The 117,251-nt window shown below is 40.4% G+C and overlaps 1 protein-coding gene across 1 annotated transcript; it reads right to left on the bottom strand.

The window, feature by feature from the left end:
• Nucleotides 1–20,239: 20,239 nt before the first annotated feature.
• morc2 (MORC family CW-type zinc finger 2) lies at nt 20,240–112,035 on the bottom strand. Its single transcript, XM_072587959.1, has 26 exons — nt 111,537–112,035; nt 93,704–93,757; nt 79,498–79,532; nt 77,119–77,187; nt 75,637–75,727; nt 70,061–70,169; nt 69,447–69,606; nt 67,957–68,068; nt 66,865–66,990; nt 65,374–65,453; nt 63,852–63,934; nt 62,963–63,048; nt 53,813–53,953; nt 52,129–52,283; nt 50,410–50,538; nt 41,672–41,777; nt 41,204–41,315; nt 39,408–39,482; nt 31,154–31,519; nt 29,998–30,156; nt 28,951–29,005; nt 28,532–28,673; nt 26,266–26,460; nt 25,146–25,239; nt 24,338–24,526; nt 20,240–20,505 (listed from the first exon to the last, which is right to left on the bottom strand). Exons 1-26 carry the CDS (start codon nt 111,602–111,604, stop codon nt 20,437–20,439), a joined length of 3,060 nt encoding a protein of 1,019 aa, XP_072444060.1. The 5' UTR covers nt 111,605–112,035; the 3' UTR covers nt 20,240–20,436.
• Nucleotides 112,036–117,251: the final 5,216 nt, after the last annotated feature.

Below are 117,251 nucleotides of genomic sequence, written 5' to 3'. Positions count from 1 at the left end.
AGTGTGTTGGTGGGTTTGTGGGCTACCATGACACTAAGGGGTCTGAGTAGTCTGCCAGTCATTTCTGAGATGTCTTTGATATAGGGGAGAATGGCTAGGCTTTCTGGACGTGTTTTGTCTGCTTGTTTGGGTTTGTTGCTGAGAAATTTGCGGACTGTGTTCATTGGGTACGCATTCATGGTAGCCCACAAACTCACCAACACACTAAAACAGCAGCTAATGAACCTGAAAGACCCTATACAGACAACAAGTAAAACTAATGTCATTTACAAAATACTGTGCAAGGACTGTAACAAACAGGCAGAAAACTAGCCACCAGGATACGTGAACATCAATGAGCTACAAAATGACATGACCCTCTCTCACTAATATCCTTAAATACAGTTGAGGAAGGACACCACTTTGACTGGGACAACACATCCATCCTAGGACAAGCCACACAGAGACACGCATGAGAATTCCTAGACGCATGGCATTACAACCGGAACTCTATCAGCAAACACATTGACATCTACTGCTCTGCCCTCATCAATCTTCTTTGTTACTTCTTCAAAAAACTCAATCAAGTTTGTGAGAATGATTTCCCACACACAAAGCCATGTTGACTATCCCTAATCAGTCCTTGCCTTTCCAAATACATGTACATCCTGTCCCTCAGGATTCCCTCCAACAACTTGCCCACCACCGTGGTCAGGCTCACCAGTCTATAGTTCCCTGGCTTGTCTTTACCGTCCTTCTTAAACAGTGGCACCAAGTTTGCCAACCTCCAGTCTTCCGGCACCTCACCTGTGACTATCGGTGATACAAATATCTCAACAAGAGGCCCAGCAATCACTTCTCTATCTTCCCACAGAGTTCTCGGGTACACCTGATTAGGTCCTGGGGATTTACCCACTTTTAACCATTTCAATATATCCAGCACTTCCTCCTCTAAATCTGGACATTTTGCAAGATGTCACCATCTATTTCCCTACAATCTATATCTTCCATGTCCTTTTCCACAGTAAATACTGACGCAAAATATTCATTTAGTATGTCCCCCATTTTCTGTGGCTCCACACAAAGGCCGCCTTGCTGATCTTTGAGGGGCCCTATTCTCTCCCTAGTTACCCTTTTGTCCTTAATATATTTGTAAAAACCCTTTGGATTCTCCTTAATTCTATTTGCCAATGCTATCTCATGTCCCCGTTTTGCCCTCCTGATTTCCCTCTTAAGTATACTCCTACTTTCTTTATACTCTTCTAAGGATTCACTCAATCTATCCTGTCTATACCTGACATATGCTTCCTTCTTTTTCTTAATCAAACCCTCAATTCCTTTAGTCATCCAGCATTCTCTATACCTACCAGCCTTCCCTTTCATCCTGACAGGAATATACTTTCTCTGGATTCTTGTTATCTCATTTCTGTAGGCTTCCCATTTTCAAGCTGTCCCTTTACCTGTGAACATCTGCCTCCAATCAGTTTTCAAAAGTTCTTGCCTAATACCGTCAAAATTGGCCTTTCTCCAATTTAGAACTTCAACTTTTAGATCTGGTCTATCCTTTTCCATCACTATTTTAAAACGAATAGAATTATGGTTGCTGGCCCCAAAGTGCTCCCCCACTGACACCTAGTCCCAAAGTGTTCCCCTACTAATACTTCAGTCACTTGCTCTATCTTATTTCCCAAGAGTAGGTCAAGGTTTCCTCCTTCTCAAGTTGGTACATTTAGATGTTGATAAAGAAAATTTTCTTGAACACACTTAACAAATTCCTCACCATCCAAAGCTTTAACACTATGACAGTCCCAGTTAATGTTTGGAAACTTAAAACCCCCTACTATTACAACCCCATTATTGTTATTACATAGATCCAATATCTCTCTACATACTTGCTCCTCGATTACACTCTGACTATTGGAGGGCCTATAGTATAATCCCATCAAGGTGGTCATCCCTTTCTTATTTCTAATTTCTACCCTTGTAGTTTCAGTGGATGATCTCAGAAATATCTCTCTAATTATGGTCATAATGTTTTCCTTAATCAAAAATGACACTCCTCCTCTCTTGCTTTCATTTCTATCCTTTGCCTGGCATCTAAAATCCAGAACATTGAGCTGCCAAACCTGTCCTTCCTTCAGCCATGTTTCTATAGTAGCTAAAACTCCCAATCCCACATTTACGTACAGATTATGAGTTCATCAGCATTACCTGTAAGATCCCTCACATTGAAATAAATGCAGTTTAATTGTTCAGTGTCACCTTGTTTTCTGACTTGTTCTTGTTTGTCTTTTCTAATTAATTTGCTCTTTTCTGATTCAGAACCATCCTCAACAGCCTTTCTAGTTTACTGCTACAAAGAGAACGTCCAAACACCACCCTCCCTCTAATAGTTTAAAGGCTCCTGAAATAGAAATAGCAAATTCCTTTGCCAGGATGTTGGTCCCTCTCCAAATCCATCCTTTTTGAATCGGTCTTTTCTGCCCCAGAAGAGATCTCAGTGATCCAAAAATCTGAATCCTGGCACGTAACACCATCTCTTCAGCCAATGATTTATCTGCCTTGTCTTTTTATTCCTACTCCCATTAGAATGTGATATTGGGAGTTAACCAAAGATTACCTTTTGAGGTTTTGCCTTCTAATCTTCTACATAATTCTTATAATCACCCTGCAAAGCCATAACCCTTTCTCTAACTGTGTTGTTCCTGCCAATATGTACAACAACTTTTGGCTTCTCACTCTCCACCTTTGATAATATGCTTCAACCGTTTTTAAAACATCCTTAACCCTGGAACCAGGAAGGCAATATATTATCCTAGATTCATGCTCACAGCTGCAGAATCTCCTGTGCGTGCCCTGACAGGACAGTCCCGATAACAATTATTCTTTTAAACCCTAACAAACCCTGCTTAACATAAGATTCACTCACAGTGCCCAAGATCTTCTGCCACATCTGTTTTCCTCTGAGAGACTATCTCTTTCAACAGTACCCAAAATGGAATTTCTGTTTGATAGAGGAATAGCCACAGGAGACCACTAAACTACCTTCTTACCTTTCCTGACAGTTATCCATCTATCTGACTGATCCTGCTGTGTGACCACCTCTCTAAGTCTACTAACCATCACACTCTATCTCTTAAATGCCTTTAGTGACATTAAACCTGAAAAGTTCTTAAAAGCACCTTATATTTAAAGCAAAATCTACCTTTCCTTATCCACGGATTTTAATCTTAAGCATGTAAATGTATTTAAAAAAAGCATTTAAAATTTTTTAAATTATGCACTTAGCTGAAACTCTCATCAGCTGAAAAAACAGCCTCTTCCTTAAGTCCTCTACCAGTCAGCTTTCAAATCTTGGGTAAACAGAAACAAAATCTCTTTCTGGAGCCGTTGAACACATGGACAGGCCCCGCCCACAAGCTCAAAAACAATCTCTCCTCCTTTGTGTTTTTTTTGCATTTCTTTTTAACTATAAAAGTTTCAAACAGATAAAAGACCCTCTCCAGACTGACACTTGTCAAACGTGTGGAGGCATCTCCTACAAACTCAGTGTGGGAAAAAAAGTCCTTCATTGCATCTTTTTCTCTTTGTTTTTTTTGGACTATGAAAGTTCCAAAAAAATCATTTAAAATAAAAAAAATATGCTTCTAATATATAATAACTGTAAGAAAACTACAAATAAAGACTGCAACTCAGGGGCAGCTGCAAGATCCACGCTACCTGGTTCACGATATTTTTTAACATTATTATATGTTTCTAACGAATTGCATTAGGTGCTCCTACTTGACATCATTATACTTGATGTGAAGATGCCAGTGTTGGACTGAGGTGGACGAAGTCAAAAATCACTATAAGCCAGATTATAGTCCAATGGGTTGATTTGAAAACACAAGCTTTTGGAGCCCCCACTCCTTCCTCAGGCAGCTAGCAATGAAAGTTTGCGGTTTTAAATAAACCTGTTGGACAAAAACCAGGTGTTGTGTGATTGTTGATATCATTACACTTTAAATTGTACATTGCTAAAAGCTGGAATGTTTAAGCAGATACCTCAGGCAGGGAATTGAGGGATACAGACCACATGCAGGAAGATGGGATTAATTTAGACTGGCATCATGGTGCAGATGTGGTGGATCAAAGGGCCTGCCCCTGTGTTGTACTGTTCTATGTCAAGCTAGGTTGAGCATTTTGTAATTTACTAATGGTGTCCTGCTATTTCAGACTGAAAGAAGAGACTTGAGTATCTGAAAAAGATCTTGCTGAGTAAAGAATGAATCATAAAGCTGCTATTTATGTTTTCATTTTGTTTTACACATACATATTTGTGGCTTGGTTGTTTTCTCCCTTTGTGTAATACACCTTTGTTTTTGTATTATAAGGACATGACAGTGACTGAGTGGCATATTAACTAGCGGTAGAAATTAAATTTATAATCTGTCAAGCCAGGTTTCACTCTGCGATCTGACTCGTTCAGTGTAAATACCAGCTGGGACCATAACACTCTCCAGAGATGCTGCTGACCTTCTGAGTTTCTGCAGCACTGTTTTTCATTCAAATTTTTGGCAATATGTTTTTTTTATTTACATGATGTACATGCTTGGATTTGACAGGGAGTATACAACTGCGCTACACAAACACAAGTAGAACAATTTTGACCAAAGGGTGAGAATTGGAAAGCTTTCCAATCAAATCTGGAATCAGTTGGGGCTGTCTGGCGCTGTCCCATGTTCGCCTGTTGCATTGAACATTTTCTGAGTCTATCAGAAAGGATACCGGCACATAGGGTGCAAGAGGGACAACAATCTCGGGAAGTGGAGGTACGCAGGTCCAAGCCTTCCTATAGTTGGATGTCATCACTGCCTTCTACTTTGAACCACTGTTGCTACACAGATTGAAAAACATCTGTGACCAGACCTTGGGAGCCATAGTAAAACATGGCAAAAGCAAGGATATATTCTTTGTGAACTGGGTTGACTGAAGTTTCACTCCTTCACGGTCAGGTCTTGTTGTTATAGTAAAACAAAAATTTGGTGGATGGGAACTGTTTTGTGGAAGAACCTGGCCATCTGTGCTGTCACACAGGCCCATTTCTCACTTCTATTCCATTGTCACCTCAGCCATATTTTGCATTATCTGGAAGTAAAATATGGATCACGTTCACATGGACGTGCTCTTGATAACAGGAAAAACATCTTGACAACTTCTTGATGACAGGAAAAACATAAACCCAACGTCACCTTTTGTCTTATGGTTATCTTTGTGTGCAGTAGTATCTGGCTGTATATAGACTCTTGTTAAAGTGTTGCTATATATTTAAATTTTATCTCTAACAAGGGATGAGTCAGGCATGTTGTCATGGAATGGTTCATTCATTTGAACCATACTATAACACATATCCTTATTGGTAAAGTTTATGCTGAAAATCCCCTTTGGCCACTCATCCATCATGTAGTTGTCATTCAAACAAAATCCTGAATGCCCTATGGGAAATTGAGATGGTAGATGCTGTGTTAGAGTCATTTGGCAGAATGCCTCATTGCCAGACTTTCAAAAATGCACCAAAGTGTAGCTTGGTTGATGACCCAACCCTTTATATCCTTCCTGTCTGATTAGTCTCACTATTACACTCATTGCCCTCGAGGTGGTTCTGGTGGGGGAAAGAAAGTTATCCACTTTCTCCTGTCTTTGCGAAGGAAATCTGACAAAACAATACTTTTGTCACTCTTCCTCCTGAGCAGCTCTGTGACATACCACTCTATTTGGTGGGCTGCTCCCAGAGTTGCACACTGAGAAAAACATTGTCTGTGGCTGGAAGATCATAAATGTGATGAAAGATGCTCTCAAGTTTGCCAAAAATGTGCTGATCTTCCAGTGCAAAGAATTGTCTAGGACAATGTATTAACATCCATGAAACTTTAGGGTAAATGCCTCTGAGGTGATTGGGGAAATATCAGCATCTAAGCCATAGTACAACGAAGGGAATGGAAATTTTGTTTGCTAGATGCCTCACATGAAATTCTTATTGTGAAAACCAAGTGTATTGGAAATTGTATTCATGAATCTTAAATTGAAAATGCTGTATGAAGAAAACTTGGTTCTATTTCACTTCCTGTAATATGCAATTTGGAATGTAGTTGTTCCTATAAATCTTTAGAACAAAATATCTTTCTGGAAAATAATACAAGGCAAAGATGATAGCACTTGGGTGCAGGTATCAAGGGCTGACCATTACTGTTTATAATTGCCTTTTCATTAAATGTGGTTTTAAATATTTAATCTGGAAGTTGGTTAAATCAGTTGGCTGGACAGCTGGTTTGCGACAGACTAATACCAACGGTGTGGTTTCAGTCCCCACATTGGTTATGATCAACATGAGGTCCCGCCTTCGAGACCTCACTTAAGGTGTAGCGTTCCTCAGATTAAAGTTACCAGCAGTCATCTCTAATGAGAGAGTAGCCCTCTGGGACTATGGCAATTTACTTTCACATACTTAAATTTGAAGTCACGTTAAATACCTGCATTGTAATTCAGCAAATCATACAAGAAATAATTGATGCAAAATGTTACTGCCATTAATGTTGCTTATGTGTCATTTTCTTTGCACATTCTGCATGAAATTCTCATAATCCACTGACCATGGGAGTAACTGAAAGCAGAATCCATTACCAACTGTTTTAAACATGTTGCTTCACCCCAACAGAAAACAGTTGCTTTTGTCACAATTGAGAAGCACACGGTGAACTTTCGAGTTTTTAAATTATTGCCACCCTTGGCAAACAAGCCATGACTTTGAATTGTGCAGCTTCATAGGACTGAGACCAAGAAAGACACTCATGCAAGTAGGTTCCTGAAAGTAGGCCAGGGTGGGAGTTGCCAGCCCAGGGATGAACAACCAAAAATATTGCCATGGTTTCCAGGTATGTGCGATTGCAAAGAGTTTGTACAAAACACAATTGAGAGTAGTGTGGATGCATGCTTGGTTGGCAAGTAGTTAACCACATCCACAAAGTCTTTTCCACTGTAGCTGAAGAAAGGTTAGCAGCTTGACTCTTATTCTTGAATTTAAATCATGTGGGTGTCCCCAAACCCTCAAGGAATGCAATAGCACAAAAATGTACTTCACCAACACTAAGGCAATTAGGGATGGACTATAAATGCCGACCTAACCAACATTGCCCCCACCCCATGAAATATTTTTTAAAAATGCACTTGTGGAGTTAAAATAAGAGCGGGTGGAGGAAATGGGAAGGATATGCAGGCGAAGTTTGAAAAAGTGGGATGGGAGGCACCTTTTGTGAAGCATAAATACCCTCTTGAGACAGGCAGGGTGAATGGCCAATTGTTCTATAAATTCCGTAGACTTTCTGATACTTTCGGCAAACAGGCAAGGTGGACTGAAGGGTGTGAAATTCAGGTTTTTTTTGTGTTCCTGTCATTTTTAAACTTGTGGTTTTATTAAGATTGATGAATTCAGCATTCTAGACAATCAAATTATTTTGAATTAAAATAATTCTGAATTGAAACAGTAAATTTATTACAGTTTAGATGGATGGTAAAGCTCCCTCATTGAATGGCTAATCTCACAGCACCTCCTACTGTCCATTGTCATGTTTTCAATTTCCTTACATAAGTCTCCTTCTAAATTCAATGATAATTTGGGACCAGTTTGTGGATCAGGCCTAATAGGTACGAAGTTAACATTATTGTAAATTTTTTCTATGTACGGGTCCAAATCTTGTAATACTTTGCACATAATGCATAATCTTGCATAATGATAATGTTAAATATCTACGTTTTGAAATGAGTTCAATGTGAAACAAGAGTGATGAATTTGAATCAGAGAAATTATGAAAGTATGAGGCATGATTGTACATGGGCTACGGACAGTCTTTAAGGCCTATTACACTGAAAAATCTTTGAACCGGTCAGCCTCATTTCAGTAGTAGATTCTGGTATTTTTCCAATCATAAAAGATGTGATCAATGGATATTTGCATAAAAATGATAGGGCATAACATGAATTTGTGATTGAAAAATTATGTTTGATAAATGGAGTTTTTGAGGATGTAACTAACTAACTTGATAAAGGTGTCAATGAATATTTAGATTTTCAGAAGGCTCAAAGTTTGTGAGAAGATTTGTAGCTCGGGTGCTCATTGTTGTGGTTCTGTTCGCCGAGCTGGGAAGTTGTGTTGTAGACGTTTCATCCCCTGTCTAGGTGACACCCTCAGTGCTTGGGAGCCTCCTGTGAAGCGCTTCTGTGCTGTCTCCTCCGGCATTTATAGTGGTTTGTCTCTGCCGATTCCGGTTGTCAGTTCCAGCTGTCCGCTGCAGTGGCCGGTATATTGGGTCCAGGTCGATGTGTTTGTTGATAGAATCTGTGGATGAGTGCCATGCCTCTAGGAATTCCCTGGCTGTTCTCTGTTTGGCTTGCCCTATAATAGTAGCGTTGTCCCAGTCAAACTCATTTTGCCTGTCATGTGGCTACTAAGGATAGCTGGTCGTGTCGTTTCGTGGCTAGTTGGTGTTCATGGATACGGATCGTTAGCTGTCTTCCTGTTTGTCCTATGTAGTGTTTTGTGCAGTCCTTGAATGGGATTTTATACACTACGTTGGTTTTGCTCATGCTGGGTATCGGTCCTTTGTCCTGGTGAGTTGTTGTCTGAGAGTGGCTGTTGGTTTGTGTGCTGTTATGAGTCCTAGTGGTCATGGTAGTCTGGCTGTCAGTTCAGAAATGTTCTTGATGTATGGTAACGTGGCTAGTCCTTTGGGTTGCGGCATGTCCTCATTCCGTTGTCTTTCCCTTAGGCATCTGTTGATGAAATTGCGAGGGTATCCGTTTTTGGCGAATACATTGTAGAGGTGTTCTTCCTCTTTTTGCAGTTCTGGTGTGCTGCAGTGTGTTGTGCCCTTTTGAACAGTGTCTTGATGCAACTTCTTTTGTGTGTTGGGGTGGTTGCTTTCGTAGTTCAGGACTTGGTCTGTGTGTGTGGCAGGACCCGGACAAAGGACCTGATAACCAGCATGAGCAAAACCAACGTAGTGTACAAAATCCCATGCAAGGACTGCACAAAACACTACATAGGACAAACAGGAAGACAGCTAACGATCCGTATCCATGAACACCAACTAGCCACGAAACGACACGACCAGCTATCCTTAGTAGCCACACACGCAGATGACAGGCAAAATGAGTTTGACTGGGACAACACTACTATTATAGGACAAGCCAAACAGAGAATAGCCAGGGAATTCCTAGAGGCATGGCACTCATCCACAGATTCTATCAACAAACACATCGACCTGGACCCAATATACCGGCCACTGCAGCGGACAGTAGGAACTGACAACCGGAAGCGGCAGAGACAAACCACTATAAATGCAGGAGGAAACAACATAGAAGCGCTTCATAGAAGCACTGACGATGTCACCTAGACAGGGGGCGAAACGTCTGCAACACAAATTCCCAGCTCGGCGAACAGAACCACAACATTTTCAGAAGGCGCTTGATAAGGTCCCCCACAGGAAGTTAGTTAGTTAGAAAAATTAAAACACATATGGTTTAAGGATTAGCTAACAGACAGAAAACAGAGTAGGCATAACCTAATCATTCTCATATTGGCAAACTGACTAGTTGGGGTACTACAAGGATCAGTACTTGGGCCTCAGCTAACTTGACCTACTCTTGGGAAATAATGCAGGGCAGGTGACTGAGGTGTCAATAGGGAAGCACTTTGGGGCTGGCGACCATAATTCTATTAGTTTTATATTAGTGATGGAAAAGGATAGACCAGATCTAAAAGCTGAAGCTCTAAATTGGAGGAAGGCCAATTTTGATGGTATTAGGCAAGAACTTTCAAAAGCTGATTGGGGGCAGATGTTCGCAGGTAAAGGGACGGCTGAAAATGGGAAGTCTTCAGAAATGACATGAGAGTCCAGAGAAAGTATATTCCTGTCACGGTGAAAGGAAAGGCTGGTAGATATAAGGAATGCTGGATGATTAAAGAAATTGAGGGTTTGGTTAAGAAAAAGAAGGAAGCATATGTCAGGTATAGACAGGATAGATCGAGTGAATCCTTAGAGTATAAAGGCAGTAGGAGTATATTTAAGAGAGAAATTGGAGGGCAAAAAGTGGACAGGAGATAACTTGGGCAAATAGAGTTAAGGAGAGTCCAAAGGGTTTTTACAAATACATTAAGGACAAAAGGGTAACTAGGGAGACAATAGGGCCCCTCAAAGATCAGATACTAAACAAGTATTTTGCATCAGTACATACTGTGAAAAGGACATGGAAGATATAGAATGTAGGGAAATAGATGGTGACATCTTGAAAAATGTCCATATTACAGATGAGGAAGTGCTGGATGATTAGAAATGCATAAAAGTGGATAAATCCCCAAGACCTGGTCAGGTGTACCCCAGAACTCTGTGAGAAGCTAGGGAAGTGATTCCTGGGCATTTTACTGAGATATTTGTATCATTGATGGTCACAGGTGAGGTGCCGGAAGACTAGAGTTTGGCTAACGTGGTGCCACTGTTTAAGAAAGATGGTAAGAACAAGCCAGGGAACTATAGACCACAAGCCTGACGCTGGTGGTCAGCAAGTTGTTGGACGGAATCCTGAGGGACAGGAATGTATATGTATTTGGAAAGGTAAGGACTGATTAGGGATAGTCAACATGGCTTTACAAATGGGAAGTCTTCAGAAATGACATGAGAGTCCAGAGAAGTCCAGGGAAATCATGTCTCACAAACTTGATTGAGATTTTGAAGAAGTAACAAAGAGGATTGATGAGGGCAGAGTTGTAGAGGTGATCTATATGGACTTCAGTAAGATGTTTGACAAGGTTCCCCAAGGGAGACTGGTTAGCAAAATTAGATCTCACGGAATACAGGGAGAACTCACGTTTGAATACAGAACTGGCTCAGTGGTGGAAGACAGAGGGTGATGTTGGAGGGTTGTTTTTCAGACTGGAGGCCTGTGACCAGTGGAGTGCCACAAGGATCGGGTCCATTATTCATCATTTATATAAATTATTTGGATGTGAGCATAAGAGGTATAGTTAGTTTGCTGATGACATCAAAATTGGAGGTGTAGTGGACAGCGAAGAAGGTTACCTCAGCTGACAACAGAATCTTAATCAGATGGGCCAGTGGGCTGAGATGTGGCTGATTGAGTTTAATTTAGATAAATGTGAGGTGCTGCATTTTGGGAAAACAAATCTTCAGGACATATACACTTCATGGTAAGGCCCAAGGAAGTGTTGCAGAACAAAGAGACCTTGGAGTGCAGGTTCATAGCTCCTTGAAAGTAGAGTCACAGGTAGATAGGATAGTGAAGAAAGCATTTGGTATGCTTTCCATTATTAGTCAGAGTATTGAGTACAGGAGTTGGGAGCTGAAAATGTGTTGCTGGAAAAGCGCAAGAGGTCAGGCAGCATCCAAGGAGCAGGAGAATCGACGTTTCGGGCATAACCCTTCTTCAGGAATGAAAGTGAGGACTACAGGAGTTGGGAGGTCATGTTGCGGCTATACAGGACATTGGTTAGGCCACAGTTGGAATATTGCATGCAATTCTGGTCTCCTTCCTATCGGAAAGATGTTGTGAAACTTGAAAGGGTTCAGTAAAGATTTATAAGGATGTTGCCAGGGTTGGAGGATTTGAGCTCCAGGGAGAGGTTGAATAGGCTGGGGCTATTTTCCCTGGAGTGTCAGAGGTTTATAAAATCATGAGGGGCATGGATAGGATAAATAGACAAAGTCTTTTCCCTGGAGTGGGGGAGTCCAGAACTAGAGGGCATAGGTTTAGGGTGAGAGGGGAAAGATATAAAAGAGACCTAAGGGGCAACATTTTCACTTGGGGGTGGTACGTGTATGGAATGAGCTGTCAGAGGAAGTGGTGGAGGCTGGTACAATTACGACATTTAAAAGGCATTTGGATGGGTATATAAATAGGAAGGGTTTGGAAGGAAATGGGCTGGGTGCTGGCAGGTGGGACTAGATTGGGTTGGGATATCTGGTCGGCATGAAAGAGTTTGACCGAAGGGTCTGTTTTCGTGCTGTACATCTCTATGACTCTATTCATAATATATATCAATGCTTTGAATTTGGAACCAAATGTAATATTTTCAAATGTTACGAGTGGATACAAAGCTAACCAGGAATGCGTATTATGAGAAAGATGTAAAACATTTTCAGGCAGATTTGAACAGGCTTAGTGATGAGTGAAGAACATGGCTAAAGGAATATTATGTTGAAAAATGTGAAGTGGGAAGAACAGGTGTCTGTAGTATTTCTTAAATCATGAGGTTGTAAAGTGTAGATGTGCAAGGGGACTTGGGTGTCCTAGTCAGCAAGACGCAAAAGGCTAGTATGCAGGTGCAGCAAGCTACTAAGGCTAACATTAGCTTTTATTGCATGAGGATTTGAATATAGCTGTAGAAAAGTTTTGTTTCAGTTGTGTAGGAGCTTGGTTGTGTCATTACCTGGAGTACTGTGTGCATGTTACACCTTGTTATTTCAGCAAAGTATTATTGCTCGAGAGAGAGAGTGTAACAAAGGTTTTACCAGACTCGTTCCTGGGATGGCAGGATGGTACTATGAAGATTGGACAAACAGGGATTGTATTTTCTAATGTTTTGAAGAACGAGAATTAATATAATTGAAAATTGAAAGGGATGTATAGAGTCAGTGTACACAAGATGTCCCTCTTGGTTAGACAATGTAGAACCAGGGTAGATGATTTCAAAATAAGGAAGGTGCTATTTAGAGCCAAGATGAGAAGAAATGTTTTTAGTGAATTTAGTGGAATTCTCTACCCCAGAAGCACAGTATTTGAGTGTATCTAAAATAGATATTGATAAATCCTTGGTTATTGATGGCATGAAGGTTTCAAGGATATAGCATCAGTAAAAGTCATTGAAACATTCAATCAACCATGATCATTTTACATGTTGGAGTAGGCTCAATGGGCTGAATGACCTGCTCCAATTCCCCAAACACTTATATTTCTGTAAAAGTTACTGAATTTACTACCTTAATGTAATAAGGACCACAATATGCTGAATATTACTGCAAGAGCCCCTCAGCCTCAATGTTGGGTCTGTGCTAATTTAACCAACCTCCAGAAAAGTAGCAGTTATGGAGCTTCAATTGTTTTGAAGACAGGAGGACAAGAAAAAAAAACTAACCAAGACATCTGCTCTGGAATAAAGAAGTCAGTAGAGGGCATTTAACCACCATTTTGTTATTGTAAGCAGCACCAAACTTTGATGGAAAATGTTCAAGCCACATAAAGTCTTATTCCTTGAAAATGCTAATTTCATATGAGTTTTGGATCTTTACTATTTTCTCCAGCACAAATAAAGACTGTGTTCTCTTGGTCCCTGTAACAGTAGTGCACTATTCAGACCTGGAGGGTCCAACTTTCCACTGTTGGTTTCAGTTGATTTAACCAGTTTCCAGTGAGATTTAGACTTTGCCCCTGGGCAAGGTAGGCTAAAAATCAGGCTGAGCCCCTCTTTTCAATTACTGTCCTTGACTGGAAAGTCTATTATTAGATTCAATGGAGGACAGATTCAATGGAGGACAGATACAAGGAGACATGGTAATTATTTTGTGTGTTTTTATGCTGACATCCATGAGTTTGGGTTCAGGACAGACTGGTTGAGAAAGTGGTTAAGAAGGTCAAGAACCACCTTCAGACTTGAACTTATTGCATATTGAGACTGGATATAAGACAAAGTATTCATAGAACAGTAGGATTGTAGTCTGGTATATCTATTACTGAAAAACTATTCCATAAACCCTACTTCCTAATACTTGCTGGTCTACTGTATGAGTTTCTGCATGAGTTTCGAACATTCACATGACCAGACTTTTGTCATTTGCCTTTTTCTTCATGTTTCTTTAACATCTGTTCCTGACTTGTCATAAATAGAACAATATCTGTGACATCTTTACAAGGATCAGCATACAAGAGGGATCTAAGTGTATTGGAAATTGAAACATAAGTGGATACAGTAGTCATTTGATTTGATTTTGATTTTATTGTCACATGTACTCAGGCACAGGAGTACAGCGAAAAGTGCATAATGTTGCCACACAAGGTGTCATCTTGTGTACAAGTACCTAGGTACAGAAACTTAAGAACAAGGTAGAAAGAAATAACAAAGTTAAAAGTTAAACATTGCAATAATTATAGTATAGTATAAAACATACAAAATAAGGTTAAAAGTTACACATTGCAAACTTTCTTAGTTTTAAGTAGAAAATAAAGTTGAAGTGCTTAGCCACTCTGGGATCACACATCGAGGAATAACCTCAAAACCAAATGCCCACACTGAGACCGTGTCAGGGCCATGAGACTGCCACATACTACCACAAAATCACCATGCCAAGCAGAGAGACTGCCACGCTGGGACACTAAGAATACCATGCCAGGCCAAGACTCCACCATGGGACAATGCCAGGCATCTGGCATGTGTGCCTTTTTCATCAGGACACAGAATATAACAAATGGCAAGTCATGTCACAGCTGTATAGAATACTTTCTACCACATTTGGAATAATGTGCACAGTTCTGGTCGCCACACCAGAAAAATGTGGAGGCTTTGGAGGGTACACTAAAGGTTTACCAGGACTTTGTCTTGTTTGGAAGCTGTTACGAAGTCAGACTGAACAAACTTGGTTTCATTTGAATATGGAGAGTTGCTGGGTAACCTGATAGAAGTTCGCAAAATTATAGAAGGCATGAACCATCGAGCATTGATCGCAGGATAAAAGTGTTACTGGGGTACATAGGTTTAAGATTAAAGGGGGAAAAAGTTTAAAGGAGATTTGAAACAAGTTTTTTATACATGGGGGTATTAAGTGCATGGAATGTGCTGCAAAAGGAGGTGGCAGAAGCAGATACAATAGCAATATTTAAGAGGCATCTTGACATACACATGAATAGGTGGTGAAGAGGGATGTGGACCACATGGAGACAAAAGCTTTTTCATTTAGAAAGGTATCATGTGTCAGTGATGGCTTGTGGGCTGAACGGTCTGTTGCTGTGCTGTATGCTCTTTGAAGGTAACTGGTATTTGCTAAAGTGTCTCACAATACTTGCTCCAGTGTTATAAATTAGGAACATAGGAATTAAGAGTAGATGTAAGCAATTCAGCCTTTGAGCCCACCACCATTTAACATGATCATGGCTGAGCTTATCTTGGTCTCAACTCCACTTTCCTGCCTGTTTCCCATTGCCCTTTAATCACACTCTTTAAAAAAATCAGAAATGCAGGTTTCTTTCTTGAATACCATATATACTAGTGTAAAAGTCAAATTGTTTAAATTTATGGGGTCAATTATTGCTACTTTCGAGGGGCTGAATACTGTATCATTAGCCAAAGCCCAATTGATTTCTAAATGAAAATAAACAAATTATGGTAATTACCATAAAGACAATAAAAAATTAATTACTAAGTTTTTATTTATACATACAAAAAGTAGAAATAGAAGTATTATACAGCTTTAAATTACAATTACATGATACATCTTAAACATGTCCAATATAAAAGTTCATTAAAATCCTGCAAAATCACACTGTTCAATATCTTCAGCACCGAATAAAGCTTCATTATCATGAGAATAAATGATATTGTGTATGGATCCTCTTCATCTTCACTATCCTTGGTTAGAGGTAGCACATCATCCGCTTCTTCATTTATGTCATCCCATAGATAATCATCCTTTGTACTGTCCAATACATTCATAATTCCACATTTTCTGAATGATTTGAATTGAAAATAGTGTCAGCTCCATGGATTAACGCTCCATTCACAGATCAGTGGCAGTGATGGAGCCTACCTACTGCCTTCTTTTTCTCCATCTTGCAGTTATTCCCTTCATTCTTATCATGTCTCACTCATTACAAAACCTGATGAATCTTGAACATCCAAAAGCACGAAAAACATTTATTCCCTCGTCGTAACATTTATGTAAATATTACCTTGACTCTCAAATGTTGATCTGTTATCTGTGAAGAACTCGGGTTGACTTTTACACAAGATATATGGACATTCCAGATCTTTTGGCCAAAAATAGGGGTCACATTTACACAAGGTCAACTTTCACTCGCATTTATAGAACATAGAAAAGTCCAGCACAGAACAGGCCCTTTGGCCCACGATGTTGTGCCGAGGTTTAATCCTAATGTAAAAATATAATAACTTAACCTACGCACCCCTCAACTCTCTGCTATCCATATGAATGTCCAGCAGTCGCTTAAATGTGCCTAAAGGTAAATCTTTGAACTAGATGTGAAACACTGAAGCTTGTAGATAACAAACATCAAAGTGAAAATGCAATGATATACTATATATGGCAATTACTGGATGTTAACATATGTTAGATCTTGTGAACTGCTAAAAAAAATGTCAAGTCTGTTTAGGTAAAGAAACCATTAACTAAATATGAAGTCTCTTATTACAGTTTCATTTTGTAATTGTAAACCATAGCATGATCGTTGACATTTCATTATTTTATGGTATACGTTACTTCATTAGCATGTCAGAAATTAACGTTTTACTCTTCTCCTCCCAATCCCCCCATAACCCTGGACTATCACCATTTTTGTTCACCAGGAAATGGGTGTCACCAAGCTGCTAGCATTTATTGCCTATCCCTAGTTACGTCTACCTTAAGGACAACAGTTTATTTCCCCTTGTGGGAGAAGCCAGGACAAGAGGGCAGAAATGTGCATTCTTTTATTGAGATGAAGGAGGGATTTCTGCTGAAGATGGTGAATCTGTGGAATAATTTATTGCAGACAACTGTTGAGGCTGGATCATTAAATAGATGAAAGGCTGAAATAGACATTTTTAATTAGCAAGGGAAGATAAGGTGTTGGAGAAAAGATAAAGTGAAAATAATCATATCAGATCAGCCATGACCTTCTTGATTAGTGAACTGACTTGATGGACTGAATGGCCTAGTTCTCTCTCTTATAGTCTTCTCAAACTGAAGCACGTCCTTCATCAGATTTCTGTGCATCTGTGATTTCATTCAGTTACTGGGTTGTTGACTAGTAGAGTTTTTGTTGATAAGGTTTAAAGAGTTGGAAATGTTTACATCTCCTTGTTCAGGCCTTTACCCAGGGATGGGGGACAAAGCATCAGTTTGATTTGTAGAAACGATGAAGGATCATGATATATTATTTTAATTTGAAAACTTGCGTGCTAAAATGGACAGTACTATTTATAGCTTGATTTTGGATCTCTTGTATACTTTTAAAAGAACAGATAATTTTAGTCTTCGCTCTGAGTTTCAAGTGGTAAAAGGTTATCTGGCAATTTGTGCTTTAAAAATCCTCGAGGTGAATAGTTCAACACTGAGAAACGACGAGTAGAAGAGAGACAAAAAGAGAGATGGGCTGTGCCTCAGAATGAAGTCCCTTATGACACAAGACGGAAACCTATAATTTTTAGTAAAAATCGAATCAGCCAGAAGGTCAGAGTGTACCCAAGTTTCTTTCAAAGAACCAAATCAGAGAGAAAAAAATGTTGCTGCTGTTACATGCCTTAAATCTCTAAAATAATCAGGAAATAACAAAAATAAGCTGAGTGGCTTATAGTCAGCAAAAGAAAAGCTCCAGAAACAGAATGATGTGAAAGAGGAATCTGAGGAAGTCATTGTTAAAAAAATTAGTTGTGATAGCAGTCCAAGGGTCTCAGCGAGAAATACCAGCTGAAAAATGATGATCAAGTAAATGCAGAGGTGTGCCAAAAATAAACTACTTATTAGCCATGCTGACTGAAAGCTTGTAAAATGGGAGTAGGCTGATCTTTCAATGGGGGTTGATAAGCTGTAAGGTTGTTATTGAGGGAAAAAAGTTTGAATATTTATATCAGGTATTTGAAACATAGGAACTAGGTGCAAGAATAGGCCATCTGGTCATTCGAGTCTGTTCCGCCTCTCAATAAGATCATGGCTGAGTTTTTTCATGGCCTTAGTTTCACTCACCTACCCTCTCATCATAACCCTTAGGTAATTTTTTGAACAATAAAAGGACTTATTTTAGCTTTAAAAACATTTACTGAGGAAGCCTCAACTACTTCCTGGACAAGGAATTCCACAGATTCACAACCATTTGCTCCCCCTAATTTTGAGGCTCTGCCTTTTATCCTAGTTTCATCCACCAGTAGAAACATCCTCTCTACTTCTATCTTATCTATTCCCTTCATAATTTTGTGTGTTTCTACAAGATTCTCTCTCCTCCCGCCTCCCATTCTTCTAAATTCCAATGAATATAATCCTGGTCTACTCAGTCTCTCCTCATAAGCTAACCCCTCAACTCCGGAACCAACCTAATGAACCTCCCCTGTACTCCTTCAAGTGCTAGGCCATCCCTTCTCAAGGCCACAATTGTACACTATACTCCAGGTGCGGCCTCACCAGCACCCCGTAAAGCTGCAATATAACCTCCCTGCTTTAGCAAAGGACGAACGAAAGTCCATTTGTTTTCTTAATTAGCTGTTGCACCTGCAGACCAACCTTCTGTGATTCATGCACAAGGACACCCAGGTCCCTCTGCAGTTTCTTACCATTCAAGTAATAGTTCTTTTTATTGTTATTCCTACTGAAATGGATGACTTCACATTTATTAACATTGTACACAATTCTTGTAGTGTTTTTTTTTAACCCTTTTATGTAATATACTTTCAACAAAACAGCAAAGTTAATCAGCCACCTCCTGTAGATATGTTCATTGACTGAACACCATGGTAAACAAGTTAGTTTAAGACTAGGGTCTGACTTGCCCAGTATTATCACCAGCTGGGATCAAAACACGGTCTGTAACAGTGCATGAGATTTACTTTTACTAAATTCTTAATATCTGTATGTCACTAAGGATTTGTGGTAGACAAGCAGAGACTGGAAGAACACAAGCCAGGCAGCATCAGGTGGTGGAGAAGTTGCCGTTTCAGGTGTAACGCTTCTTCAAGGTGTCTCCGATTTGTGGTCAGTCTTTATATTGAAATGTAAACTAAGAATCTGCATGCTTTTCAAGTCCATGTCACAGATAATGCTCGTAATTGCCAGTATGTCAGTGAATGAGATGTACACTTAATTGGTCTATCCTTTCCATCTGTCCCTGCGTTAGACCAGAGGAAATATCTCAATAGTTTTTAATTACCTTTCTTTTTGTATTCAGAATTATTGCATTTCTGAAATTGGGAGGAGAGTTCTTCTCTTAAATCTGGAAAATGAATCAACGGAGTCATTTGCAAGGTCATACCAGTTACCAAGTCCTGACATGAAAGTGAATTGGTGCTAATGACAGGTCTGACAAACTGGGGAGGACCTGGCATGAGTTGGGACGGAGTGGTTTTTGAACAGCAGCATTTGTGACTGAACAGTCCCTTTTTGGATACTCTCTGCTCACCCAAAATGGTGAAGAGGCAAGAACAGGTGCTCTCAAAATGGATTGTTCCACTTTTTTTATTGGGGAATCATAGCCTGTAGGATAATTCTTTGTCATCAAAGAAAACAAACTAAATAGCAACTTGGAATGTTAGAATTCACACAGACTATCTCAAATTGATATCGCTGCTGTTAATAAGACTTGTCTTCCTTAGGAGGGGTAGTTGAAGGAACAAGCAGGGGGAATATATATTCTTGCTAAAAGATAATACTACAAAGAGAGCTAAACATAGGCTTTAAATTGTTCAGTTGACTCTTAAGAGTTAAAAAGTGAGAGTTCAAGACCCATTAGCATGTCAATGGGACTGACATTTCAGCCAAGAGCAAGTAAACTTTTGGTCTTGCAATAAGATCTATATTAACCTTGTTCCTAATGCACTGAACCCTACTGAAAAATGCATTTGTCATGAAGGTAAGACCAAGCTTGAGTATAGCACCACCATCAAGGCCAACACATAAAGAATGTGCTGAGGTGGCAGAGGGATGGCAGTACCCACTGCAACAGATCCTAAAATGTCAGCATCTTTGAACATCTTGTGTACAATTAAGGCCGACTTGGATAGATTCTTGATCAGTAGGGGAATCAACGGTTATGGGGAAAATGCAAGACAACTGGAGAGCTGGATCAGCCATGATCCTACTGAATGGTGGGGCAGGCTTTTGGAGTGGCGTAAGCCTGCAAGAGGTACACAAATTTCAAATAGACAACTGTAGTCCATGTAGCCAAGAAACTTAGAAGGTTTCAGGGAGAATAAACAGTGGTCAGGTATGGTCAGGAGATAGACTGGCAAAAAAAAAATGGTACAGTTGTATTTTTAATAAATATAATACAAAATTCCAAGCCCATTGAACAAGGTGTAAAACTTTAAAGCTAAAACCTCAAAATGAAGTAACTCTTTTCTAAAACACTGCTAACTTTTTTTAAAGTCCACTTTGCAGCAGTGTGCCAACAGACTTTCTGACCCACTTTGTGGCAGGCATGGTAGCATCCACATCAGTCCACCTTTGTGATTAGTTCTTCAATATACGCATCAAGTTCATCATCTGTGTTAATTTCAATATCCTGTTAAAGCAAAAATAAAGATCAATTACCATTACTCAATGCTTTTTACAGAGAATTCTTAAAACTGACTGAATTTAAAATAAACTGACACCAAGTAAATATAATGTCAAAAATGCTTTCATCTCTAATGCAGAAGCTGACTCCAGATATACTCCATTTTTCATTGCTTCTGTGGCACTTAAGTATCTTAGTCAAATACACAACTTCATGCATAGCAAGTATTGGAAGCCTTTAACAAGACTGAAACAGTTAAGCACAGCACAGTGCTGCTTTGGCATGCTGTTCACAGAGATGCATTCCCAATACTCAACGGCACTCGAGGATGAGACCACTGGGGGACTGTCTACTCTCAGAGATCAATTGTCGCACCTAAGCTTTGATCAGCAACCAGGGAAAAAATTTGTAGGTCTAGATGGTTCAGTCAATATATGTCTTTGCCAGTGGAACTAGAGTGAACAAACTCCAAAATATGTTCAACACTAGATGTGACTACCCATAGAAAATTCCAAATGGGCTCCAAATAGTCCATTTTAAGAATCTCACGTTTTGACCATTTATCTCTATTATCTGAATTCCAACTTAGAACGTAGAACATAGAACAATACAGCACAGAACAGGCCCTTCGGCCCACGATGTTGTGCCGAACTTCTAACCTAGATTAAGCACCCATCCAAATGCCGCTTAAAGGTCGCCAATGATTCTGACTCTACCACTCCCACGGGCAGCGCATTCCATGCCCCCACCACTCTCTGGGTAAAGAACCCACCCCTGACATCTCCCCTATACCTTCCACCCTTCACCTTAAATTTATGTCCCCTTGTAACACTCTGTTGTACCCGGGGAAAAAGTTTCTGACTGTCTACTCTATCTATTCCTCTGATCATCTTATAAACCTCTATCAAGTCACCCCTCATCCTTCGCCGTTCCAACGAGAAAAGGCCGAGAACTCTCAACCTATTCTCATACGACCTATTCTCCATTCCAGGCAACATCCTGGTAAATCTCCTCTGCACCCTCTCCAAAGCTTCCACATCTTTCTTAAAGTGAGGTGACCAGAACTGCACACAGTACTCCAACTGTGGCCTAACCAAAGTCCTGTACAGCTGCAACATCACTTCACGACTCTTGAATTCAATCCCTCTGCTAATGAACGATAATACTCCATAGGCCTTCTTACAAACTCTATCCACCTGAGTGGCAACTTTCAAAGATCTATGTACATAGACCCCAAGATCCCTCTGTTCCTCCACCTGACTAAGAACCCTACCATTAACCCTGTATTCCGCATTCTTATTTGTTCTTCCAAAATGGACAACCTCACACTTGGCAGGGTTGAACTCCATCTGCCACTCCTCAGCCCAGCTCTGCAACATATCTAAGTCCCTTTGCAAACGACAAATGCCCTCCTCACTGTCCACAACTCCACCTATCTTCGTATCATCTGCAAATTTACTGACCCACCCTTCGACTCCCTCATCTAAGTCATTAATAAAAATTACAAACTTCTTTCAAGACAAACTATTTAACAATCACTGAAATTTGCCCTGCAAAAGACTTTTTAAAGTTGCATGCTTTCCATAAAATTCTACTGTTTTTAGGAAACATAAAGTCTTGTAGATGCTAGAGAGCTCATAAAAACGATGAATTGGAGAACGTCAGCAGGTAGGACAGCATTTGTGGAGCATTCTAGTCCAATACGATTCTTCTGAGTTGCAAAGAGAAGCCATATTGGACTCAATTTTAATTGTTCCTATTTGTACAAATGCTGCCAGATCTAACTTTATCCAATACTTTGTTTTTATTTTGTTCTTAGAGGTTACGCATGTATTTCCACCTATTCTATCTCACAATGCAACCGATACAGTTCTAGTTCCCTAATATAGTACTGATCTAAACTATATTGACAGGGGATTCAACTGCTTGTGGAATAGTAACAACACAAGTAGCCCTAAAGGCACATTTTCACTTCTGCAAACACCACTAGATCCACTCCAACCTCTCTCCATAGCACACAATTATTTTATCTGCATGTAATTATTCAATTTCTTTAAGAAAGCCAAATAGGGGAAAGATCACACCTGAATGTTTCCTTGAACAGTTTATCAGCTACAGAAACTAATGAAGGTAAGTAAATGCTATGGATGCATTTAGTTGTGATGCACTGTTTAAAATTCATGATCTTAAAAAGTAACAATTTTTCTGTAGAATCCTACAGCATGGAAACAGACCCATCAACCAACTCGTCGGCACCAACCAGACATCCCAATGTGACCTAATGTCACTTGCCAGCATTAAGCTTCCATCTCTCTAAATCCTTCTTATTGGTGTACCCATCTAGATGCCTTTTAAATGCTGTAATTGCACCCACTTCTCTCTGGCAACTCAATCCATACACATACCACTCTGTGTGAAAATGTTACCCCTCGGTTCTTTTTTAAATATGTCTCCTCACCTAAACCTACACCCTCTATGCTTTGGACTCCCGTGCCGGACCATCCAGGGAAAACGACTCTGGCTATTCTTTCTATCCTGCTCCTGATTTTCTAAACTTCTACAAGGTCACGCCTCAGCCTCCAACACTCAATGGGAAAAGAAATCCAGCCGATTCAGTCTCCCTAGGACTCAAAACCCTCCAGTCCCTGCAACATCCTTCCATAAGACAGTGACCACAATTGTACGCAGTAATCCAGAAGTGGCCTCACCAATGTCTTCTACAACAGCAACATGATATCCCAACTCCTATACTCAATGTTCTGACCAATGAGGGCAAGGGTGCCAAATGCCTTTTTTGCCACCCTGTTTACCTGTGACTCCACTTTCAAGGAATTATGCACCACTGCCCCTAGGTCCCTTTGTTGTCAAATTCCCAGGGCCTTACTATTAACTGTACAAGTTCTACCCTGGTTTGCCTTATCAAAATGAAACACCTCACATTTATCTAAACTTCATACAACATTGGAGTTAAGTATCAAAGCTTTCAGCTCTGCTTCCATAAGAGCTCATTTACAGACAATGGGCCAAATGGTTTGCTTTGGTGTTATAATTTCTGTAATGAACATTTGTACTTGAGCTGAATGTTGAGAGATCTAGAAATGGACTCATCCTTTTCCTCATACTGCCTCTTGGTGATATCACTGAAGACAGTATAGGCTTCGACCAGTACACTGATGAAATCCAGCACGAGCTCTCAGCCCACTTTCTGCTGAAACCCAGACAAAGGAATACATTCCTTTATCACGCTCAGATTTTACATTTTCACTGCTTCCCTTGCCACCTCCAATGTATTTAAACTTTGCCAAAATTCTGATAGCTATTCTGAGAGATTTCTTGCATTAAAGATGTTATGCAAATGCAAGCTGCTGATGCTGACATACGGTGTTTAAATTTTACAACCAAGTATTCCAGCAGAATTCAAATTCTTGGTACTGCTCTCTTTAAGTCTTGATGCAATTATTGAAATAATAGCATCAAGACTTATATTTAGAATCCCTACAGTGTGGAAACAGGCCACTTGGCCCAACAATGCAACACCGACCCTCTGAAGAGTAACCACCCATTCTCCCACTACTCTACATTTACCCCCCAGCTATCCTTTAATACAGAAGTGGTCAGTGTGACATTCCAAATTGCAACGTGTTATCCTTGTGACCTCAAATGAGATGGTCTAGTTGTAATTAGAACTCAATTTTAGATTTCAATTTAATATTCAGATCTTTTTAGTTTGAGCTCGAAACTACTTTTCAAGTGCAGTACAGCTATAAGCAAGCTTCCCTCGTTCTTAAGCGCTCTGTACATAACTGTTAACATTTACTTGCTCAACATGCAGCGTTACCTCTTGTACTTTCCGCAACAGCTCTACAATGTTATTTCGCAATTTACAGAGCTTTTCCTGTGCATCTGTCAGCTCTGCATCATTTTGCTGCAGCTTTTTCTCAGTTGCCCGGACACGCTCTTCAGCCCTTGTCTGATAAGCAGTGCAGAGGTTCTTCAGGCCCTCCTCGTACTGTTCAAAATAATCCTTCTGTTTTTGCACAGAAGAAAAAAAGTAATTTCAGAATAGCAGTTACAGAAAGCAACTTCATTGATATGCCATTTTACCCCATCCAGAAACTACTGGTTCATTTAATACAATTCCCCTTCTGAATAAGGAGGCTATGGGTTCAAATCCAACTTCAGTAATTACAACACAAAATCCAAGCTGACACTCAGCAGTACTGATTTAGATCAATGGCTTGCTTTGTGGCAAGTGGTTACCATTTATTATTGTCTTGCTATTCCAAGAGGCTGTTAATTGAATTTTATTTTACTTGAAAATATTATACAGGATCTTTTCCATTCATCTGAACAACCAGAACAAATTGATGGCTTACCTCAAAAACAAAAGATAATACTTCAGTACCCCAATCAAGAGTGACCCTATTTTATACGCTCAACTCTTGTTGGGGCTTGAACCTACAGACAAGAATGCCATTAACTTAGCTAACAGAAAACTTGTACAAATCATACTGGATTTGTATCACTTGAGAAGTCAAGGTAGCAAGTCTTTAGCACTTGTCAACACATCCCTCACCTCCACCAGTACACTAAAGGCAATGTAAAGATATTAAGTAAACAATTTGCATCTTTATGCTAAAATGTACCAGTGGGAATGAAGCCAGCTCTTCTGGTGTCATTGAACTTAACTCCTCCTTTGTTATCCTGTAATTTGGTGGTAGAAAATACCGCAATGCATTTCTAAACAGAAAAGAGAACATTTTTGTGAGCAACCATACTCAGCCTTAAACTACTACAAATAAACCTGAGAACAGATGAGCAGCACGGTGGCTCAGTGGTTAGCACTGCTGCCTTACAGTGCCAGGCATACGGCTTCGATTCTAGCCTTGGACGACTGTCTATCTGGAGTTTGCATGTTCTCCCCATGTTGTGTGGGTTTCCTCCCAAAATCCAAAATGTGCAGGTTAGGGTGAATTGGCCATGCTAAATTGCCCATAATGTTCGGGGATGTGTAGATTAGGTGCATTAGTCAGGGGTAAATGTAAGATTGGGGAATTGGTTACTCTTTGGAGGGTCAGTGTGGACTTGTTGGGCCAAAGGACCCTGTTTCCACACTGTAGGAATTCTATGATTAGCAAAATACCTCTTCGCAGTCAAATGACTATATCAGGTGCTGGTTTGTGAACTGAAAGTAACCACATAAACATGAACTTAAAAGTAATAATGGGAATGCTCCTCGCCACTTAATCAATGGACATGTAGTATAGTAATGACCCAGAAGACCTAGCTGGTTTCACAGAATATGAAGAATTTGTCAACTTCAACTGTCACCAGTTAGGCAAACCATCCTGGGATCTAGTATACATGTACAACCAAATTAAGAAGTGCATTTAAAAACAAACATAGCCACGGTTCCAGCTTCTAATCATTACAGTGATCCATGCTGGAAAATGGATAAGGGAACACTAAACTGTGACTGGAAGCATAACATCTAAGGTACAGTAGGCTGTTGATAATCAATATCTAGGACTAAACATAAAAAATTGCCACATGGGTAAGAGCCAACAGTACACGATGTATCCCAGAACAAACCTCAAGAAGCTGATACAGAAAAGCACATTATGGAAATATATGTCCCTTCTTGATTTTTTTGCCAAATCGTGAAGATATCATGATTGATTACATAAATAACATTTAAGGTTTTTCTTGCGTATATTCTTTGACTTTGGCATGGACGGAGCAGGTAACGAACCATCATTCTCTCACCTGAAGCTCACCACCAGCGCTTCCACAGTCTCTTTGCTGGTTGTTGGTTGTGTAGTGTCTGGCTCCATCCTTGTACTGTCCGAAGTTGATCCTGTTTCCACAGAGATGTCCTCCTCCACGCCAAGCGTGTCAGGCGTCTGGTATTCTGGAGATGGTGGTTTCATCAGCCGTACATCCATACATCCCTTTTCAACCCTGCAGGAATAAAACATATCAAACTGAAACAATTAAAATAACTTGCAATAACAAAATATTCAAAGAAAATGATGACTAAATACAATCACTATCCTCTGTTCACTGGTTCCATCATAGTTAGCTAGTTTTTCAAAGATAAAGAAACTAATTATGGGCAGATGCACCCACATTTAAGAAGTGAGCTTTCTGCTCAATTAGAAGGAACAAAATGCAACTAAATTGGTAGAAAATTTACTTTTTAAAAAATCAATCAGGCATGGGATGTGGGTGTTGCTGGCTGTGCCAGCATTTATAATCAGTCCTGATTCATACCTACCAATGGACTACGGAAGGACTGGCTAACTAGGTTAGATAGATTAACCAAGATGCACACAAGGATAGACAGCAACAGAGGCAGGCAAAAACTGAAGGAGGGGCATGGATTGAAGGAAAAATTATGGTACAACTTGAGAACTGAAGAAATAAAACAGATCGACAGTTGTGTTGTATGATGATTTTGGTGATTTAATATCATACTCTAAATAATTTCTAAAATATAAAATTATAAAAAGCCAATGGAATATTAGCCCAATTCATACACAACTGTAACATAGTTTCCATTCTGTATGGGCACTGGTTAGGCTGCATCTGGAGTACAGTATCCAGTTCTATGTAGTGCACCAGAAGAACATGACAATTACCTTGGAAAGGGTGCAGGACAGACTGATGGGAATTATATATGGACTGAAAACAAAATCAACTTACAAGGACAGGTTAAATAGACTGTGTTTGAATTTTCTCAAGTATAAATGCTTATGCTGTGATATAACTTAGGTGCTCAAGTAGATTAAAGGGTGCAAGAGGGTAGAGAAATTTAGTCCAGAGCAAGGAACACCATTTTAAAATTTAAGCTAAGTTTCTCAAGACTGAATACTCTCCAAAGAAGGGCAGTGGAAATCTAAAACTCTCCTCTTGGCTCTTGAGGCTAGGTCAACTGAATGTTGTAAAAATGAGACTGATAGGTTTTTGTCAGGCAATGATATTAAAGAATGTGGAACCAAAGCAGACAAACAAATTAACGATGAAGATCAGACACTATGCATCCAACACTCTCTCCATTTCGTTTGCTCTGATTTTCTCGTTATGTCTCAGTCCTATTACGTACTTTATCAGACAAAAACTTGCATGTTTGCAATTTTAGTATCAAAGGTAAAATAATGATCTAATCTCAAAATGCACATCATCAGTACAAATATTTAAAAGATAAGAGTGGGATATACATTCAACGTCATTACAGAAGGCCACACAGATCAGAGTTATGGTGAGAAGCTATTGCAATTAAAGGTTAGATTTTGTATTTTCAGTTCAAACTATTAAATACAGAGATGGAACAGTCAAAATGAGCAGAGATCAGATTTTGTGTGGCATTGGAAAGAGCACAGCAGGTCAGGCAATATCTGAGAAGCAGCTGCCCAAAACATCAACTCTGCTGCTCCTCCGATGCTGCCTGACCTGCTGTGCTTTTTCCAGTGCCACATTTTATCGACCTGACTCTCCAGCATCTGCAGTCCTCACTATCTCAGAGATCAGATTTTTTCAAACTGAGTTATTTAGGTGTTGGGTCAAGAACTTACATTAGATACTACCATGATTTAATCAGGAGATAAGACAGTAAATAAAATGGTGGCTACATGACAACGAGCTCAAATTCTAAAAGACACTGGGCTGCAGGAGGAAGGCAAAAAAAACTGAAGATAGATGAAGAGGTCCAGCTTTGAAGCACTGGCGCAGATATAAATGATCACAAATCTTAGTTTCAAAGTGAGGATAGAAAGATGAGAAAGAATAGGTAGAGTGGTTCCACAAACAGTTCTTGTAGTTTACCACTCAGAGGCATTTTCATTGTTTATGTGGCTTCCTAAGGAAAACAGTTTCATGGACTGATACCTTGCTGCTCCAATTTTTTAAGTAGGGCCAGTAATTTGAAGTTGATTTTAGGTTACTCAGGGATCACCAGATTAACATATAGTATTATTGTGTAACATGCAGTGCAGAAATGAGTGAGGAGCAAGAAACAAAATAATATTCTCACCATCTATCTCTTGGAGTAGTTGCAGTTGGAACGTAATCAAACTTGACCTTCCATCGCACTGACTGCTTACTTGTTGCAACATCAGTGACTCGGCCTGTATGCCATTCCTTATTAACCTTAACTTCTACAAGAAGCCCTCTATCTATACAAGAGGAACAAAAAAAAATTGACAAAGGTGTGAGCTCCTCAAAGCTTTGAAGAAAATCTTTTGAAGAACATATTGCTAGTGATGTTTTTCATAACTTGAGACCTTCAGAGTCATATCCCATCTCTTAATATGGCGAGTGTTAATACTCTTCCTACTGAATCTTACTGCATGAGTCAGCAGGGTACCCACTGATTTCCACCAGTTAGACATTCTTTGACATTTTAACAAGACAAAGAATATACTTGATCAGAGAATGGAAAAGCATTCTCACCTTTTGAAGTGCTGGCCTCATCCACCTCCTCAAGCTCTCCTCCACTATCTGAAATCTGTAACAAAATACAGTTAGACTAACCTCCATCCACAAAGAGCCAACGGCTAGGTGTACACATTCATTTAGATTCAACAAGAAAAAGGAAGAATTAACATGCAAGCATTAAACAGTCACCATTAGTTTGCTTGCCATGTTGCAATTGTCCAAGAAGACCAATCCTAAAAGACCTTTTCCTGAGTGATTTATTGCTTTCTGGGACATTGTACTTGAAGTAAAAGGACTGCATGGCACCAAGTAAAACTATCTTGGCCTATTTCTTCCCTTTCCTCTCATCCAGTCTCCCAAGATAATAATTCAGACCTAAGAATTGCTTCTACTACCAAGGAGATAGTAAGTCGAGAGAAAGGGAGGATAAATGGTTCAAAAAACTACCACTATTGGGAATGAAGTAGTATGGGAGATGAGAGGAAGACCAGGCAACAAGATGCACCCCATAAACATATGATCAAAACTGGTGACTCTCAGGAGACACACCTTACTGAATGACCCAACCTCCTGGATACTCAACTTCAAGTGATCGTGTTCAAAGAAACATATTTGACTGATGTCTCAACTTGACAACATGGGGATCTGTAGCTCCATATTAGCCAGAAATGTGCCAGGTTCCAACCCTGGTCTATGTGGAGTTAGCAGTCTGAGCTGTTAAAATTGTCTTAAATGTACTTGCTGTGAAGAGTAATTGACAAGGTTGTTGCGGCCCATCATTTAACTGGAAACTGCATGAGGACACTCAGCTACAAAAAACATTACTCCTTTAGGCTGATGCAAGTAGTACAATTTAAGGAAAATGGTGACCAGAAACACAGAAACATAGCCGAGCAAAAGTCAGCATCTACAGGAAGCAAAGATAAATAAATAATGAATAGGGGACAGTTTTCTTCAAAGGTAATTGAAAGTATTAAAGAAGCCACAGAGAGGAAGAGGAGTGGATAAACAATGAGGGTAGATTTACTGAGGGGATACACGTAAAACAGTTTGCTGAACTACCTCCACAACATCAGCTATGTCCTTTTTAAGACGCTTCGAGTCTGAAACCTTTGCAGATATCTTCACTTTCCTTTCTTCCTGCTCCTCTTCCTCCTCGTCTTCCATTTCCTCTTCCTCACTGCTTTCTATTGCTGTATTCCTCTTTCGTGTCCCTGCAGACTATGTAAAGGAGAAGTAATTTTTAAAAACATAAAACAAGGCTTCTAGAATTAGGAAGTATCGACATAAAAAAGCTCCCAACAATTTCCAGACTTTTGGAACACTGTTTTGTAATTATTTTGAGTTTGTTGGGAAGCATATATCAATTGAGAGACTGCAACATTTCCCTGGTAGGTTGCTTTGCTTCCCATTTTGGAAGTCTAATCAGCACTGCAACCTAGCTGAAAGGGAACAATAGCCTCTGCAAAGCCTCAGATGCCAACTCCTGCTAAATCCGCTAAAAGTGGAGGCTAAATCACTTTGTTGGGCTGTCCATTCTCATTGCTGCAGGAAACACCTAGCTTCTACTTGGTACCTTAGGGAAAAAAAGCATCTGGTCCAGCATTGGTATGTAATAATCTATGCACAATTTTCTGCAAATGACGAATTGGAGTTCCTGCTTTAGCACACTTGTGTGAAGTTTTGATGGCCATCTTCACACACTAAGGCATAAAAATGCTGTTAATCAACTTTTTTTTGTTTCCTGCTGAGCTGTAGGAGAATTACAAGCAGTTTTGAATCTGCAAGTGTCCAACATGCAGCCAGCAAAATTCTCAATGACTCGAAAAGTTAAGACCACTTTACTACAGAAAACTCCCTGCAATAGCTGGAAAGTAACATAGGAAAGCAGCTAACCATTATAAGAGAATCCGGCCTGAAATATCTTGTCAAATTAATATAAAATGCAAGACAAACAAAAAGATGGTGTCAGCAGAATTCAGGAAAACTAGTCTCAAATATTAAATACAACCAGACTGGCACAAAGCAAAGATCGGCAATTGACTGGTGAAACAAATACTGCAACAGATGTCGATCCGACGTTCAGTTTAAGACATCTTGTTTGAATAATTAAGGGCATACATTCTGCTTTCCACTTATAATCTTAACTCAAAATTCAGTTCAACCGCCCATTTCTCAGTGGTTCCTTTAAAGATTCATTTAAAATTATTTTAAATACCTGTGTTCCCCTACTCAGAGTGTCTTTCCTGAGTCCCAAGGTTTTTGCTCCTTTCGATTGTTGACTCTTCACGCTTGCAGAGATAGAAGGAGAATTCCTGGTGGAAGTAGAAGGCTGAGATCCAACTTTGGAAGGTTTTTGTTTTGCAGAGATTGTTGGCCGCTGCTGGGGTCGCCCTGTGTTGATTGCTGCTTTCTTACTATTAAAGCTGGTGTGTGGGGTCACGACTTTGCCCACAGATCTGGCTGCAGATCCCTTTCGCAGTAAAGTCTGGGACTTTGTTGGAGGTGGGTGACTTGGAGCATTTTTGATTATATCAGCTAGAGGTGGTGATCGTGGTCGCTGACTACTTGCAGATGACTGTCCCTACAAAGTAAAACACTAAGTTATTAAAATAGAAATACAAAGTTTTACCTGGTGGTCATCACAGTAATTTCAAAGTCTTCAAATTACTTTTGCTCTCAAAACTGTCCACATTTCTTCCCTTCAAGCTTCAAAAGCATATATCACACATGAAACGAGGTGAGAAAAATAGTTCTCACATCTCCCATTTTACTGGCATTGAAGAATTAACTGCAGATGTGCTGATCTGTGCTCATTTATTTCCACTGAACTATAAGATTGAGGTCTACTTCTCAAGAAACTACAAAGACCCCATGTGAAATTTGCTTAGATTTTGAAGTCTAGCTCCTAATGATGGAGCTCACACCACAAATGGTGTATTCTGCTGCAGACAGTCGATTAGCAATCAACCTTAGAAAGGCCCCACAATAGCTAATCTGAGAAATCCTCACAAAAGTTAGGATGTTTGTCTTGAAGAATTATTCCATTTAACTCTATCATAATTGTACTGATAAAGGGCTATATTGGAGACAAGTAAACAAGAATGCATTCCTCCTATTAGCACCACAGAGCTAAAGAGATGCTGCTTTTGGCATCATCCAATTGGTAAATCGTCTTGAACATTCAATTTTGATTCTAGCACGATCAATCATTCAGCTGTAGAACTCAGAACCAGATGTGAAATCAGAAGCTGAAATGTCTATCCTAAACACAAATCAATTAATCCTGTTTTAAGGAGTTGCGAGGAAAGAAAATACAAAAGGTTTGGAGTAAGCTGTTAAAAGAAAACTATTCTAGTGGCCACTATTTGAAAGCACTCAAGAAGGATGAACCACATGTGGTTAACAGAGGCTTATCAAAGACAATATGTAATCAAAAACAAAGACATATGATAAAACTAGTGATTATGTGCTATGATCAACTTCAGAACTTTAATAACTGTTCACAGATGGAAAGAAGCAACAATAACGCTGCCTGGAATAAACTGTATAGGGACAAAGTCAAACACATACAGGAATTGAAAGCACTTGAAAGCCATGTCTGAGAAGAGGAGGAGTCAACACTTCGCAAACAAGACTTTTTGACATATTAATAGCTGTGGCGATGCTGCTCCTTTAATAATGTTAAGTTGTTCTTGTTTATTTCTCAGAGGAGTCGTAACCGCATAGATTCCGACGTGTCAGGTTTGTATGGGTTTTAGGGCCAATTTGATTGCAGCCAATAGATACTGCCCAAGGGAAAAGGCTTTCAAGTTTTAAAAACAAATGGAGAGTGGCCAGTTCTCCAAGCTTGGCTTTTCTCTGGTTTGGTTTTACCAAGCAGTCAGCTTTTTGAGGCTGCTGGTCAAAGAAACAGTTCCATGTTGATCCCCTCTCCTCTGACATCTCCCTTATAAGGGCCGGTGTTTGATTTTACCTTTTGTGCCAAGGGGGCGCTTATGGGGACGTTGGAAGTATTTGGAACAGCATCATTAAGTTGCGATAGAGTCGATTGGGTTTTTAAATAGGCATGTTAATCTAAATTCAGTTTTCTTTTGTTCATGTGTAAATAAATACTGTTTTGTTTAAAACTGAGTGGCTGGGACAGCTGCATTACTTCTGGAATATCCACTTTACATCTGCTTAAAACAACAAGAAAAGTTAGGTTCTGGGCTACCTTTTTAAAATGTTTTGAGGGGGTTGGGCCTGGTCTATAACAAATTGGAGGCTCTTTGCAAGATTTGTTCTTTAGTTCCAATTTGGGATTAGGCAGTGAGTGGTAGGTGTTTGTGTCTTTTGTTCCAGGTGTTTCTTTTGGTTGGTTTAAACAGTGTGTGGGACAGCAATGGCTCTTTCAGTCACTAAGAGTTTTCTGGGGATGGAAGAAATGACTTTGGGGGCTTTACCAAAGGTGAACAAGGAAAAGCTGCTGGAATTGGCAGTCAAGCTGCAGTTGGAGCTGCCTCCTTTTCATGAGGAACAGAAAGATACTTACAGCAATAGATCAGCATTTAAATTTGCTGGAAATGCCAGAATGTGGGGAGATGGCTAAAATTCAATTGAAAATTAATCAGCTTGAGTTAGAAGCAAAAGACAAGGAAAACATAAAAGAAATGAAACTGTTTGAATTACGATTAAAAGCAAAGCTAAGAGAAAAAGAACAAATCACTTTAGCAGAACAAAAAAAAGAGAAGAGGAGAGGGAGGAAAGGAAGAAAGAGAGGGAAGTGTGAACTGCAGAAATTGGTACTTGGACAGGAAAGTCAGCTTTTAAGGGCTGGAGAAAGTGACTGAAGGTAAAAGCTGAGTAAGGGAGAGAGTGAGGATGAACAAACCCATCGTGTTCAAAGGCCCGGTGAAAATTTGGTTAAATATATTTAAGCATTGCCTAAATTTGAAGAGAAGGACGTAGGATCCTTTTTCATCTAATTTGTGATGGTGGCTAAACAAATGAAGTGGCTTTCGTTAGCTCAAACAAAACTTGGACGGAGAGATAGTGAGGTGTTCGTTTCACCACAGAAGGTGTCTGGGGCATATGAGATGGTGAAGAAAGCCATCTTAAGTGCCTTTGAGCTTGTGCCAAAAGCCTACAGACAGCATTTCAGGAATCTGAGGAGGGACCCTGGTCAAACCTACATGGAGGTTGAAAGGATCAAACAAAGTAATTTTGAAAAGTGGATAAAGGCACTAAAAACAGAACAAACCTATGGCGCTCGTAGAGAGACAATTATTTTGGAGGAGTTAAAAAATTGACTTCCTGAGGTAGTGAGAACTTATGTGGAAGAGCAGAGAGTTAATACAACAAGATTAGCAGCTGAAATGGATGATTATGAGTTGGTCCATAAATCAAAGTTTAGCTTCCAACATCAGTTTCAATCAGTGAGGGTGAAAAGAGAAATCCTCACATTAAAAAGGTTCAGGCAGATCTCAGTGAAGATCATAAAGATAACTTATAACAGGTTAAAATGTAAACTCTAGAAGGAGAAAGAAAAGTTGAAAAGCTCCAGTGTTTTCACTGCAATAAAGTAGGCCACGTGAAATCAGTGTTGCTGAGTTAGGAAAAGCACTGGAAGCCAGATGCAGGAAAACAGGATAAACCAGTGAATTTTGTTCGAGTGGTAACAGAAAGCACAGTGGAGGCTAAAAATCTGCACCAGAATATACAATCTGTTAGGAAGTTGGTTAAGGAGGAAGTGCCCAACTTTCCTAAATCATATACCTGCGAAGGTAAAGTTTACTTGCATTAGCTAGCAGCAGCAGGTAGAGGTTACAATATTAAGAAATACAGGATCCTCTCAATCTTTGATACTGAAAGATGAGGAGATATATATCTCTGAAGGACTCTGCCAGAAAAAGTGCTAGTAACAGGAATTCATGGTGCGACAAGCGCTCAATTATGTAAAATGAGGTTAATCAGTCCAGTGAAAAGTGGAGAAGTCAGGGTAGGAATACTGGACAAACTCTCAGGTCCAGGAATACAATTTGTCCTTGCTAACAATATAGCTGGCTAACAGGTAGGAGTGCCATTTACTGTGGTTGAAAACCCAGTGGAAACTTGGGCAACTGAACTAGTGCTGGACGCATTTCCTGGAACTGTTCCTGATTGTGGTAATGAGGGTCACAAAGTCATCACTTAAAACAAGAGAGATCAAACAGTACAGATAAGAAAGTTGACATGGAATTAGCAAATACGCTGCTGATCAAATGGTTGAGACAAACCAGGAGCAAATAGATGACAAAGCAGACATCTTTAGTTCAAAGAAATTAATGAATTACAGCAGAAAGATGAAAATTTAAAGCAATTGTAACAAAAGGCATACACGGAAGAATCTCGATGTATCCTGAAGCGCTACCACATTAAAATACTATTGTACATTCAGTACGATAAGAAATGGGCTGAAGTTATGAATAGGAAGGGTTTTGGGGGTGGGGGTGGGGGGGTGGAGATATGGGCCAAGTGCAGGCAAATGGGACTGGATTGGGTTGGGATATCTGGTCGGCATGGATGAGTTGGATCGAAAGGTCCGTTTCCATGCTGTACATCTCTATGACTCCAAGCAGTAATAAAACTGCACCTTGAAGGTCTACTCCTGCATTTGAGGAACCTTTTACAAGAGTCTTAATTGCCGACCTGATATCCCAACATAATCTAGTCCCACCTGCCGGCACCCCGCCCATGTCCCTCCAAACCCTTCCTATTCATATACCCATCCAGATGCCTTTTAAATGTTGCAATTGTACTAGCCTCCACCACTTCCTCTGGCAGCTCATTCCATACAATTACCACCCCTCTGCATGAAAAGGTTGCCTCTTAGGTCTCTTGTATATCTTTCCCCTCTCACCCTAAATCTGCCCGCATGCTCTCGACTCCCCCATCCCAGGGAAGAGACTATCTATTTATCCTATCCATGTCCCTCATGACTTTATAAACCTCTATAAGGTCACCCCTCAGCCTCTAACGCTCCAGGGAAAATAGCCCCAGCCATTCAACCTCGCCCTATAGCTCAAATCCTCTAACCCTGGCAACATCCTAGTAAATTTTTCTGTTTCACAACATCTTTCCGATAGGAAGACCAGAATTGCACGCAATATTCCAACAGTGGCTTAACCAATGTCCTGTACAGCTGCAACGTGACCTCCCAACTCCTGTACTCAATACTCTGACCAATAAAGGAAAGCATACCAAACACCACCTTCACTATTCTATCTACCGGTGACTCCACTTTCAACGAGCTATGAACCTGCACTCCAAGGTCTCTTTGTTCAGCAACACTCCCTAGGACCTTACCATTAAGTGTACAAATCCTGCCAATATTTCCTTTACCAAAAGGCAACACCTCGTATTTATCTAAATTAAACTCCATCTGTCACTTCTCAGACCGTTGGCCCATCTGATCAAGATCCCGTTGTAATCGGAGGTAATCATCTTCACTGTCCACTACACCTCCAATTTTTGTGTCGTTTGCAAACTTGCTAACTATACCTTTCATGCTCCTATCCAAATCATTTATATAAATGATGAAAAGTAGAGGACCCAGCATTGATCCTTGTGGCACTCCACTGGTCACAGGCCTCCAACTTTGAAAAACAACCTTCTACCACCACCCTCTGTCTTCTACCTTTGAGCTAGTTGTGTCCAAATGGTTAGTTCTCTTTGTATTCCACAAGATCTAACCTTGCTAACCAATCTCCCATGAGGAACCTTGTCCATATAGATCACGTCCACTGTTCTGCCTTCATTAATCATCTGTTACTGAGACAAGTTAGCGAGACATGATTTTCCATGCATAAAGCCATGTTGACTATTCCTAATCAGTCCTTGCCTTTCCAAATATTTGTACGTCCTGTTCCTCAGGATTCCCTCCAACAACTTGCCCACCACTGAGGTCAGGCTCCATAGTTCTCTGGCTTGTCCTTGCCACCCTTCTTAAACAGTGGCACATTAGCCAACATCCAATCTTATGGCACCTCACCTTTGACTATCGATGATACAGTATCTCAGCAAGGGACCCAGCAATCACTTCCCTAGCTTCCCACAGAGTACTAGGGTACACCTGATCAGGTCCTGGGGAACTATTCACTTATGTGTTTCAAGACATCTCGCACTTCCTCCTCTGTAAGTATGGACATTCTTCAAGATGTCACCATCTATTTCCCTACATTCTATATCTTCCATGTGCTTCTCCGCAGTAAAGACTGATGCAAAATACTCATTTAGTATCTCCCCCATCTCTTGTGGCTCCACACAAAGGCCGCCTTGCTGATCCTTAAGGGGCCCTAATCTCTCCCTAGTTACCCTTTTGTCCTTAATGTATTTGTAAAAACCCTTGGATTCTCCTTAACTCTATTTGCCAAAGCTATCTCATGTCCCCCTTTTGCCCTCCTGATTTCCCTCTTAAGTATATTCCTACTGCCTTCATACTCTAAGGATTCATTCAATCTCTTCTGTCTATACCTGACATATGCTTCCTTCTTTTTCTTAACCAAACCCTCAGTTTCTTTCGTCATCCAGCATTCCCTATGCCTACCAGCCTTTCCTTTCACCCTAACAGGAATACACTGTTGAGTGCATCGAACCCTTATGTCAAACAAAAAGTGGGAATCAGCATTGGTTAACAATAATGCATGTGTCCACTAGATTTCCAGAGGCCGTTCCATTACATAATATTACAGCTAAAAGGATTGTGGAGGAGCTACTCAAATTTTTCACTAGCTATCAACGACCCACAGAAAACACAAATTAGATCAAGGGTCAAACTTCACATCAAAATTATTCAAGGAAGTTATGGACAGCTTAAGAATAAAACAATTCAAATCTACTGCAAACCATACAGAATCACAGGGAGCGCTGAAAAGTTAGCATCAGACATTAAATAACATGTTGAGGGATTGTAGTCAAGACTATCCAAATGATTGGAATAAAGGAATTCCATTTGTCCTTTTTCAGAAATGCACCAAATTAATTGATTAAAGTAGGTGGAGTAGCAGAAAGCATAAGGGACTGTCAGAGAATATAGAAGGATATAGACAGACTGGAGAGTTGGGCAGAAAAGTGGCAGATGGTTTTCAATCCAGACAAATGTGAGGTGATGCATTTAGGCAAGACTAATTCTAGAGAGAATTATACAATGAACGGAAGAGTCTTGGGAAAAATTGACGGGCAGAGAGATCTGGGAATGCAGGTCCATTATACCTTGAAGTTTGCTGCCCCGGTGGATAAAATGGTCAAGAAGGTATATAGTATGCTTGCCTTCATTGGATAGGGTATTGAGTAGAAGAGCTGGCAAGTCATGTTAAAATTTTACAAGACATTGGTTTGGCCGCATTTAAGAATACTGTGTACAGTTCTGGGCGCCAAATTACCAAAAGGACGTGGACACTTTGGAAAGGGTGCAGAGAAGGTTTACGAGGTGGTTGCCTGGTATGGAAGCTGCTAGCTATGAAGAGAGACATTGAGTAGGTTAGTTTTATTTTCATTAGAAAAAAGGAGATTGAGGGGGGACCTGATTGAGGTTTACAAAATCATGAAGGGTCTATACCACAGGGTGGATAAAGACAATCTTTTTCCCAGGGTGAAGGATTCAATAACGAGAGGTCACTCTTTCAAGGTGAGAGGTGGAAAAGTTTAAGGGGGATACACGTGGCAACTACTTCACACAGAGGGTGGTGGGCGTTCGGAACGCATTACCAGCAGAGGTGGTAGAGGCAGGCACGGTAGATTTATTTAAGATGTGTCTGGACAGATGCACGAGTAGGTGGGGAGCAAAGGGATGCAAATGCTTAGGAACTGGGCGACAGGTTTAGACAGTTGATTTGGATTGGCTGTCTTGGAGGGCCGAAGGACCTGTTCCTGGGCTGTAAATTTTCTTTGTTCTCTTTGTCCATTGCTCTAAATTCAGTCATTTGAGTCAGTTTTTGGGCAATAAGTGATAGGACTGCTAAAATTGGTTAAGGAGAAATTAGTAAGTCAGAATTCAGAGACCACATATTTGGACTATGTGTCAGGAGCAAAAGGCACATAAGAGCAACTTTGTCATGCAGAAGGTGGTGCGTGTATGCCAAAGGAAGTGGTGGAGAGGAGTACAATTACAACATTTAAAAGGCATTTGGATGTGCGTATGAATAGGAAGGGTTTAGAGGGATATGGGTTAATTGCTGGCAAATAGGACTAGGGTCAGATTGGGATGTCTGGTTGGAGTGGATTGACTGGACCAAAGGGCGTTCCCATTGCTTAAATACAAAATATGGTAAAATTAATATTCCTGGTGTACAAGGTTTGAACAACAGTTGCAGTTTCACATCTAATTCACATACTGTACCCATGAGATATCCCCACATTGTACTGAGTTACCATTAAAATTTAAATAACATATAACCCCCAACTCTTCCACTCTTTAGAATCCACGGCCCTTGTATGAAACTGGCATTACTCACCTCCAGCAAGGGTTTGCTGCTGACTTCCAGTGGCAATTTTTTTAAATCTGCCTGTGAACGGATAGGCATATTTTTCTGGAAATAAATAAAATTAAAAATAAAAATCCTTCTCCAAAATTAAATAGCCAAAAAGACCCACTTTAACTGACATGGTCAAAATAAAAGAGAAACTGAACAGGAATACATTTTAATTTCCTGTAATTTTTTCTTGAAAGTTATTGTAGAAACATTTAAGTTCTCTGCAGATATCTTACACTGAGAAAACGAGAAGTATTTTTGTCTTCGATTTAGCATGGTATTTGTTCCCATTAGTTTTTCGTGATAAATACCAACTTCCCACACAAAGCATTTTGGTGCAAATCCTGTTTCACCTTGTGCAAGGGATAGCATGGTGAGTCAATGGTTCGCACTGCTGCCTCTCAGCACCAGGCACCCGGGTTCAATTCCACCCTTGGGCAACTGTTTGTGCGGAGTTTGCACATTCTCCCCATGTCTGCATGGGTTTCTTCGAGGTACTCTGGTTTCCTTCTACAATCCAAAGATATGCAGGTTAGGTGGATTGGCAATGTTAAATTCACTATAGTGTCCAGGGATGTGCCGGCTACATGTATTAGCCATGGGAAATGCAGGGTTACAGGGAACGAAGAAAAGTGGTGAGTCTGGATGGGATGCTCTTCAGAGGGTCGTGTGGACTTGATGAGCCAAATGGTGCGTTTCCACACTCTGCAGATTCTATCATTCTAATACTCAAGTAATAGAGCAAAACCGTTCAATTCAAATTATAAATTGGCAAATGTGTTTGATTGGCAATAATTGTCTTAATTACTAGTTATTTAAAAATGTTTGGTCTGAGTCACTTTGAAAAAGCATTAAATCAATCTTAATTAAATTGTTAAGGGTTGGAAAAAGTGGAGACTTTTCTGAATCCACTATACCTTTAGTAGGTTACTCAGCTTTCATGAAGCGTGAGATAAAGACTGTCCCTTAAGTGTTTGGTTTAATTTAGCATCACAACTATGAATAGCAGTTGCTATTTAGAGGTGGTTTAACTTGACAATTAGAACAACTTACAAATAAACAGCAGCACAATTACTGTAAAACCTTCATTGTGGCATTCTTACCATTTATTCTTTTTTTAAGAAACTGTTCGATAAATGCCCTGGGTTAATTTAGCTGACCTTCAGATGACAAACTGAAAAGTGAGCAACCTGGCTCAAACTGCAGGACACAAAGTCAGTTTAGAGTTTGGAGGCAGAATGGGATGCAAATAAGAAAGTAACATTTCCAAAATGATTGTTAAAAAAAACTAAAAACTAATCTAAGGGCAAGTAATTTTTCTTTGATTGAAATAGACTTTTTAAAAACCTTCATCTGCTTATCTAGATGAAGGAATTTAATGCTATTAAATAAATGCCAGTGTTCACATCAAAATGAAAAGATTCATTTTTATATATAACATCTTCTGAACTTAATGCCTCAAACAGTTTTAAAGGCAATGAAGCATAGCAACTGTGTAATGTAGAAAATATAGTATCCACTTTAGTTCATCAAGGCTTCATAAACAGCAATGTGGTGAGAGAGATCGTTTTGCAGTGTAATTGAGGGATAAAAGCTTCAGACATGACATGGCAACATCTTTGCCTCTTCAGAAAGGGGCCCTGGGATCTTTCATATTCAAGATTCAGTTTGTAGGTTTCAGCTCATATACTTCAACATTTAAATTATGTGAAAATCAAAATGGGAATAAATATAATTGTTCTTTTCACATCAAATTCACTTTCATGCACCAAGAATACCTTCAGTGCTTCCAACTTCTTTTGTTGTGCCTGTATTTTCTCCTCATGCGATTTCACCTCTTTTCGAAGTGTCCCTATTGGAACATTTTGTTTCTGTTCTGGAGCATCACACCTGAAGAAAAACAATGCAACGTGTGTTAATGAACAGGAAACGTACTTTAAAGAGTTACACCGAAAGTGAACAATTTTCTTGTGCACCCAATGCCATTTCAAACATATTTTGGCCTCATTTCTTTTTCAGATGGATTGTATTTCCGTATGTTCTCAACAAAATGAGACCAATTACATTGTGCGGTTATCCTGCTCTCTGAATTGAATTTTACCTCCCATGGACCCATGGAATATTATGCCACCTACCCAATCTGTTGGGAGAGAGGTTCCCAGCAGTACCCTAACAATGTTAGGCATATCAGGATCATATATAAAGCAAAATTTTATCTCGGTGTGTTTTGAACTTGTCATACATACCGATTCTGTACATGGTCCGGACTCATGGAGCACGTCCAACTGTCTGGATATTCCTTACCAACATCATCCACTCTGTAGGGAAGAGTCCTCCATTTTAAACATTGATCTAGAAACCAAATACAAAAAACATTAGTTCCAATAAATGGTTCATTCTTAGAAGGAAATAGTTAAATTCAGTGTTTTCATGTTGATCATGTTATTCTGCTTGCCACTGTTATTAATATGGAAATTTTTCAAATCACCCACCATTTCTTTTAAACCTTCCCTAGTATCCCTCCCATTTAATCTGATCATCGATGCTTCCTAGGCCCCTAGCAATTAGGCAATCTGATCTCAGTCACAATTCATCATTTCAAAGTTTAGACCTTGAACATCAACAATTCTGGAATACATGGATTTTATTTCTTCTTCAGTGTACCAAAGCATACAAAAGGGACGAGATATCTAAATGGTTGGTCAGCCAAAATTAAAAAAAAACTGATTTTGTAAGATTCTTTTTTAAAAAGTTACAGAAGAAAATATTTCCCCTAACAGAATTTAAGAATTAGAGTTGGCTATGTAATTGAGGACCTAAAACTGATGCATTCGTCTTCTCACCTAGAAGAGTAAAAAGAGTGGCAAATATTCCAATTGCCTCACACCAGATAAAGCAGCATAAGAAATTTGAGCTGTAGGCTGTGGCGATAATACTTCATTTGAATTCCTAATCACTTGGTGCACCTGCACATTAACCTTTGAGATTCATATACGACACTCCAATCTCTGCACCAAAGTGAACAAGTTCACATTTTTCTACATTATATCTAACTGCCAATTTTGTGCCCATTTATTTAACTTATCTGCATCACTTTACAGAATCAAGTACCCCTCACAATTTACTTTCCCATATATCTTTATCTCATCAGCCAATTTAGCTATTTTGTTTTGGTCTTTTCTTGCACATCATTTAAATAAACTGTAAATAGTTAAGGCTGTGGTACGCCATTGGTTATAAACAACCAACCCTATATCAATAATGTTACTCCTTGCACCAAGACCTCTTATGTAGTAATCTTTATGTAGCTCCTTATTAAAGACTTTTTGAAAATCTAAGAACATCACATTAATAGGATATCTTTTATCCTTGTTATTTATTACTTTCTCAAAAAAACTCTTAACAACCCAATGATAATTTTCTTTTCCTTTCACAAACCCATGCCATTCTAAACAGGTTATGTTTTTCGAAGAGTCATTCTACAACCTTTACAATATGGAGATAGGCCGTGTGGTCTGTTGTATTCACAGTGGTCATCGAGCATCTATCCACTCTAGTCAGGTACTAATTAGAAACGTTGGGTATGATAGCTATTACAGTGACACCGTTGCAAAGTGACCAAAATTAAGAATTGAACTTTGAAAACAAAGGTAGAAGGAAGTGGGACAGTTAGTAAAAAAGAAGATTTCAGCACACTGGTGAGAAATTATATTGAAAGATCAAGACGTTAAATAAATTCTCCTCAGCCACCTGATGAAGGAGCAGTGCTTCGAAACCTAGTGCTTCCAAATAAACCTGTTGGACTATAACTTGGTGTTGTGTGATTTTTAACAACATTCAAGAAGTTTGGGTGAAGACAAGAATTATCAAGAGGACAAAGCCAATTGTGGGCAATCTTTCCTCTAAGCCGCTGGAAAGTTTTGCACATGTCAATTGGCATGCCATGAAATGGCTTCTAATTCTTGAAACTGCTACTGCAAACAGACTTTGGGGAAAAAAAAAGACATAGAACATTGCTCATGGAAGTAACTTGTTGGCCCCCAAACAGTGGCTACACTGTAGCACAGAGTATAAATTAAGAAATAATGGCTTCTAAGAAAAGTACTACAATATACACAAGCAATTTTAACCATATACAGATTGGTATCATAAACTTAGGGAATGATTTCATAGATTATATTTCAAACAGCTTCTTAAAACATGTTGCGGAACCAAATGGGGAACAGGCTGCTTCAGTCATAGTAATATGTAATGAGACAGAATTACTTAACAGCCTCATAAAATCTCAGAAAACAGCACAGAAGACCTTTAGACATACTATCAACATGAGTTTTTCAAATGAGCAACTCACAGTGAAGGATCTTCTAGCTAAGAGTGATCATAACATGATGAATTTCACCTTCAGTTTGTAAAACTGAAAAACCTGAAATTAATTTTTTCAACTTAAAGATCCATAACTTAGTGTGGAAACAGGCCCTTTGGCCCAATAAGTCCACAGTGACCCTCTGAACAGTCAGTGGCTCTTTGGCGGCACGGTGGCTCAATGGTTACCACTGCAACCTCATAGCACCAGGGACCCAGGTTCAATTCCAGCCTTGGGCGACTGTGTCAAGTTTGCACGTTCTCCCATTGCCTGCGTGGGTTTCCTCCGGGTGCTCTGGTTTCCTCCCACAGTCCAAAGATGTGCTGGTTAGGTGGATTTGCCAAGCTAAATTGGTGTTCAGGGATGTGTAAGTTAAATACACTAGTCAGGAGTAAATTTGGAGTAATAGGGTAGGGGAATGGGTCTGGAGGGTCAGTATGGACTTGTTGGGCCGAAGTGTCTGTTTCCACACTGCAGGGATTCTACGAAGCAACCAAAATCTAGCATGATCTGAGATTCAGAAACTCCACAGGTCAGACCTAACTATAAAGAAAAGCCAACAAAGAAATAGACAAATATGTTCAAGGAAACGGACTGGTCAAGTACAAAACAATTTTAAATACAATTTTTGAGGAAGACAAATAATTACTAGAATCAAAAGTATAGCACAATCATGAACAAATTAAGCTAGAAGTGAAGGAAGGAAGAAGAAATTTACCGAAACCAACAGGGGAAAAAGAAGAAGAAGGGTTTCGTTGGGATAAGAAGTTCCAAAAGGGTAGTGAGGAAACAGGGGCAGTAGTGTATGGTCATGGATGTAAGAACTTAACTAAGAATCATTTTGTCATTTCAACAGCAGGTGGACAGATTAAGGATGCTGGAGATTGGAAATAAAAACAAAGTACTGAAGAAACTCAGCCTGCCTGTGGAGAGAGAAGCAGAGTTATACATTTTGAGTCCAATGACTGTGGAGCAATATACTAATTTTCTGTATGATCACCTCTTCCAAGTTTTCACAATGAAGGATGTGATCAACATTTCCTCCAAAATACAAGATAATTTATGTAGAATTAATTCCTATGCAAACTTAAACTCTGCATGCTGAAAGGTTTGGACTCAGAAATAAGATTATATTTATTCCAAAGAGCTACTGGATGGGCAATAAATGCCATCCTGTCCAGCAACAAGGTTTTCCCAAGAAAGAGTTTTTAAAAAATTAGAGGAACTCACAACTCAAATGGACTATGGAAATCCTTGTGTATCAAAAGATAAATAATCGAGTTTGGTGTGAAGGATTGTTCGTTAATATCAAAGCTGTGGGGATTCAGGATCAACAGTACATAAAAACTGACCGACAGTCAAAAATGAACAGCTTTCTAGATTTAGCTATTCCAGGCTGTCCTATCTTGCACCAGCTTGCCATAAAGACCTACAGCACAGAAAAAGGCCCATCACATCTACACCTGTCAAAAACAACAACTTAACTAATCTAACCCCATTTTCTAGCACTTGGTCTACAATGTTGCATGCCTTGGCAACCCAAGCACACATCTAAATATTTCTTACAATATTCAGAGGGCCTCTGTTTGTACCATTCTTAAGCAGTGGGTCAGATTCCTACTACCCTCAGTGAGACATTTTTCAAAAACACCCACTCAATCTATTTCGTGGGCCCTAATCCTTCCAGAGTTATCTTTTTGCCTTGTAAAATATTTAAGGTTTTCCTCTATTTTACCTGCCATTATCCTTTCGTGCTTTCTTTGCCCTCCTAATTTCCTCTGAGGAAGCTAGCCAGTTGGATACCAAATTGGTTTGAAGGTGAGAGACAGAGGATGGTGGTAGAGGATGATTTTTGGTCTGGAGGTCTGTGACCAGCCATATGCCACAAGGATCAGTGCTGGCCCATTGCTTTTCACCACTTATATTAGCGATCTGGATTAAATATAGGATTTGGATTTAAATATATATTTTTTAAAAAAGATATGGTTAGTAACTTTGCAGGTGACTCCAAAATAGGTGGTGTAGGAAACAGTGAAGAAGATTACCTCAAGAGTACAATGGGACCTTGATCAGATGGTCCAATAGGCCAAGGAGTGACAGATGAAATTTAGTTTAGATGAATGCGAAATGTTGCATTTTGGTAAGGAAGACCAGGGTAGGGACTTATAAAGTTAATGGTACAGCCCTTGGGAGTCCCAGAACCCCACACCACCCAGTTCTACCTGTTATCCAAAATTTACAAACCTGACTGCTCCGGTTGACCTATCATCTCCCCACCAAGCTTATCTCCTCAAATCTTGACACATGCCCCCTTGGTCCAGGAACTCCCCACATACATTCGAGACACCACCCATGCCGTCCATCTCCGCCCCAACGCCTCATCTTCACCATGAACATCCAGTCCCTGTACATGCCCATCCACCATGACAAAAGCCTCCAAAGCCCTCTGTTTCCTCCTCTCCCGCCAAGCCAATCAGTAACCCTCCAGCAACACATTCGTTCAATTAGTAGAACTGGACCTCACCCTCAACAACTTCTCCTTCGAATCCTCTCACTTCCTCCAGACCAAAGAGGTAGCCATGGTCACCTGCATGGGCCCCAGCTATGTCTGCCTCTACATTGGATATGTAGAACAGTCAATTTTCCACAGTTACACTGGCACCACCCCCCACCTTTTCATCCGCTATATTGATTATTGTATCAGCGTCACCTTGTGCTCCCATATGAAGGCTGAACAGTTAATCAACTTCATGATGAATACCTTCCACCCTGACCTCAAGATCACCTGGACCATCTCCAACACCTCCCTCCCCTTCCAGGACCTTTGCATCTCCAGTGACTGACTCAACACAGACATTTACTTCAAACCTACTGATTTCCACAGCTACCTGCACTACACCTCCTCCCAAACCCTCCTGTAAAAACGCTATCCCTTACTCTCAATTCCTCCGCTTCCTCGTATCTGCTCTCAGGAGGAGCAATCCCAGGATATCCAGGTGGCCTCCCATTTGAAGGACTACAATTTCCCCTCTCACATGATCCACCATGCATCCCAGCGCATCTCCTCCTCTTCTGCCCTTCAATTGCAATAAGGATAGCCACCTCCACCGCCAAATCCAAGCCACGCAAGGACTATTAGAAAGAACGTCTCATCTTCTGCCTTGGGACCCTCCAACCACAAAGCATCAACATCGACTTCACCGGCATCCTCATCTCCCCTCCCCTCACTTCATCCTAGATCCAACTCTCTAACATGACACCGCCCTACTGAACTGCCCTCCCTGTCCATCCTCTTTCCATCTATCTGTTCCACCCTCCCCTCTGACCTATCACCATCAACACCCACCTACATCTACCTATCACCTTTCCAGCTACCTCACCCCACCCTCCTCATTTATCTCCCAGCCCCTTTCTCCCCAACCCCATCCCCATATTCCTGATGAAGAGCTTATGCCCGAAATGCCAATTCTCCTGCTCCTCGGATGCTGCCAACCTTCTGCGCTTTTCCAGTGCCACACTTTTCAACTCTGATCTCCAGCATCTGCAGTTCTCACTTTCTCCACAGCCCTCGGGAGTGTAGTCGAACAAAGGGACCTAGGGGTGCAGGTGCATATTCCTTGAAAGTGGAGTCACAGGAAGACAAGGTGACATTTGACATGCTTGCTTTCAGAACGTTATAAGTAGAATTGTCACATTGCAGCTATACAGCACATTGGTGAGCACTTTTATAATACTGCATACAATTCTCGTCGCCCTTCTTTAGGAAGGATGCTGTTAAACTTGAGGGGGTACAAAAAAAAATTGAGGTTGCCAGGACTGGAGGGTTTAAATTTTAGGGTGAAGCTGAATGGGCAAGGCCTTCTATCTGTGGGGTGTCAGAGACTGAGGGTGATCCTACAGAGAGTTTTTAAAATTCATGAGGGGCATTGGTAGGGTGAATTGCTAAGGTCTTTGCCCTAAGTGAAGAAGTCCAAAACTTGAAGGCATTGGTTTAAGGTGAGAGAGCAAAGTGCAAAAAGGACCTGAGGTAACTTTCCCCCGCAGAGGCTAGTGCGTGTATGGAATGAACTGCTGGAGGAAGTGGGTACAATTATAACATTTAAAAAACATCAGAATGGGTATATGAATAAGAAGGGTTGAGGGGGATATAGGCCAAATGCTGGCAAATGGATCTAGGTTAGACTGGAAAATCTAGTTGGCGTGGACAAATTGGACCAAAGGGTTCATTTCTATGCTGTATGACTCTAAACATTCTGTGCTGCAGGGTTTCTGCTGATTTTAAGCCTTCAGAATCTGCCAAAAGGCTCCCTACTTTCTTTTATCCAATTCTGTATATACCAATATCCAGGGTTTAATGGATTTGATGGCCCTACCTTTTATCTTTATTGGAACATTGGGCCTGTGCTCTCCATATTTCCTTCTTTTACGTGTTCTCACTGCTCTGACACAGGTTTACTATAAAGTATCTGATCCCAGTCCATCCTGCCAGATCTCAATCTAATCACAAATCACTGACTTACATTGGCTCTTGGACCAGCAAGCTTAGACTTCAATGTTTTCACCTCTGATTTTAATACCTCAAAGATTGCGTAATGGCTTATTTCCAGCTATACAAACCTCCGAGATCTCTATATTCCTCTAATTCTAACTGTTTGCCCATCAGTTCTCATCTCTGCTCCTTTGGTAGCCATACCTTCAGTTGTTTGGACTTTACACTATGGAATTCCCTCTCACCTCCTTTGAAGGTGCCCCTTAAAATCTAGCGCTCTATCCAAGCTTTTGGTAACCTGTCTCATTATTTCATATAGCTTGGTATCAAATTTTGTTTGATAATTACACTTGTGAAACATTTCAAAGTGCTTCAGAGATCAGAATTGGGACTATTACGGTTTCTAATTTATATCGACGACTTGAATTCACAAAGCTAATGCAAATTATCCAAATTTTCTTATGATCTCAAACAACTCAGTGCTGTGGATTTGAAGTATGCAGTTTAGAAATTATGATTTGACTTGCACTAAATACATAAGTGAACAGAAGAATCTAGTTTAACAGTTTAAATTCATACATCTTCTCATTCTCTCAAATTAATCAAAACATTACCTCAAACGAAATTGCAAAGTATGGCAAGAATATACAAGTTGAAATCACTCAGGGTTGGATGGTCAACAAATTTTTTTTTTAAGATTAATAGTTGGGACAAAACTTCAACCACTTAGAAATTGGATATTATAAATGGGAGACCATATCATCACAGAATTCGTTTTGCCTAGAAAGAAGCCCTTCATGCCTGCACCAGCTCATTAATTGAACATTACCTCGTGCCAATCTTCAGCTTTTGCCCCCACATTACTTTTAATCCAAATAACCACTGTCTTAATTGAACCTACCTCCAATACTTCCAGGCCGTGTCTTCAGACCCTAATTACTCATCGAGTGAAAAAGATTTTCCTCATTTCACCAGATTCTTTTGCAAATCAATTTAAATCTATGCTCTTTTATTCTTATTCCTTTTACAAGTGGAAACATCTACTCTATTCTGCCCACTCATGATTTTGAAAATCTCCATCACATCTCCTGTTAGTCTTTTTCTCTCCAAGGAGAAGAGTCCTAACTTCTTCCATCCATCCTCATAACTGAAGTTCCTCATCTCTGAAACCATTCTTGTAAACGGCTTCTACACGTTCTCCAATGCATTCACATCTTTCCTATCCAAAATGAGACGCAATACTCCAGCTGAGGTCTACAAAGTGTCTTACACAAGTTCAACTTCACCTCCTTGCTCTTTTACTCAATGCCCCTATTCAGGTCTGTCTGAATTGATAGAAACAAAGTAAACAGTGCAACCACCCTGGGATCTAAACCATTAAGCTGTTTGCTTCTTAACTGAAGACATGTTAGCAATTATAACTAAACATTCATTACTAGTTCTGAAAGCTTCATCTGCACTTTTAATTGACATTAAAAATAGAAAAAGCCATGTCCCTTGGTTATGAATTTTACTTTTCAATGCATAATGTGTCACTTCCTTATGGCTTAATGAATAATGCAATGTGTGATATGAATTGAGCCATTCAAATCAAGAAATTTTGAGTTTCTATTCTTGATCTGTATTCAACTATCTGCTAATCCAGATCAATTTTCCTGCATTCATTAGAGGAAGAGCAGAAGTCCAGAATGGGGAGATGGCAATGGCAAAGTCATCTAGTATTTGGATACTAGTAAGAAACCCTACTAAAAGCACACCAATACTGGGCAAGAATAATAGAAAAGCATGGGCAATTAGCTTGCTGATACTCACTATCCAGACTCTCACAGGTGAACAAGGTCACTTAGGAGTCTTGGAATCACACACAGCACCATCTTTAATAAAGAAGACATAAGAAAGTTAGGCAACTGGCACATGCAAATGGATAGAGCAAAACACAAATGCATGCGCAATTTTGCCATGTATAAAATCAAAGATGACAAAACAGCAAAAAATTTCACCTAATGTTAAAGTTAGTTTCTCGGTGAGCAAGGAGGTAATTATTTTTTCCCCTGACTTGTCTCTAACCTATATGATTCTGTTTTTGAAACTTACAAACTTTATGCATAGAAAGCATTATGGGCAAGACATACCACATTGAATGGTGGTTGGGATTTCCATAGCACGTCGCCTCTTGTACAATGTCTCATCAGAAGGCGGCTGATTCCAACTGGCTGACAGATAGCCAAATTCATCCCAGAATTTCAATATTCCCTTCTGTGCTGTAAGCCAAGAGAATTTTTGTTAACTTTATAAAAGGTCAAAATGTAAATACGCAGTATATTTGATAAGAAACAGAGAAGTGTGAAGAGCAGAGTATAATCGATAAAAATAAGTTCAAAGCTTTGCCAGAAGCTAGTAAACTTGTTCAACGGGGAGCTGTCTCCTAGAATTATGCCCAGAATAAAAAGCTGGAAATCAGAGGAGATTATTTGCACAACCTCACGTTTTAAAAGAAGTAGAGTGGAGGAATTAACACAAGAAAGAAATGCTATTAACTGGCAAATTCTTTGGAAAGAAAGGCTCACGTTTCAGTCTGGTAAAAAAGGACACGACTCACCACACAGATGTCATGTGCCAAAGTGGCTCAAGATAAAAAAGCTATCATAGTTACTTAATGCTCTAAAACAGGTTGAACTGGTTCTGTCAAACCAATGACCCAAAGATAAATTGCTATTATATTACAATCTGCCAGACATAGGTAGATCACACAGCTAAATGACATTTCATAAGACACAAAGCGCAATACACCTGCAGATTTCTTTCTGGTTTTGAACACTGAAAATGTAACGAAGCATTGAGGGGATTCCTAAAACAACAAAAACATTGATCCGAACGTTAGGGATAACGTAATAACAATTTTATTTATTTATTTATTACTGCAACATATACTGAAGTACAGCGAAAAGTGCTGTCTTATATGCTTTATGGGGAGATTGTACTAAAGATGTGCATCAGGGTAACAGACCAGCATTCAGGATACAGTGTTACAGCTACCGAAAAGGTGCAGAGAGAGATCAATACTATTATTTAAGAGGTCCACTCAAAAGTCTGATAACAGCGGGTAAGAAGCCATTCTTGAATCTGTTCATAAGTTCATTCAAAATTTATATCTTCTGCTTGATAGAAGAGGATGGAATAGAGTACTACTGGCGTGGAAGGGGTTTTTGATTTAGTATGATGCATGAAAGGGTTCTTGTTCCTGTCCCACATAAGAGCAGACAAAATGCTTCAAATCCCAACTGAAAATTAGCACCAAAAACACATGGACCTCCTCCAATGGTAACACACTCATTACAATGCAATTCCAGCTCCCACATTGCATCTTACTTCACAACTAACAATCAAAATATGATCCCCAGAGTTGAAGGAAACTGCATTGAAGGGAAGCAATTATAATTTCAATTGTACTACTGCTGTCCCTGGTGACATGATTCTGTGCATCAGGTCTGTACATTGTTCAATTAACAAATTAACATGAACAACTGTGTACAGCGTTTAAAAACATGCAAGAATCATCTTGCAATCCAATCATTTCATTTCTATTTATTTTGACAAAATAATTTTACTTGTGTGAAAATTGAGTAGGTTCACAAAGTCTGCAAGAGTAGATAACCCTAGAATACTATGGTAACAGTATTGATTCAAGGAGTACATTTAATCCAACTCCTACACAACTCAAGTGAACCTCTGACTGGTTTTACTGCATTAATTTTAAAGAAAAATATCGAAGGAAAAAATGTGTTCAGGAAAAGTGAAGTGATCAGCGAAGATTCGAGTTAACCCAGTTCAGCAGCAACTCTTCTCCTTACCGATGCCGATGTCTTTCCAATACTGCACTAAGTGCTCGCCCATGGCTCTCAGAAGATGCCGATACTCCTTGGCATCTGCAAAGTCCTGTTTGTTGTGAGTTGGCTCCAGAACGAGGTAGGGGACATCTACCACACCCACCACTCCACCACATGAACTAAAGATAAAAATGATTTTATTTTTGTTTAAAAGCTACAAATACAACTTTCCTCTTTCTTTGGCAAATTCTTATTCACAGCTCTGTCACCTCACTAGACTTAATTTAACACTTCCTTTGCTAATTCCAAAAATTGTCAAAATCAACACCAGCTGTATTCTGTTCTACAACAGGCTCTGTTTACTGGTCCTTACTATTACCCTTGTTCCAGAACGAAGTGAAATTAGAATTCTGGTGCTATTCAGTATCTTCCATTATAATCTAATCCAGTCATCCTCTTCACTTTTCTGCGACCTTGTCCCTGTGCGTAACTTGCCCTTGCTCCATTTTTAAACTTTTTTTCTTTTGAAGTTCTTCCTAGATTCTTCCACTTCTGCAGCACTATCCATATCATTAAGCACCTTTTCAAAACATACCTATCATTGTCTGTTACGATGTTTAGGTAAATGTGAGGTGCTACATTTTGGTAGGGCAAATCAAGGCAGGACTTATAATTTAGGTCCTGGGGAATGTTGCTAAACAGAGACCTTGAAGTGCAGGTTCATAGTGCCTTGACAGTGGAGTCACAGGTAGAGAACATACTTAAGGTGGCGTTTGGTACGCTTACCTTTATCGGTCAGTGCTTTGAGTATAGTGGTTGGGAGGTCATGTTACAGCTGTACAGGACACTGGTTGGACCACTTTTGGAATACTGTGTTCAATTTTGGTCTCCCTGCTTTGGGAAGATGTTATGAAACTTGAAAGAATTCAGAAAAGATTTACAAGGATCTTTCTAGGGTTGTAGGGTTTGAGCTATATAGGGAGGAGCTGAATAGGCTGGGGCCATTTTCCTTGCAGCTTTGGAGGCTGAGGAATGACATTATGGAAAGTTCTAACATCATGAGGGGCATAGATAGGTGAAAATTGTGGCCTTTTCTTCAGGGTAGGAGAGTCCAAAACTAAAGGGCATAGATTTAAGGAGAGAGTGAAAAGATTTAAAAGGTACCTAATGGGGCAACTTCTTCACACCGAGTAGTGAGTGCGTGGAATGAGCTGCCAGAGGAAGTGATGGCAGCTGATATAGTTACAGCATTTAAAATGCTACTGGATGGGTACATGTAAAGAAAGGGTTTAAAGGGATATGGGCCAAATGCTAGCAAATGGAATTAGATTAATTTAGGATATCTGGTCTGCACAGTCAAGTTGGACCAAAGGATTTGTTTCTGTGCTGTATATTTCTGATTCTATGATTCTTCAACTAAACCGCAACAGGAGGTCAGTGATGACTATCTCATATTCACTGGGTAACTTGGCAATTTATCATACGGAAATATGCACCATAGAATTGGACAAGTTGGGTGTTGACCATGACTCCACGCATGGAGTTCATAGCTCAATGAACACTGTGAAGCATGCAACAATCCTCTCCTTATCTTCTAGCATTTCGTCCATGAAATAGTCAGAACTCCTAGCACTTCCCTGGGGAAATGTCAATGTTACTCTATATCAAGAATTTAAGCCAATGTGCAGACAAGTATCTGAGGACTCACACTCCTCCTTCCAGCTGCGGTCCGACTTTCTCGTACATCTTTATGAGACGACTGCAGTTATAAATGAACATTCCATCCAGGTCACGATGTTCAATGTTCACACCAAAAATAAAGCACATCTCCTTTGGCTCTTTCAAAGCTCTGTAAGAGTCAGAAATTAACAGATTTTTAAAAGATCTTCATCGGATTCTTCTTGGGCAACCTACCATGAGACTGAGCAAAACATTTATTGGTAAGTCAGTCCAGAACATCACTATCAGAATCAGGCATAAAACTCCTAAGACAAAAACAAATTGCTGGAAGAAGTTATTAGGGCTGACAGCATCTGTGGACTGAGAAACAGAGTACTTAGATTTCAGCAGAACATTCAGTGCCATTACCTTCAACAGCACAAAGTTATTATGAACCAGAAATGGAATTCTACCAGTAGGTAGTGGGTAAGTTGTCTTTGTCTACTTTAAAGTTGAGTTCCAGCTCATTAGTTTTTAAAAAAAACATATACTAATGTCTGGATTTGCCTAACATTTAGTGTGTGAGGTTTTAACTACAGATATGGCACAGGAGCTCAGTTGTGTGTTACATGGCCTGCAGTATGTGGGAAATCTTGGATGTTCCAGAAAGTCTGAATGACCACATCTGCAGGAAGTCTGATCAACTCAAACTTTATAGTTTTAGGAGCTTGAACATTGGTTGCATTGCAGTACTTTCCTGGTGCTACAAGTTATGTGGAGGTTTTAGGTTTGGTCACTCCACAACTTAAAGAACAAGTCAGGGAAGGAATGGGTGACCAGCATCAGAAGGAGGAAGGCAGACAGACAGACAGCCAGGGACATCCCAAAGTGGCATGTCAAAGATAGCGTGTTGGAAAACAGTGAGTGTGCGCAATCAGAGCCCAGCTACACAAAAGGAATCAGACAAAGAAGAGGAGCTATAGTGGTGAGGAGTACAGAACTGCATTTCTATGGCAACAGATATGACTCCAGAGTGGTGTGCTGTTCACTCCAGACCAGGGTCAAGGATGTCAGTGTGGAGCAGCATGGCATTCTGAAGGGAGACAGTCATAAGTCATGGTTCACACTGATACTAACACCATAGGTAGAAAGAGGGATGAGATCCTGTAACAAGCATTTAGGGAGTTAGATAGCAGATTGAAGAGCAGAACCCTCAAAGGCTGTAAGCGCCAGCAATAATGCAGAGATCTGTGCTATTGACTTTCAGAATAGGTGGATTCAGCAGATTAATGCATGACTTAAGAGTTGGTTCAGGAGAGAGGCCTTTAGAGTACTGGCTCACTGGGTCTGTTTCGAGGGAAGGTGGGACCTGAATAGCAATGGGATCTACATCCCTGCAGGACTGTCAGTTCAATATTCCAAGGTATAGAATCTTCAGGTGAAACATATGGGGGGGGGGGGGGGGGGGGGGTTCAAAAGACTTGTTGCAATATTGATCAAGGAGACAACTTCTGCATTAAGTAGGGAAGATATCTTAGAAGTCTCTTAATTGATACCACAGTGGCAGAACTTCAAAAGTATACAAGTTACAAATTCCCCCAATATTAACTGAGATAAAAACATATAATAGCAGGATAACACATGTATTTATGGCAAGGGGAGAAATTCAAAGGAGACGTGAAGGGCAGGTTTTTACAGAGAATGGTGGGAGTCTGGAAAACACAGCCAGGGGTGGTTGTGGAGGCAGATATAATGGGGCCATTTAAGGGACTTTTAAATAAGCACAGGATTATGCAAGGAATGAAGGGATATGGACCAATGGCAGGCAGAAGAGCTTAGTTTAATTTGGTGTCATGTTCAGCACAATATAGCATACTGTACACGTGTACTATGTTCAAGGTAAAAAGGTAAATTCACTATATTCCTACAGAGCTGTTCTCTCATTAGTGAGACTGGTGGTGGTTTAACCTGAGGGTCATTACACCTCAGTTGAGAAGGAAGACCCTTCAGGTAACCTCAACTAGTGCAGGAACTGTTGGTATCATGCTGCATTGCAAACCAACCAATCAGCCAATTGAGCTAACTCACTGGTCAGTAACGAGGATAGATGAAGTGTAAAAGGTTTACAGGGAGCGGAATTCTTAACATGTATCCAAAGCGGCTTTTTAAACCAGCATGAATCAAGCTCTACAAGATATGGGCAGTGCTGGACCTAACTTTAGGGAATGAAGCTGAGCAGGTGGTAGGAGTGTCAGTGGAAGAGAATTTCAGTGTTAGTGGCCAGAATTCTAGAACTGAGGAAAAGAACAAAGATGGATCAGAAATTTTTAAAAATCTGAGTAGGTAGGAGGCCAATTTTAATATGCTAAAGCTGTATCTGACTAAATTGGACTAGCAGCAGCTATTTGTACGTAAACATACATTTAGTAGTGCCCTAAGGAATGGAGTGAAACAGAGGCACCTTGGAGTTCAGGTGCATGGTTCCCTGAAAGTTGAGTTACAGGTAGACAGGGCAGTGAATGTAGTTTCTGGCCTTCATTAGACAGAATATAGAATTGGGAAATTATGTTGCAGTTGTACAGGACGTTGGTTGGGACGCATTTGGAGTATTGTGCTCAGTTTTGGTCACTTTGCTAAAGAAAGGATGTTATAGAGTCATAGAGATGTACAGCATGGAAACAGACGCTTCGGTCCAACCCGTCAATGCCAACCAGAAATCCCAACCCAATCTAGTCCCACCTAGCAGCACCCGGCCCATATCCCTCCAAACCCTTCCTATTCATATACCCATCCAAATGCCTCTTAAATGTTGCAATTGTACAAGCCTCCATCACTTCCTCTGGCAGCTCATTCCATACACGTACCACCGTCTGTGTGAAAAAGTTGCCCCGTAGACCTCTTTTATTTCTTTCCCCTCTCACCCTAAACCTATGCCCTCTAGTTCTGGACTCCCCGATCCCAGGGAAAAGACTTTGCCTATTTACCCTATCCATGCCCCTCAATTTTGCAAATCTCTATAAGGTCACCCCTCAGCCCAAGATGCTCCAGAGAAAACAGCCCCAGCCTGTTCAGTCTCTCCCTATAGCTCAAATCCTCCATCCCTGGCAACATCCTTGCAAATCTTTTCTGAACCCTTTCAAGTTTCACAACATCTTTCCGATAGGAAAGAGACCAGAATTGCACGCAATATTCCAACTGTGGTCTAACCAATGTCCTGTACAGCCGCAACATGACCTCCCAACTCCTGTACTCAATACTCTGACCAATAAAGGAAAGCATACCAAATACCTTCTTCACTATCCTATCTACTTGCGACTCCACTTCCAAGGAGCTGTGAACCTGCACTCCAAGGTCTCCTTGTTCAGCAACACTCCCTCAAACCTTACCATTAAGTGTATAAGTCCTGCTACGATTTGCTTTCCCAAAATGCAGCACCTCGCATTTATCTGAATTAAACTCCATCTGCCATTTCTCAGCCCATTGGCCCATCTGGTCAAGATGTGGCACTCCACTGGTCACAGGCCTCCAGTCTGAAAAACATCCCTCCACCACCACCCTCTGTTTTCTACCTTTGAGCCAATTCTGTATCCAAATGGCCAGTTCTCCCTGTATTCCGTGAGATCTAACCGTGCTAATCAATCAGTCTCTCATGGGGAACCTTGTCGAACGCCTTACTGAAATCCATATAGATCACATCTACTGCTCTGCCCTCATCTTTGTTACTTCCTCAAAAAACTCAATCAAGTTTGTGAGACACGATTTCCCATGCAAGTACAGAAGAAATTTACAAGGATGTTGCCACGACTGAATGATGTGAGTTATAGGGAGAGGTTGGACAAGCTAGGTCATTTTTCTTTAGAGCATAGGCGACAAAGGAGGGATCTTTTAGAAGTGTATAAGATCATGAGAGGCATGGATAGGGTGAATGCACTCAATCGTATTCCCGGGATTGAGGAATCAAGAACCAGAGGACATCAGTTTAAGGTTAGAGGGGAAAGAATAAAAGGGAACCTGAGGGGCAACTTTTTTTTGCACAGAGTGATACGTATATGGAAAGAGCTGCCAGTGGAAGTTGTTGACACAGGTAGGTTAACAACATTTAAAAGGCATTTGGATAAATACATGGACAAGATAGATTAAGGAGGATATGGGCATTTTACTTCGAACATAGAACAGTATAGGACAGGCCCTTCGGCCCATAATGTTGTGCTGAACATGACGCCAAATTAAACTAAGCTCTTCTGCCTGCCATTGGTTCGTAATCCTTCATTCTTTGCAGGGAAATGGGGTTAGCATAGATGGACATTTTCGAATGCGAGGACCAAATGGGACCAAAGGACCTACCTCCATGCTGTAGGACCGTATGATTAACCATGGATATCGAGGAAGGGACAGAATGGGATATGGAACAACAGGGCAGGTCATCATAGGTACCAAAGGTTCAGAACACTAGAAGCCAAATGCTATATAAAATGCAGGTGGACTTTTTAAAAAAAAAGTTAAGATAGTGAAGGGACATTAAAAAAAAACACAATAAGTAAATGAAGGAAAATCAAAAGACATAATTATATTAGGGCCAAGAGGATAACCAAGCCAAAAGGTGGAGCCCATTTAAGTGGCAATCTGTAGGTGGAGGTAGATATAGAAGAGGTTTACCTTTGCATTCACAGTAGAGAACAACGATGTAGGTATAGAAATCAGAGAAAAGGACTGTGATGATATGTTTGAACAAATTACAGTTGTGGGAGGAGGTATCAGCAGTTCTGCCACTTAAAATTGGTCAGGCTCAAAAGATGTGCACCCCAGAATGCTATGGGAGGTGAGAAAGAAGATTGCAGGGTCCTGATATTAATTTTTAAATCTTGTCTGGATACAGAAGTGGTGTCAGAGGACCACAGGACAGCTAATGTAGTACCATTATTCAAGAGGAGTAACAGTAAAAAACAAGGGAACTAAAAGCCAGAATTTGACAAAATGGGTAGGGAAACTGTTGGAAAAACAATCAGAGGGCGAGATTAATCAAGAACAGTCAGCATGACAGCAGGAGTTGGTGGTAATGCACTGTTTTTCCAGACTGGAGGCCTGTGACTTGCAGGGATCAGTGCTGGTCCACTGTTGTTTGTCATTTACATAAATAATTTGGATGAGAATATGGGAAGCAAGGTTAATAAGGTTGTGGATGACACCAAAATTGATGGTGTAGTGAACAGTGAAGATAATTATCTACAATGTGATCTTAATTAGCTGGGACAATGGGCTGAGGAGTGGCAGATGGAGTTTAATTTCGATAACTGCAAGATGTTGTATTTCGCTAAGACAAACCATGGCGGGGGCTTACACATTTAATGGTAGGGCCCTGGGGAGTGTTGCCAAACAAAAAGACTCGGGGGAGGGTATAAGTGCATAGTTCCTTGAAAGTGGAGTCACAGGTAGACAGGATGGTGAAGGCGGCAATGGCAATGTTTGCTTTCACTAGTGAGTGCATTGAGTATAGGAGTTGGGATGCCATGTTGCAGCTGTGCAAGACATTGGTGCAGCCATTTTTAGAATAATGGATTCAATTCTGATCACCATTCTATAGGAAGGATGTTGTTAAGTGAGAGAGAGTGTAGAAAAGATTTACAAGGATGTTGCCGGACTGGAAAATTTGAGTTGTAAGGCTGTGCATTTTTTCCATAGAGCATAGGAGACTGAGGGATGACTTTAGAGGTTTATAAATCATGAGGGGCATGGATAAGGTGAATACCAAAAGTCTTTGCCCTAGGGTAGGTGAGTTCAAAACTAAAAGGCATAAGTTTAAGGTGAGGGGGGAACTTCTTCCACACAGAGGGTGGCACGTATATGGAATGAAATACCAGAGGAAGAGGCTGTTACAACATATAAAGGACATTTGGACAGGTACAAGAATAAGAAATGTTTTAAGGGTTACAGGCCAAATGCAGGTAAAATGGGACTGGTTTAGTTCGTAAAACCTGGTCAGCATGGATGAGTTGGACCAAAGGATCTGTTTCCATAGTCTATGACTTAATGACTCTTTCAGGGGAGATCATATCTAACATGTCTGACTGAGTTTTTAAAATGGTGGTGACTAGATAGGAGGGTACTGCAGAGAATATAATTTTCATGGACTTTTATAGGCTTTTAACAAAGTTTTACATGGGAAGACTGACCAAGAAAGTAAGAGCCCATGAGATTTAGGGCAATTTGGCAAATTGGACCCAAACTGGCTTAGTGGCAAAATATAGAAGGTGATAGTCACAGGTCATGTTTCTGGAAGCTGTGTCCAGTGATGTAGTGTTCTCTGCTGGGTCCCTTGCTGTTTATAGTGTATATTAATGATCTAGGTACGAATGTAGGTAGCTTGATTATATGATATGAAAATTGGTGGTATGGTAAATAGCAAGGCGAAAAATCTTAGACAACATAACAATTTATAAAGCTGGCCAGATGTGCAATTTAACCCTGAAAGTGAGAGATGATGCACAGCAAAGAAATACACAATGAATGGCAGGACCCTAGGAAGCACAGATGATCAGTGACACCTTTGTGTACATGTCCACAGAAACATGAAGGCAACAGGACAAGTCGATTTTTATTAGTCAAGATAATCACTACAAAAGCAAGGAGGATATGATGGAGCTACATAAGTGGGCCACAGCTGGAGTACTGCGTGCAGATCTTACCACTCTATAGAGAGGGGGCACTAAAGAGGATGCACGCGAGAGAATGCAGAGAACATTCACCAACTCACTGTTTCAGCTCAGAAGAGAAACTAAATAGGTTGGGGCTGCTTCCTCGGAACAGAGAAGACCAAGGAAAGATCCGATTGAGGTATGTAAAATCATGAGGGGGATGGATAGGCTAGGCTAGATAGGAAGAAACTACTCCCCTTGTTAAAAACATCAATAATCGGGGTGCATGGATTTAAAGGGCAGGAAATTTAAAATAGATTTAAGGTAGCTTTATTTTAAGAAAACTGGTGAGTATCTGGATAAGTCTGCCTGAAAAGGTGATTGAGATAGGTACTATCACTACATTTAAGAGGTGAAGCGCAAAGGCATACATGTAGGCCAAGTGCTGGAAAATGGAACTTTAGTAGATAGCCGCTTGATGACTGGTGTGGATATGCTTTAAAACCTTTTACAACTCTATAAATGTGACTACAACTGCCGGTCAGAGGCTAGGAACTTTGCAACCAGTCACTCACCTTCTGACTTCCCTAAGCTTGTCTACCATCTACAAGACAAATGCGGCTCCAACAACACTCAAGAAACTTGACACCAGCCAAGACAAAGCACCTATTTGATCGGCACATCCAGAAAACGTTCACTTCCTTCACCATTAACAGTATATACCATTTACAAAGACACAGGGCAACAACTCATCTAGGCTCTCTGTTCAACAGCACCTTTTAAACATGTAACTTCTACCACTAAGACACAGACCGGGACAACATATGAAAGGAAGTACCATGACCTGTAAATTTCCGTCAAAGCCACACAACATCCTGACAGGGAGCAGTATGATCAATCCATGACTACTGGATAAAAATCCTGGAACTACCTTCCTATCAGCACTGTGGTTGTACATACACCCCAAGGACTGCTGTGGTTCAAGGTAGCAGTCCATCACAGCAGCAAAGAGATTTGAGCAATATACACTGACCTGTTCAACAAGGGCCGTATCCTGTCGATGAACACAAAAACTGAGAATACCAAGAATATGTCAGATTTAAGTAGGGCAGACAAAGTGTTGGGGTGGGGGGGTAGACAGCACAGACACAGGAATGTCTCAGACTGGAGAGAAGATTAAATTACAAAAAGGTGATGGTTCAAGGCAAAAGATTATGGTAAGGGAAGAAGTGATAAAACAAAATTTGTGTAGAGAAAGTGGAAATGGGAAATGGAGTTTCATTACAATAAAACAAAGAACTGCAGGTGCTGAAGATCTGAAACAAAAGATTAACTCTGCCTTCTCTCCACAAATGCTGCTGGACCTTCTGAGCTTCCCCAGCAATTTGTTTTTGTATTATCAGACAAGTTCTCTCCTGAGAACTTACAGGAATTGTGTGTTGATATTAGCTGAGCAAAGATCATGTTGCTATGCCTCCTGGAGTCAAATAGCTTTCCAGTGCAGTGTCTCAGCCTGTACATGAAGAAAACGCACTAGTGCAACGAATCTTGCAAACATGGAATTATACTCTGGTAAGAAGTCAAAAAAGATGACAGAATAAAATGTGCATTGCAGTCAGCCACACTGAACTTAAATTTTCCTTCTGGATTAGTGTGCACAATTTCTTTTAAATATATTACACAGCTGCAATAATTTCTGACCAAGGGGGCCAAGCTTTGTTCCTAGACACCTCTGGACTGAAATTGTGTGATCCAACCTAAACAGATGCTGTTCTCAATAGCTGATTTCCCACAGAATGCTCCTGCCGACCCCTGCTCTGGGGGATGCTTGCCACAAGAGTCAACGGGTAAGTTGATAGGTAATGAAGTTAGACATTGATTAGAATACAATTTACTAATATTGGACTTCACATCAAAGGAAGGACAATGGGATTTCAGAGTATGGAATGTCAATCACATATGATGTTACCTGATATTAGGAAACTAAAATCTGAAAATAGATTTCAAATTGGAGTCGTTTTTCTCATTCCAGCTACACAGACTATGGGACATTAGAAATATTTACAATACATTTATATTCACAAATAGATTGGGCAGATGGATGTAAGAAAAGGAGAATAAAAGAGATACAAAATACATGTAAATATGGTATTGATGATTAGCTTGCGTGATATGTAAATGCCAATGTGAACTAGTTGGGCCAAACACCCATTTCAATATTGTAACATTGATATTTTTCTTCAGATCATTCCAATGAATCTTTTATATTTTGGCTTTGGACTAATATCTGATCCAAACATGTCACCTGTCTTGGCGGAGAATCACATTATGTAGTATTATGACCTAGTAGACAGTACACTCAAGTCCTAGTTTTGGCAAGAAGTTTAATCTATGGACAATAGTGTTACTGAGTCAGGCCAAGACTTTTTTCATAATTTTAGTTTCTCTCAAAACAAAATACTCAACTAAACCAGAATAATCAAGTTCAGTGCAGTGAGAATGGGGAAAAAAAAGCAAAGTAACACATTTCTTGACATAACAGAACAGTCTTACCACACAATGCATACCTGAGTTTCGCCTCGTGTATTCGTTTTTTCACATCAGCTTCTCGGCTTAGGTTGAACGCAGCATCCTGCACCTGTCGCAGATGAACCTGTGAAGTCAAGACAATCTAAATTAACTAGATCTTGCATAGCAAAATACCTAAGAGACCAGCAATTTCACTTCCTCAAATCATCTTACAGGATTTAACCATCCCACACTATTATTAAATGCTTCAACCTGGCAGATGTTAAGGACAAAGATTTGTAAAGTCCTGACTTTATTTATATTATTTAGATAATTTCAAGAACAAAAATCCTGAAGGCTAAAATGCTTTGGATTGAAAATTAACCCTGGCAAACTTTGGACTAAGCTTTACAGCAAAGCAGTAAATTCAGCCTTTTCATCTTACAGGTCTTTGGTACAACATTGTCTTAAAAATTCAAACATCATAACTCTGATCACTTCACATTGAATGACCAAATCTCAGACGAATTCCTGTCCTATTCAAGACATCCAATTCTAACACATTAGAAGGAAAATCCAAATCTTCATTTTATTTTTTCAAGAGGTTACCAAACAGTTGTTGATACTGCCAGCAAAATAAAAATTTAACACTCAAAAAAAGTTAACGGTATACTTTTACACATAAAAAGATAAATAAACTGCAAGAATCTTTGCATCAAAGCAACAATGCTGATAATTCAATCAAGGAAACAGACTACTTTGATGCCCAAACGGATAAAGACAAACAACTTAACCTACGCTGCGCTGTAATGCCCTGAAAAAAAGGTAGCTACACAAAACAACAAGACATATATAAATTAAGAGTGCACATATATTCAGGCACCTAAGTGTTTGCATATGTCTAAAAGTCTGTTGCACCTGTTCAAAACACAAATCAAATCAGCTCACCCTCGATTCCCTGCTCAAGTCATCTCCCAACTTCAATACCAGTGCCCGTGCTTTGCTCTCTGCTTCCCGTGATTTCTCCTCAGCTGGAAACAACAGAACAACATGAGATACTGTTTCATTTAGCTATACAATGCTAACATTAAGAACTTTCACAAAATCCAGAAACACACAATACCTGATTGGAAATATCTAAGAAATGGAAGCTCATGTTTGAAGTTGATTTTATCCTCCCCTTTTCACTTTTTTAAAAAAAAAACACAGCTACTCAAGCCATGTACTCTATCTGACAAGAACATCACTCAATAAGCGTAGCTTTTGGCAATGGTGCTCTGAACTTTGCAACTTGAACATAAACCTACTCAGGAAGCTTAGTTTTGTGCTGCCCAATACGTCCAAGATGAGAATATGCAAAAGGTATGAACCTACATCATACCAAATGATGCACTACTGCACTAAATATTAAGATGAGCACATTCTGCATTTTCGATGATTAATGCTTCCTTAATGCCTTAACAAACCACATAATGTAGTACTGCATGGACCAAAATGTCTCAGGTCCAATGTGGGTTTCAATATCCTTGCCTTCATTTCCAAACTCCTCGACTGCTAGCTCCACCTAGTACAACATACTCCCTTAAACCTTGCTGGTAAAAGTGATTAGGAGTACATAGGTTGAGTGGACTGAATGGCTTGGCTTTATTTTGTGCCTTCTATGTAACAGAAGTCCTCATAGCCAAGCCCATGTACCTCTGCCATGCCAATTCTCTCTTGTATCCTGTAACAGCCTTCACAAAACAAATTCATTTAACCATAATTTTGACAATTGCTTTCAATCCTTCTATTCTAATTCTCCTCAATCCCCTAGAGACATATAATGTTATCTTCACAAAAGTAAACAAACTTCTGATTTAATAAATTGAGCAGAATAGAGGCCATAAGACGTAGGAGCTTTTGAAAGTCCTTCAGCCTATGAAGTCTGCTCTACCGTTCAATGAAGTCATGGCTAACCTGATAACCCTCAACTCCACTTTCCTCATAAGTCTTGATTCCCTTACTGATTAAAAAAATCCCTCTCAGTAAGATTAAGGATAGCACAATTTATAGGAGCATTCATAGAATGAAACCTATAAATCATCCTGCCCACAATCAAGTTTGCAACTGAACAGTTTATGTTCTGATGTAAAGTGACAATTACAAGTACTCTCAACACTATACTTCAGTAGAGGTCATTGAATTGCAAGTAGAAGGAACTTTTCCTGTTTCCCAGGTCAAGTATAATTTGCCAGCATCTTTCTCCTTATTCCTACCTGAAAATCATTTAATTCAATATTAACCTGAACTTAACTTGGGATAAAGCTGGCTAACACTGCTAACTTCCAACACAAGTGGTGCATTCAGCTGACAAATCATCAAGATAGAGCCACTGTGTAAAACATTTCAAACACTTAATTAGTTATAACATTTAACATCCTTAAAGGTATAAATGGAAAAATGTTACATATTATTCTCAGTTTCAACATACCTATTTTCATCAGATGCTCGGCTTTTTTGACTTCCTGTTCTGCACGTGTCTTAAACCGATTTGATGTATACTTGTACATTCTATGAAATGGAGAGAAGTTAATCAGAGTACAGACCAAGATGCACTAACTTGAAATAGTCAATGCTAAGATGGCGTACAAAAGGTATTTGCAAATTCAATTTACATATAAAAACTAAGCTCAACAGCAAAATTATTATTTTATTAAACTATTAGTTAATATTTATTTGGCCACCAAATACAAAGAAAGTTTCATCTTCAAGGAAATAACAGCACAGGAATTGCAGTAGGTACTCAGTTCTAAGTTTGTTCATATAATCAATTAAGTCAGAGTGCTTCATACAATCACTGCCATCATACATACAAAGAAGTCCCACTCCAGAGACTAGGCCTCAAAGTCTAGGCTCACATTCCAGTGTAGTACTCTGAGCGCTATACTGTCAAGAGGTTTTGTCTTTCAGATGAGATTTTAGTCTGACACAATTCCCCTCTTTCAAATGGATGTCAAAGATAATTGATATTAAATTTGTAAATTTACAAAGATGTTGCCTGGTATGGAAGGTGCTAGCTATAAAGAGAGGTTGAGTAGGTTAGGTTTATTTTCATTAGAAAAAAGGAGATTGAGGGGGGGGGACCTGATTGAGGTTTACAAAATCATGAAGGGTATAGACAGGGTGGATAGAGACAAGCTTTTTCCCAGGGTGAAGGATTCAATAACGAGAGGTCATGCTTTCAAGGCGAGAGGTGGAAAGTTTAAGGGGGATACACGTGGTATGTACTTCACACAGAGAGTGGTGGGCGTTTGGAACGCATTGCCAGTAGAGGTGGTAGACGCAGGCACGGTAGAGTCATTTAAGATGCATCTGGACAGATGCATGAGTAGGTGGGGAGCAGAGGGATACAGATGCTAAGGAATTGATGGACAGGTTTAGACAGTACACTCGAATCAACTCAGGCTTGCAGGACCGAAGGGCCTGTTCCCGGGCTGTAAATTCTCTGTGATCTTTGTAAAAGTGAAGAATTTCTCCCCAGTAAAAGAACTGCGGATGCTGTAAATCAGACAAAAATAGAAATTGCTGGAAAAGCTCAGCAGATCTGGCAGCATCTGTGAAGAGAAATCAGGGTGAATGTGTTGGGCCAAGAGGAGAAGTCACAACTCAAAATGTTAACTAATTTCTCACCACAGATGCTGCGAGAACTCCTGAGCTTTCCAGCGATTTCTATTTTTGTCTCCAATTTCTCCCCAACGTTCAAGTCACCATACATCCTTCAACCATCACTATGAAAAATAAATCTGTTCACTACCATACTTCTTTACATGAACCTATTGCTACTTCTCTTGCACTTCAACAGCAACTGACGTTTAATAAAAATTGCACTGCATTTAATTGATTGTGAAGCATTTTAGGATATCCTGAAATTGTGACATAAGATGCATTTCTTTCTCTCTGATCTATAAAAGTACTTGATTACCTGGGTCTAAACAAGCAGCAGGAGAGTCGTTTTGTTCGGACCTTGTGACCCTGAATGAAAATTCTCATCCTTGGATCAATGTACAATACAGCTGTGTATGCCCTGAAGGAACGTCGCTCAGGTTTTCTACAATAAATATTTGTATAAGAACAAAAACAAATGCTTAGTCACCAGTAATCTTCAGGAACCAGCCGTCTCCTCACTCATAGGAAGCTTAGTGATCCACTTTCCAATAAGAGATGCTAAACCACCAGGGAAAATCTTTGCATGGTCTGGGAAATGATTGGACCATTTCTTCAATAATATTAAACTACCATATTTTGACAGGGTCCAAAAAAGTGGCTGGATAGGGAGGTCCTCCCATAATAGCCTTTCAGTGGCATGTAGAGAGTACCACTACTGACAATGAGAGGGTCATCAAGTTAAGCTGTAAGATTTAAAAATATACTTTAATGATGGTTACAGTTGGAACTTTGCTCATCATTTTTTCATGCTGAACTGAAGTGGTTGGGTGGATAGAAGCAAAATCCTTATTTGCCTTTACAATTCTGTTACCAATTGATAGTAGGCGTTCAGATTGCGTCACCACCTCTTTTATTGTGATTTTTAAATATAAGTATTACGATGCCTGAAAAATTCAATGTTGATTAACTTTTGTAACAACTGCAAACCATAGGGTAAACTGAAATTGGATCTGTGCCTCAACATATTTCATTTTTTAATTTATTTGCACTCTAGGATAACATAAGAGATCTCAAATTCAAAGTTATCCATGGAAATGTATAATAAACTGATATTTTGATTTTATAGCACTAGTGAGAAAGCACTGCCATTTAGTGGAACTTCATCCAATGGTTCCACACACAGCAATATTTTGATATGCTGCCTTGTACCTAACCCCATGGGTTTATACTCCACATCCATTACTCAAAACCGCAAACTCAAATTAATTTCACAGTGAATTTCTCAACTTCTGAAGTTGTATCAAATTGTCACAAGCGCCAACTTTATTAATGACAGATTAATTGGCTTAAAGTGATTTATCTCTGACAAACCGAAGTGTCCTGATAATGCTGCTGTATAACTACTCACATTCCTTCAAGTTGTGGTCCTGCCATCAGAATATCTGTAGGATCAGAGGTAACATCCAGTTCTGGTTCCCCATTATCCATCAGTTTAAGATTGTAAACTATCACCAAAGTCCCTGCAAAGGAATGAAAAGAATTATTGAGAATGCAGAAGATTCAATAAATAATTCAAAACAGAGAAGCATTAACATTCTTTGACATAGCACAAATTTTATGGACATTCTTCAAAGTTTCCTTAAAATTCAAATTATTAATAGAAGAATCATAAAATGTTAAACCACAGCAAGACCAATTACCCCTCAATGCGATGCTTTTCTTCACAAACCTGACAGTCTAATGTTAACTTTCATTCTTGTTCATCATACTTGTATCATTCTTTTTTCTCAAACAGCTAAAATCTTATGCAATTCAATTTGCTTCTAATATCTTTGGATTAAAAAAAATTACTTATTTGCTTTCATTTTAAAGTGTTGTCAACTGTTGTTATCACTCTTAACAATCTAGATTCCTCTACTTGAAAATTTTGCAACTTTTCTCCCCCTCCCATGACTTCAAACTTTCCCATCATGCCATTCCACTGATATCCTCCTGTAAACACTCATACTCCTTTCAAATTTGGCACAACACAAAATTGGACATTGTAGGTCAAGATGCCTCAATTCTCAAGTTCAAATCACTTATCACAAAATGAATTCCACAGAACACTAATCATTGTCTTTCCTGTCCAAGAGACTTCCTTTAGTTCTTACATTTTGCGTTCTTCCCCAAAAGCATCATTCCATACACCCACAGTCCATTGAAGACCGTTTGATTTTATTTTAACCATTTGTCTCTTATTTGATACCTTTTTGTTCAATCCATATTCACTGCATTTTATCTGACAGTTACTATTGCTTCAAAAAATTCCAAGCTTGATCAAGTGCGAACACTGACTGAAATTTGTTTGAGCATTTTCAATCCATGTGGAGAGAGGTTGCAAAAATTTTACCCGTTGGTTGGGAGTAGAGAGTATGATTTACTGTTCGTGGTCAAATCGTCTGCAGCTTTCAATTTGTGGCAGATCTCAGGATGACTGCAAGTAGGGAACACTTAAAAGGTGAGCTTACATTCTAACATCTAAACAGCATTATTTCTGAACAGCAGTCAACAACTGGAATCTGTGCCACACCAATTATTTTAATTCATTATAGCAACTGCCCATGCATCAGTATCATCAATTTCAAATTGCTCAAATTTTTAATTTAAAAGCACCAGGACTAAATGAATGCTAAAGTGAAAATGATACCTTCTACTTCCAGTCAATTGTGAATTGCCACTTAGTGACAGAATTGTCATAAAGTATTTAAATTCTGTTTAATCTTCTATGGTCACTAGCACTAACTTTGCATCTTCCTTTTTTTGAATTTACCAATTCTACTGTAAAGCACTAGGAATATTTCGTTGAAAAATTAGAAGTATTTTTGCATTGGAATTTCTACCAGATGTCTGCCTTACCATTATCCTCTTTGATTTTATCAAACTGTTCCATGACCTCCGATTCGGACTTGAATGGTGAATACTTGTAGATCAGTTCTGTTTCGATGGCAAATTTCTCAGGGTTCTCAGTAATGGGCTCTTTGGTTTTAGAATTCCATGTTGGAAGTGGTACTATCACCTTTTTATCCAAGAAAACACACATCATTAATAATAAAGCACATGCACAGATGTCATGTTTGGGACACTTGCACATCTCATACCTGTATACAGAATTTACTAATCATAAATAAGAAGGTCGCTGTATTGTTGAAGGCAGTATCATATGAACAGAAATATTCCACTTCAATTGCTGCTCCAAACAAAATTATTTGATCTTAGCTTGTCTGGCAATAGGGGTATTAAAATTGCCTCCAACTCTACGATTTAGGACAGGAGAAATAGACAGTGCCTAATCCTGATTACTTGACACTGACCAAACATGCACAGGTATGCACATTAGAGAAGTGAGATTATTCAGGATATACCATCTGGTCTCACTCCTGAAAATTACTGAGTCAGTTAACAAGAAAGAATATAGTTGGAGATAATAGCGGAATAAATCTGCAGAATAATTTAGTTTTAAACTAACTAACCTCATCAATCCCCTCCTCTTCGTGAAACGTTCTTGAAAGAAAAACACAGGTCATAGTCTCCTTTTTCTTCGTAAACAGAATAAAGTCTTTGCCAATTCGCATTGAGCCACTAGATAAAGAGAGAGGGAAAATCCCAGACATTTAAAGTTTATAATCGTCTCAAACTCTACTCAACATTAGCACCTGACATGCGCAACTTCAAAAGAAGTAATTAACTAGCCTTTGTTCCATTGCTAGAGAACTTAACTTCATGTAATTAATGACTGTAATTGCCAATCACTTTTGTGCCATACAGACCTATGGCCAATCTTGGGATAATGAATTTTAAACAATGGATTTTCTTCCTGTTCACTTGCCATGGACTTTGCAATTAATGACTTGTTGCATAAAAGAACACCTTGCACAATATTCTAACTTCCTCAGCAATCCAACTTTGATTAACTACTCGAATTTAGTGAATACAGAAATCCTTTCACCATGGATCCAGTTGCATATTCTGAACAACGTCCAATATTTCTTCCAAACAATCACGGAACACCTCTCCAAGCCGGTCACCATCCTAATTTGGAAACATACTGCCGTTCCTTCACTTTCACTGTGTGAAAATCCTGGAATTACCTCCCTTACAGCATGATGGGTCCACCTACAGCACATGGACTGCAGCTGTTCAAGGCAGCAGATCACCACCACTTTTTCAAGGGCATATATGAAATGGATAATAAATGTTGGTCCAGACAGGAACACCCACATCCGATAAGTGTCTCTTGTTTTAGAATTTATAATTTAGAATTATAGGCAATATTCTAAATAATGTATTATTCTAAATAACAGCCTTTAGACTCAAACAGTCTCAATGATATATTACCCAATATCTGTCATAGCCAAATGGAGAAAAGCACATTGTTTCAGCATTAGTTTGGAAGTAGACAACACTGGCAGACCAATTTTTATTGTTAAACTATGAAATACCTCCACAGAGGCTGGTATCCCATCACCAAGATCCTTGCATAGTACTTGATACTGATTAGTCTTCCTCATAGCCAGCTCTTATAGTAAACAGAACTTAACATTCTTGTTATCATGTCAGCCAGGGATCCCTGATTGGGCCAAGTGACCACCCCAGTAAAGGGAATTCATTCCATGAGGTCCACCCGGCTGACCTCATGACAATCACTAAATCCATCCCCTTCGAAGTCTGGGACAGAGACCTGTTCTTTTTCTTGTAGCATCTCCTGGGGCATTATCACACTGGGTCCAGTTCCTCCAACTCAGCCTCAGATACAGGCAGCTTGTACCAGACTATAGCCTGCCTCTTGTGCCCAGTGCAACTCAGAAGAAATTCATTCTCTTCTTCAGGCAGAAAAAAAGTTGAGACTGGGCAGCACGGTGACACAGTGATTAGCACTGCTGCCTCCCAGTGCCAGCGACCTGTGTTCAATTCCGGCCTCAGGCGACTGACTGTATGGAGTTTGCACATTCTCCCAGTGTCTGCGTGGGTTTCCTCCCACAGTCCAAAAATGTGCAGGTTAGGTGAATTGGCCATGCTAAATTGCCTGTAATGTTAGGTGAAGGGGTAAATGTAGGGGGATGGGTCTGGGTGGTTTGCGGGTCGGTGTGAACTTGTTGGGCCGAAGGGCCTGTTTCCACACTGTAACTAATCTAATCTAAAGTACGACATCTGCTGTGTCCATCTCAGATTCCAAGGTTTCTTCATAGGGGGAGAACCTATGAGTTCTGATGGCCTGCCTGGCTGTTCTGTTGGAGCAGGCATGTTTTTCTCCAGCCCCATTTACGACTTTCACGTGATCCATGTGCTCACTCAGGACAGCCTCACCTACTGAACTTTGCACGTCACTGACCTGACCTCGTTTTGACCATGCCTCTTGCCCATTATAGGGCTGCTTCCATGGTTTCGCCACCAAACCTTGTCCCTGAAGTAAACTATAACTCTCATTTAGAGAAGTCTAGTGCCTGGCAATAGCGTTCCTAATGCCGTTTCTGCATTTCCCCGCCACTTCCAGGTCTGGGAGAATCAAATTTAACCTGGTGCAGTCTTGTCCCCATTAGCAACTGTGCTGAAGCTATCCCTGTAATTGCAAGAGGGGTAGTCTGAAAATCAAATAGGAACTGGGACAGTTTGCTATTGAATGAAGCTGTAGGCTGTTTCCTTAAGCCTTCTTTCAAAGTTTGGATGGCTCTTTCAGCCACCATTAGACAATGGATGGTACGGAGCTGCCCTTATATGCCGGATGCCATTCAACTTTAGGATATATTCGAATTGTTTGCTGATAAACAATGGCCCATTATCTGTGGATCAACACTTCCACAGGTGCTCGCAGTTTTTCAATCACCATCCCTGCGTTTGATGGATGAACTCTATGCACATCCAACACTTTGAGTGGGCATCCACAAAGACGAAGAACATTGAGCCCATGAAAGTGCTAGCATAGTTGATTTGTAACTGAGTCTAGGCTTTACCTGGCCATTCCCACAAATGAACGGCTAACTGTAACTTTTGTCCTTGTTGGTACTCCGAATACTGCCCCAGCAACGTGGATATGCCTCATCTAGTGTGGCCACCAGACATAACTTCTCATCAACATCTTAGCTGGGTCAATAAATTTCAATTTTGGCTGTGAAGGCTCTTTTGTTTCCCCATTGCCACCAGCTGTTTTAGTTTTGTCAGGATTGGATATTTTTACATCCGCAGTCTTGAGACTGTCAGTGGTGACTGGAAGTGTGTCCAAACTCTTCCATTTGCAGCATCACTGGTGCCATAACTACCAGCAGGAGGTGGCTCAATGCATTGGCATTTGCTACTTGGCCTCCCAGATGTTGAAACACCTTGTAATTGTATGCACTTTGAGTAAGAGCCCAATGCTGAATTCAACCTGAAGCTACGGATGGCACGGCTTTGTCCTTTCCGAGTAGCCCGAGCAGAGGCTTATGATCTGTCACTATTACAAATTTACATCTGTAAAAGGTGCTGGTGGAAACTTCTCACACCCAAGATTTAACACACCAAATCCTCCTCCTCCTCCTCTATCTGGGCTCATGTGCATTCTCATCGGCCGAAGCCAAAGAAGCATATTCTTCATTTCCCTAAAGGCTATGCTTCGGCTACAAGACCATTTCTAAGGCTGATCTTTTTTCAATAGCAGATGTAAGGATACCAGTAGTGTACAAAATCGCATTGAAGGACTGCACAAAACATTACATAGAACAAACAGGAAGACAGCTAACGATCCATATCCATGAACACCAACTAGCCACGAAACAACATGACCAGCTATCCTTAGTAGCCACACACACAGATGACAAGCAACATGAATTCGACTGGGACAACGCTACCAATATAGGGCTAGCCAAACAGAGAACAGCCAGGGAATTCCTAGAGGCATGGCACTCATCCACAGATTCAATCAACAAACACATCGACCTGGACCCAATATACCGGCCACTACAGCGGACAGCTGGAACTGACAACCGGAAGCGGCAGAGACAGGCCACTATAAATGCCGGAGGAAACAGCACAGAAGCGCTTCACAGGAGGCTCCCAACCACTGAGGATGTCACCTAGACAGGGGACGAAACGTTTGCAAGACAAATTCCCAGCTCGGCGAACAGAACCACAACAACGAGCACCCGAGCTACAAATCTTCTCCCAAACTTTGAACACAATTTATTCTTATGCTTCAGTTAAATACAAACAAAAGAAAGAAGAATTAGTCAAACTTTAACTCTACTGAAGAACTTGAGAGAACACAAGCATTTTGCCACAACAGGGAGACATAACAGCTCCCACAGCCAACTTCCAACTCCAGCAACTACTAAAAGCTAAAACTAAAACCCTATTTCCATGGGAGCCTGACTTCACCCATTCACGCTGCTTCTATTGTTCCAACTTTCAAAAGCAAACCCTCAAGGCCTCTCAAGCTGTTTATTTTATTGGTTTAGAACAGACTGCCTGCCATCTGTTTCAACCTCTCTTCATTAAAAACAGGTCAAAATACACCTCTTAAATCCATAGTGTTGTCACATATTCATGGTCCAAAGAGCTTAAGTCAATAAGGAAGCAAGGGCTACCTTGTGAGGTATCAGGGAGTTCTAGCAGAAGTCGAGTTAATGGGAATTGGGTAAAAATCTCTACTGGTTGGAATCATACCTAGGGAAAAAAACAATATTGCCTTTTTGGAGATCAATGCTCTTAGTCACAGGATATCATTGCAAGACTTCCTCAGGGTAGTCTCCTATAGGCAACAATCCCTTACTATGAACATCCTGGGGAATACCAATGACCAGAAACTTAATTGAACCAACCACATACTGTGGTTAAATACTATGGTTGCAAAAGTAAGTCAGAGACAGGAAAGTTTGCAGCACCTATCCCATCTCCTGACTCCTCACGGTTTGCCCATTAATTATAAGGCACAAACTCTGCAAGGGTGTGATGGAATACTCACTGCTTGCCTGTATGAATACAGCTCAAGACATTTAACATCATCTAAAACAAAGAAGCCTGCTGATCTGAAACCTCTTCCAACAACTTCAATCAATGACATGCAGTGGCACCAGTGTGCACCATCTACAAGCTGTACTGCAACAACTTACCAACCTTCCAAGCAGATTAGGACAAGGGCAGAAAATACATAGGAACGCCACCACTTTGCAAGCTTTCCTCCTAGGCATAAACTTTCATGACTAGGAAACCTATCATTTCTCATTTACTGTTGCTGGATCAAAATACCTCGGAACTCCTTCCTAATAGCACTATTCTTATGCCTCAGGCTGCAAAAGGTTAAGATGACAGCTCATCTCTGTTTCAAAAGCAACAGATGTTGGCCTAGCCAGCAATGGCTACATTCTGTCAATGAATAAAGTTTGGCATTTAGAGATGACAATGCTCTCACAACATTTTATTCTTGCCCTTGAAAGCAATAGAGATTTCAAGTGAGCAAGCTTTGTTGCAATTTCCTTCAGTTTTGTTCACTTCCATACCCTTTGGTTCTGAATCCCACTCCTTCTGCACAAAATAGGTTTTAAACTACTTTGATCTGCTCTTTGGAACTCCCTAATTATATCCACCTTTTTCCCTTTAGCCAAGTTTTTAATCACTCATCCCAATTTCTCATTACATGGATAAACACCTGAACTACCCCATTCATATTAAATACTAAAACCTGCTTCTAACTCCACTACACCTACTAATAAAAAAACTTGGAATGCTGTCGACATTAAAAAGGTGCTGTCACAATGGAAGCATTTTGCCTTTGCCTTTCTGTACAGTGGTAGTTTTGTTGAAGCTTGGCAAGTTCCATGTGTTTGACTAAAAAGTTTCCAAGGAAAAGGATCAAAACCTTCAAATAAGCAGGACTGTTACGAGAAATTTTGCTTTGAAACTTTTAACTGCCCCTCTGTTAACATGTTCAAATTGTGAAAAAAACAATGAGAATAAAAATCCCTACCATTAATATTGAAGTTATTATTCATTATGTCAATAATCTAGTGATTGATTCACTAAGAGGTAGATAATATTATAAAGAAGAACATGAATTCAATGAAAATTGAAAACATACGACTTGAGTCCATTTCCATATTGTCCAATTTGTGTGGATTCTGGAGTCCTTTTGGCAGACTTCCCAAACTGGATAACACTGGCAGCTTCATCTGTCAGGAAGAAAATTTAATCAATTTAGGAAGAGCCCATACAATAAAGGTGAAGCAACAAATATGACAGATTCCAACAGCACAAGATTTTTGCCAGTCACCATCGTTCTCACACTCATGGCAAGATGAATTTTTTAAAAAATTTCTGCTGAACCAAAACTTGCATTTTAAACACCGATGATACAGTTTTTCAAACTCAAGATGCAATGGTTAAGCCAAATTGCGATAAGCAATTTGCTAAAAATGTAATTTGCCCAAAGTGTTCTCGCATCCAGTCAGGAGGCCAAACAATGTCACAATGTTAAACTATTGTAATTACGGAAAATATTTTGTTCAGTTTTACTTATGAATTTTGGGAGCTCAGTATGTTCCAATCTTAGATGACAGATTGAGCACAAAGCCTAAAGTCGATTAAGGCTACAGTAATTTGAAGCATAAATTGGGAACAATATCACTTCATAAACCTTAAGTGAACTGAACAAAGCAGCCATGATGACAATGATGGTGAAATTGTAAATACTTTTTTGAGCAACATCGCAGAGTATTTCACATGCAGGGTAATAGATATATCTGGCACACTACTCAAAGTAACAGAAAAGATGTGATAACCTGACCAAAGTTCTACAGTGATTCCCACAGCTATATCATTTTATCAACCTCTAGCAGCAAATTAAATATCTAAAATAACAACAGCAGAGAATAATTTTGTTAATTACTACATAAGAGTAAAATAATTCTTTAATCATATACATTCTAATTTTTTTATTGGTGCAAAAATACTGCAAGAAATCCTTACATTTTCTGAACTTTATTGACTTCCCCAGCATTCAAAGATCAATTCTAGAAAGCCTACTCAATTGCTCACGAAATGTTCCTATCTTCATTGTGATTAATGCAACTATAATGGAAACAATTTATATTGTTGCATTGTGCAAATAAAAACAGAGTTGGCAGACTGCAATTTTGAAAATTCCTACTGTACAGAACCATACCAAAAATGATCCCATACTCAATTCTATCAGACACTACAAGTTGTTAAGAATAAGAATTTTTTTAAAATTATGACCTGGGATAAGGAAAACACAGAATTAGTTTGAACGATAGATCACAAGCATTTAAGCAATGATATATAGGCAACCAGAAACTGTCTTCCAATTTCCTGTTTTCTTGGCAACAATTCTCCACCTTCCTTCATTTTGGCAGTAAATTGGAGCTCCAGAACCTGGCCCTCAGCAGAAGTGCAAACATATATGCCTGATACAATGTGGTTTAACACCCTTATCAAGTTGTTTTGCAAAAAAAGTCCCCATTTCTTATTTTATCTTTGTTTGAATCATACTTATGATCTGAATCTATAATTCATGTATCGCATCAGGATGATGTTTACTTACTGCAATCCATCCCAGCTCCATCGTCCAGAAAACACAGCATGAACATTCCTCGCAAATCTACATTTCGCACTGAAAAACAGACATTGAACTTTAGCTGGGGACATAAAATATACAGAGATATTTCAATCCAAGTGTCAACATGAAGCTTGTAACAGGAACAATATGATTTGGGGCTTCACCTTAAAAAGCACCAGAATGACATGCCCAGAATTGCTGAACAGTGCTGTCAATTTAGTGTGATCAATGGCAAGTTACAGGCGATTTGTATCGTGGACTTCAACCACCAGAAAATAATGGAGAATGTCCCTTCTTTAAATAAAATCATCATGGAACAAAACAGAAATCTTTATGAAATGAGATAGACTAAAAGAGAAAGGCATGGGGTAAGGGAAAGGCTTGCTGGGGTCAGTATGTGAGGACTAAATGAGATGATGGAATTGGTAAGCACAGTAATTTGACAGCAAACGTCACAAGTCTCTATTAGAATGAAGATTAAAAGTTTTGAACATGACGACCACTTTTCAGACTTTAAAAATGTGTTAATGAGTTGCCAGCATCACAAACAAAGTCAACTGCTATGCAGAAGGCAACAGTGAATTGCTTTGGTCTAACTATTGCATTCATGGTTTTGTTAGGAAGGAATTCCTTTTTTTTGAGCCAGCCATGAAGGAATGACAAAATAGTTGTGAGTAAGGATACTGTGCAACTTGGAGGGGAACTTACAAGTAGTTGTTTTCTCATGTGCCTTCTGCCCTGTATCCCTCTGGTAGAGATTACAAGTTTGGAAGGTGTAGTCAAAAGGAGCTTTGATGTTGCAATGCATCTTGTAGATGGATAAACATTGTTGCCAACATGTGCCACTGATAACAGAAATGAATGCTGAAGATGGTAAACTGAGTGCCATTCAGGTGGACTTGGACCAGAATAGTAAGCGGCTTCGAATATCATTGCTGCTGCACTTTATTCAGGCAAGTGAAGAATATTCCAGTAATTTCCTGATTGATCCTTGGAGATGGTGGGCAAACTTTGAGGAGTTACTTGCTACAAAATTCCCATCCTACTGTGGCCACAGTATTTGTATGACTGGTCCAGTTAAGTTTCAGATCAATGACAATCCTCAATTAGTTGATGGATGGAGATTCAGTGATCGCAATCACATTCAAAGTCTTGGGGAGATTGTTAGGTTCTCTTCTGGTCATTGTCTGGCACTCGCATGGCATAAGTGTCATCCTGAAATACCTGAACAGTTTCAGTCCCCTAACCTAAGCAAAGCTATATTGGCATTGGAGGCAGTACAGAAAAGGTACACTTGGCTGATATCAGGTATGGGAGGACTGTCCAAAGTTGAGTTTTTCTTGGAATATAGAAGAACAAAAGGCAGCCTTATTTAGAGGAACCAGGTAGGGTAGATGTAGAGATGTACTTTCTCCAAGTGGAAGAGTCTAGGTCCAGAGGGCATAATCTTAGAATAAGTGATCACACATTTAAAACAGATAAAGAGAGATTTCTTCTCGAAGAGTGTGGCAAATCTGCTGAATTCTCTATCGCAGAGGACTGTTGAAGCTTAGTCATATTAATGGGTGAGAGTTTTTTTTAAAAAGTCGATAAGGGAATCAAGAGTTGCAACCAAAAGGCAAAAGCCTTAAGCTCACTGAGTGATGGAGCTGACTCAGTTGACTGAAAGGCTCACCTCTGCTCATACAGCTTATGGCCTTACTCAATACGATTGGATTATGTACAGAGAGCATAACAAAATTGCTCTAGAGACATTAAATAAGTTAAGTGTCTCATCCTTACTCATACTGACCGCAGAAAGTGCTCATCTGAATTGTGCCATCAGACTTCATGTAAATGTTAAGATCTGAATAATTCAGTTCTTGGATAACATTAACTTGCGCTTCTATTTATAGAACTTATTGTGTACATGGATATATAATTGCTTTGTGGTGTGATATTCATCCATTCAAGTGCAGATTTTATGCAACCAAGACCTAGATAATGACAAGACATGAAACTGGTGTGTACACAGTGTGCTTTTGAGAGCCATCATGCATCTGCTTCTCAAAGCAGAATCAACATGAAATTTCTTGCTTGACTGCGTAGGCAGTAGACCTGCTTTCATATGTTTGCCAGTTTTCAACAACCTGTTCTCAGATGTTGGAAAGCAGCCAAGGGACAGCTGCAAGATAATTTTTCTTTCCTCTTAGAAACTCCCAGTCTCTGTGTACCTCAGCTCAGCATGACAAAAATCTGAACTTGAGATTTGGGAAATAACACAGAAGACTTGCGTTTCAACAGTCAACTCCTAATTTCAGGATTTTCACTTCTTTCATTTGATCAATTTAGAGAAAACAAAGTGATAGCATCTCCGTAACTTACCAGTATAAATATCCACTCTTGTAGCAGCTGCATCCCTATAAAATTTAACAGAGAAATAAATAATTAATGGAAGAATTAAGTTCAGGACATAATGGCCAACACACCAAAGATTAAAATCTTTCAAGATTCCAAAGTTGCATATCCTTTCAATCACACTACTGCATTACTGTTAGCAAACTGTGGATAAAAAGAAGCTTTGAGGTGGAGACAGACTTTCTATTATGCAACTGGTGTCAAGTATTGCATTATCCACTCTAGAGATCTCACAGCAATTTTTATTTGGGCCTGTATTTCCTGGAATTTAGAAGATATATTAATTTCTCTCAACATTTTCAATAATGGCCAACCTGAAAGAGTAGATAATTGAGAAAAAACACAGAAGGCTGATCAACACTTCAAGAAAAATGAGATAAACAGACTTTTAATCAGCAATGGAATCAAGTGCTATGGAGTTAAAAGGTAGGAAAGTAGAGTTTAGGATTATCAGGTCCACCATGATCTCACTGAATGATAGAGCGGACACGATGGGCAGTGTAGGCGAACGTGTAGGAGATTAGAGTCAAGAGTGTGGTGCTGGAAAAGCACAGCAGGTCAGGCAACACCGGAGGAGCAGGAAAATCAACATTTTGGGCAAAAGTCCTTCATCAGGAATGAGGCTAGGAGCCTAGGGTGAGGAGAGGTAGGAAGGTGGACAGGTAAGGCAAGTCATGAGGGCAGTGCTGAGTTGGAAGGTTGGATTTGGGATAAGGCGGGGGAGGGGAAATGAGGAAACTGGTGAAATCCGCATTGATGCCATGGGGTTGGAGAGTCCAGAGACATAAGATGAGGCGTTCTTCCTCCAGGCGCCAAATGGTTTGGGAGTGGCGATGGATGCGATCCAGGGCCTGCATGTCCTTGGCAGCGTGGGAGGGGGTGTTGAAGTGTTCAGCCATGGGGCGGTGGGGTTGGTTGGTGCAGGTGCCCTGGAGATATTCTCTGAAGCACTCTGCAAGTAAGCGTCTGGTCTCCCCAATGTAGAGGAGACTGCATCAGCAGCAATAAATACAGTAAATAACGTGTGGAAGTGGTGTGAAACTTTGGATGTGGAAAGCTCCTTTGGGGCCTTGGACGGGGGGGGGGGGGGGGTCAGGGCGCAGGTTTTGCAATTCCTGTGGTGGCAGTGGAAGGTGCTGGGAGGTGAGGGTGGGTTGGTGGGGGTGTGTGCACCTGACGAGGGAGTCATGGAGGGAACAGTCTTTACGGAAAGCAGATAGGGGTGGGCAGAGTGATATACTTCTGTTCCTATATCTTATCTTTATCCCAACTTTGAACCTGTTTAATTCTCTTTTTATATACTAATAGGGTTGTGCTTCCACTATTTTCAAAATGTTTAATTTATAATTGTGATTTTTACTACTGGCACTGGAACAGGAAGAAAAATTAAATGCATTAAGACGCTTAATTCCTTAAACATGCAATTTTATTTAATTTCTGACAGGTTAGTGCTTTGAGATTTTGGAGAAGATTTATAGATTAGGTTAAGCATCAGATTGTAAGTTTGCTCGCTGAGCTAATGAATTTGTTCTCAGACGTTTCGTCACCATGCTCGATATCATCAGTAGGCCTCCAGTGAAGCATTGATGTTCTGTCTCGCTTGGTATGTGTGTGTCTCGGTTTGTTGTGGTAGGGGATATCACTTCCAGTTGTTTCTGAGGTTGGTAAATGGGATCCAAATCAAATGTTTGTTAATGGAGATCTGGTTTGAATGCCACAGACAAAGAGGGACACCAGTTCAACTGGAATAATATCGTGGGACATGCTAAACAAAGATACGCACAGGAATTCCTGGAGGCCTGGCATTCAAACCAGAACTCCATTAACAAACATATAGATTTGGACCCCGTTTACCAACCCCTCAGAAACAGAACAGGAAATGATATCACCTACCATAACAAACAGAGACAGATAAATAGCAAGTGGGACAGAACACCAATGCTTCACCAGAGGCTTACTGATGCTGTTACCGAGTGTAGTGACGAAATGTCAGAGAACAAATCCACCAGCTCAGCGAGCAAACTTACAACTTGAGGTTAGCGCTGAAATACATCTTCAACCACAACTGGAAGGCAAAGCAGGCACTGGAGTCAAGTTGGCATTACGCCTCAAAACAAGATTTGAATGAGATTTAATGAGCATTTAAGACCTAACAGAAATAGGCAAATGACTTCTCAAGCTTCTTTTACAAATCAGTAAGATTATAACTGACATTCAAGTTCAGTTTTTCACTCAGACCTTCAGTACTTTGAACATTTAAGAATTCAAAAACTAACCTCTCAGTTTTGTACATCCACAATAATTAAAGGTTAAGTCGCCTGGGAGAGAAGATTCCAAAGGTGCACGTTTGAGAGTACTGAAATTCCTTGTAATCTCAGTTTTAAATAACTCATCTTTTATTTGAAAACCATATCCCCTAATTCAAGTTTCTAGGGAAACAATTTCAGTGTCTACCCTTCAACCCTACATATTGATGGGATCAAATCTCATTCCTCAAACTCCAAAAAGCGTAAGACTCATTTCTGCACATACTATCAGAGAACTCTCTGATCTCGAATCAATCCAGTGAACTTCTGCTATAGCTACCAATTCTTTACATAAGAAAACCAAAACTGTACATATCGTTCAGAGTATAATCTCAGCAAAGGGAGACTCTAGCAAGACTTTTTTATTCGCATAATCAAACTTTTCAGCAATAAAGTTTGACATACTGCCTGCTTGCCTGCCTAGTTACTTTCTGTACCTGCATTTTAACGGTGTTCTTGTAGAAGGCTAAGAACCTCACAACTTTAAAAATAGTGATCTTTTTATTCTTCCCTCAAAATAAATAACATCACATTCCCCAAATTACAGAGTCTTTGAAATATGCAGCAACTTCAGTCCAAAGTGCTCATGCTGACCAGATAGTCTAAATTAATCTAGTTCCATTTACCAGCATTTGGCCCATATCCCTATTAACATAGATTCCAAGTAGTGAGGTACCACTAGCCATAGTCTATTATTCATGCGGTTTTCAATCCATTAATCTAGTCTATGCTATTAAACTTATCTCCATCCTCCAAGCCTCACTTGTATCTAGTCAACTGTCTTCCTGGTGGCCACTTGAGGAACAATATTAAAATAGCAGGGTTATTGTTGTGGGTGATTTCAGCTTCCCCAATATTGTGTGGGACTTAAGATCGGGCACAATTTTTGTTTTAGGTGCATCCAAGAAGGTTTCTTGAAATATTATTTAGACAGTCCAACTCGGAAAGGGGCCACACTAGACATGGGGAAATGAGCCTGGCCAGGTGATCAAAGTTTCAGTTGGGAAGCATTTTTGGAAAGGTGATCATAATTCTATACATTTTCTGTTAGTTATGGATAAGAACAAGACTGGTCCTTAAGTTAAAGTGCTGAATTGGAGGCCAAGGCTAATTATAGAGTCATAGAGATGTACAGCATGGAAACAGACCCTTCGGTCCAACCTGTCCATGCCGACCAGATATCCCAACCCAATCTAGTCCCACCTGCCAGCACCCGGCCCATATCCCTCCAAACCCTTCCTATTCATATACCCATCCTAATGCCTCTTAAATGTCGCAACTGTACCAGCCTCTACCACTTCCTCTGATAGCTCATTCCATATCCATACCACCCTGTGTGGAAACGTTGCCGCTTAGGTCTATCTTATATCTTTCCCCTCTCACCCTAAACGTATTCCCTTTAGTTCTGGACTCCCCCACCCCAGGAAAAGACTTTGTCTATTTATCCTATCCATGCCCCTCATAATTTTACAAACCTCTATAAAAGGTCAATCCTCAACCTCTGACGCTCCAGGGAAAATAGCCCCAGCCTGTTCAGCCTCTCCCTATAGCTCAAATCCTTCAACCTTGGCAACATCCTTGTAAATCTTTTCTGAACCCTTTCAAGTTTCACAACATCTTTCTGATAGGAAGGAGACCAGAATTGCATGCAATATTCCAACAGTGGCCTCACCAATGTCCTGGACAGCCGCAACATGATCTCCCAACTCCTGTACTCAATACTCTGACCAATAAAGGAAAGCATACCAAATGCCTTCTTCTCTATCCTGTCTATCTGCGACTCCACTTTCAAGAAGCTATGAACCTGCACGTTAAGGTCTCTTTGATCAGCAACACTCCCTAGGACCTTACCATTCCGTGTATAAGTCCTAAGATTTGCTTTCCCAAAATGCAGCACCTCACATTTATCTGAATTAAACGCCATCTGCCACTTCTCAACCTAGTGGCCCATCTAGTCAAGGCAGGAATTAGAGAAATTAGATTGGGGCGGCTGATTAAGGGTAAATCCACATCTCATATATGGGAGTCTTTTAAAGGCCAGTTCATCAGAGTTCAGGACTAGCATGTCCCTCTAACCATGAAAATTAAGGATGACAAAATTCAGGAACCGAGGATGATAAAGAGATATTGAAAGATTAATCAAAAAGAAAAGAATGCATAAGTAAGGTTTTGGAAACTGAAATCAAACAATACCCTTGAGGAATATAAAAAGAACAGGAATGAACTTAAACAAGTAGTTAGGAGGGCTAAAAGGAGCCATGAAATATTCTTGGCAAGTAGGATTAAGGAGAATTATGTCATGTCTTGGAGGCGGTCTTGTCTCACAAATTTGATTGAGGTTTTTTTAAGTAACCAAAATGGCTCATGAGGGTCCAGCATTAGATGCTGTCTACATGGACATTACTCAAACATTTGATAAGGGGCTTCAATGATAGGCTGGCCCAGAAGCATAAATCACAGTTGTTAACTTAGTTGCCAAGTTCGATTTTTCCGTCTGGAGGCCCTTGACCAGAGGTTTTCCGCAAGGATGAAAACATAGGTGGTCTGATTAGTAAGTTTGCAGCTGACATGAAATTTGGAGGAGTAATGTATAATGTGGAAGGCTGTCAAAGGATACAGGAGGATATATAAGAAATAGGAGCTGGAATAGGCCATCTGGCCCATCAAGTATGATCATGGCTGATGTTTTTGTGGACTCAGCTCCACTTAACCACCGGCTCCTCATAACTCTTAATTCCTTTACTGTTCAAAAATCTACCTTTGCCTTTAAAACATTCAATGAGATAGCCTCAACGTTAGTTGGCAGGTTGGGCAGAGGATTGGAGTTTAATCAGAACAAGTGTGAGGTGATGCATTTTGGGATGTCAAATGCAAGAGAAAAATACATTGTAACTGGCAGAACTCTTTTGAGCATTGCTATAGAGAGTGCAAGTCCAAAGCATTCTGAAAGTGACAACACAAGTGGATAAGGTGGTAAAGGCTGCATACGGCATATTTGCCACCAGTCAGGGTATGGAGTATAGAAGTTGGCAAGTCATGTTGCAACTGTATAAATCTTTAGTATGGCCAAAATTGGAGCATCCTGTATGGCCAAAATTGGAGCATGCAGAGGTTATGGAGAGGGAGCAAAAGAGGTTCACCAGGATACTGCCTGGGTTGGAGCAATTAGACAAACTTGGATTGTTTTTGCAATAGCATCAGAGATTGAGGGGCAACCTGATAGAAGTATATAAAATTATGAGAGGCAATGGATAGGTGGACAGTCAGGACTCTCTTTCTCAGAGTGGAAATGTCAAATACTGGGGACATGGTTAGTAAAAGGGGGAATATTTAAAAGGAGCTGTGCGAGGCAATTTGTTTTTGTGCAGAGTGTAGATGATGTCTGGAAAGCACTGCCAGGGAGCTGGTAGAAACAGATACAATGGCAACATTTAAGAGGTATATAGAAAGACACATGAACATGCAGGAATAGAGGGAGACAGACCAGGTGCAAGCAAATGGGATTGGTTTAGAATTGCATTATGGTGGATTGTGGACCCTGTTCCTGTGCTGCACTCTTCTATGTTCCACTTTTTTTTGCAGGAACAATCCTAGATGACCCTGTAAAGTCCTCCTTATTAACATACGGAGGCTATAGCCATTCCTAAGAGCATTGGTGGTTGGGCGGAGGGGGTCCAACCTACAGCACATAGACTGCAGTGTTTGAAGAAGGCAGCACACCAACACCTCAACCTGAGCTAAAAATCTTCTGAAAACTCACTAACACCCACACCTTCTCGAGGTGCAACTAGGTATGGGCAATAAATGCTGGCCCAGCCAGTGATATGGCATCACATTCATGTCTGATATTGTCTTCCACTCTCGGAGTGCTTATCAGAAGGACAAACTTTGGCTGATTTCCATTCTGCAATCCAAATATACGAGTTGATTTTACATTCCTACTCTCACACTTATTTAATATCAGAACATGTGTCAGATTCATTCAGCTCCTTTTCATCAATTGAACCAAAGAATCCTTGCTTACATTTAATCACATTTCTTTAATCAAGGGTCCTCAGACTCAATATGTAGTAAAACCATATATAAGACAATTCAGATATTGATGGTTTTATACATTCCAGAAAAGAATTAAACCTAATGCAGGAAGATTCAACAAGATACACAGTGTGAAACTGTTTAAAATACATTCCTTGGTGAAAGGAAAAGTTATAGACTGTTTACTTTAAGCAATCAATAGACTTTGTATTAATAAATTACTCTGCCATAAGCTGAGGCAAAAATCAGTTCAGAGGTCTTAAGATTGCTCATCCACAGCAAAAACCAGCAAATTAAAGATCAAAGTGCTGCAGAATATACAAGAAGAAAGTGAGTAAAAGCCTTCACGAGTGCTTTAGGCCTTAAATAATGAAATAGACAGCAGCAGTATGAGGGGTTTGGAAGGTTACAGCAAAATATCAGGAAACTAACTTCAGGCAGGCATATTTTCCATATAATCAACAGTGCTGTTGTAGAAAAAAGCAACATTCTTTCTCCCACACACAAAAAATTATAGGATGCTCTTGTGTATTTCTCAGCAACCAATTATGAACTTCTTGCTATCACTTTCTATTCAAAAGTAACAATATCATTACAAACTGTTATTCCATATCCCTTCCTGTTCAAAGTCTTTGAATGTGTTGTTGCCTCTCAAATGCTTACTTATCTTTCCCAGAACTCCCATGTTGAATCATTCTAAAAGATTTCCGCCTGTCCCACAGTACCAAAAACACACTTACCTAAAATTACAAACACTAATCCCTTATCGCTACACTCAATCTCTCACCCTGGCAACTGCTGAGGCTGAACTAGACTGTTTGCAAACATGGCATCATATTTAACCAAACCCCTGTTGCTCAGATCCTAACTTATACCAGGTTACCTTCGTGGATGTCTTGATGATGTACACTGGCCCTGATTAACCAGAGAACAGGTTTTAAAACTTTCATTCTTGTATTCTAACCCACCACGATCATTAAGGCCCTACTTATTTATGTTATCTCTTCTAGTCCCAAAACCCAATGGACATACTTCCATTCTTCCAATTCTGGCCTCGAACATAGCCAGTTTTAATCACAGCTTCACGACAGGGCCTTACCACTGGAACTTTCTCCTTAAACATCTCTTTTCTCTTCAGACACCAGTTAAAACTGAAGTCTTCACCCATTTTATTCCTGCCTTGATGTCTCCTTATGTTGCTTGAGGCCACATGTTATTTGATGATACATCCCATTGCACCATACAGCATGTCTTACTTAAAAGGACATAATACAAAATGTGAAATTTAAAAAAGGGTTAACAATCATTTCCTATCAATTTCATTTGCCAGGTATTGATGATAATAATTGTTATATCACTTGAGATAAAGGATAAAAAATATATCTCTTTCAAATCTACAACATAAATTTTGGCACACCATTAGGCATGTTTCAGCTGAAACTGCTGGGGGTAAAGAAGCACTGTATCATGCCATTACTGAAACTGACAATATCCTGGGCAGTGACTAAAATAGAAATTCAGACATCTCATTGTGCTGCTGTGCTCTGACTTATTCAGTATATATATATTAAAAACTGTTGAGGATGAGAGTCTCTAAAGGAATATAAACAGATCACAAGTGGGAGTGGGCAAAATATTGGCAGATGGAACAATGTGGGAAAATCTGTTGTTATGTACTTGGGCAAAAATAAGAAAGTTCAGTATTAGATAAATGGAGAATGAATACAAAAAGCTGCATCACAGAGAGATTTGGGGCCCACTATGCATAAATTACAAAAAGCTAGTATTCGTGTTAAATAAGTATTAAAGGAAACAAATGGAACATCAGTCTTTATTTCAAAGGAAATGGAGAACAAAAATACAGGAGTTTTGCTCAAATTATTTAAGACACTAGTTAGGACACTAAAAAAGAATGAACAGTTTGTTCCCATTATCTAAGGAAAGATATTTTGCCTGTGGAGGTAGTCCAAAGAAGGTTCACAAGGTTGATCCTGGCTTTGGAGGGATTTTCTTGAGGGGAGGTCAAGTAGGTTGACCCTGTACTCACCGGTGTTTAGAATAGTAAAAAGCAACCATATGGAAACATATAAGATTCTTAAGAGGTTTGACAGGTTAAGTGCTGAGTAGTTGTTTCCCCTTGTGGGAAAATCTAGAATCAGAACGCATGATCTCAGAGTCAGATAAGAGAAATTTCTTCTGAAGGTATTGAATCTGTGGAATTCTGTACCACAGAGGGCTGTAAAGGCTAGGTCGTTAAGAATATGCAAGGCCCGGGTGGACAGGTTTTTACTTAATCAAAATAATGGGGGAAAAACGCATTAGAGGTAAGGATCTTCTGCAATTGCATAGCACTTTAGTACATAGGAATGGCTCTGTTATGCATCATCAATGACACTGAACCGTAATCATCATGCAGGCAAACAACAGCTAATTTCTGCAAGCAAAATTTCCATAAACAGCAAACATATAAATAACCAGAAGGGAAGACTCCCAGTTCCTTTGAAAGAGGCCGCATAACAGTTTCTCTCAAACCTATTTGGTTAAAAAGGCCCCTTTTGTAATGAATTAGTCAATATAGAATGCCACTCCATATGATCTACCATGGGCAGAATCTTACCAAATGCTGATTACTGTGGGCTGTGACAAGCTGTCTAGTAGAATTGGGAGAGATGTTCAGCAAGGCTAAATCACAAGATTCAAGGTCATCTAGAAGATACTTTTTATGCAAACCTGTTCAATGTGTTAGAAGCACACAGGACTTTTCCTGGGCCTTCTGTTTCAGGCACAGAGACACTAACAATGTACCAGAAAAGCCCCACCAAATACTAACGAGGACTGAATCTGCTTAGCTTCTGAGGTCAGGTGTTTTCACACTCATATGGCTTCAGGCTCACTATAATGTATAGTTATTTTGACCAACCTGTTTCATCATGTTATGACACCAAAGAAGATAGGACATGAACCTTCTTTTGCAAAAAGGAGGAATATTGCCACTGCGCCATAAGAGCGCTTCACACATTTTGGAAGCTTTTCTCAAGTACTATGACAAGGTTCTCTATCGGTAGCAGCAAGATTCCAACAAATGGTCTGTATTGCTTGTCAAATACCTTGTTAACAGCCCAACTCGCTACTGGTTTTGATCTAACCAAACAAGCCACATAAACTGGCTGCAGATATAATACAGAGAAAGAGAAGACTGCAGATGCTGGAGAATCTAAAAAAGTGGGGCACTGGAAAAAGCACAGCAGGTCAGGCAGCATCAGAGGAGCAGGAGAGTTGATGTTTTGGGTGTAAGCCCTCAGGAATGTGGAAACCAGAGCAGATTCTTGGAGCGTTCAACTCTCTGTTTGCTCAAAATGACTTCCATTGTGGACTCACAGCATCCATTTCTTAGGGCACCCTCGATCCACAGACAGTGACATTTGACATGGAGTCATAGAGACATACAGTGTGGAAACAGACCCTTTGGTTCAACCAGTCCACGCTAAACATAATCCCATGTGCCAGACTCTAAGAATACGCGTGGGACATTTCTAAACCACTTCAAACACTTTTGCACTTTGATACAGTACAGCCAACTATCATTGCAATGCTGCTGCAAGGAAACTGTTTACTCTCAGACACACACCCAGCTCATGGGTACAGTAGGAGAGATACACATTGTGAGAGGTATTGCAACAAAGATAGTGGCACTTGACCTGGCAGAGTGGAGAAGGACATTGACCTGCTTCCTACAGTGCTGTGCATTCCCCAGATGGCTGAGAGCACTTTAACCTGGGTGACAACCTCTAACTTGGGTGGCATGTTCTAATATCATGGTCTCCATACTAGTCCAGGGAGGAAATAAAAGTACATACCACCTGTGCACCAACCCATTTAACATGACCTCCAGCACCCAACTTTCTTCCTGTCTGCCACGACGGAGACAAATGTTAGTACCAGACTGACAGCAGCTACCCAGTTTCACAATTTGCTTCTTAAAGACCTCACTGGAGCAAGGGACGATATTCAATGAATGGCAAGTGATTCCAGAAATAGCATGTGGTAGGATGGGCAGAAAATAGACATGATACTCACCACAAGAGGTCAAACATCAATTAAGGCAGTGAGTATACCAAAAAATGTCAAGAACACTTGCTCAACTTTGCAACAAGGATGATTCCACCAAACTTAGCCAAAACTTAAAATTCATAGAACATAGAACATAGAACAATACAGCACAGAACAGGCCCTTCGGCCCACGATGTTGTGCCGAACTTCTATCCTAGATTAAGCACCCATCCATGTACCTATCTAAATGCCGCTTAAAGGTCGCCAATGAATCTGACTCTACCACTCCCACGGGCAGCGCATTCCATGCCCCCACCACTCTCTGGGTGAAGAACCCACCCCTGACATCTCCCCTATACCTTCCACCCTTCACCTTAAATTTATGTCCCCTTGTAACACTCTGTTGTACCCGGGGAAAAAGTTTCTGACTGTCTACTCTATCTATTCCTCTGATCATCTTATAAACCTCTATCAAGTCACCCCTCATCCTTCGCCGTTCCAACGAGAAAAGGCCGAGAACTCTCAACCTATCCTCGTACGACCTACTCTCCATTCCAGGCAACATCCTGGTAAATCTTCTCTGCACCCTCTCCAAAGCTTCCACATCTTTCCTAAAGTGAGGCGACCAGAACTGCACACAGTACTCCAAATGTGGCCTAACCAAAGTCCTGTACAGCTGCAACATCACCTCACGACTCTTGAATTCAATCCCTCTGCTAATGAACGATAATACTCCATAGGCCTTCTTACAAACTCTATCCACCCGAGTGGCAACCTTCAAAGATCTATGTACATAGACCCCAAGATCCCTCTGTTCCTCCACCTGACCAAGAACCCTACCATTAACCCTGTATTCCGCATTCTTATTTGTTCTTCCAAAATGGACAACTTCACACTTGGCAGGGTTGAACTCCATCTGCCACTCCTCAGCCCAGCTCTGCATCATATCTAAGTCCCTCTGCAGCCGACAACAGCCCTCCTCACTGTCCACAACTCCAGCTATCTTTGTATCATCTGCAAATTTACTGACCAACCCTTCGACTCCCTCATCTAAGTCATTAATAAAAATTACAAACAGCAGAGGACCCAGAACTGATCCCTGCGGAACTCCACTTGTAACTGGACTCCATGCTGAATATTTACCATCTACTACCACTCTCTGACTTCGACCGGTTAGCCAGTTTTCTATCCAATTGGCCAAATTTCCCTCTATCCCATGCCTCCTGACTTTCCGCATAAGCCTACCATGGGGAACCTTATCAAATGCCTTACTAAAATCCATGTACACTACATCCACTGCTCTACCCTCATCCACATGCTTGGTCACCTCCTCGAAGAATTCAATAAGACTTGTAAGGCAAGACCTACCCTTCACAAATCCGTGCTGGCTGTCCCTAATCAAGCAGTGCCGTTCCAGATACTCGTAAATCCTATCCCTCAGTACCCTTTCCATTACTTTGCCTACCACAGAAGTAAGACTAACTGGCCTGTAATTCCCGGGGTTATCCCTATTCCCTTTTTTGAACAGGGGCACAACATTCGCTACTCTCCAGTCCCCTGGTACCACCCCCGTTGCCAGTGAAGACGAGAAGATCATTGCCAACGGTTCTGCAATTTCCTGTCTTGCTTCCCACATAATCCTAGGATATATCCCGTCAGGCCCGGGGGACTTGTCTATCCTCAAGTTGTTCAAAATGTCCAACACATCTTCCTTCCTAACAGATATCTCTTCTAGCTTATCAGTCCGTTTCACACTCTCCTCTTCAACAATACGGTCCCTCTCGTTCGTAAATACTGAAGAGAAGTACTTGTTCAAGACCTCTCCTATCTCTTCCGACTCAATACACAGTCTCCCACCACTGTCCTTGATCGGACCTACCCTCGTTCTTGTCATTCTCAGGTTTCTCACATACGCATAGAATGCCTTGGGGTTATCCTTGATCCTATCCGCCAGGGATTTTTCATGCCCTCTCTTAGCTCTCCTAATCCCTTTCTTCAGGTCCCTTCTGGCTATCCTGTATCCCTCCACTGCTAGGGCCTAGTGTGGACACCACGTTCGAGCTTCACGCGACACTTCCGGTCCCGGTGACGGCCCGTAGCGCGGGCATCGGAAGTGGCGTCGGTGGCCGTTTCTGCGCCACGGAAGCGGGTGGAAAAAACCCCCGAGAAATCTGCGATAGGCAGAGCCCAGCTTCGGACCGGGCAGCACACACAGGCCCTGGCCTCATAGACTACAAGGGACAGCCCCTGATCCGTCCCGGCAAGGCAGATCTTGGCGAAAGTCCAGAGACAGGCCGTAAGCCGATACGAACACAATGGGTGAACGGCGCAGTAAAAACCTTCTGGTCCAGCTTGGACCCAAAAAATTCAGTTGTATCAATTGTTTGGACATTTATATTTCTGAATCTAAAGTTCAGCTGATCCCTAGTAAAGGACATGAAATTGTTTAACAAGAGTGAATTTTAAATTTTACTTTCAGCTGAAAGATAACAATGGCAAGTTCAGACTGTTGAATATTTCACAACGCAGCCCTGCTCTTCCAGAAGTTAGATGTGATGATTACAGATAGGAGTTTAAGAAGTTAACCTCCACCAGCTGCTTGACAGTCCAGTTGCTAAAAGAAGTTTTCACCATCTATGCTGGAACATCACTGACATACTGCCAAAAAATGCAGTATGTCTGATATTAGGACATCACCAGTAACTGGGACCACAGTTTCAACTGCTTACTCAAATTTGCCTTGATCATTATTCCAGACCCATGGACAAGACCAACAGGATTGCTCTTTTCTATCGTTTACCAGTCTAGCCTTAGGAAATTTCATTTCCAGTGCCTCTTATCTCCTCTCTCAGCATTTTCAGTCAGTTCAAGGTCATGCTTGATCGATTTCCAGAGCTGCCTCAATCCCACCGATTGTTTACTAGTATTTCATTGTGCAAGTCTGTCAGGCAAACTTCAAGGTTTGACAAGAAACCCCTTCAGCTGCATCCGTTGAAGAACAACTGATGGAATGTTATTATAGCTATAGACCACATCTACATTGCCTCGCAGACCGCTGAAAGTTTTCCAAAAACCCTTATGTAGGAGTCAGTATTTAAAAACTTTCAATATTTATTTGACTACTGGATCAGGCAGATATTAAATTGGTTCATTCACAAAACTGGATTAGTGATTCTGGAAGAGCACAGCAGTTCAGACAGCATCCAACGAGCAGCGAAATCGACGTTTCGGGCAAAAGCCCTTCATCAGGAATAATTGGATGCTGCCTGAACTGCTGTGCTCTTCCAGCACCACTAATCCAGAATTTGGTTTCCACCATCTGCAGTTATTGTTTTTACCTCATTCATAAAACCGTCATGACAACAGCACTGGTGAAGCATTGTACTGCGGTGTTAAATTGATGTTAATGCTGTATACCAAGAAAAATGGTCAGGGAAAATTCAATCTTAATAAGCACACAAGTGAACAAAGTGTATTAATTTATTTGAGTCCCAAAGAATTCATAGAGGATTCAAAACATTAACACCGTTTCACCCTACAAAGAAACTGTCAGACTTGAACTTCTTCAGTCCTATGTGTTTCATTCACTGATGTTTCTCATTTGGATAAGCACTAAATGAAATAAAGAATCCAAGCTAGCTCAATGATATTAAATTCATACAATAAGAATGGAAAGGACAATTACAAAAGACCTGCACAAATCTTACTTGTGATCTTTTCAAAGGTGGTAATAAATTTGAAAGGAATAACACCTACAGATTTAAACAAAAAAAAAATCTTACCTGGCATTGTCTACTAGTTCAGCCAATGCTCCAAAAAGAAACTCATGAGTGGTTCTGAAATTCAAAACACGGAAATTGTTATAAAAATGCCCTTCATTATTTTGCCATCAGATTTTCAGTAGTTTGATTGCATACAAGAACATTTTACACGGTCACACTAAATATTATCAGGTAGTCAAAGAATCAAGTAGAATAAAGAATGTATGGAATTGTCATATTATATCCATCTGAACTGTTGACAATTATAGATGGTTTCTTCCAAAATTGAGCTGTGTTTAACAAAGACAGTGCATAGAGTATCTTGTCATACCTTTTAGAAATGTCTTAAGTCCTTACTAATTTGAAAGTACAATTATCATTATTGCCAAGTGTGACAAGATAGTACACAGCAGGATCACACAAGTGGAAATTGAAAGTTTTGTCATAAGCTTTAGGAAATTTTCAAGGTGGTAAAATAAAATGGCTGTATTTGTCCTAAATTCTTTATCATACAATTTCGAGCCTTAATTATTTTTGAAACATTTTTCAGTTCTTGCAAACCAATTTTTTTGTAATTCATTCATGAGATGAGGGTGTCACTGGTTAGGCCAACATTTCTTGTCCACCTCTAATCAACCAGAGAGAAATTAAGATTTACATGTAGGCCAGACCATGTAAGGGTGGCGGTTTCTTAAAGGGGAACATTAGTGAACCAGATGGGTTTTGCCAAAAATCAACAATAGTTTAATGATCATCACTAGACTTTCAACTCCAGGTTCTTAATGAATTCAAATTCCACCATTAGCCATGGCAGGATTTGAACCAGAGTCCCCAGAACATTACCAGAGTCTCTGGATTAACAGTCCAGTAATAATCCCACTAGGCATCACCTCCCCTTAACATCACTGTATATCAATAACGGGAATGCTAGACCATTATAACAGAACAAAATAATCAGCATCTCAGCAACCTGCTAGACATTGAAGGTGGTACGAAGAAGCTTCAAATACCTGTTTTAAAGGATACACTGAGAATTGGTAAAAAGAGAGGTAAAAGCTTTAAGAGTTAATCTTGTATAAAATCCATGACAGCTTGCCTGCAATTTAACATTTGAATTAAAGCTAATTTTTAAATCTAAATACTTAGAGATTTTGGGGCAGGACTAATCAAGGAGGAGGAGATGCGGTCAGCTACTTAAGAAATCAGCTTAACTAATTTTTGTAACTGCTTGTCAGGCAGTCATGGTCATTAAATAAGGTGGATCAAATGCTCTGTCACAGAACACATTGGTGGAGATTGCAAGTTTCGTGAAAAGGGAGGGGGGGGTGCGTTTTTCCCTGTTTTCCTCTTTCTTCAGTATCAAGGAGTTGAATAGGTGCAAGAAAGGTGAGAGTTTAAGAGTGACATCACAGAGGAAACATAAATTCATCAAATAGGAGTCAGTATGGGACAAGTGTCAACTGTGATAAGTAAAACTGTTCAATCTTTAAAATAGAAATTGGTCTTTAGTTGAGATCAAGTGTATTCAAAGCATATGGAAAAAGTTAAAGTCCCTGGTTTCTCTTCAATATTCTTTAAACTAAAGGTAGCAAATGCAAAGAAAGAGCAATTTAAGAGTTAAGTCATGGAAAACTGACTTCCCATGTTGGAATGCTCCTCTTGCATGACACAAGAAGTCTAGCACACCTCCATGTGCGCAGGAACGGACTCCAGTTACTGTAAACCTGCTTTTTGGATCTGGAGCAATGGCCAAGTGGGGCATTGACAAGGCTGAGGCTCAAACCTCAGGTTAAAAAAAACACAGATTAAAAAAATCTTCAGCAGAGCACAGCAAGAGCCAAAAATTATGGTATCCAGAGTGGGACAGCAAAGGTGACAGGAGGTTCTATTGCAAGGGAAACAGACAGAAGTTTCTGCAGCTGTAGATATAACACCTGGATGTCAGGTTTCCTCCCTTATGCTGGGATCAAAGATGTCAGTAAATGGTTGCTGGGCATTCTGAAGAGAAGGGAGGACAGTCAGAAGTCATGGTGGCAAGATCTAGGTTATGAAAAAGGGCTAAGGTCCTGCAGGCTTTCTTGCGGGCGTGGAGCTGTTAGGAAATAAATTCAACAGCATGCCCTCAAAAGGTAGCAATTTCTGGATTACTAGCAGTAAGGTCAAAAAGAGAACAGACTGGGTGAATATGCAGCTGCAGGGAAGATGCAGGAATTTAGATTCTTGACACATTGTGACCGAGATACATACAAAAGCTGACGGGTTGCACTGCAGGAGGACCAGGCCCACAGGGCATTCACTAGTCAGGAAACAAAAATGGAAATGAAAGATAAGAAAGTAGAAAGTGAAAGTGGAAGGCAGAGTAAACAAGGACTAGCAGCAAAAAGGGGAACAGTATAATAAGTCTGTATGAAATGTCAAAAGACAAGTCCAAAAGGTTCTATATCTGAATGCACAGAATATTTATAATATGATAGAAGAACTAACAGCGCTAGTAACTGTAAGGGATATGATTCTGAGTACAGAGACATATCTGTGAAGTAACCAAGGCTGGGAACTGAACATCAAAAGGTATTCAGAAACAAAAATAGAAATTGCTGGAAAAGCTCAGCAGGTCCAGCAGCATCTGTGGAAAGAATTCAGAGTTAATGTTGAGTAACCTTTCCTCAGAGCTTTTTATTTATTTATGGGATGTGGGCATCACTAACTGGCCAGCATTTATTGCCCATCCCCAGTTGCCCTTGAGAAGGTGGTGCTGAGGTGACATCTTGAACTGCTGCAGTGCACCTGCTGTGGGTTGACCAACAATGCCATTAGTGAGGGAATTCCACTCAGCTCTTTTGCCCATGTTTGATCTAAGGCTGTAATGCAGTGAGGAGCTGAGGGAATTCGAGAATTTTGACCCAGTAACAGAGAGGATCTTTGGGTGAATTTCTGTAGTGCATCTTCTAGATAACACACACTGCTGTTACCAAACATTGGTGTCAGAGGCACTGGATGTTTGAGGCTGTGGTGCCAAATAAGCGGCTGCTTTGCCCTGAATGATGTCAAGCTTCTCGAATGTTGCTGGAGCTGCACTCATCCAGGCAAGTGGAGAGTATTCCATCACGCACATGACTTGTGCCTTGTAGATGATGGACAGGCTTTGGGGAGTCAGGTAGTGAGTTACTTGCCACTGTATATTTAGCCTCTGACCTGCCCTTGTAGCCATTGTATTTATGTGTAGTGTCCAATTGAGTTTCTGGTCAATGATAACACCCCCAGAATGGTGATAGTGGGGGATTCAGTTATGGTAACACCATTGAATGCCAAGGGACAATGATTAGATTGTCTCTTACTGGTGAAAGCTATAGCCTGGCATGTGTGTTGCCTGAATGTAACTTGCCACTTTTCAGTTCAAGGCCGGTTACTATCCAGATCTTGTTGCATTTGAACATGGATGGCTTCAGTATCTGAGGAGATGCAAATAATGCTGAACATTGCACAATCTTCAGCAAACAGCCCCATTTCTGACTTTATGATGGAGAGAAGGTCATTGATGAAGCAGTTGAAGATGGTAGACCTAGGACATTATCCGGAGGAACATGGGCAGAGATGTCCTGGAGCTGAAATAACTGGCCTCCAACAATCATCTTATGTGGCAGGTATGACTTCAACCACTGGAGAGGTTTACTCGATACCCACTGATACCAGCTTTGCTAGGGGTCCTTGATGCTACACACTGTCAAATGCAGCCTTGATATCAAGGGTTGTCACTCTTCACCTCTGGCATTCAGCTCTTTGAATCAATGAGGTTAGGAGCTGAACGGCCTTGACGGAACCCAAACTGTACATCAATAAGCAGTTTATTGCTGAGGAAGGATCACTTGAACCAAAATGTTAACTCTGATTTTTTTTCTGCATATGCTGCCAGACCTGCTGAGCTTTTCCAGCAATTTCTGCTTTTGTTTCCGATTTACAGCGCCTGCAGTTATTTCAGTTTTTACCAAAAGGTATTCAATCTATAGGAAAAATGACCAGACAGAAGTTTGTAAAATATTGAGAGGTATAGATAGAGTTAATGATAGTTGTCATTTCCCTAGGATGGGGGATTTCAAGTCTTGGGGCACACTTTTAAGATGAGAGGAAAGATATTTAAAACAAGACGTTGGGGCAAACTCTTTTTACAGTGGATGGCTCGCACGTGCAATGACCTTCCTGGGGAAGTAGTAGATGAGGGTACAATTACAACATCTAAAAGGTATTTGGATAAGTACATGACTGGAAAGCTTAGGAGAGATATGGCCCAGGAGCAGGCAGGTGGGACTAGTTTAGTTTGAGAATATAGTCAAGAATGTGGTGCTGGAAAAGCACAGCCTGTCAGGCAGCATCCAAGGAGCAGGAGAATCAACATTGCAGGCATAAGCCCTTCACCATAAGGCCTCATTGCTGATGAAGAGCTTATGGCCGAAACGTCAATTTTCCTGCTTCTTGGACGCTGCACTTTTCCAGCACTGCATACTTTACTCTGATCTCCACCATCTGCAGTCCTCACTGTCTCCTAGTTTGGAAGTATGTTCAGCGTGGACTGGTTGGACTGAAGGGTCTGTTTCCATGCTCTACAACCCTGTAACAGGTCATCTGGAAGAGATGGGGTGGCTTTAGTCAAAGATAAAATCAGTGCAACAGCAAAAAAGGATATTTGTGCAGGAAATCTACAATGTAGAATTGGTCTGGGTTGAACTAAGAAGCAACAAACAATATCTAGACCAAACAAATCACATTAGCAACACTATGGAAGACAATTTCTATAGTATATGCAATTTTTATTTTAGAAAGACCAGTACATTGAGGAATCAGGTTAAGGGACAGGCTATCCTAGAATTGGTTTTCTGCAATGAGAAAGGATTTATTAATCATTGCAATTTCTTTTCGAAAAGCACGCATTGATCTTTTTTTGCTGGCGTAAAATGCTGATGTATAAAAGTCACTGGGTGTCCTTGTACATCATTCATTGAAATCAAGAATGCAAGTTCATAAAACAGTTAGAAAGACAAAAGGTATGTCAGGCTTCATTGAAAGAGGGTTGTAGCACAGGAGCAAGAAAATCAAAGGCTTTGGCAAGACTTAACCTGGAGTACTGCGCACAGTTCTGGTGTCCGACATAAAGTAAAAAAGGTATGCCTGTCTTATGAAATGAGAACCATTTTGGAGATAGCAACCATTACTATAATTATCCTAAATGTAACTGAGTTAAGGATAAGGATGAGGTGGGAATAAAAGTTCTTAAATGGGCAAAGGCTAATTTTGCTAAGTTATATATAATTTGGCCCATGGGGGATTGACATTGCGGACTGCATTGTGGATTTACATGTCACAAATGGACTGCAGCAATTCAAGGTGGCAGCTCACTATCACCTCCTCAAGGGCAAGTAGGATGGACAATAAAGCCTGGCCCAGTCAGTGACAACCGCATCACATGAATGAACAAAAAGAACAAGAAATGGACTGGGAGCACTGACTTGAAGATAAAACAGAGAACAGTGGGAGGCATTCAAGAAGAAAAGAGAGTATTGAGAAATATGTTCCCAAAAAGACAAAGGGTGAGACAAAGACCAGAAAACCCTGGTGCAAAGGGACATAAAAAGGTTAGGATTAAGAAAACTTATAGCAGATACAGCATGTTCACAATGGCAGAATACCAAGAGAAAAGAAAGCAAAGAAAGTATGAGAAAGCATTGCTGGTTAATATAAAGGAAAACTCAGGATCTTTACAAAATATACAATAAGCAAGAAAATAAGTTGGGCAAGAATACAGCCCATTAGGAGCCACTCAGGTTGAGAAAGAGTATATGGAAGATAAGGGCAGAGTCTTCAATGAATACTTCATGCCAGTCTTCACAATGGAAAAGGTTGACTGGATGTAGACATCAAAGTGGCGGACTGTGAAATATTAGAAGAAATTACATAGAAAGGAGGTATTAATAGATTTAGCAGCCTTTTTAGTGGATAAATCCACAAGCCTGAATGAGATATATCCCAGACTGTTGAAAAGGGCAAGGTAGGAGATATCAAGAGCCCTGACAGTAATTTTCATATTATCTCTGGCCATACGTGAGGTACCACCCAATTCCTCCAAACCAAAGGAGTATCCATGGGCCCCACTTCCTCCAAACCAAAGGAGTAGCCATGGGCACCCGCATGGGCCCCAGCTATGCCTGCCTCTTCGTAGGATATGTGGAACAGTCCATCTTCCGCAGCTACACTGGCACCACCCCCCCACCTTTTCCTCCGCTACATCGATGACTGTATCGGCGCTACCTCGTGCTCCCACGAGGAGGTTGAACAGTTCATCCACTTTACCAACACCTTCCACCCCGACCTCAAATTCACCTGGACCGTCTCAGACTCCTCCCTCCCCTTCCTAGACCATTCCATTTCTATCTTGGGCGACCGAATCAACACGGACATTTACTATAAACCGACCGACTCCCACAGCTACCTAGGCTACTCCTCCTCCCACCCTGCCCCCTGTAAAAATGCCATCCCATATTCCCAATTCCTTCGTCTCCGCCGCATCTGCTCCCAGGAAGACCAGTTCCAAAACTGTACAACCCAGATGGCCTCCTTCTTCAAGGATTGCAATTTCTCCCCAGACGTGGTCGACGATGCCCTCCACCACATCTCTTCCACTTCCTGCTCCCCCGCCCTTGAGCCCCTCCCCTCCAACCGCCACCAGGACAGAACCCCACTTGTCCTCACCTACCACCCCACCAACCTCCATGTACAGCGTATCATCCGCCGTCATTTCCGCCACCTCCAAACGGAAACCACCACTCGGGATATATTTCCCTTCCCTCCCCTATCAGCGTTCCGAAAAGACCACTCCCTCCGTGACTCCCTCATCAGGTCCACAACCCCACCAACCCAACCTCCACTCCCAGCACCTTCCCCTGCAACCGCAAGAAATGCAAAACTTGCGCCCACACCTCCCCCCTCACTTCCCTCCAAGGCCCCAAGGGATCCTTCCATATCCGCCACAAATTCACCTGCACCTCCACACACATCATCTATCGCATCCGCTGCACCTGATGTGGCCTCCTCTATATTGGGGAGACAGGCCGCCTACTTGCGGAACGTTTCAGAGAAAACCTCTGGGACACCCGGACCAACCAACCCAACCACCCCATAGCTCAACACTTCAACTCCCCCTCCCACTCCACCAAGGACATGCAGGTCCTTGGACTCCTCCATCGCCAGACCATAGCAACACGACAGTTGGAGGAAGAGCGCTTCATCTTCCGCCTAGGAACCCTCCAACCACAAAGGATGAAATCAGATTTCTCCAGTTTCCTCATTTCCCCTCCCCCCATCTTGTCTCAGTCAAATCCCTCAAACTCAGCACTGCCTTCCTAACCTGCAATCTTCTTCCTGACCTCTCCGCCCCCACCCCACTCCGGCCTATCACACTCACCTTGACCTCCTTCCATCGCATTTCCAACGCCCCTCCCCCAAGTCCCTTCTCCCTACCTTTTATCTTAGCCTGCTGGACACACTTTCCTCATTCCTGAAGAAGGGCTTATGTCCGAAACGTCGATTCTCCAGTTCCTTGGATGCTGCCTGACCTGCTGCACTTTTCCAGCAACACATTTTCAGCTCTGATCTCCAGCATCTGCAGTCCTCACTTTCTCCTGCTAATGTTGTACCATTATTTAAAAAGTGAGGAAGGGATAGGCCAGGAGATTACAGGCTACTCAGTCTAATCACAGTGGTGGAGAGGTTGGACTGAATATATCTATGCTTGGAGATAGCCAGAGGAGCTAGGGATAGTCAGCGTGCACCTATTAAGGGAAGGACATGTTTAAAAGACAAAGATAATACATTTCACGTGGCCTACATGGTCTTTAGCAAAGGTTTTGAAAAAGATCCCTCATAACAGACTGGTTAACAAAGAAGGAGCCCGTGGAATCCAAGGTAAAGTGTCACAAAAACTGGTTGACAGGCAGGAGGCAGAGGTTAATGGTATAAGAATGCTTTCTGAAGCTGGAAGTTTGCTTCCAGTGCTGCTCCCCAGGATCTTTACTGGGGTCCTTGCTGTTTGTAATATGAATTAATGATGTGAAGTTAAATGCAAGAGGGAATATCAAGATTATCACAGGCAAGGTGAAAATTGTAGAAGAGTAAACCATGAGGAGGATAGCCACAAGATGCAGAAGGGTATCAATGGGCTGTTCAAGTGGCAATGCATTGGTAAGTAAAATTCAAAATGGAGAGTTAACACACTTGCAAGGACTGAGGCAAATACTAGGACCTTGGAAAGTATTGATGATTGGAGGTCTTGTGTGCATATCTGTAGATCCCAGAGGTAGAAGGTCAAATAACTAATATGGTTAAGACAGCATATGGCATACTTGCCTATATTAGCAGAGGAAAAAAATGCAAGACAGACATGTAGGTGGCGAGAAGAACACAGCAAGCCAGGCAGCATTGGGAGGTAGAGAAGTCGATGTTTTGGGTGCAACTCTTCCTCAGGGCTTGGGGTACTGCAAAGCGGGTGGCAGGGGCAAGGTGGTGAATTGGGGAAAGGTGAAGACAGGTAAAAGGTACGATCTGGTAGGTCAATGGGAGGAATGAATTCGATTGGTGGCAGGGAAGAGTGGAAGGGAGAGGGGAAGAGGATGGGAAGGGAGGTTATTTGAAATTGGAGCACTCAAGGTTGAGTCCTCTGGACTGTAAGCTGCCCAAGTAAAATGCAAAAGCAGGGAGGTGTTGCTTGAACTGTATAAAATGGTGATTAGGCCACAAATGAAGTACTGCATGCAGTTCTGGTCAAATTTTGGAAAGATACGACTGCACAAAAGGGGGTACAAAGGAGTATTACCAAGATGCTGTCTGGTGTGAACTACAAGGAAAGACTGGATAGCTGGGGTAATTTTCCTTGGCTCAGCAAATATTAAGAGGAAACTGTCAAAGATGCGTAACACTGAAGGGTACAGAAGGTTGACAGAGAAAGGCACTTATTTCATTTGTAGAGGGGTTAATAACAGGGACATATAGATTTAAAGAAAGAGACAAAAAGCCTAAAAGAAATATTTTCATCCAGAGAATGATGGAAGTCTGGAGCTCTCTAACTTCAAGGGCAGTCGAATCAAAACTTTTCAAAGTTTAAGCAGTGCTTAGATACTCACTTGTGTTGCCATAGCCTTGAAGATTATGGGCCAAGAGCTAGAAATGGGATTAGTCTAGTTAGATCTTTGCAGACTGGGCATATATGATGGGCTGAATGGCCGCCTTTTGTGTAATAAAAGTCTATCAGAAATCAGCAGAATCTTCAGTGCAACCCAATATCCCACTGCTGAGTGTCTTTCAAAAATTTAGATGGGTGTGATGCAAACAATTTAAAATGTGCACCACTACATTTTCCCAAATCTCAGTGATATCACTTTTCCCATCACCACTTAGGGAAGCACTATGACAGCTTTAGTACTGTCTGAAAGCTTCAGGGTATTTTTCTCTCACTGTTGCCAAATGCAGGGCTGCTCAACATTTGTTTCCTGCTTTACAAATCGAGAACCTTGCAGCAGCAGTGAATATGTTAAACGTTCAAAAACCCCTGGGGTTCCTTCTTAAAGCCAGTCTGCAGTTTCACCATTAAATTGTTCTGCTCCAGTGAAATCAGATTTCCACGTCACTAAATGCCCCATGTTATGCACAGTTAAGGATACACTCCTTTCATATAACCTTTGCCATTATGTATAAACGAAACACTGAATTGATCCTAAGGGAATATTAAAGCCCAGCAAGTCTACAACATCTGAACACAGACATATTCTCCTTATTAATGAACTGAGCCCAAAATATTTAAACAGCCTGCAAAAATCTAAAAGGTGCTTCAGTTAAGAAGCAATACCTTTGAAATATAAAAACTGTCAGAAAACTAAATAGTGGGCTGCAATGCTTCCATTAACACATTGTACTAATGTGGGAAGACCCTAAATTTAATTATATATTTGAACTCCATATCCCTGACTTTATGGAGCATTTATGGATAATTAAGGGAAAGAGAAGAAAATGCTCGCTCCTTATCATGATCTGATAATCATGATTACAAAATACAAAAGTGGCATTTTTAAAAAAAAAATATTTATTTGTGATGTGGATGTTGCTGACTGGCCAGCATTTAATGCCCATCCCTAGTTGCCCTTGAGGAAGTTGTGGTGAGCTGCCTTCTTGAACTGCTGCAGTCCACCTGCAGCATTGATCCTGACATTCCAGGATTTTGTCCCAGCAACATGAAGGAACGGCGATATATTTCCAAGTCAGGATGGCGAGTGGCTTGGAGGGGAACTTGCAGTTGATGGCGTTCCCACGTATCTGCTACCCCTTTCCTTCTAGGCAGAAGTGGCCGTGGGTTTGGAGGGTGTTCTGAGGATCTTTGGTGAATTCCTGTAAATAGTACACACTGCTGCTACTGAGCATTAGCTATGGAGGGAGTGGAAGCTTGTGGACGTAGTGCCAATCAAGTGGACTGCTTTGTCCTCAATGGTGTCAAGCTTCAAGTGTTGTTGGGGCTGCATTCATCCAGGTAAATCAGGAGCATTTCATCACATCCCTGATTTGTGCTTTGTAGATGTTGGACAGGCTTTGGAGAATCAGGTGCTGAATTACCTACCACTGTATTCCTAGCTTCTGACCTGTTCATGCAGCCACTGTGTTTACATGGTGAATCCAGTTGAGTTATTGATCAATGCTAACACCCCAAGAATGTTGATAATGGGATATTCAATGATGGTATCACCGTTTAATGCCAAAGGGCAGTGGTTTGATTGCCTAGCATTTGTGTGGTGTGAATGTTTCTTGACATTTTTCAGCCCAAGCCTGGATATTGTCCAGATCTTGTTGCATTTGAACATGGACTGCTTCAGTATCTGAGGAGTCTCGAATAATACTGAACATTGCGCAATCTTTGGCAAACAATCCCACTTCTGACCTTATGGTGGAGAGAAGGTCATTGATGGTTGGGCCTAGAACACCACTGAGAAACTCCTGCACAGATGTCTTGGAGTTGAGATGACTGACCTTCAACAACCATGACCATCTTCCTATGTGTCAGGTATGATTCGAAATTTGAGTGTTTGCCTCAATATCTACTGATTCCAGTTTTGCTCGGGCTCCTTGATGCCACACTCAGTCAAATGCAACTTTGATGTCCAAGGCTCTCACTCTGCCCTCACCCCTGGAGTTCAGCTCTTTTGTCCATGTTTGGAACAAAGCTGTAATGAGGTCAGGAGCTGAGTGGCTCTAGCGGAAGCCAAACTGGACATCACTGAAGAGGTGCTGATTAATAGCACTATCTTTGACATGTTCCATTACTTTACAGATGATCAAGACTAGACAACAGTAAGAATTACTCAGCAGTAATTGGCCGGGTTGAATTTGACCTGCTTTTTATGTACAGGATAGACTTGGGCAATTCTTCACAATGCCTGATAGACACCAGTATTGTAACAACTTGGCTAGGGGAGCGGCTGGAGCACCAATCTTCAGTACTATTACTGGAATCTTGTGAAAGCCCATAGCCTTTTCAGTATCCAGTTTCCAACCTTGATTCTTGATATCAAGTGGATTAAACAAATTGGCTGAAGACTGGTATCTGCAATGCTGGGAATCACTGGAGGAGGCAGTGACAGATCATCAACTTGTCACTTCTGGCTGAAGAATCCTGTGAAGGCTACAGGCTTATCTTTTGCACTGATGTGCTAAGTCTTCCATCATTGAGGATGGAGATATTTGTGGAGCTTTCTTCTCCAGTGAGTTGCTTAATTATCCACCACCATCCATGGCTTGATGTGGCAGGACTGCAGATCTTAGATCTGATCGTGGGATCATTTAGCTCTGTCTATCACTTGCTGTTTGGTAGCTTTACCATCTTCAGGTATACCTGATGCTATTCCTATCGTGCCCTTCCACACTCTTCATTGAGCCAGGGTTTAATCCCCTGGCTTGATCGTAATGGTTGAGTGGGGGAATACGCTGGGCCATGAGGTTAAAAATTGTGGAATACAATTCTGTTGCTGTTGATGGCCCACCACGCCTCATGGATGCCCAGTCTTGAGCTGTTAGATCTGTTTGAAGTCTGTCCCATTTAGCATAGCAATAGTGCCACACAACATGATGGAAATTATTGTCAAAATGAAGGCAGGCCTTTGTTTCCACAAGGATTGTCTGATGGTTACAATTACCGATATCAGGTAAAGACATGATCAGATGCAGATTTGATGTCCACAGTCATTTTGTTTATCACACATTTATCATCTCTCATTTGGTTAAGGTACAAGGTGCCTAGCTTGCCTGTGATTCCTATCTACTCCCTACCCACTTTTAATGGTGCAAAAGACAGTTAATGCAAAACATTAACTTGCGGACAGCATACAATACTCAATGGTAGCGCTGGAAATAAGAGGGAGAAATTCAAAGCAGTTTTAAGAGATGTTTGGTTAATAAGTCATGCAGAGAAGCACTATTTCGCATACTGGATATGGCTTAAATATCAATGTTAGATAACCACAAAAACAACTGCCCACTAACTACTAACAATGTGAGCATTAGTTCTTTATAATAAAGATATATTTATCTTATAAAGAACAATATAAATTGTCTTAATGAAAATCTTTGCAATCTGTAATTCTTGGTTTCCAAGTGTCAGTTATGTGCATGACTTCACTGCCTCGGTCTCATCTTGTATCCATGCAAAAAATCTCATTGCAGTATTTATTTTACTCTCTCTCGGGATGTGGGCATTGCTGACAAGGTCAAAATATATGTTCCATCCTCAGTTATCCCTGAAGTGATGGTGATAAGCCAACTCGTTGGGAATTACTGCAGTCCATGTGGTATACCTAATGTTGTTAGGAAGGGGTTCCAGGTCTTCAACCTAACGACAAAGAGGGTGAGGTGAGGTGACAGTTCCAAGTCAGGGTTGAATGGGATTTGGAGGGGTACTCACAATAGTAAAGATAATATGTTCGCTGTCCTTGCCATTCTAGGTGGTAGAGGTTGTGGGATTGGAAAAAGCTGTGAACTAAGTAAAGGTAAGTTGCTGAAGATGGCACACATTGCTGTCACTGAGTCAAGGGTGAATGGGGCACCAGTCAACTGAACGGCTTTGCCCTGGACGTGTCAAGCTTCTTGACTGTTGAGGAAGCTGCATTCATCCAGGTAAGTGCAGTATTCCATTACACTCCCAAACTACCTTGTAGATGGCAGACAGACAGAGAAGACAGGAGGCAAGTTACTTGCCACAGGAATCCCAACCTCTTGACTAGCCCCTCATGTCCTCTTTAAATATTTCTCCCCTCACCTTAAAAATATGACACCTAGTTTTGAACTCCCCCACCTTCGGGAAAAGACTTTTGCTATTCATCTTGTGTCCCTCATGATTTTATATTTAAATTTGCGCTGATGAAACACGCATTATAGCTGAATAACCTGTACAACACTTAAAAGGATTCCAGAAAGGATGGCACAGTGTATGAAGAAAAGGAAGTGCAGACAGATGATTTAGATAACTAGATAGTCCAAGTATGATTTCACCTGCACCTATGTGATAGAACTGGACAACGAGGGCTCTTATGGCATGATGGTAATGGGGAAAACGCGAGGACTGCAGATGCTGGAGATCAGTCAAAAAGTGTGGTGCTGGAAAAGCACAGCCAGTCAGGCAGCATCCAAGGAGCAGGACAGTCGATGTTGAACATAAGCTCTTCATCAGGAACAGTGGTAATGGCCCTACATCTGAATCAATAAGCCTAGGATCAAGTCCCATCTGGTCCAGAAGTGTGCAATAATATGAACAGATCAATTAGAAAATGTCTGAAATTGGACAACAGAAATGAGACACTTATGATGAGTGCAATGAAACAGGGTGCTATTTAGTCACTGTACGTTTGGTCTAGACACAAGTTTAAATCTCAATAGGGCAAATTAAGAATGATACATGGTCTTATACCAAGAAAATAAAACAATGATTGTCGCAACAATCTAAATACTTTACATCTTTTAGGCAAAAGGCTTTCCATTCCTACTTAATAGGGCCTAAATGCAGCCCGTAACCACATATAATGAGGCTAAATTAATTAAGAGGCCCTAGCAACTTCTCAGCAACAACTGAACAAACAATAAACAGAACTTTGCCAATGTCATCTACCCACCAGAAACAAGAAGGAATAAAGCACAACAGATACAGAATATTATTAGCTACTTAGGTCATGGCCATTTTGTTGCTGTGGATGTGATGAAAGCCTGACTGGAGAGATCAGAGTTGTGAAACAGATGAACACAAGTCCAACAGGTGATAACCAGGGTACCCATCCCAAAAGGACAGCATTCCTTCCCCCCAATAAGTGCTGGCGTGTGCTGGACAAGAAATATGGCATTAAGCCTTCCAAAAGCAAATGCATTTAATTTACACCATAACTGATAGTGGACACTTAATTTTGAGTTCCATGTAGTTCAATCACCACCTCAAAATAATTCCATATTCTGTGCAGTCAAGAGGGTTCCCTTCTCTTCACCCTCAGTGCATTTAGCTTTACTCTCAATATTTTTTCTTCCAATCAGTTATGCTGTATTTGATTATGCCCCACACATTTTCAACCCATATCAGATCAAGTCTTTTGCCTAGAGGGCCCATTAAAATTCAGTTCTGCCATCTAGCCTAGAATTCAATAGAATTCACAACTGAGTTTACTCCTTATACTCAGTGGCAATGTACAGAAACATGTAGTAGCAGGACAAATTAGTTGGCAAAAAACTGAACTCTGCAATAAAAATTAATGGGCTGTCAACATAATAGAAATTAAAAAGGTACTTACTGTCCCTTATTACACATACATGTATGTTAGAAACAAACTGCTGACAAAAAAAGTTCAAAGCAGAAGCTTCTTTATTGTGAGATCAAAGTCCAATGGATGTGCCTTGGCATACTGGAATCTTTATAGTTTAATTAATCAGTTACTCCTCGACAATAAATAGTCTACCATCAACATTTGCTGATATCTATCAGAAAACTAGTTCTAACCTTCTGTCTTGGAAGGATCTACATGAAATACCTTGATATTAATCTCAATTTTCATTTCCTTAGCTCCAAACAACAATACTCCACTTGTGACAAGTCTATGTCCTCTTAGCCCTATATATTGTACTCTTGATTACCTGCATTTCAACAGAAATCCTCACAATGGAAATAAACTGACAAAGGAACTTCCTGTTCAAGCAGAGAGGAGAGCTATAAGGTAAGTGATCAAGAACAATGTAATAAAAGTTCATCACCTAGTCACTAAACAAACATCTCTCCTAGATGGTGCATTCCCGTAGGATAATTACTGGAGTCTCCTGCATTAGAGAGTGTGGTTAGGATGCCTGGTACCAATATTTAACCAGGCTTGGAAGCAAGCAGTAGATGGAATAATCTTAACCCAAAGGAACTTCAATAGATCTCATATCAATATTTAATTCTTTAGATTCATCAATATTTAAAAATTTTCAGTTGCTTTTATCCCAACCTGAAAAATGTTTGGACTGCGACGTGAAACCTAAATTTGACAAGCCCAAGAATTAGATCCATACATGACAAAGACTATGATTACACCAGCTGATTTCCCTATGACTTGCGGAACCAGCTACTTAAAGTCCAATAAAAACTTAGACACTAATCTGTTGCATCTGATAATATTCATTAATTCGGGAGGAGGTCCCAAACACATTGGGATGGGTGCTTTGGGTAACCCAGTGTCTTCAGATGAGGAGTAAAAATACTTCTACACCTGAATGTTATTTGACTGTGTTTTGGAAAGTACTCTTGACTCCTGCCAAAGACAAGACCTGGCTTGCCTTGATGCCCTTTGCAATATTGTATTTCAACCAGGGCTGTCCAACAATCAGAGGCTGAGTAAACCAGGATTATCGCCTCTGGAGCTTACAAGAATACAAGGTGATTTCACCAAAACACACAAGATTCTGAAGAGGTTTGACACAGAGGTTGTTTCTGCTGCTAAGGGAATCTAGAACACGGTAGACATTCTCTCAGGATAAAAGGGATGCTCTTTTGATACCCAGACAGGAGAAATATCTTCACTCAAAAGACTGCGCACCCTTGAAATTCTCTACTTAAGGGAACGTGAATGCTTTATTTGAGGTACAGGTAGACAGATGCTAGATGTCTCGGATATGGGAGTAAAAGTGTGATAAACCAGTTACAATTGTTTTGAATGGTATAGCAGAAGCTTGATGGACTGTATGGGCTACTTCTCATGCCATTTCTTGTTATGTTTAAGTTCCTCCTCAATGTTTGCCTGCATTTGTATGCGAAAGACAGAACACTGAAAAATGATCTGCACTGTCACACTTGTTTAGCAGCTGTTACCCATTCCAAAGGTACAACCTCGAAACAACTTTAAATCTTCTAATCTGATCACATCACCGCTACCTTTATAATATGAATGTACATCCAGAAGAATTAAGCTAAATGCAAAATATTTTGATTGCTCTGGAATGTTCCAAATAATCTACCTTACAGATTAACCATGGAGGAAATTTCATGACTTGTTACAAGCGTGCAACTATCACTTCACCAGCAAAAACAAAAACTGGATTTCCATCTAGTGTAAAGTCCAAGCATACATAGCACCATAAAGCAGTCGACCATTCAAACCTACTCTGCCAATCAATATGAACATGTCTGTTCATCCAGCTCAGTACCCTGTTTCATCTTTCTATCTGCATCCTTTGATCCTTTTAGTCCTACGAACTGTATCAACATCTTACTTGGAATTCTTCAATATTTTGGCATCAACAATTTCCTGCAGTAGAAAATTCCAACAACTCACCATTCTTCTGGTGAAGAAATTACTCAACTCCATCCTAAAAGGCAAACCCCATATCCTTAGACTGTGACCCCGGTTAATGATTCCCTTATCATTGAGATCATCATTCCCACATCCACCCTGTATGATCCTGTTAGAATTTTACATGGCAAAATTTCTTGTCATTCTTCTAAACTCTAGTGAATATTGCCCTCAGTGATCTAGTCTATGTGCTAGTCCTGCCATCCCAGGATTCAGCCTGATATAGAAGAACACAAGCCAGTTTCTTAGGCTGAAAAACTGCAAAGTACATCTACTACTTTAAAGCATTCATTCCACATAAAAATATACAGATCATGTTGATTTTAAAAATGCCCTGAAGAAATTAAACTAAACAAATGATAAAGGAGCATGAACCTAAATGCAAAATGGAGTAAAGACTAGAAAAGTAGGTGGTCTTTTGTGGAGAAACCTCCCAAATAATTTAAACATTCTTCTCCTTTTAACAAAATGTGGTTAATCAAATGCATTTTCAAACGGATTATGCTACACAGCAGGCCTGTCCTTCTATGACTGTTGGCTACCTCACATTGCAATTTGTGTTAAAGTATAAATATCTTTAGAAATTTTTAGATTAGTCAAAAGGGCTTCATTAACAAGTTGATGTTGTCCCACCTTGCCAATAGCATCCTGCCTCGACACAAACTGGCCTCTATTTTGATGAGCTCGAATAAATCCACACCTAGATTGCACATCTTAATCTGAAGGCATCTTAATCTTAATCTTAATATGCACATTCGTCTACCGCTGCCAGATTAAGAATTTTTTTTGCGTTTTAAAAAGAATAAACACTTCAGAACACACCCACACGCAGACATTAATAAAACGCGAATTCAAGTGACAGGTTTAAGGAAACGTTTATATATGAGGACAGACTTTCGAAACAAAATCCATGTGATACCGAGAACGTTCTCCCCGATGCAGACGCGATTTTCTCACCCTGTCTGGATACTCACGAGTTGGTGTGTAGGTATTCGAAGGTCAGTTGAGCTCGGTTAAGGCAATTGTAATTGGTACCAGCCATGGCGCCTTCCCTTCTCCGCGAACACAGCGCCCCGGGTTTCTCAGGGCCGCCCCCTCGGTTCACGCTACAAGTCTCGGGCCTCTTTCGTTCCCCTCTCTCTCCCCGTGCATAAAATTTCCTAGCCACATTTATCGTTCACTTTATTAACGAACGTCTTCCTCCCACTCCTCCTTTTCCTTCTGAAAACACGGCCGCTCCTCGCCAAACCGTCACCCTTCAAAACCTCGTCCTCGGGCCCGGTTTCGGTGCTTCAAGTCAACCGCCCGCCTGGGCCGCGCGGCCTGGCCCGATCCGGTCCGGTCCGATCCGATCCAGCCCCGTCTTTCCTTTCCAGGCCCCAGTTACCTCAGCGCTTTCCCTCAAGCTCCGTCCAACAACCGCATCCAGCGCCAGCAAGAGACTCTTTGAAAAGTAACTGCAGCCACCAGCTCGACTGCGCAAGCGCGAGACTAACCCAGCCTCCACCCGCACCACGCCTGCGCCACAGAACCTCTCGTGGACGCTGCGGCGGAGGCCGTACGGCCCCTCGTGTCTGTGCCAGCTCTCTGAACATGCAATTCTCGCACCTCCGCCTGCCAACTCTACATATCCTCTTTTAAAAGAGGATAATTTGCAACGCTTCACCTGACCTCAAAATTGTCTTCGTCAGTGCGGTCCAAATCTTAATCATGAACTGCGTCCAAGTTTTCCTTCACAGTCACTTTTGTGTCTTTATCATCAATTATTTTGAAATCCGTGCCCTCTCATTCTCGATCCCTTCACAATTGAGATGTCAGTGGCAGGGAGAAAACATAATGGTAAGATTCACTGTTCTATCCTTAATATTCCCATTTCCTCAGATCATGTTCCATATTTAGAATTTCCAAGTTATTGTTCCTAGCCACTCCCCTGATCTATTAATTTACTGTGTTCCGACATACTTTTCCTGCACACCATCACATCCAATTAGAGATTGTGACCTTATCTTCAATTCTCCTTTTTGCTATTCTCATCCTTAAATGTCAGTATAATAGTAGTCACTCAATCCTGCCCCCAACCACCCAAGTTAACCATCCCTTTTTTCTCCGTAATCTTTGCTGGCTTCCATTTTAAACAGAGAAACTTTTCTTCCAGTTTTCACTCAATTATATCACTTTCCACACCAAGATGCCTGTCACTCTCCACAAGTATATGTTGGAAACATTCAGGTCAGGCAACATGTTAGTATAAAAAAGCTGTTCAGCAATCTTTAATCATTGACCTTAGATATTACAAGGCCTAATTAATCCTTGCATTTTGTTTATATTTCAGATTTTCAGAATTGATGTTGAGTTCAGGCAAATTTTGGATTTGTCCGTGAAGATCACATTCACTGTGCCACTTGATAGACAAAATCTAAATTGGGACTCCAGGAGGAGCTCTTAAACCACTGGAGCAAGTTTTACAATGACCATTCCTGTGCTGTACAACAGAGATAACTTTGTACTAACCAGTTCGATTGTGATGAGGTCAGCGAGATGAACATACTATATGTATATAGTCTCTATACATGGCGTTTGATGATGTTGAAGGAGTGGGACAGTTGAGCTTCCTCCTCAAATTTTGTTGTTCACAGAAATTCTTTATCCTCTGCCTGCTATATAACAGCTTGCAATCAATGAAATCTCATCAATAGATCCACCACAGACTAATACTTGTGCAACCTGGGGTCAAGCAAGGTTTTGTCACCACATGAACATTTGTCTTGGCATCTTCTATGAAACAACATTTCACCCTATATCAGTTAGACTTTCTGCTGGAGTGGAAATTCTCGAAAAGATAAATGGGAGACTGTTCAACCTGTCAGACAACATCCACTGAGAGAGAGCAAGCTAATGTATTGAGTCTGATAAATCTTCAGCATTTGTTGTTAACAAGTTTTGAGAAGATTTGTAGCTCAGGTTGAGGGTCTAGATGTAAGTTTGCTCGCTAAGCTGGTAGGTTCTTTTTCAGATGTTTTGTCACCATGCTAGGTGTGAAGCACCGGTGTTAGTGACTGGCTTTCTATTTGGGTTTAGTCTTTCTCAAGTTAGTTAAGTAATTTCCTGTGATGTCATTTCCCATTATTTTTCTCAGTGTGGTAAATGGGGTCCAAGTCAAGGTATTAGAGTTCCAGTTGGAATGCCATGCTTAGAGGAATTCTCTTGCAAGAACCTTTACAAACACTACATTGGACAAACAGGCGGAAAACTAGCCACTAGGATACATAAACATCAACTAGCCACAAATAGACATGACCCACTCTCACTAGTATCCTTACATACAGATGAGGAAGGACACCACTTCGATTGGGAGAACACATCCATCCTAGGGCAAGCCAAACAGAGAAATGCACAAGAATTCCTCAAACAAGGCATTCCAACCAGAAGTCTAACACATTGGCTTGGACCCATTTACCACCCTCTGAGAAAAAGAATGGGAAATGACCTCACAGCTGAAAATGACATCAAGGAAAACTAAGATTTAAATAGAAAAAGTGTCACTAACGCCAGTGCTTCACCAGAGGCTCACTGATATTACCTAGTATGGTGACGTAACATCTGAAAATGAACCATCTGGCTCAGCGAGCAAACTTACATCCAGCATTTGTTATTTTCAGTACAGACTCCAGCATCTGCAGTAATTTGCTCCTAACTGTTCAATCTGTGTCCCCTCCAGTCCAGAACCAAGACTACCCAACCTATTGTTGATCTGTACTTTAGATGACGTTTGCTCGAGCACACATTCAAAAGCGAAGCTTTAAACTACTATTGATGCAATCACAGGAGGCACATAAAATAATGAGCCTCAAGCTGAACATTGAAATCAAAGGTCCTTTTTCCACCCGTAACATTGCCCGACTATTATGATCCATGGCGAGCCACTGGACAATGTGGATCAATTCCTATACCTTCAGAGCCTTCTATCAGCACAGGCCAATATCAACCATGAGGTTCAACGTCACACCTAGTGTGCAAACGCAACCTCAGTCAGAGGAAAAAAGGTGTGATTGATGACAAATATTTCAAATGTACGAACAAATCCAATACCAAACACATGGTCATCAGGATAGCAGTGTTACCAGCTCTCCCATATGCATTTGAGACATGGACGATATACAACAGACACATCAAACTCTAGAGAAATATCAGCAGCAGCACCTGTGCAAAACCCTGCAAATCCACTAGCAGGATATATATTTTAACATCAGTGTCCTCCCTCACACCAATATCTCTGTATATAGGTACTGATTACAGATGCTCAGCTGCATTGAGACCAAGCACATGCTTGACACGAGATTTTCAAATCAGCTCTCTGCTCCAAGCTTCATTACAGAAGAGGGCCTCCAGGAGGGCAGAGGAAATGCTTTGAAGACATCCTCAAATCCTCCCAGAAAAAATACAATTATGAGAATTTCTCATCCAAAAGTGGGCAATTTGGAAAAGCTGCATCCAAGGAGTCATCCATTTTAAGCATCTCTGATAGGCCCAGAGCTAGGTCAAGTGCAAACAGGAGGAGCATGGAAGAACCAGAGCATCCCACCCATTTGTTTCAGCTAACATCACCTTCCCACTCATGGCAGGGTTTGTAGATCCAGTATTGAATGATTTAGTCACTTCCGGACGCAAAACACAGAAGTGGAGGAGGTCATCCTGAATCCTGACAGAATGCCTAAGTAATGATACAACTACATTAAAAGGAAAACTGCAGTTTAGGATCTAGGCTGTAAAATGAACAACCCTCAGCAGCTGGAACAGTGTTGAGTCTATGGTCAGGTTTCTTGGGGTTGGAACAGAGTACACAATTGTTGGATTACATCATATGTAAAATATCACTTTCTATGTAAACAACTGGGACCTGTGAAGATAAATTTCACTATCAATTTGTTTAAATTCAATTTACCATGACAAGCAATCAGTAACATAAATTATAGTCAGGTAAAATAAAGTATTTGGAAAAAATGGACAACATTTTGAAATAAAGTATGTTTAAGGCAAAGGTGAGCATTTAGAGTCGTAGGGATGTCCAGCATGGAAATGTTTCAACAAAAAGTTACTTCACAGAGTTGCAGAATTTGAGGCAAAAAATCTTTTAACAATTTTTTTTAAAACAGAGCTGCAGAAGAGAACTGACTTGACGACAATTTAAGCTAAGACACCATGAGAAATTTGAAAAATGAATTTGTCTAAGAGGTACAAACCAGAAAGCAAACGTTATGTAAAACTGAAAAAAAGCATTTAATCACAGCATTATTGAAAATACCTGCAAGAGAAATTGTTCACAAGGGTTGCTTGAGTTTTGGACTGTAGAGTCAAGAATCAGCCTGGACATGTATATTATCATGCCATCATACATACATATTAATAATTTATAGCAAGCATCTTCCTTACTCATTCCAATTAAACTAATTTACAGCCCCTTTCTAGGATCTTGAGACTTATTAAAAATATATCCACTTTGAGTTAATGTAAGTATAGTTTCAAAATTTCAGCGTTGTTAGTATCTGCTTAGCAAATTTGATTCGTCAACATCATCCAATTTGTGCTAGAAAACATTAGAAAAGGTTTTTTTCCCCAAAATAGCATTTAATCATATAAAAATGTCAGAATTACACAACAGCTAGAAGGACCAAATTCAGAAATCTGATGGTTAACCAGGGTTGTCTCAGAAAACATCAGACAAAATTCTAACGTAAACAACTGTCAGTGCCATCAGAGACAATCGAAATTTCCAATCATTTTCCCAACCGTTTCTTATAGCAAAGATAACTGAGCTGTCATCAGCCACAGTTGCTACAGATGTGCCTTGATTAACATTGTTATGAGTGAAACTCTTTGGGGAGGACCCAATCAGAATGACTGTTGTAGAGTTTGCAGTAATTGTACATGGAATATAGTGACAAATGTTGTAACACAACCAGTTCTGAATTTTAAAAAGGCATAGACCTCCAAATAAAGGATAATTATGAAAATACATCATTGCTATAATGAAATTATTAGATAATTTTACACAACACAAATTTTAAAAGACACTTCTTGTTCTTAATGTGATTAATTCGTATGAAGAAAGACTACATTGACAGTATTCAGCAGGGCAGCGTTTCAAAGGAAAACATTAAACCTGGCATTTTCTGAAGCATTCAACAATGGCCTTTTAGAAGAACAGCTTTTTTTCTGATGACTAATTCAGGTTTCATTTTTATTACATCACCTTATAAAACATTAATTTTGTGCAACTGTATTACAGTTTTTATTTAAGCACAGCCTAGAAAATATATAGACTAATTTCAAGTGATCAGCCATACAATACTGAGAAATCCATTTACAGCCAAGATTAAGAACAAACTCACTGCAATAATTCATAAAGGGGGGTTGATAGATAAATTTACTTTGCCAGAACTTGGTATCAAAGATACTAAGCAAGTTTTACAACCACTAGGCCTCAATGGACATAGATCGTAGATCTCAATTAATATCTGTCTGCTGCAGACCGTTTTAAACAAGTCAACAAGTTTTAAAGACTTACATTTCATTTGTTTAGCATTGATCATTTTGACTAATGACTTCATTTAGTTAATTATTTAATTAAGGCACCAATATGTTATCACACTCCGAAGAAAACTATGTTTTTATAATTAGGAAACAAGAAA

The sequence above is a fragment of the Chiloscyllium punctatum genome, chromosome 17, assembly GCF_047496795.1.
Source record: "Chiloscyllium punctatum isolate Juve2018m chromosome 17, sChiPun1.3, whole genome shotgun sequence".
NCBI classification, from domain to species: domain Eukaryota; kingdom Metazoa; phylum Chordata; class Chondrichthyes; order Orectolobiformes; family Hemiscylliidae; genus Chiloscyllium; species Chiloscyllium punctatum.
This window is presented reverse-complemented; position numbering and strand designations above follow the sequence as displayed.

Excerpts from the sequence above, each read along its gene's own strand:
- morc2 (XM_072587959.1), bottom strand. The coding sequence starts at position 111,604 with ATGGCTGGTACCAATTACAATTGCCTTAACCGAGCTCAACTGACCTTC. Across the intron at positions 68,069-69,446 it reads TAAAATCAAAGAGGATAATG|GGACTTTGGTGATAGTTTAC; the intron begins GTAAGGCAGACA and ends ATTCCTTTGCAG. Across the intron at positions 50,539-52,128 it reads TTGGAAAGACATCGGCATCG|CACAGAAGGGAATATTGAAA; the intron begins GTAAGGAGAAGA and ends CTTGGCTTACAG.